This window comes from Gambusia affinis, linkage group LG23 (genome assembly GCF_019740435.1).
Source record: "Gambusia affinis linkage group LG23, SWU_Gaff_1.0, whole genome shotgun sequence".
Taxonomy (NCBI): domain Eukaryota; kingdom Metazoa; phylum Chordata; class Actinopteri; order Cyprinodontiformes; family Poeciliidae; genus Gambusia; species Gambusia affinis.
Genome location: NC_057890.1, coordinates 12,033,874 through 12,139,886, shown reverse-complemented (window position 1 = coordinate 12,139,886; position 106,013 = coordinate 12,033,874). Strand labels below are relative to the sequence as shown.

The 106,013-nt window shown below is 38.4% G+C and overlaps 5 protein-coding genes across 11 annotated transcripts; 2 read left to right on the top strand and 3 right to left on the bottom strand.

Annotated features, from left to right (window-relative positions):
• Nucleotides 1–39,683: 39,683 nt before the first annotated feature.
• On the bottom strand, nucleotides 39,684–55,721 carry tspan11 (tetraspanin 11). Of its 2 annotated transcripts, XM_044107491.1 has the most exons (9): nucleotides 54,984–55,716; nucleotides 53,069–53,201; nucleotides 51,531–51,722; nucleotides 47,753–47,827; nucleotides 46,878–46,982; nucleotides 46,425–46,583; nucleotides 45,729–45,815; nucleotides 43,544–43,668; nucleotides 40,451–40,587 (listed from the first exon to the last, which is right to left on the bottom strand). In XM_044107491.1, the coding sequence occupies exons 2-8, from the start codon at nucleotides 53,153–53,155 to the stop codon at nucleotides 43,591–43,593; spliced, it is 783 nt and encodes a 260-aa protein (XP_043963426.1). In that variant the 5' UTR covers nucleotides 53,156–53,201; nucleotides 54,984–55,716; the 3' UTR covers nucleotides 40,451–40,587; nucleotides 43,544–43,590. The 2 variants fall into 2 exon arrangements, with proteins under 2 accessions (XP_043963427.1, XP_043963426.1); XM_044107492.1 differs by lacking the exon at nucleotides 43,544–43,668 and having other exon boundaries at nucleotides 39,684–40,587; nucleotides 54,984–55,721.
• A 7,673-nt stretch (nucleotides 55,722–63,394) lies between these two features.
• prmt8b (protein arginine methyltransferase 8b) lies at nucleotides 63,395–79,712 on the top strand. 2 transcript variants are annotated; one of them, XM_044107690.1, is made up of 10 exons: nucleotides 63,395–63,950; nucleotides 65,319–65,543; nucleotides 66,862–67,017; nucleotides 69,030–69,093; nucleotides 69,754–69,896; nucleotides 70,207–70,291; nucleotides 73,610–73,725; nucleotides 76,044–76,194; nucleotides 77,413–77,534; nucleotides 78,074–79,712. In XM_044107690.1, exons 1-10 carry the CDS (start codon nucleotides 63,882–63,884, stop codon nucleotides 78,155–78,157), a joined length of 1,215 nt encoding a protein of 404 aa, XP_043963625.1. In that variant the 5' UTR covers nucleotides 63,395–63,881; the 3' UTR covers nucleotides 78,158–79,712. The 2 variants fall into 2 exon arrangements, with proteins under 2 accessions (XP_043963625.1, XP_043963626.1); XM_044107691.1 differs by having other exon boundaries at nucleotides 70,204–70,291.
• Nucleotides 79,713–79,846: 134 nt separating this feature from the next.
• On the bottom strand, nucleotides 79,847–90,228 carry cracr2ab (calcium release activated channel regulator 2Ab). 4 transcript variants are annotated; one of them, XM_044107685.1, is made up of 18 exons: nucleotides 89,961–90,228; nucleotides 88,975–89,328; nucleotides 87,821–87,932; nucleotides 86,850–87,039; nucleotides 86,610–86,756; nucleotides 85,858–85,948; nucleotides 85,448–85,543; nucleotides 84,694–84,881; nucleotides 84,529–84,600; nucleotides 84,407–84,455; nucleotides 84,232–84,314; nucleotides 82,970–83,597; nucleotides 82,736–82,874; nucleotides 81,570–81,651; nucleotides 81,246–81,360; nucleotides 80,743–80,844; nucleotides 80,505–80,581; nucleotides 79,847–80,311 (listed from the first exon to the last, which is right to left on the bottom strand). In XM_044107685.1, the coding sequence occupies exons 2-18, from the start codon at nucleotides 89,116–89,118 to the stop codon at nucleotides 80,224–80,226; spliced, it is 2,403 nt and encodes an 800-aa protein (XP_043963620.1). In that variant the 5' UTR covers nucleotides 89,119–89,328; nucleotides 89,961–90,228; the 3' UTR covers nucleotides 79,847–80,223. The 4 variants fall into 4 exon arrangements, 3 of the variants coding, with proteins under 3 accessions (XP_043963620.1, XP_043963621.1, XP_043963622.1); XM_044107686.1 differs by having other exon boundaries at nucleotides 82,970–83,504; XM_044107687.1 differs by lacking the exons at nucleotides 87,821–87,932; nucleotides 88,975–89,328; nucleotides 89,961–90,228 and having other exon boundaries at nucleotides 86,610–86,751; nucleotides 86,850–86,993.
• A 133-nt stretch (nucleotides 90,229–90,361) lies between these two features.
• Nucleotides 90,362–92,794, bottom strand: ccdc59 (coiled-coil domain containing 59). 2 transcript variants are annotated; one of them, XM_044107692.1, is made up of 5 exons: nucleotides 92,662–92,794; nucleotides 92,099–92,246; nucleotides 91,275–91,605; nucleotides 90,840–90,948; nucleotides 90,362–90,758 (listed from the first exon to the last, which is right to left on the bottom strand). In XM_044107692.1, exons 2-5 carry the CDS (start codon nucleotides 92,244–92,246, stop codon nucleotides 90,594–90,596), a joined length of 753 nt encoding a protein of 250 aa, XP_043963627.1. In that variant the 5' UTR covers nucleotides 92,662–92,794; the 3' UTR covers nucleotides 90,362–90,593. The 2 variants fall into 2 exon arrangements, with proteins under 2 accessions (XP_043963627.1, XP_043963628.1); XM_044107693.1 differs by lacking the exon at nucleotides 92,662–92,794 and having other exon boundaries at nucleotides 92,099–92,357.
• On the top strand, nucleotides 92,462–105,610 carry mettl25 (methyltransferase like 25). The gene is made up of 12 exons (XM_044107688.1): nucleotides 92,462–92,852; nucleotides 93,520–93,690; nucleotides 93,816–93,919; nucleotides 94,039–94,599; nucleotides 94,864–95,011; nucleotides 98,455–98,552; nucleotides 99,534–99,563; nucleotides 100,075–100,148; nucleotides 101,396–101,489; nucleotides 101,849–101,923; nucleotides 102,480–102,551; nucleotides 105,004–105,610. Exons 1-12 carry the CDS (start codon nucleotides 92,636–92,638, stop codon nucleotides 105,109–105,111), a joined length of 1,752 nt encoding a protein of 583 aa, XP_043963623.1. The 5' UTR covers nucleotides 92,462–92,635; the 3' UTR covers nucleotides 105,112–105,610.
• Nucleotides 105,611–106,013: the final 403 nt, after the last annotated feature.

The window sequence follows — 106,013 nt, the reverse complement described above, 5'->3', positions numbered from 1 at the left end:
ACTTACAACAAAAACAGTGTTGTATTATTCTAAACGACGTGGGGGAGCAAATTAGCCATTTTGCTTGTTCTGAGCTCGAACCTGCTTAGGCTTCGGCTGATTTTACAGTAACTACCACTGTCTGTGGTCTACAATAACCATACAATTGGTGCTTTCATTGGGCCTGAATAAAAGTAATGACCTCACTGCTCCTGACTGGACCACCCTTAAATGAAAACTCAGAAGAAAAAAAAAACAAATCAAAGTGTCAGTTCGTGGTTGAATGTGAAATGGATCTCTCCGTCAGGTGCTGTTTCAAGACTTTCCATGCGATGCTGAAACACTGTTTTCACATTGAGGGTGGGAATGAACGTGCTGATGTTTATAAGTGATCCAGGAAATCCACAGGAGTAATGTCACAGCTTTTAACAAGCAGCATTACATACTGTGGGCAGAGGTTTCTGTTCTGCATAGCGTTGCGAGTGACCTCAACCTGCAAATACTGCAGCGTTTTTGTCCTTCACGGGCAGTTTTTTTCTTCTTCTTTTCCATTTATTTTTTGCACACATCAAGTTGTCTTCCACAGCATTTTTTTTTCATAACAAATAAAACTGCACTGAAATCAAAATGGATCTCATCCATCTCTGTCTCAGTGGCTCTTATTAATAACCACAGAAAGGCAGAGAGGTTTGAGAGTAAGAATGTAAGTCTACATGAGGGAATGTGTGCTTGACCGAGATTAATTGTGGGACAAACTGTAATGCTTATAATATTGCTTGTAGCTTTATTGTGCTTGCAGGATGGTATTTGCTGAGCAGAGGACAAGTAGAAGGCACCCAGCTCCAAATGACTCTCTCCCTCTTCTCTGGTGCTGGCTCAGCAGGGTTAGAGTTTGCCTCAATTGGCTCCCTGATTGCATTGGCCTTCTGTCTACCAAGCCATTGATTCCCATGCTCCAGCCAAGCACTTTTCTGTTCGCCTGGCTCTACTCTCAATACCTACATCCCAAACCGCCTCAATACTAGTATTACCCTGCTGTTATCTGTATTACTGCTGAGGTCAACTGGTTTACGGTGAGGCAAAAGATTCATGGATCTTGACTTATGTGCTGCTTAAAAATTAAGCAGAGATTAGCTTGAATAATCCCAAAGGTCATAAGGTGCTGTTTCATCATTCTTCTCAAGGCATTTATCACTTTGACTCAAGCTCAATTACTGGTACTCGAAGTCAAATGGACTAACACTTTGCAAAGGTTGCAAATTTGAGGGGCAAGACGCATAACGCTTCATTATTATATTTCATATGTCCCTTCAAGGGAATCATTTAGCTGCTGTACAATTGTTTTTATTCAAAAAGTTTATAACTTTGTCTATCTGTTGCTTCAGCACATTGTCAAAATCATCCAAAGAGAACCTCCTATGAAACTGATAGGATATTCTTTGAGAGCTCTCTATGAAGGGAGAAAAAGAACACAAAGGGCACATTGATGGCGTTCCAGCTTCCTATATTAAAAGCAGGACTTTGATAAAAGTCTGCCTTTTTGTACAATGAACATATGTCAAGAGTGTAATGCATGACACCTATAACATGGTGAGATTTGATCTGCCTCCAATCAGAGTAACCTTGCTTTGTACTGTCGCGATGTTCATGTTGTTTCATATTGGACAGAAACACGAAACCGGACACAGAGGTGGGAACATTCACAGACACTAAATATTCTCTAATGAAAACACAAAAGCGTCTAGGTCAGACCTTTGAAGATTAGAAACCCAAGGAGAGAGTCTATTAATACTCTTTGACAAATTCCGAAATATCTCGTCTCCTTTCCCCTCTCCTGCAGACAAGGATATCTTTTTCACTTGTATGATCTGAAAGAGCAGCACTTTAGAGATTTTGAGGAAGTAGAATAAGTTATTTGATGACAGTAAGTCTATTCAAATGTTAAGAATATCTGTTAACGCTATGTACCAGGCAAGACCTTTAGAATTAAGTAACCTAGAGACCTTCATTCATTGACTTGGGAAGTCATTAATACTCCAAGAACGTTTTCAAAATCATATAACAACCAGTACAACTATATTTAACATTAACGAAAACAAAATCTAAATATTGTCACTGTACATCAACTACAAAAACACAACATTCCCACCTGTGGACAAATGCTTATCGTCCACAGGGAGTGACAAGCTCCTCAGAGTTGATGGAAAGATGGAGGGTTGCAGAGAAATTTAGAAAAACTATTTTTTAAGATGCTCCAAAAGACACGAGACTGGGGCAGAGGTTCACATTCCAGTTGTACACTGACCCTAAACATAAATGTGAAGATACAATGAAATGGTTTCAGTGAAAACATAGTCAGATGTTAGAATGGCAAGTCAAACTCCAGGCCTAAATCCAATTGAGAATTTGTGGAATGGTTTAAAAATGACTGAATCAGCTTAAATACTATTTTTGATAGAATAAGCAAAATATACAGTTTCAATATATGTGAAACTGGGTGGTATACCCTTAAAAGAACTTCCAGCTTGAAAGGAAGTTTCATTTGTATAAATCCCTACTCCCAAAAATGTATGTACTGTACATATTAAGGGTTGACATAGCAAGACAAGTCATTTCTACTAAATAACCAGTAATCCAACCTAAAAAATCTTGCACAGGGTCTCAGGAGAGCTGTTGCCTACTTCTAGTGGACAGTTAGAGAGAGTTGGTGAACCCTGGGACTGATCGTAAATTTATCACAAGGCAAACGCACTATTTGTTCTCGTCTGAAGCTTCATGAAAATATATACATCAAAATATTTTAGTGTAACCAATACACTGGCATCTTCTATGGTAACAGATAGACAGAAACAAATAATATGAAAACCGCACTGACAAAGCACAGGCTGCACAAACTGACCTTAAGACTTGTCCCTAATTATTTTTACACTCACATAAGGCACGGTTCTTTAATCAAAATCAATAGTGTAATTTTCTTCTTAGATAACCCAATCCTCTGAAACTAATTCCCTCATTTCCTCTCAGCTCGTCTTCGATTGTCAAACCAAAATCCTGAAGTCAAAGCTTCTTGGTATGGAGCTTATTGTTCTGAAGTCAGTCAATTCCAGTTCTCAGACCATTCTACCATAAAGTTAAAAGTTATCCAACTAGCCAACTCCAAACGCCAACATTCAGAAGTTGTTTGAACCATAATCCCTCTTACAAAGAGATGTTTCTTATTCATGACTTAATCGATCAAGGTCCTGAGACCTGGAGGCCAATCAATATGATTACAGAGCTGTTAAGAATCGGTACACACTCGCAGACTCTTAATAAACAAATGTGCTGACTAGACGGCCTGAAAGTGTACATGTAAGCTGTTGACATTGACATCGTCCTGAAGAAACATCCTGGGGGATTTAACAGCAAGCTAATTAGGAGGAACTCGTCTTGTTTGTTCACCTTTATTAAGAATTACGTTCAAATATTAATTGTAATGTTATTTTATTCTTACTGGACTCTTAGTCGTCTGCATCTGATTCCAGATTTTTTAGTGCTCTTGTCATTTTCCATCAAACATATAGAGCAAGCATTAAGCAACAGTGGAGACACAGACCAATGCACCATCTGTACAATATTTTTGCATGTTCTTTGTAAGCACTTTTGGACAGGGACAGATTATTAAGACAAACCTTACTGGTCAAGCCAATTAGGGCTCTTTCTTATAGCACTCATGTAACACATTTCAAAATTGGGTCATTAAATTAATAACACAGACTCTGAAAAGACTAAGAAAAAAAATACATGTGTATATAATAACTAGCCTTTTCATAAGCCACACCTTGCTGTACCAGATTGGACACTCTTCTGACACCTCTTTGAATTCTGAATAAAAAGGTGTCAGAAATAATCATCAGATACTTTGGTCCATAATGGAAAGCTAGGAATAGTTAGCAACAAGACTTCTGTTCAACAAACAAGTCTGTCTAACAAGCATGTCTCATTTACTCCCCTATTTTATTTGTTTTGATGCTCTACAAAAACTTTTAAAATTTGTCTTCACATTCATCTAAATGCCTTAATGCATTTAGTTGTAACCATGTGATTGGCTAACTTGCTATTTTGGGTAACATGCATCTGAAAAGGTACACCTAATAAAGAGGCAAGTGAGTGCAAAATAAAATAAATAAAAATAGAAGGTTGATTTTAAAACAGGTAAACATGAAATCAGGAAAGACAATTAACAGAATCACTGTTTCAAACAAAGTGTTTATTAGTTAAAGTTTCTAAATCTTTATTTTTTTCCATTGGAATCTCACTGTGGGCTTCTACTGATTCTGCGCCAGGAAAGAATTTGAAGAGAAAAATTTGGCATCCGGATGGAGTTAGCATGTTGTTTCTGTTTTGTATTACATCTGTGGCCGGATCCAGGACTGAGGTAAGTGTGAGCTGATAGGTACCAACAACTGGTATGTGTGCTCATTACTATTGCCTGGAACATGTATCTTGTCTGGACAGGCATGAAAGGGGGGTTTGTAAGGTAGAAATTGCACACAAGGAGGAAAAAAAAAAAGGAGAAAAGGAAGGTCAATCAGGGAAAAATTGACAGAGGAAAAGGTTAGAGTCAGGAGTTAAATGAGAGAAGGACAAGATGCAACTGAAAGAGATAAAGGCCTTTCAACCAATGTCTGGATAAAATACTTAATAGTTCAGTTAAAGCGCTAACATCTCCCTGTATATTCACATAATAGTTTTTAAAATAAGTCAACACATTTGTACTAACTGCTGTGATGCTTCAATAAAACATAAGCTTATCCTAAGGACCACTTGATAGTGAAAGAAGCAAAGCTCAGGTATGTTCACTCCGCAAGAATTTCACTTCTCAAACAACTCTTTACCATCTGAGAGTGCTTGGCACAGACTCCACTCCTTTTATTTCCTTGTTTTCTCTTGGCCGCCTCGTCTTGTTTTTATAAACTGGCCCTTTAATCCTTTCTAACCGCACTTCATGCAAACAACATGGGGCACTGACGTATACACTGGGCAATTGCACAAACACAAACATGTCCTAACATTTACAGTGGTGATTGAAGCCGAGGCCTGAAACCTAAGAAGGGTCGGAATCAGCCCATTTTCCCAGGAGAATTCAGAGTGCACATGTGTGTATCTGCCATGTGTGATTAGAGGCATGTTCTGGGCATTGTTCTTGGCATTTGGAAGCATCACATCTGATATTACTTCCATACTGTAATAATAAACCACGTCAGCCCCCTTTCAAAGAGCGGACAGAGAGTTCTGGACAATGACACCCGTATCTGAAATTCGAGACGTCGAGCTGAAGGGATCGTTTTTCTCTCCGATACGAGCAAAAATGTTGATGAATTTACTTGCTCCAAAGGGTTGCCCTTTAAAAGACTTCACAGCAAAGAAAGGGTTCATACAAGCCGATTAAAATGCATTCAACATCTGAAAAGAGGTGGAAAAATAAACTAGTAAAATGAGTCAAGAAAGAGAATAATAACTGACACACTTGGTGAGTTGAACTGTAGAATTAGTCACAGACATGGTCGGAGGATCCACAAAAACAGAAATCATCGCTCACAAACACACACAAACAATCCGTCCAAAACGCCTTGGTGACATAAGTGCTTGTGTGAGTCATCATTAAGTGACTGTGGCAGGTTGTTCTTGCCCAGGCTGCCCTCGCTGCATCTGTTCTCTATAGAACCTCATTAGAGGAATTCCTTTGAGAGATGATGGGCAGATTGGGACGAGGGTCCCAGACTTCTGCTGTCTGTGAATGTGACAGAGCTCATAACATTCAGGTCTGGACAAGGTGAAGAGGAAACCTGAAGGAAATGCTCTGATAGGAACCCCTGACCTCTTAGCTAATGAACTAATGAGCCCGACTATAGAGAGACAAGAGCAAATCAGAGTTTCTTTTTTTCTTTTTTTTTCTTTAACTGGAAAATATTTTCAAATACAGGTTAAGTCTGACATTCTCTATGAAAAACAATCTTATTTTCCTCACTCATTGACAATAAATCAAACTGAAGTTTTCCTGTTTTATGTCAGTTCAGTTTATGAACTCATTTCTGTTTGATAAAGCCAGGAAGAATGAAAGAAAGATTTTATTTGTTATTTTTTTCAATGTCCAACATTTACAAACATTTTCTTTGTAGAATTGCCTTTTAAATGTTATAACAGTTTAAACTGCAATCATATTTTTTGGTGACCTTCCACAAGCTTTCTGCACTAGTTTACTGAAAATTTGGCCAGTTATTCCTCAACTGTTTTAGATTTTGTTGGATACCCAACAATACCAAAAATTTCTAGTGACGCAAGAAGAAATATTAAATTTAAGGATGATTAATGTAAAAGTCAGCACAATATTAGTTCTCAGTAGCTTTGGTTAATGTCAGTCAGTGGTAATACATCTTTCAGTATTTTTTTTAAGCTGTATAAGGTAGATGTTGTGCCTCTACCACAATTTACAATGGCTAGATTTTGTCTACTTCGAGTTCATTTCAGTTGCATAACGTAAAGACCTGAAATATCTGCATGGAAGCAGAAAATACAGCAATTTGACTCAAAATATTTTAATTTATAAAAAGAAAACTTTAGAAAAGAATGTTCAAGAATGTTCCCACAAAGTCATGAAGCTTCATGAAATAACCTTATTTGGAAAACCACAAATTCCACTGGATTTCTGTTGTGCCAAGCATCCTGTGATCTCAAATATCATAGGAAAAAGAACAACAAAACTTGTCATTCTCCCACAGTTTCTATTCCATTTTTTCCCATATGTTCATCCAATTCATCTCAGACAGTTTTACACCACTGAATCATTTCCCGTCACCAGGTTCCTTTGCTTGATAGCGTTCATATAATCAGTTTGAGTCAGAGATAAACTTTCATAAACAATGAGTGACATCTCCCAGCTGGTTTTGATTTTTCTAGCTGTCTTAGCAGGTCAGGCACTTCTTACACCAGATCACAAAACCAGAACATGATACCTTGTAAATCCCTGTGGACCACTGGGGGTTGAACACTCGTGTCCTTATATTATCCACTCAAACACACACAAAGTCACATGAAAATTTAACAGAAGTGAAACTAAAGATATGCATGTGAGTTGATATTGTGGGAAAGAAGACATTTTCCTAGAACAATCAAAGAACACTTTATTACCAAATATGTAATTTTTTTTTTAAATCTTTGATTAAAAAAATTGTTACAATGGGATTGAAGATGTCAGGGTGTATTCCTGTTACCAATTAAATTTATTTGTGTGAATCCCCCCCAGCCCCCAAAAAAATAGTAATAAATTTTTTTTGACTTTCAGGTCAAAGAGCAAGAAAATTCAAAGAGCATCAATGCAAAAAAAACAACAACAAAAAAAAAAAACTCAAGTTTTACTCAGATGACCTCCTATTAAGAAACCCTTTGGCTTCTGGAGATCTGAAGAAAATGAGTGAGAATTTCTTGGTACATGTTACCTTTGACTTATTAGAAATACAATATATTAATGTGATGACACAAATTAAAATAGATTTTACAGAAAAAGCACTGTAGTCTCACACACTAGGCCTTATTAGGGTAAATGATTCGGAAAACGTAAAATATAGTTCTGCAAAGTAAAAAAAAAAGGATAAATCTTGGGTAATATTCATTTGTACAGAAATTGTAAAAGAGAAATGATGTTTCAAGATTTGAACCGACTAGTCACACACATGAGAAGAGCTTTCAAAATGTCAACAGCTGCAGGCGGAATACAGGTTTTATAATGGTATAATCAAAGTACTGCCACTAAGTTTTAAGATATTTGCTTTATATGGTGATTTTGTGTACATTTCTAAGTGGATGCAAGTCAGGCTTTAGCATAACAGTAGCATAGACGTCAGAGGTGGATCACTGTGTCCCATTGGGCGATAGATCTGACATGGAATTATATTAAGACCGCAAAATTATTCATGTGAGATAGCTTTAGACCACTGAATGCTTCCACAGCACCAGTTCACTTTTGCTAGATAGTTCGATAAACAGCGTGACATCTCCCAGCTTGTTTTCATTTTTCTTGTGACCACAAAATTTGGACAAGACAGATCAACTCGTAGCTTCATTGACGTACCCCAGATAAATGAGGTTAGATGGACCTAAAACATGATCCAAGTGTGGTAAATATAACATTAGAACAGGCTGCACTGGCAGCCTACAAGAAGTATTATCTAGGTTCTTTGAACTGATTACTGATGAGGTGCATTCTGGAAATAATGAGAGCCAAAATTTTCCAATAAAGTTCCACAATGACAACTGGATTCAAAAGATGCCAAGCGGCTGAATTGCAACAAAAATGTTGCAGTTTCACTGAAAACCAGCATTGCACTGTCCTTGTGTCTCTCTAAGTCATCTGCTATGTTAATTAATAAGAATATCCCGTATTAATTTCCAACCAGAACTAGCGTGAAGTGGCAGCACTTGTGAGCTATTGCAGTTATCACACTAATTTGTCCTCAGACACTCAAGGAGAATAGAGTTATTTGTATTTGTTGGAAAAAGTCAGCAAGTTTATTGGAGTGGAACTGGAACTGGAATGGATAAAAGTGTGTTGAATCGTCCATTATATGTGGACAATGAAGTATTTGTGAAGCTCATCTGTTTAAGATGCTTGTAATTGTGGAGTCCTGAGTTTGACCCCTGCTGGTGTGACCACATTTCTTTAAGTTTATCAATATTGACTAAACATTTTTACATATAACCTTCTAATGAAGTAAAAAGTCCAACTAAGAGGTCTACTAAGCTATCGTTAAATATACCCCAACTTTAGCTTTTAGAGGTCTACAAACAAATTGTCCATTTGGATATTGTTTAGACACCTTTTTAACTAACACCCACTCAGTTTTCAAGTAAAGAGGGTCCAGAAACCAACATAATTATTATTCTTTCCAAACTGGAAACATCTTTTTGTAAAACACTACCACATTAACATTATTTCTTTATGTTCAGCTTGGCATGAATGATGTGTCACATATGGTACAATTTGTGAATTGTTCTCTTTTAATTTTCATTTCAATATTGCGGTTAAAGTGATTACTATTCATCTCCCTAATTGGCTACATTTAAAACAGAAATGTCTGAAATTAATCCAGGATTACAGGCACAAATGTGGCAAAATATAAAACTTTTACGCAGGCGTATAAATTTTTCCTAAAGTGCAATATAAGTTTTAATAAAGGACACATTGGCATTTTTTGTTACCTTCCAACTATTGAAAAATCTTAAGCAACGTTTCCAATAAAGGTCTAATACTTTTACACGAGGAATAATTGGCAGTGATATATGTTTTTTTGTTTTTTTTATTGAGAGCCCTAGTCAAGACTGCTGCATGGAAAACTTAAGTGTCTCACCTTTGCTTTTTGTCAAAATACAAAGCCATATATTGATTTACCATAGCAAACTATTTCCCCAAGTGAATTACTCAAAAACCACAGTTAACCATTGGCAGGTACTGCAAAATCAAGCTGGATTTAATAAAATGTGACTGCTGACTTTAAAACAGGGCTCAACTATGAAGTTTAGCTCTCCCCACCTATTCCCATAAGGTTACAAATATCCATGTAAATATATCGGATTTGTTTAAATCTTCAGCTTACAGTTCACACAGTTGTTTAGACCTCACAGATGCCATGTTGCATAACAAAATAATAGATACATAAAACAGCAGTTTTGTTTTATCATTTTATAGTCCTTCCATTTTGGCCATACTAAAATTGTCCCACTTCTCATTGCTTTAAGAGTTTCAAGCAAATATCTCAGTGTCAGCTTGCTGGGGAATTAAATCCAGATGTGGCATTGGTCTAGTGTACAGTCCTTCAGACTGAAAGACACAGAAGAGGTGGCTGAAGTTAAGGGGGACAAGGAAGAAATCACGTGGCTTTCGGCACGCTTCAACATCCACTAAGTAAACATAACCCTGTTTTGACCCGTAGTTGCCAACTTCCCCTTAGGGACTCCTGCAGGTCCATTAGACATGTTCAGATACCGCAGGCTTAACCTGCCCTTTTTCAAACTCAATAAGTGTCCCTCAGGAAGAGACGTTATACTGCTGTACAGCTACAACAAACTCCAACAAGGGTCTCCAATGGTAAAATGCAAACAATTTAGACCTCCAGCAAAGAATGTGGCTCTCTTGAAGTAAAACAAATCAAGCCTTAAATTGGGTTTTGATTTTTGTCTCCTAACAATATCCAGGTCTCACTCTGTGGGGTCATGGAATGATTCCCAGAAGATGTTGCACTTGGTTTCTAAAAGGTTTCTTTTCAAATATCCACAGCAGAGCCATGTCTGAAATCGCCCAGCCCTTCTCTATATTAGATGCATGGTGGTATTTGGCTACTGTAGTTAGTTAGTGGTAAGTTAATGGACTGCATTATTTAAAAAATATAACAATTTTAAAACTTAGCTAACCTCTTCTTTTTTCTGTTTATTGTAAAAAAAAAAAAAAAAAAGCCAAAACAGCTATTGTTAAACAGCCTGACCACAAAATAGATTATAGCATTGTGTTTTCTAATACCGCCCAAGGTTATAGGAGCATATTGGGAATTTGTGATGAGTAATGTGATGACAAAATTTAGGCGTGCCCCATCATTCAGCTCTAAATTGCCCCTTTTCGGAAAATACAGTACACACAGTACAACAACAACAACGCATAAATCCAAGATTTTAGGAGAAATGAATCTCAAATCTCAGAACAAATCAGATTAAAATATATTGTTGAAAAAAATTATCATGCTTTCTTTCTACCCATTTGTCTACCTACCTGTCTGTCTATTCATTGTCTTCTAACTATGCAAGATTAGATCCCAGGTTCATTAGGGAAACTCAGACATGTTCTCCTCCAATGACACTCTCCAGCTCATTCTGGTCAATCGTAAGATGTTCCAAAGACATAAGGGCTGTCTTGTCCCTCCAGCAAGTTCAGAATCTACCCCAGCATCTCCTCCTCATATGATGTGTTTGGAAAACCTTCCAAAGAAAATGCCCAGGAAGAATTCTGATCAAACGCAAAAAAAAAAAAAAATAAATAAATAATTACATTTAAAGAATTAACATTGATGCTGAGGAGCAGCAACTCTACTCCAAGGTTCCATTAAATAGCACTCACTCTTTCTGTAATGGTGGGCCAAGGCATCCTTAAATTCCTCATTTTAGCCGCTTGCATCTGGAATCTTTTGCTTTCAGTCATGAGTCATTTTATTGAATATAAATAACAGTCAACATACATAGACAGACCAATAGATGGAAACCTTGGCTCTTTTGCTCAACTCATTTCACACAACAAACAATCCGGCAGCATTCCTGCTGATGAGGTTCAACTATAATCATCACAATCACTTGTAATCAAGAACTGTGCACTTCTGACAGATTGGTCCTGTAACTTAAAGGCACATTCCACCTTTTCTGGTTGAGAACCGCCGCCTTGGACTCATGGGTTCTGACTTTTGTTGTGCCAATCTCCACTCGGACGTGAACTGCAACAGTGCATGAGGAAAATCTTGCCATGAAGACACCTAAAGAGCCATAAAATCTTCAAATGATAAGAATAATGGTCTGAAGGGTCAAATGTAAATAAAATTCCCCCAAGGAATTTTTTGGACTCTATATTTAGGGTCCCCAGTTCGCCCTCACATTTTCAGTCTGTAATCTGATTTTGTTTAAGAGGCAGCAATTGCTCTGCAGGCACCATCAATCGCTTTATAACACCAGCAGTCAAAACAGAAGAAGGACTGCAGGCACTTATTTTTACATGCTGGAGAGTAATTATAGAATGTTTGAAACTTATTGACGTTCTCTCTGTGCCATGCATCAGATTCCTTAGTTAGATCTTATTGATTCCAGCTGTAATGGGGTCTATCCGTTGCTGCAACAGGGTTTATATTTATTCAATATCAAATTCATTAAGACTATTCTTTCGAGATGGAAAACAAAGATGGATTTACAAATTTCACTCTTATTGCTCTCATCAATTGGTAGATTATTTCCTTGCATCACATCTGCTTTCATATGAAAAAAATGGTTTGTAGAACCTACTTTTTTTTTTAAGAGTAAAGTAAGAAATAGAGGTTTTTGGTGACAATGAATTAATCCATTGAGGTTTGTTCAAAATTGAAACGGTCATGAGAGTAAATAAATTGCCGCAGATTTCAATAAAACAAAGGCACCAGTTACTAACTGTAAAGTCTGACTAACATTTGCAACCCATGAAACCCTTCCAAAGAAGCAAAAGAAAACTTTGCTAATATATTATTTCTGGGTAAAATGTAATACACATTTTATTTTCTATATAAAAAAAAAAAAAACAGATTTCTTTTTTTATTGTGACAATAAGATGAAATGCCAAACTAATTGAGAAAATAAACTGAGATGCTGAAACTGTTGCAATGTAGTTGTATTTACTATTTAATCATATTATGAGTCCATATGTACATTTGGAGCGAGTAATCTTGCTTTTTATTATGTTGTAAATTTTCAAAACAGTGTGTCTGGCATTAAATCATTGCTTTGTGCTTTAAAAAAAAATAAAAATTAGCTTCAAATTTGTTTCTGCAAACATATGTGTTGAGCATCACATCCAAATGTGCACTAGAAACCTGAAGTCACATTTTCCAGTTTAAATTTAGCAACCACATGAGCGTGTTAAAGGTCAACTTTTCATCTAATTATACATCAAGCATGAAATAATCACGATGTCAAAATGATTTGAGTCTGGAATTAGATGAAACACATCCTGACAAGAGAGAACCATCTGAGAATTAGACTCTTAGAAGTTCCATTGTAAAAAGGAAAGTGTTTACTCTTTCCATGGCTCATCACTGACTGTGATTGGTTAATTACACACAGAGCAGGAAATCTACAATTGGCTGTCTCTGCCTCTGCAGATTTCACATAGCGGAGAAGTTATTCTCAGACCGCCACAAGATTATCTGGATTCTTGTCAAGGCCTTAAAATGAAAACCACAAGCATCTGAAGCACTTATGTCGGACTCTTGACTAATCAGACAGCAGGCTAGAAGTGTAGTCGGTCAGTTTCTCACAGGTACTTCTTCTCACAGACACCAAGGAGTGGGTTTGACTCATTCACAAGCAGCCGCTTACAGCACAATCAAACCATCTGCCAAGAAACATTCCAGTCACTGGTTTTCTGATTTCTAACCTACCCTTCTGCGCCCAAAATAATGTCTTTGTGCTCACTGTGGATTCCTCGCAAGTTTATACGGACCACTGTGTGACTGCTTGTGAATTATGCTGAGGGATGATAAAAAAGGAACGACTGGTTTTTTAATAGTAGCTCTGCCCTCACATAAAAACATCCACAAAAATGTTACGAGTGCATTTTGGAAATAGATATTTAGATAACTGCTAAGAAATAAATGCATGAAATAATTAAGTTTACGTAATGCTAATAAATTGGAATTTATTTTTTCAAATATAAAGACCAAATAACCTTTGCATTACTGGTTTTGATTCTTAAGAAAAATATTCAATCATGAAAATTAGGACAAAAATGTTTAAGTCAAATGTATTAGTGTCACCAGCACCTTTAATTTAATGGAATAGTAAATATTGTCCAAGTTAATTATGAAGACAAATATTGTTGGCATTTATTAACTACACATTATTTAATGTATTATAGAAGTGACGCTGCAGAAACAGTTAAATTTCACCCAGTTGTTGAGAGAAAACAGTTCAGTGTAAACAGTTAAATCAGGTTTTTATGAAAGAGTGGCAAGAAGGCCAAAAAAAAAAAAAAGTGCTATGAAAGACAGTAAGTCAAATAAATGTACAAACAAGACCACAACTGAATTTTTTTGGCCTACATGCGAAACGCTGTGAGTATGACTCTTAGTGGTGCTGTGGGGATGCGGTTGTGTGTTTCAGACAGCCCCATTCAGACTTCTATCAAGTCTGAGAGTCTTTTCTAAGTAAATGGTTAGCTGTTAAAAATATTTCAATCTCTACGCTAAAGGTTACATCAAATCATATTAAAGTGTTAGTTCCAGATTAAGTCCAGACCTAAATCCAACACAAACGATGCTGAGCAAAAGTGTACACTACACTTTCCAGTTTTTCTTTCAGATTTTTAACACCGCATACCATTTTCTTCCACTTCACAACTGTACAGTAGTTTGTGTTGGTCTGCAAAATCCAATTTTAACAAAATCCTATAAAGCTTTTGCAAAAAATAAATAAATATTAAAAGGGGCATACATACTTTCATACTTTTACAAGCCACAGTACACAGCATGATTTTAAACTTTAAATATTGCGTGGGTTGTATATTTTTGACAACCACGGTAAGTATTTCTCCATGACAAACTCTTTCCGAACAGAAGTGATAAACTAAGCAGGGCTTTTGTTCTAGAATATGCTGACACTTTTAAAAGCCAAAGGGGAAAATTTTGACTTCCCTCTAAAAGTCAGAAACTAAAAAGTAATAATGATCATATATCCTGCTCTTCATTATTGGCAGACATTAGAGTTATGCTACATGACATCACAACGTTTCCATACAGCCATGTCGATTACTGGTTATCGAAAGTAGGATTGTTTTCCACAATTAGACTGAACTCAGTGTTGACCAACCCCTCAAGGTTTAAGCTTTCAGCTGGAGTTAATAAAATGCCAAGTAAAGAGTTCAAATGTACTGCAAACAGGATAAGAGGTGAAAGTTCTTAAAGATTTAAAGACTTTACTGAAATTGAAAAAGTAAACAACATCTGTGGAAGCAATTCAAACGACTCAATATGGCTTCACTGTTTCAATTTCAGTACTAAGATTTATTCAGTAGGACTAAAGGAGATGTCTTGTTGTTGCATTTTTTTTAAATGAATCATTAAACACACTGCAAAAAATACAAAAAAAAAAACCACTCACCTCAAAACCAACACCCTTAATTGACTGACCACACACATCCCTGCCAGCTCCAAATCTAGTAACAACCCGAACAATTAAAAGTACTTTTGCAAGGAACAATATGTAGCCACTCTCAGGGGTCACTGAAAATGCTTATCTGCGAATTACTTGCAGGGTTCATTGTAAATTGGAGCCCTAAGCCCAGGGGGTGGTGGACTGTAAGATTCATGTCTCTTGGATAACATAGAGGTGATTCAAGCCCAGAAAAGTATCATAACAGTTCAGATGATCTCTCTGCAATCCTAACCGCTGACCCAGAAAACGCAACACTGAAAAACACCAGGTATGTAGCCGCAGCTCTCATATCAGCTTCCTAAATTGTTTTTATTGCTGAACCACTGTCAGATGGAAATGGTCCAATTGGTTTCTTTGTCTTCTTCTATTTGAGGATTGATTTACGCTGAATATTTAAAAAGTTTTTCAGGGTGTGAACATCCCAGCAGTGCTGACACCAACATTTAATAGTCCTAACAGTGACAGCATTTACAGCTTGCAGGTCTATCAAGTCGTCCAAAGCCTTTCCTAGCCTAAATTTTAAGGTTATTACAAGAGATTATAGCCTTAAAAGTTATTGTAGAAATCGAAACTGCATGACACATCAACACCTGTGTCAGTGGCAAGTCAGCAGGTGTTTGCCCTCTCTGTTTCTCCCACAACTGGCCGAGCACTTCTCTCCCACCAAACACGATGACCTGCAGTGAAAGTTCAGCTGTCTTCCGCCTTCTAAGGTCATACGAGAAGCGCACAAGTGGCAAAGCAATCACTATTAAAGAGGACGGATCCGGGGCAGGGGAAGCGGGCTCGCACATGGGAAGAAGAGCGCGTAGCTCCTCAGACAAACAGGGTCATTAGCACTTCCAGGGGGAGTCTCAGCAGGGGGTCAGGACTTTGAGGGTTTGATCTCAGCGAGAGCGTCTGAAGCTGTGAGACGTGGGGGCAAACGCAAACCGTGGGGAGGGTCACAAATGGTAGAGCGATCACAGCGACTGCAAGCTTTGCTTTCAGAGGTCAGGTGGCTTTTTCATCTCCGCTAAAGGTGTTTGGAAAAAGTGACGTGGCGCACAATGGACAGAAGCTGTTGTAATTGACGGAGACCAGAAGGCGGGTAAATGGTATTCTGCATGTGTACACAAAGCACCTGGAAAGAGACAATAGAGCAGAAGAAAAAATAGAAGGCAAAGGTGTCTGAGAGCTTGTCCTAAGACAGAAGGATGATGAATTGACCACAGTAAGCGATGGATGCAAAACTGTCAGTCCTAATAGGCAAAAGTATTGCAGTATACTGCTGCTTCAGGAGTCTGGGAGAAAACGGTACAATGATCAACACAGGGGAGCCAATTAAAAAGCAGACTCTGGCAGCCAACCACATTACCCACACCCTCATGTGACACTGGAAACACTTCAGAATCCACAGAGAGGACTTTATATTTTATCTTTATTTTCTCTAAAATCGTACCCAGCATTTTCAGTCTTCACACTAGAGAATATCATCGATCTATGGTCTCCAGTTAAATCAATGAACAGTCTTATTTCTAACAGAACAACTTGCAGGAGTCTAGCTCTGGCTCTCGTTACAGTGAGAAGAGAGGAGTGCTGACATTACTTCACTCTTCTGATAAGATGGCGAGCCAAATGACGAGCCCACTCAGGTGGAGGAGTTGAGCCTGAAATCTATTCTGACGATAACAAGTCTCACTGAAAGATTCTTTATGCCGTTGCCTGCAAAGATCAAACACTGTGGTTTGTTTCCTTCTCACACTCTAAGACTGAGTTTGTCTTAGTTCTCAGTTGTTTTTCTCTCACTAATTGGAGCAAAGACTCGCATATAAGGGATGCAGGAAATTTCATTCTTAGTAGTCACTGAAAAAGCTGCAACAACTTTTGCAGAAATTCTGTGGTTCTCACAATCTTGATGACGATGATGATCTTGAAGATTGTGTGGCATCGTCAAGAGAAGACAACTAGGTCTGCCAGGTGACCAAGAACCATACATGCTGGCACACTAAGTTCATTCTAAATGCAGTGGAGTTATTTTTGCGTGGGAACATCGGTGCTGAAAGAGTAACTATGGTTGGTAGGAAACTAATTATATGTTGTTTATTGTCGGCCAATCAAAGGGACAGCTCAAAAAAAACTTGTTAGTTCTTGTGATTGAGACAGTTCAACTCAGCAGAGTGTGTTAATGCATTTCTAACATGTCAGATTCTGGAACACAAAAAAACAAAGAAATAGAAACAAAACGTTAAAAACATAAGTGTGACAAAGAAGGAAACAGAACAAAAGGAAGCAAAACTCTTAGTCACAAAACTGTATGTCTCTTGATTATTCACCATTCATCACCCCTCCAAACACTGGACATATTTTATGGGTATCTGAGATTGGAAAGTCTTTGAAAAATAAATTTAAAATAAGACTTTTTGTCGATATGTGCCATCTAAATTAAAAATACAAAGATATTTAAAATCAGGATTGGTAAGTCCATTTGATCAAGCAAGACCTTTCTACCACAAGTAGACGCCAAGATACAATTTTACATTTTAGCATAAATAATTGCTAACATTGTTAGGAGAGGAGGCAACTTTTTTTTCCATATTCATTCAACAAAATTTTGTTCAGGGCAAAATTGGAAGACAGTAAGTGTTGAGAATCAGATGCTTGAAAATGACCATGTGACAAAAAGATGTTGCAACCTGGAAATAGAACCTCCAAACAAGTTTTTGGTGTTGCCTCATTTCAAGCTCATATTTCAAACCAAGAATTAATATGCACCACCTAAAATCAAATATATCATTACTTAGATGTAAATGGAGAAACAGGATTAAAGTTTTTAAAATGACGTAGCCGTAGTCGGACATCATTGAGGTCTGGAAAAGTTAAAATCCTCTCTTGCTGAAGTACATCAGTCCAAAAAGGCAGCTGGTTCATCTATCACCATTTATCCCCTGCGGCCCTTCACTGCCATGCTTTAACATCTGTCAGACACCATGCTGAATATCACAGATAGCCACAACTGTTCACAAAGCTGCAACGTCTCTGTTTGATGATCATTCATCGGAACACATGTAGGTCATTGAGCTTGTTGTAAGGCTGGCATCTACTCAAAACTTCATACAGAAAGTAAAGGTTATTGCTATTAAAGCTGTTCTTCTAGAATTGGCAAAAGTGGAGGGGTCAAGGTTCAAAAAGTCAAGAGGTCGCTGTCAATCGTCACATTTGTCAGGAAATAGTTTCTCCACTCACATCTTCATCTGTTGTTTTGAGTTACGAGCAATTCTGGTGCATTGGTAAAACAAACATGGCTTGCATGCAACTTCTGGAATTCGAACAAAGGTTTAACAGGTCGTTACGCCACCAAAGCTCGATCTCCATCACGAGTTAAAAAGATGAAAACCTTGGAAAGGCTTATGTTTGGTAAACATGCATAAAAATGTGTCCAGCAGACAATTTCCATTGGGATGGAGTTACTCAGAACTGAATTCCATCTGAATGAAAAACAAAAACACGTGTCATGACCTTCGGAGGAAGATATGAATCTAAGTGGTGGGGATATTTGACTTATTGTCAGTGGGTGGCGGGAAACTTCTCATCATGCACTATTTCAGGATTGTCCGGAGACAGAATCATCTTCCCAGTGAGGGGGAATGTCAAGCTTCCGAGTTGAATTCCTTTCCCCTAGTTTAGAGATTGACCTCCCTGCCCTTTGCCCCACAAATCTTCAGGTCCACAGGTCCTTCACTGTTGAGGACCAGGATGGCCGTCACAGCTCGTTGAAAGAGAGGGACAAACGATTTTTCTTCTTCTCGTCATGTGTTCACGTGCGAGTCTTTAAACAATTGTATTTTTTTTTTGCTAACATTCAGATACAAGCAAGATAACAAAAAGGCATCATGTAAAATTTCTCCATGTGAGTATTATGGAAATGTATTCACTCTCAACTGTTTTACATTTTGATATTATACAACCACACAACAATGTATTTTATAAGATGTGTATATTGTTATCCATAATTGTGTCATAGAGGATGAACACATGGTTTTCAAATTTATCTGAAATATAAAGGAATGTATTTATCTATTCATCCCCCCAGTCCTTCCTTTCCTATCCCCAGCCACCTCCCTCCATCCACTCCATCACATCAGCACACATGCAGGGTCATGGGGTGCAGGTGCATCACTAATGTATGCACTGCACTGTCACATCACAACAAAACCAATTGATGCTGGTGGTCATAACATGAGAAAAATCTTTTTAAATATCCAGGGCATAAAGACTTTTGCAAGGTGCTATATGTCTTGTTCAAAGGCAAACTCCTTGCTGCAACCTTCCCTCACCGTTGCAGACATGTACATTTATCAAGCTGTGAACTTTCGCTTTACTGTTACCTCTCTCCCACTCAATTTAACTCCCTGCAATCCCTCCCACTCACGCCTCCTCACTCTATTACCATGTCTCCTCTCTCTGTCCCTCACAGGGCTGCTCTAGTCAAGAGGATGAAACCATTCCATCAGCGAGTGGCGCCTCTGCTGTCACTGGCATCAGACAGCTCTCGAGAAGGCCGTAATTAAACAACTCGAGCTCTGGTAATTACTCTACAGGGTCCATAATTACCCTATTCACAGGCTACAGGGGGGAGGGCTGACTACAAAAAAGTGGAAAATCATAAAGCTGCATGCCAGTGTCACTGTGGAAAAGTAAGAAATGAGAACATAAATGCACACAAAAGGAGGATCATGTGCTGAACGCGTGTAAAAAAAAAAAAAAAAAAAAAAAAAAGGAAAACCTGGATAAGAGGTTTTACTGAAACCTAACTGAGGTTTACTGAGATTCAGGTGTAAGCAGTGCTTTGGCAGTCAAGATATAAGCAAGTACCTACTTTCTAAAACCACAAGACAAATATACCCAAAGTAACTCCTTGAAACTTTATCAAAAGGTTACAATCTATCACTCTCATCACACAGTTTTCAGGTTTATATCTTACACAGATCAGAGCATCCCCTCTCTGTCTCAGCATTTTTCAGCACAAGAGGAGCATTGCTGCTCTAAGCATATGGCTCTTTTCCCTGAGGACGTCCTGACTGGGGGTGGGGGATCAATGCTGCGCTCCAACAGACACTGCTGTGTCGATTCAGCACATGACTAGAGGCCCGAAGTAAAAGGCAAAGGGAATAAAAAAGTGACATCTCAACTAAGTCTGAGGAACTTATGGCTTCACATGTGAAGGTGATCTTTCTGCTACTGTGGCCTCTAGAGACCACAGTAGACAGGATATGTCCTTCGATGGAACACTGCAGTACGATGAGGCAATGTAGGAAAAATATATGATTAGAGCCGAAATTGATTCAAATAAATTGTACTTATTACAATACATCAAAATTACAGTCAGATTTAATTACATAAAATCTAAAATTATCTTATAGAATATAATCAAATTGAACTGATGAAGCAACTCCAATAAATATCAATTAGTCTACCATGGGAAGCGCAGATAATTACTTTGAATCACAGGCTTTGGAACAACCACTTACTGTACGCAAACATGAGCTGATAGCAGAGAAGACATGCAGCTTGAATTTTTTTTGTGTGTATTCATACCCCTCTGACCTTATCACATTTAATCACATTGTGACTAAACCCTGAAGCTTAATTAAATTTTATTTGACAAACCAATAACAAAAGAATGTTGAATTGTGTAACAGTTAGAATTTTTTAAACAGGTATCTAAAAATGTAACATCCCTGGGCAATATCAACCTCTAAGTTAGTGCTTTACAAAACCATTTTTCCACCCAAGGTTTTAGGGGTTGCTGTAGCAGTTTTGCAATCCTGGACCCTCGACTTTGAGAAGTGATTGCTGGCTGGAGGCATGGATTCCATTTAAAGTTTTAAATGATTGGATCTGATTTTACCCAAACGCTAACATTTGGCCTTGACATATGCAATGCACCAGCTCGATGAAGCCTGCCAGAAAGTGGGTGTACCATAAACAACCCTGTGGAGAGTAGGGCTATGACATCTTTGCCAGCAGTAAAACGTCTTAAGCATTCCTGTTGCTCCGACTTTAATTGCTGAATATTTAGAAGTGTGACCAACACGGACTGAATAACTTTTTTCACTTTCTCTACTGCCATTGTCAAACTACAATCCCATATAGGCAGATGGCAAATTTTAAAAAGCACAGAAAATCAAGGTCATTTAGCACAACTCATGTTCAACGTTAACAAGACCCACACAAAGTAATATATCAACAAACAGCAAAGGAGCAACTGATGTATTTTGACAAAAATGTATTCCTGCAGCAATATGTTGTCAATTTGTAATTTCTAATATCTACTTAAAATTTCTGGAGGACAACAAGCTGGGAAACATTCTTGACATGCAGAAAGCAAACTCATTTTTTAAAAGTTTATCAGATTCATAAGATAGAACTGTGTTAACCTCCGTTATGTTATTGTCCGTCTTCATTTATATATTTTTTAAGTACATTCTGCTACTCAAAAAATGCTTCCATCTGTTGGATGTAGGCATGTTTGAATAGTATGGATACAGTTTCAAGGCAGAGTAGGCTGGGAAATTAAATTGCTTTGTTGTGTCCTTGATTCAGGAAAGGATGAAGTAGAAAAGGTATCCTGCACTAAACATCAGCCAAGTCACAGTAGAAACTGGGCAAACTTTTAATTTACTACAACTTATAATCTGTATGAAAACTATCCAGCTCATCCAGTGATTAGTACAGCCCTAATAGAATCATCCATTTCTTTATAATTCACTTGATGTAAAGAATAAAAGTTTCTAAGATCCGGCCTTTAGCATTAAACAACCTAACTGAAAACAAATTTATTAACAGTGAGTTAATAAACACAGACACACCTAGCACCTTGTTTTTCTACCCCCACTCCCACAAAACAGCATCTTTAGCATGCATTTGGCATTACTTCTATGTGTGCTGGAGGATCAGAAGGGGACATCTGCTGTGTGTTGAGTGAGTGAGGAGGACTATTTGAGTGAGCGTGTTGAGGACCCTGATTGATGTTGCGCACGGTGGAAAGTCCCAGTGGTCCCATTAGCAGCTACAGTCTACATTACTGTCGCACCAGTCAGCCATGATGCGAGATTGTTTCACTACCACAGCCATCAGTAACCTGCGCGGTCTACGACATGACACTCGGGTATGAATGAATCGAATGCAGCCCCTTCGCTCACGAACGCCGGTGGAAACCAAAGACACGCTGTGCTTTAATGCAGCCCTCACCTCTTGTGAAATTACTCCCATTTTCAGCAGTGCACATTTGGCATTCATCAAACTCTGTATCGCCTTCCAGTCTCATTGTTCCCTTTGAGGTTGGTTCTCACTCATAACTGTACACTTGGGATTAACAAAAGATGAATTCTGTCGCTCTCCTTTAACTTATTTACGTGAAAACAGACAGGGATATCATGTACGATATTTGCTCCAGGCTTCATGCTTTGTTTTCCTCGAAGTGGCCAGATGTAATGTTTCATCACTTCCTCTTTCTCCCGGGTGATACATGATATTGGCCTTATTCACAGGTGCACCGTGGATAAGATATGAATCACAGGAAAAGCTGTGCTTTAAAGGTCAGCATATACATGTGTGCTGAACAACCTCACCCCAGAAAAGTTTTCAGAAAAAAAGATAGCTCAGTGTTGAGCATTCCCACAGCCTTCAGCATGACTAAGTTACCCACAAAGCCCCAAGGACCATGCCATCTGTCAGGCTAATATTTTTTTTACCTCAAATAAAATGTTTCTGCTGCCATAAAAGCACTAGAAATAAGAAAACACTGTCCTACAAAAGGCTTCATGTCCAGAAAGCACTGCCTACCTCTCCTAAAACAATTAGCTGCAAACATGACAACAGCACTCTGATGTGTTTGTGGAAAAAATGATTTATTCTTTCAATCTCATTACCCTGATCCCTCCTTTGCTTCCACACTACTTCCAACTCACAATGGAGCTGTTTGTAAAAGCCCGAGAGGGAATTTTAGTTGACATAATTATAATGATCTGTAACTCAACCAAGACAAACAAGCTTCGGTATTTAAAATTCCACACTAACTCGACTAAGGCGAGACGAAATGTATCACGTTATGACAAGCTCCTATTCAGAATCAACAGGGGGGAGATTATGAATTGTTAATAGATGAACAAACACTGTGAAAACACCACATTACCATTGAACATTCACATGACCAATATGGAACATCTGAAAACACCTATGAAAAGTATCTGGATAAATACATTTACACTTTCACACTTTTAAGGTTTCTCTCATCTGTCTCAATGACAAGCCACAATGTTTGCTTTAGGATTTTATGTCAAGAACAAACCCAAAGTAGCTCATAATTTTGAGGTGATAGGAAAATTCATGATTTTCACCTTTTTTTTTTTTTTACAAACTCAAATCTGAAAACCTGAAGGTGAACCTAAAGTTCAGTCAGAACTGTATTTAGCTAGATCCACCCTCCCATCAACTGTATTTATAAATTCAGATCCATGTGCCAATTTTTCTTGAACTGTAAAATATTGGCACTTAAAATTCAAATAAAACATGCAAGATTGTGGCTGTAGTAGGACAGAATATGAAAAACTGCAAAGGCACTATACGTATTGTCACTTTCCTAAAATAATGGCCCAAGTCATTTTTTGCAAAAAGGAAGTTTGGCATAAAAAAAGAAAAAACTCTTTTGCCAAAAGATGAATTAGGGAAAAATTACTTGCCAAAAAAAAGCAATTAGGCCAATATTTTAGGAAAGTGGCGATATGCATCTTTACAATATTGGCCTTAGTTTTTATTTGCTACATAAAATACACATGCTGCTTCTGGTATTTCTCTGTGTGACAAGTGAATTCATAAAATCAGCAGGAAACAATATATAAGGAGAGACACTGTTCACCTAAGCAAACCTAACTCCAACTTTAATCAAGGGAACAAACTTTAAACAAGAATTTTGTTTTTGATGTTAATCTCAACTCCACAGGGCTTCACAGTGGAAGCAAAGGAGGCCAAAGAAGTCAGGCCAATTATGCTTGTTGCATGTTTTGGAAGGATTTTCAAGCCCTGTTGCTGTTTCCTCTCATTTGCCAGCAGTTATTACCTAAACTTATTAGAAAGAATTTTGTAAAAACTGCTGCAACTGCACCAGCCTTTTAACTACATAAATCAACTTATTATTCAAGAAGAGAAACACTCAGGAAGATGGTCAGTAAACAGATCCCTTGCCATTGATCAAAGAGATGCTAATCTTTCTCTTATAAACTGGCAGTAACATTGTTATTTATAAAAGCAACCAATGTCCTCTGAACACTCCTTGTTCAGAACTGCTTTTTAACACAAACCATTGTTTGAATTATTGAATTTTAATTATCCACACCATATGTTTTAAGCTTTGACAAATTGAATAGAAATGTTAATAACCCATCAGTTTTAGGTTTATGTCAGTGTACTGAACAGGAGGTACACAGCAGGTTTTTGTTGGCATTGGTTACCAAGATCAACCTACATGGAAACACTGAGGTTTGGAAAGGAGACAAATAAATTACTATATAAACAGGTGCGCCCACTGGTTTATGTGTTAGAAGAGTTCAAAATGAAGAGCCAATCCAGAGCTATAAAAATGTCAGCTAAATTTGAGGGTTCCTTCTTTTGCTAATGTTGAAGGTGGTTTAAATTTTGATCGACTGTGATTCCTCTGTGGAGACAGTTGTAGAGTTGAGCCAAAGGCCGCCCGCTGCGAGCAGCATGGTAACTTTAAAGCCCCCATCAACAATACCGCAAATCTACTTCGACAGATGTCTGAAACACATATTCCTTCAGCCTTTGGCGGACAATGAGCAGAAAGCAGCAAGCGGCAGAAGATAGCGGTGTCAGTAATGAGAATGGATAGCAGCTCGGCTGAACTCTCTGAGCCCCATTGATCACACAGATGTGAAGACTGATGGACCTTGGTGCGGGGTGAGTGCAGTGTGCATGTTCTAATTCTTCTCAGATCTATTCTCATTTGGCCCTGTATTGACAACTTCTCCTCTGGAAGGCTCTGTTGCACTGAGGTTGGTTGATTATTGTACAGAAAAAAAGAGTAAACACTTCTTTACAGCTTCTGGAGGAAAGTTCTACATTTGAAAACATTTAAGAATGGATCCAACGCTTCTCTCTGAATGTCAAAGGATAAATTATCAAAATGTCTACTTTTTTCTATTCCACTGTGTTTAGCTTGTTGTTTACATCAGATATTTCTATGTCCAAATGAATAATTATGCTTAAAAATGTGAAAGAAAAAACAAGGAAACTGAAAGGTGAAGAAGACTGATTGAGAGAAACCTGGAATTCCAAACTCTAGCATCAATGCGTAAGGCAAGATGAAAGTAATGATAGCAAAGTGGTCAGCTCAGATTTCAGTTCATAAAATTAAGCTTTAGATAGTAATTTGTCCACACAGGAGATCAGAGAAACAGTTGTATGACATCAAACCAGACCATACAAACATATTTAAAAGCAATCAGTGGAGAGTCCAAGCTTCCTAAAGTTCACCACAGAGGGAAAAGACCACTTTTCAGAAAAAAAACTTCAAACTAAAAAAATTAAACTTTTGGCAGCCTTCAGGCAATTGTTGCAATCCACTCCAAGCTAATGCCACACATGTAGCGGTGAAAAGGAAAGATTCAATATTCAAATCACTATAGAGTTTTTTGGGGGTTTTTTGCTCTGTTTAACTGACAAAGGACAATGCTACTACAGCTTACTGGAAGCAACAAAGCATTTCTTAATCAGTTAAACTTTATCCAAACTAATGTTTACAAAAAATAGGTAGTCACCTCACTGGTCTGGCTGTTGTGCCAGCTAAAGCTACTAGTTGTAGCCGTGGTATAAACCGTGTTGCATCTCTCAATTGTCAGCTTTGGGATGTTTATTCTCTTAAATCCAACATTCCAGTTAGTTCCACAGTTCTTTTAATGAGGAAAACAAATCATTCTGTGGTTACCAAGCAAGAATTATGAAAAGTGTCATGACAGACAGCGTCCCATACATGGTTAGGTCCTTCTTTTTCTTAGTGGTTGAGACTTTATAGGCTATTTAAAAAAATAAAATAAAAACACCAAGAAAAACAATGAAAAGGCCAATTGAGATTTATTTATGTTTCATAATTTTGGTTTTTATGTACGCCAGCTTCCCCTGTTAATGTAATATTATTATTTTGACTTCCATGCTCTGAAGCAACACTGTGTTCACATTTGATCAAACACTATTAAAACGTGCTATTTCCCTTCCTTCTCCTTTTCCTCCGCTCCACGCCACATAAATGTCATACTAGTCTTTGTGAGCATTAATCTCTATGAAACTGGGGGCCCAGTCACTCTCCAAAACAAACCAGTCTTGTTGAACTGCTCCCCTGCTGAATCACAGAAGCTTGGCAGAGCTGATGGAACCAGGAAAGTGAGGACGAGAAAGAAGGGAGCGAGGGAGGAGGGCTGTCTGTCCATTTCAGGGATAGTGAGGCCTGTTGCAGCAGCAGTGGGGTCTCCAGTGGGAAAAATATCAGCGGCGCTATGGAGTGAGGCTGACACTTCCATCATTATCAATGAGAGGAAGAGGCCTGTCAGAGCACACAAAAGAGGAAAAGACAATCCCTTATAAATATAGGAAGGAATGGAAGGATGGATTGGGGAAAAGCAAGCAGGAGGTAAACAACACATAAGGAAGAAGCAGACAGAGTAAGATTAAAAAGAAATAAGGAATTCCAATTAGAATTTGCAAAAGAGCAGGAGAGAGCTGATGGAGGAGGTAGATAAAGTGACACAAACACATTGGAAAATTAAGAGAGATAAGGAGAAGATAGCGAGCTGGAAAGACAAAGAGAAAGACACAAAGAATAGCATGAGTGAGCATAAATACCACAAGCCAGAGAGATGAATGACTTTCAGAAGAATGAGGCAGAGGGGATCAATAGGGAGAAAACAGACAATGGAAGACAGAATTAAATGAAAAGGAGAAAAATGTCCTGTCACAATGGCACATCAGAGTCCGCATGTGGCACCACTTGATAAGAAGTGTCTTTGCCACTTTCCACGCTGGCACCCCGATTCCCTCCTCCTCCTCTCCCCATCGCAACCATCTGCGCCATATAAACACACCAAGCTGTCCGTCACCGATTCGAGCTCACGACACTGCCAGTTTTGTGACATCACCCAGGAGTCCAGTTTTTAGCATCCCAGGGGCCCAGAGATTGGTGACATCATTAGCCCACAAGTAGAAGGTGCCAAACACTTACTGAGGAGGATTTGAGTCATGTGAGCTGGGTTTCCATCCAGAGCAGCCTAATAGTTATTCCACTTAGGCACATCCACGTTCATAAGTCCCCCTCCTCATCTTGTTCCCCTTAACTGTCCCCCATCTTTCCATCTCAAACTGCTGTGAACAGCTGTGGGTATTTGAGTCTGGCTCATGCACTGCCCAGCGGGGCAGCGCACGCCAGCCAGGAATGACGGACATTTGACACAGAGTAGATGGCCGTTGAACTCAGCAGGGCAAAGTTACACTCATGGATGAATGACTTCTAGATATGCACACACGCAGGCCAATAAATCCTTGAATCTTCAATGATAGCCACTGACTCCCAGTACAGAAATAATGCAAAAGATTTTATATCACCTACACAACCATGGTTGACCGCTATCCAGCAGACATCTACACATAGAGAATAAACTGCATAAAAAGGGTATTGCTAATAAAACCGGATTTTACAGAGTGCTTTGTCCATGTCTTTTTATTGAAAGTTGGGTGAAGGGGAAAAGTGTGGTCAAAGGGTGGCTTTTTTCAATATAGGTAAGTGGCTATTTAAGCACATCAATAAAGAAGTATCACTCTACTAACCAAAACGTGAATAATAAGTTTAACACAATGGAATATACTAAAAAAAGTTACAGTAAAAAGGATGTACACACGTTTTATATTTTAGGATTTCTGTATTTTTTACATTTCTAGGGCTAAGGGGAATACTTAATTTTCTGGAAAATTCTGTTTTATTTAATGTATGACAATAGTGGCCTGTATAATAAAAGGTCAGATAACTGAAGTTAAAATGGTTCTTTTATGGTGAGTGTACATTGCTGTGCATATGAAATATTTGTATTGTATTTCTTTTTTTAATGAAGAATTGATATTACATTGTTGAGTGACAATAAAGAAGTAACTCTCTGAGCACTAAGTCTTTTGTCTCATTTTTCAGCCAGAAAAGATTCTCTTTCACAGTATATCCACATTGCTTTCTTATAATAATAGTAACAACAAAACCTTCCGAAATCTTAATCTTAATCCATAAAACACTGCAAAACCTGTAAATCCAACAATCTCAACATTGTTCAAACGAAGATATGTAAAGTCTACTCTTCCAACGTCTTTTGTACATCTCATATGATTACAGGCACTCAAAAGATGTACACAAGAGCTTTAAAATAAATTGTTAGCGAGTTACTGACCCCGAGGTGCCACTCTTTGTTGGATTTCTCCTCCTCCAATGGGCTTTAGAGATTGTCATTTAACTCATTAAGGTCTGCACACAATCTTACCTTCTGTTCTCTGTGCTCATTAGGTAATGGTTTTATCACTCACGCAATAAATTCAATTGGTCATTCTTTAATACAAATATTTAAAACACAAAAATGATACTGTTCCTTGTCCATACAAGACACATTCAAACTTGATCTACCCTATTCATACTTTGAGAAGAACAAAACAATTTTGGATTAGTTATGAAAAGTAATGGTATAACCCCAAAAAACATCAATAACGCCATTGATGATCTATAGATAACAGATCAGGTGTTGAACTGAAATCCTCCATTAGTCCAGAAAAAGAAAACCCGGACTTCTTTGACTTTCTCCCAGACATGAATATTTTCTCCTCACAAACTCCTCTTGCACCGCCTTGCTGAATTTAGGAGATGCTATAGCAGTTCTTTCTTAGCCCGGGCAGGTATCCAAACAGTCTCCAAAGGCCTTGATGAAGTGTTCTGTCATGATGTCAGCCTCTTTCTCCAGCTCACCTGGGAGCTCCCTCACCTTTAACAACTCCTAGCTGAGTGAAAATAAAGACCAGAAACAGAAATGAAGGGGAACAAACTTACTCTTCTGATTTAATGACTAACACAAAAAAAATGTTGGATATGGACTTATTTGCATTTTCTCCTCTTTTATCCTGCTCTCCTTATAATCCTCACCTCCTCCTGCTGCTCACTGGCTGTCAGCAGGTTAAAAAATGGCTCGACACAACCGAGGGAGAAACAATTACTCATGGCGGTATACGCAGGCTGTGTAGACATTGGGAGCCCTGTACTCCTCTGCGATCTCTGGGCCATGTGTTTCTAATTAAACGGTGCACTGGAGGAATTATCAAAGCTTAGGATTGCATAATGAGCACTGGCAGAAATCTGCGGCGGGCGGCGACACACTTTGTCTCGAGAGGCACACAATTTAAAATTTAAATGGAAACGTGTCAGTAAGTGTCTGGCAGATGCTCTATTTTATTTATTTATTTATTTTTTTGTCCCTGAGAGATGGGTTCTCGAAGAGTATCAGATATTTTTGTGCCACAAAGCGCAGGCTCAGGCTCAGAGAGGGGCCAAAGAGTTGATTTATTACAGCATTTTCCTGCTGGTTCCTATTTATAAACACAATCCAGCCTTTAGATGCTGATTCCACGCATGTGTGACGGTCACTAACACCTACCCTGATTCTCATCATCGTCATAGAGTGCCAGTTGGCCGAAGACGGGCACGGATGATTTATCTCACCAAATGGAAGCATGTTCATCGTCACACAGAAGGACACTTCTGTAATAGACATCAGGCTGGCTTTTGTAAAACATCACACATGAGCCAATGTGCTCACAATACAAAGCGGCACGTACACATGCACGCTTAAATCCCGGTCTCCATGGTGATTGTTTTAATGCCCATGTGAACTTGCCCCCTTCATCTGTTTCTGTTTGTAGGGGGAGAAAAGAAAAAAAAAGAACATATAAAAAAATATTCGTTCCAGAAACATTTACTATTGTAGCTCGCAGACTATATTTTGAGTAACATGGAGGAGAACAATGAAAGCTAAAATGAAAGTTAAAAATAATTCAGTGGGCATTTATTTTCTTTTTAGAAAACATATAATCTCCAAAGTCTAATTTGGTTTTACCGCCTTGCCTCTGATCAAGTAAAGGTTCCACTTTTTACAGAGAAAGAAAGTAAAACCTGATGTACGCCGCCTGCTCGGTGCCAAGATGGCCATTTAGACCACCGAGTCCATCTGGTGGATAAACAAAGAATCACATCATCTGTTACTTTAATGTTCACTCAAGACTGAAGCCAACCCTTTAAGTATAAGTTCTACAGAGGAAAATATGGTTCTCACTGGGCATATCCCACATGCAAACACATGTAGGCAGATAAAACATACAGAGATAAAAGGCACATGGAATCAATATGAAAAACAAGGAAGACGACAGACGTAATGTGAGGCAACTGTGTCCCGGTTTTGCACCGTTTGAACCGCTTTCTGATAGAAGAAATGAATGAACAATTGTGTGCGGGAGTCATCCAGAGTTTCTCCCTTACATATAAACACACAGACATGCACACGCACACACACTCACACTTGCGGTGAAAGTACGGGTGAAGCTTTTCTTGCTCTGCTGGAAATGGCTTACCAGTGTCTGCTGTACTGTCTGGACACCAAACCACAATCAGAGTTCAATCTGTCACGGATAAATCTTGCGCTTATGTGGATTACAACTTTTAGTACCTGAGAAGGAAAATTAAAAACTGCAGCCAACTTAGAAAGACTCAACTTGAAAGCTCCTCAGACGTCAATTCAAAAGATAGGTTATAGATTAAATATTCGTTTTTGGGAAGTTTTATAAAAATAAATACATAAATATAATGTTTTAAAACCACTTTTTTCATACAGTGAACTGCTCCAAGAATCATGTAATACCTTCTGTATAATGCTTCAGCTCCTGTATGGAGATGCAGCAAGAAAAACTCTGGCAAAATAAATTAAGATGATTTTCAGCTTGATCAGCGCTGATTGGTGACCAGTTCGCGAATCACAATCCTCATTACAAATTTAAAGTGTACAATTTGGCAATCGCAAAGAAATGCTTCTATGCCGTGGTTAGTAAGATGTTCTATTTAAGGTGCCATCTGATCAGATTGCATGTCAGTAATATTTATGCGGCCATCTGAAAGGTTATTTTTCACCCACTCATCACAAAACATGACATTTCCAAAATGTGAACCGGGGCATGCTGCAAAATGTTACATGCTGCAGCAATTTATTTTCAAAATATTACTCTGTTTTGAAGCTGTTTTACTTTCAGTACGTTATAGTAACAGATATTAAAATGGTTTGTTATTATAATTTCAAATAATAGGGTGCAGTTTTGTTTGTTTGGTTTTTTTTTATCTGGAAGATCACGTAAATACAGCTTCACTGTAGTTCATTTGTTATGACTTTTTCATAAACCACAAAATTGTGTAGTACCTCTTTCCATTTTCACATCATATTGTATTTTCACAGTTTTTAAATTTAATTATTTTTTTTATCTGCATGGTCAACTGCCCATCTGTAAATCCGTTTTTGTAAGGCAGATTAAGTATGCTGAATAGTTCCACATGTAGAGTTTGAGTTAGCCTGAAGAATTAAGATTCTTTCAACATGTGTGACTGGTGTTTCTCCACCACAATGATGTGTAATAGGCTTAGAGAGTTCATAACATTTTAATTTAAGTTTACAGTGAAGGTGACTTTGCTTCCATCTGATAAAGGATTACGTTTGTTCTTAGCACATTCTAAACACTTAAGTTTGAGTTACCAGAATTTCTTTGAATGATAAAGTTCCACGTATATATCAGCTCTGAATCGTATAAAAGAATGATATACCCTGGAAAATTTCCTCAGGCTCTATTTTCCCCCTCTAAAAAAAGAACAGATGCTAGCTCTGTTTATAAATCACTTCATCTTGTAATCATTATTTGAAAATACGTTCCACAGATGGGACACATCAGACACCTGGGCCTACCACTACAACATCCAAAATCATGTTCAGAGGATAAATCTTGATTTATTGAGACGCGCTTCAACTGAGTCAATGTTTAAAGAATTCCCAGATGCAAGGATTCTGATGCTTCCACAGCTGCACACCTTAAGCCTTGCACGCACCCCTCGTCCGCGAGAGAGAAAATTAAGCCTGACGTTTTGAGAGACGAATGCAAAGACTGCATCACCCTAACATGAAGCGACATGCATTGTTTATATTCCTAAACCTGAACAGTAGACAGGCGAACGTCCAGTATCTCGGTAAAGGCAAATAAACAGTGAAAACTTCAACTGGAGAGCTACAGAAAAGCAAATCCAAAATGTTACAGTTCGCCACATCATGGGGGAACTGAAAACATTTCCCACATCTAATTTTCTTATCCTTTTATTCATAAAAATGATTGTAAAAAAAATATTGTTAAAATTTTTTGCATTAGCTCAAAAATGCCATAGGGGACATGGGAAAAGTAGATAAAAGTTTGAATATGGAGATGTTGATATATTCAGAATTACAAAATTACAAATGTGTGCAAAAAAATGTGCCTAAAATTGTGCGTTGACAAAAAAAATAGATGTTGCCATGCTATTTTCAATGTCAGTTTCATGTTTATTTATACAACACTTTAAAAACAGGTTTAAAACTAAACCAAGGTGTGGACAAAAATGAAAATGGAATAGTAGAATAAGTTAATCATACTCAACCCCATCACTTTCATAAAATTGACATTTGCTTTGGATGTTCTCAAGAAAGAATTCATAGAGCTAACTTTCTTTTTAGATTAATTCTTAATCTAAAAATCATAAAAGGCCAATAAAAAAAGGAGTTAATACAGAGAGATTTTGGACAAGTTATCTTATGAATGCTACATGATCATAGGAAAGTCAGAAGGAATCCATGTATTTGTATCACAGAAAATTTTATCTGAAACAACTGTACAAGACCAACAGATCTGAAATATATACCAACGTCTATAAATAGATCCTGTCTTATGGTCAGATTCAAATTCAATTACCGACATTCTAACTCGTCTTCAGTTAAAAAAGAATGTGGTCAAACTAAGTTTGTTTTACCAACTGGTAAAATACTTTTTCTACGAAAGCCTAGCTCATTGAATTAAGTCATTGCATATGAAGCAATCCATTCTCCTAAACAAGCATGTGGTTGATCAGTTGAGTGCACCTAGACATTAGGTTTGCAGCAGTCCCTCACACTGTGCTGCGCAACAAAAACGCCATTTTATCAGGAAGAAAGTCAAAGCTGAACCTGGCTCGTTGTGTGCAGGCGCCTAATGTGATCAAACAGCATTTTGAGATGACTGCAGTGCAGTTACGGTATGTAAAAAAACACAGATGCACTAGAACGAGTTCTGTGTCCAACGCCTTCAATAAAAAGCTAAGTGGAAGGAAACGGTGAAACAAACAAAGCATGATCACATCAGCCTCTAGTAGATTGTAAACCAAACCAGATTTGAGAATTTATCAAAGCATTTAATGAATACTACTTTAATTTTCCATTAGGAAAAGTAACGCAAAAAACAATCCCCAACTGTTAAACTTGATGGGGACGTTGTCATGTTGTGGTGACGCTTTTCTTCGACAGTAACAGGGAAACTAGTTCATGGGGGAGATAGATGGAGGTACAGGTAAAATCCAGGAAGACACAGTGTTACCAGCTGCAGAGGTCAAGCCACATGGATGTGGCCCAGTCAAAGTCCTGACAGAAATTCTATTGCAAATGTGTGGTAAGAGTTGGAAATTAATGTTTGCAAGCACTCTCCTTCCAGTAAAATTGAGGTTAGCTATTTTGCAAATAAAGGGCAAAAAGTCTGATTCCAATTGAGCAAAGAAGGTGGAAACATAAACTCGCAGCTTTAATTCAGTAAATAAGGTTTGACAAAGTTTTCACTTCATTTAAGACATTTGCATGACACACTTTTAATGTTTTAAAACCATTCCACCTCACACTACTTTGTATTAGTCTACCATGATGTGCAATGAAGTCCGGGAAAGAAATGACAAAACATCAAAAAGTTCAAAGGGTTATGAGAACTTAGATAATGTAACTTATCTCTTTAAGCATTATAAGAGAGTACCTTGTTTTTCTGAGTTTACTTCCTAAAACAGAAATACTCAACACTGAGCACAAATATCTTCAAGTCAAGGTCGCTCACATCTCACCAATGCCAACAATCTCACAGGAAGAAGTAGAGTTTCTTCTCACGCTACTTGTTTCCTGTACCCTACACCCCCCCTTTTTTTTTTGCAAATGATAAATACATTCTCCCTCCAAATATCATAACTGCTTCCTCCATCTCTATTCATCTTCAGAGCATAAACAAACACAAGTTGACAGACTAATTTGTTTAGAAAGGTCTTATTCTTCCCAGCTTACAGATACTGTTTAAACTGACATCAAATTTCTGCTTTTCTGGAAAACTGTCAGTCTTGTTTCTCATTAACCGGAAACGTAGATAGAGCTGGAATTATCTGGAAATCTGACAAACAAAGCACACATGTGCAACAGCTGTCGAGCAACCACACAAACTCCACACGGCAAGCACAGGACGCAGACTCTCTCAAAGTAGAAATGGTCCTTGCTATATTTTGCAAATAAATGCTCCTAGATTATTCTATATTACCGCCACTTTTTTCACAGAAAACTTTACATATTAATATGAAACTTACAAAAAACAAAAAAAACAAATAGATGAACTGACGGGTGAATCATTGATGGATGGACTTTTGAGTGAATGGATAGATGAATGAAAAGGTAGCATATGGATGGACAGATGGAACAGTAGATGAATGAATGGAAGAGTATATGGACATACCAAAGACAATGGATGGATGCCATATTTAAAGAAAGAAGACAGGAATAATCTGGGACAAAAATGCTTGATCTACATGTTAGCCTAACTTATCCTAGTTATAGACTTAGACCATGAAAATCAGGTGTCATTCCTAGATTTTCTTTTTCAAACTATGTAATAATAAAAAGACAAAGCAACGAACCCATACAGAAACAATCAGTATATGGCAAACAGGCTATGATTTTAAAAAAAACAAACAAAACTCCAGTATCCCCCTTAAGCCAGATGCACGACATTCCTCTGCATTTATAGGTTTGCTTGCTACACATAGGCAACAAGAGGAATCACTTTAAGACCAATTAGTGAATCCATAGACTCTTCTCTATGATCATAGCTGGGAAGCAAATCAGTTAAGTACATTCTAGAGTAAGCACAAATGATCTCAACCACAACTCAGCCATCTATGAAACACAAAGAATGTGTTACAAAAACATCAAAGAACAAACCTAGACTGTGTAGAGATGCTAATTTAAAAGCAAGCTTTTTAGAACACATAACAGACCCCTGTTGAAACATTGGTTCACCAGATAACCACTATGGTATGTGTTGCAGTTGCTCAACACCACAGTTAAGCTGTGAAAACCTCCTGACCACCCCGACATCTGGTTGGCATCGCTCAACGCTCTCATCAATACGGCGCTCATCATCATTATCAGACAGAAGATTCGTCAAGAAACACTTTGTGAAGTTTGTTTGCATCTGAGCCCACTCTCCCATGGACACAGACCCGCCCACACACAGTGAAACATACACATGCATATTCTAGAAAACCACAACTCTCTCAACTGCGGGGGAGCTTGGGAGTATGTTAGAAACACTGCGGTACTTGGGGTAGGCTTGCTTTCTAAATTACTAACTTGTATTTAAATATCCCAATAAAACTCTGGGATTCAGTAGAGTCAATTTTGCCTCAATGGGAAACGTCTCTGGATTACTTGTGGAGTTATGCTTTCTTTACTCTTAAAAACAATTTGAATTCCTCTTTCCGGCTTTTTGCTTTGTAATTTATTTTGCTGTGGTCCTGATGTGTTGGTTGTTGATTAGCTAGGTTAGGAAAATCAAGAACATTCCAGAAACCACCACAGCTCAGGGCGGCCATAACTGCAAAATACTAGAACAGCTGCCCTCAATAATTAGCAAACCAACTTTTGCAGAGAAGTTGTATGTCTACATAAAATAAGGGTAGTGTCAAATGGAGATCTTTTAAATTTAGAATCATGTAAGCGACCTGGAGGCATGGTGATAGCATCATCATGCAGAGAGACAACATCAATGCTGGTGCATTACAAAAACAAGATGGAACAATGAACACAGCACAGAGAATCCAAATCATTCAACCTCAAACCAGTAGCTTGACCAGGGCTTTGCAATCCAAAGAGCCATTTTGGATCATTTTAATAAATATCTACTCTTAAATGTGCTGCATTTTTTAAGCTTTACCTTTAAAATTCTATTTTGAGGTTGAATAATAAAGAACAAACATACATTTTGCAAAAAGAGGATGCATGTATTTTCCTATGTGGGATACTGACGTTTGTGGAAAAAGATGTTAAAATAGCTCATCGCTTGCAACCTAATGAAAAGAAAAATACACCCTTACAATGTTATCGGTACTTTGTGTCACAGCGTTGTTGAAATTCAATACAATTATTCCACATTGAACGTTTTGTTAAAGCCTGCATTTTTAAGAACAGTCATTATCAGATTACATTAGTTGGTTCTTTATTGTTTTTGTCAAAGTTGAGAGCCATTGTGGAAGGTCCAGACTGCAACTTGCAACCATTACAACTTTTTACTAGGCACTCTTTGTTCGGAATGGACAATAATTCCAAAAACACATTGAAATTCTTTCTCAGTGAGGACAACTTCAAGGTTTCAAATTATATTGATGCCAAGGTTCACATTTTCTGCATCTTGAGTAACAGTGCCGAGGTTATCTGAACAACTCCATCTCCTTTACGTCCCTTTTGATGCCTGCAGAGATCTCACAAGCACATTAGTGGAGAGAGATAATGTGTTGCAGGCATGAGGCAAACTCGTCGAGAAGTGAGTCACAGTGTGATGGTCAGTGAGATTTAAAGATCAAATCAAATACAGATCTGGTTTGGGTCTAGCCTGAGCTGGACTTTGAGATTCCTGGATTTCATAACAAAGCCCTTGGTAAGTCGATGAATCTGTGAAGGTGCAAGTGGTAAATCGGTTGCAGGGCAAGTATCTTTATACAGATAAATAGAAATTTGATCAAACTTTTTCAAAATCACTCTTTTGTGTTTTTGCTTAAATGTCAAGCTGCCTTTGAATTATTTAATATGTGACAAACATTATACAAATATTTATATAAAGCTGGCTTCGGGCAATGACATAAGCATATTTTCCATTGCTGTCAAGACAGAAAAACAAGAACAATGACCACAAAATTAATCAAATGACATCAAGCAGATCTACAGACTAACATTTCTAAAGCTTCTCTTATATGAGAAAACGTGTTACAGAAGTTCTTTCTCAGCATTTTATTCCACAGGCGCCCCGGCACTCAATCATCATGACTGAAGTTATGCCTCAGCACATATTGAATACAGGTGCAGGTACCAGGAACTGAAGAATGTTTTAAAATGCAAAAAAAGTAAATATCATAACTCAATGGTGTTACAACAGCCTGACATGTCAAAGGCGCTATTTGGTTTATCTGTATGTTATCCTAGCTAAGAGAAATACACAGTTTTGGTGAGATTCAAAACTATAGAACAAAGTGTCCGTGAGCAACTTCCTTAGCTCTCCCAGGAAAATATCAGCCCTGCGGTGTCAGTGTGTTGAAAACAGGGAGTGTATGCTGTGTGTACGCTTCTGATGCAAAGAGGCCTGCATTACATGGGAAGTGGTGAAATCTCCAGCTGCTCCCAATTCTCTTTCTGTTCTGTCTTGGCAGAGGGTACAGACCACATGCTAATGCGTACAGCCTCTCAGTTTTCTGTGTTTCTATCTTGTCAGAGGCTCTGAAGCGTAATATGCATGACATTTGCAGGAAATGGGTGACATCCTCCAACAGAAGATGAAGACAAAAGGGGACTGATGGCAGACTGAAGCAGAAAGTGCTGGAAAACATCAAGACTCTTTTAAAAGTTTGTCCTTTTTTGCTAAATGGGTGACAACGACAGATGGTCCAGAAAAGATACAGAGTCATGTACGATATCTGGAGCAGGAAGGGAAAGAAGGAAGGAAAAGTTCCAATAATAACTAGGTCAAAAGGCAAAGGCACAAGACAAACAAATGCGGACACATCAAGTTTACTTTGTCTAAGCAAAGTTATTAACGCTCCTAAAATCTTAGAGATGAATATCAATGATAGTGTTTCACACTGAATAATATGGCAAAAGATACATTATTCAAATTTACTCAGATGCCAAAAAAAATTTTTTTGCTTAAAATCGTATCATGAAATTGTCGGTACACACCAACAGCATTCTTCACCTCAGACAAAACATACATAATGATTTAAAACCGGTGTAAGCTTGTCAGTAGATATACCTTTTAGCATAGAAAAAAGGAAGATTTACTTTCACAATAAAAATCCCAAAGGACTTTGATGCCGTGTAAATGTTAGATTACTATAACATTTGTAGTACAACACTGTTTTCACAAGATAATCTGAGATATTAGGTTTAAAAATTCTCCTTTTACAACTCAAGACTCATTTCAAGACACACAAACAGCAATCGCAAGATTTACAGAATCAACAATCACTTTTCAACAATTACTATGGTTTCCAAAAAGGCAAAATAATCCATACTAAATGAATAAAAAAATAAATGAAAGAAAGAAAAAAAAAACTGTCCTGACATGATTCGTGGGTATAAAAGCTTGTAACACAGTCAGGGATATAAGAAATAACAATGTTGGAAACTTGTTTCATAGGTGGGGGTTCTATAGAAATAGAATGTAGATACGGTGTGATATGTCAATGAAGTCCATTATATAATTGTTTTCAGTATTTGATATCATTTAAATACATGTACGTAAATACATATGTATGCATGTCCATGCCGTAAATCACATTAAGAATCGTATTGCCACGGATACCTTTTTTTCCCCACATGCTGGTTTATTCTTTTTATTTTTGGAAGTGTGCTTCCATCTTACTTGTACAGCTTTAGCATGTCTTTTCTTAAGCTCCTTTGATGAGGGAAACAGGAGGTGGGAAAAGGGAAAAAAAATTGCCTTGGTGCATTGAACATCTGGATGTTTGTTTCGCTGTAATGCACCAACTAAAAACTAGTATATTTTTAAAAAAATATAACAAACCCAGTGCATAAAGGAGCAGAAAGGAGTTTTTAAAAAAGAAGAGCTAAGGTTTTGCAGCACTTTTGAGAAGTGTTTTTAAAATCAGCTCAATCCATGCATGGTGACAGACTAGGTGAAACGGAGTCCTAATTTCAAACAAAAAGTCTTTGTCGCCCTCTAGTGGTTACAATGAAGATAAACTACTCGGACAAGAGGAAACAAGACTTTCGTACCCTACTAAATTAACCCTGATAAATAAACCAATTATATCATTGTACTAATTATTCTATTAACTACCAAACAAATACTTAAAAAAATGCAATCATCTTTAAACCAGCATAGGTGTTAACTTCTATAAAAAGTTAATGCAACAAAAAGATTTTTACCTTTATGTATAAGCTTCAGAACAACTATATTGGTCAATCAAAAGCAGCCACATGCCAGAGTTACTAGTTCATTAGCAACAATACTCATGAATTAGTACCCTTAAATAAAATGCAACATTGGCAATAATACATTCCTTTAATCAGATTAAATGATACAATGATTACAACAAGAAACAGTAACAATGAGGAACACATTTCTAATTTAAAATATTAATATCTACAGCAGAAAGTACAACGATGACAAAAAGAGACTAAATTAAATTTTTTGCTTTAATGTGAAAATGTAGATATCAGGATGCCCACAATAATTTTAAAATTAACATTTTATAGAAAGCAAAACCAGATTACCATCCATGTCTTACAAACTGTGGCTTGTTTTTAATTGAGAGCTGCATCCACTAGGTGGAGTTCTAAATTCAAAAATGTGTTAGCATTTTGTAAGAAATAACCTGTGGGCCAACTTTTGTAGGGTTGCAACTTTGAACTGACCACTAATAAATATACGCTTCACTATGTTGTGTTGTCATATTTCCTTTAAAGCTTCAAGGCACTCGGCACATAATTATTTATCCACACAATCTTGAAAAAGGGCACATTATGTTCCATCACTTCATAAACAATAACAAGTGTAGCCAGTGTCTTTTATAAATGCTTGTTTGCTCTCAAAAACTGAGGATACTGTATTAAGAAGCAAGGAGAAAAAAAAGACAAGTCTTTATTTTTGCATTAGTTACAGAAGGTAATCGTTCATCTCCATTTAAATCATGCATGTAAGCCAAATGAATATATCCTCTTCTTGTAGAACACAAGACTCAATGGCTTAATTAGTTTCCGACAGTGCTGCATGTAAACTTCACTTATATTATCTGATTGTAAATCCCAGATCCAGATGTGGAAGTCAGGTGTTGGCAGGCTTTGCCACATTTGCATGTTACCAGTGGTTTGTTGGGGTCTTGTACGCCTAGTAAGGATCCATCTTAATCCTCCTGTGCAAGCAGCAGGTGAACGCCATCCCACAGATCTGAAAACAGCAAGTGTTAAGTCAAATGCTCTCCATGGGAGACTGTGGAAACATTTAAAGCTATTGACTCAAGAGCAGTGAAGGGTTAAAAGGTGATGGATGGAGTCAGAGGCTATTAGAAAGTATGAAGCTGGTTACTATGGCAATGGGGGGTGGACCAAAGCAGTCATTACCGCAACATCAGCATGTGGGCACAAGCTTGCAAAAAAACAAAATTAAGCCGGAGGTGGTGGGAAAGTGTGCATATATTCAGACAAATATCTGCAATTTGATTCCTTCTTCGAAACTCAAGATATTCTGATTAAACTACAACTTAAAAGTTTTAGAAACAAAGTTACAAGTTTGTGAAAATTAATTCATCCTACTTGCAAGTTCACAGATGAACAGAAAGTTAAAATCAATCTTCTATACTGCAATGACCTGATGTAAAAATTTTCAAGGGCTTTTATTTTGAAATTTTCAGTAAGCTTCATTTCAAAGGGCCAAACTCATCCCATGTGTAACAGTGACAGGGTTAAATGAGTTATATACAGCCCATAGCAGCAAGTTGTTGTAAAGGCCAGCTCAGTCCTCCTCTGTTTTAACTGAACTACTAGTTAGAACTACAGTGATGCGTATTTGTAGTCCTAAGTAGCTCTCCCTGCTCTGGGTTCCGTTGCCATGGTAAATAATCCTCTCTGCCAGCTGTGAGTGAGACATCCAGGGGGAGACAATTCTCTGTTTGAGCCAGCCAGTTTGACTAAAAAAAGCATTGCAAACAACTGTTTCCGTTGGAACCGTAATACATATTCGAAACCGTTTGAAGCATATGAGAGGTCTATTTGTCCGCCATTCATATCTCTACCTCACTCACAGTATTAACAGCGATGAGATAAAAAAAAGTGTGTGCCAAGGTCTGAAATTTTTCAGAAATACATGGAAGTGAATCAGTGAGATCTGTCTGCTACCCTGGCGCATGACTTTGGTCTGAAGCACCTGGAGAGAAAACCGTGGCGCTAGATAATTTTGAAAACATTTGACCGGAGCAGGCATGCGTATCAATGTCATGACCAAGTTTGATACCAATCATGCAATATTTGTGGCGTGAGGCGAGTTAAAAAATGATTTGGGGTCAAAATGTCGCTCTGACTCTCACTCTAGCAGAGCGGCCTTCACTCTGATTTTTCCAAAATCAAAAACTTTGGGTCGCTTAGAAAGAAGTTGTGGACAAACCATAATTCATATTGACGTGCTTTCTTCACTTTAAAAGAGATCACGGACGTATCTACAAAATGAAGTTTGAATGGCGTTTCTACATGAAGTTATGACGACACAGAAAATCCTCAAAAATAGGGTATTTTTAAGATTTAGAGGTTGCTTCGTCCCCTTGACGACGAGATTTCACCTGGTGAGCTCGTTAGTGATTTTGGGGTCGTTTTTTGCTTTTTACGTCGCCATGGTAACTCCAAATCCCACCAAAAGTAATAGCACACCTCCCGGGATCGAGCCGCACGTTTTGATACCACTTTTGTGGGTGGGCTCGCAGCGGTACGAGCCGCATTCACGGTGACGGAAGAATAAGTTACGATAAAGAGACATTCTATTGGGTGTAGAACAATAGGTGCCTGCCATGCAATGCATAAGGAGAGCAGTGACTGACTTGCTTCGCAAGTCAGTCACTGCTCTCCTTATGCATTGCTATGGGCAGGCCCCAAATAGTCTAAAACCAAAGGTTGTTTTTAAATCCTGATGAACAGACAAGCCATTTTTGAGTCTCTTAAAGCCTTGAAATGTCAAGCAAGTCATAGCATCCGTTGTAGCAACTTTCAAATTCTGAGAGCAGAAATGCTTTACTATAAAAAGAATTTTATTTGATCCTTTTTCTTATCTAATTGGGCTCTAAAGCAGGGCATTTTGGATCATTTCTATTGGCATCCCTGACAAAACAACTCCACAAGATCATCACTGTACAGGTGCACCATAAGAGAGACATACGACAACCACAGCTTGCATTAGCATTCACAACTACTTGTGTGATTTTATGTTTGCTGTTTTCAGGTAGATGTAAATTTGAGAGAAAGGTGCATTGAGAGCAGCTGAAATACACTAGTCAATACATTTCATGATGTGTAGAGTCAAAACAGCTTATAAAAAGATCAAAAAACTTTCTGTCTGCATGCAATTAACCACGACCATATGCTTTGAACCATATGATAAATGAGTAATCTCACACAGAGAAAAACAAATATTTGGAATTGCATAGAATTTTTTTATTTATTTTACATTAAAATTTAAAATTTTTATCAAGTCCATAGGATCCCACGCTGATGGTGACAAGGCTTGTGTCTCGCAAGTACCAGCGAGGCTGCTGGTATTTGTGATCTTGGCCGAGTTAAGCACAAGGAGAAGGAATTAGATGCAGTGGGAACCAAACAGACAAACCACCATTGAACTCCTACCACCGACGCCACTATCATCCCACATACATGTGTAAATACTCATTTGTCATATTTTTTATTTATATATATATGACTGTCTGCATTTTGATTTAGAAATTCTATGAAAAAAATAAATCTCCAAATACTTAATATGCTTCAAGTTATTTACTGTAGCTTTCCCCTTTCTGTCAAAGGCATTTTAAAACATGGAGCTGTGTGAAAACAGAAAAACTACTTCCTATTAACTATGAAAAGGCACAATAGGCAGCTGGGCAGTTTGGTTTAACTAAGCCATTCACTGGCAACCTTATTTTTTTTATGACTTCCCATTACAACAACATCCATTAGCAGCATATTTTCGTACAAAGCCATGCAGATGCATGCTTTAAACAACACAAAGACAAAAATCTAAAAAAATATAAAAAACAGAATGGATTTCATTCTGTGTTCATGCAGACTGCAGATTTTATATGTGGCACATAGCATGCATGCAAACAAGGACAAACATGCAGTCGAATATCCATACAGCATCTTCCAACCTTGTCTATCCATTTGATTAAAAGCACCAAGGAGCTCTAGAGCCAAATTACAATGCACCGAAGTCCTCTTCCTCTTCCTTATAGAGCAGATAGATAAAGCAGGCTGTCAAGAGTGCCCCGGCCAGCTACAGTGAAACCAAATATACAAAGCAAAGACATTTGCAACGCATGTAAGTCAGAATAATATAATACAGTTGCTGGGTTAACATCAAACATGAAAAACAAAAGAATTATGTTGCCATGTTAAGTAACAGACAAAAAGTTAGAGTGAATGAGAGATGATGTAAGGGTGTGCCACAAAGAAAAAGCAAATATTTGGAATGGAAAGGCTTAGATTAATAAACAGCAAAGTTCCCACAAGTCCAACTCAAAAATCCATATTTTTAAACTTAAAGCAGGTCCTGCAAACAATCTGGACAAATTCCACAATACATAAAACAATGGCCACTGGTCATTTGGTACCTTCACAGTTGGTCGTTTGAGCCAGTACGTTTCATCGCAGTTTTACTAAACAACAACTTCTTGCTTTGAAGCAATTTTCTAAATTGTGCTCATTGAGTGACAAGGAAATCTGGTTATGCAATGGATCATTTTTACTAGCAGGTTACTTAGAATAATTTTTTTGATCAGATGACAAATTTCATATTTTTAAAAAATGGTTAACTGACCCAAACTGGCATCATATGCAGATATCATATAGTAACATCTTCTTTGGTTCTAGTGTATATAGATTATTTCTAAGAGTTTGACAAAAACACAAGTTGTAATGTGGAAAAAAAATAAAATAATCCATTATTTAGGCAGTAGAAAATAAAAATCTGCTGACTCTCTGCTGTACATGGAAAATTATCAAATCAAATTTGATTACAAGTTCACCCCAATGCAGAGGATCCCTGACTGTAGACTTGGAGCATTGTAAAGCACTTACCATATTATTAATAAAATTCATTTGTATTTTTTAGTGGTACAGTTGCATACAAAAATGACTGATAGTGAAGCATACATTTTGATTGTGGGCAAGTTGGATTATTTATTTATTTTTTATCATTTGTTTATGTTGAGCTCTGATTGCATACAGTGATAAATTTAAAGATAAAAAGTTTGCCGTGCTTTTTTCTACACTAATTTTATTTTCTATACTAAACAATTCTTTAGTATACGTACTAAAGAATTCTGGAAAAAAAACGGATGAATCGAGCCCATCGATGCACATAGAATGTTCTTCATAATCTACCTCTTCTCTGAGGTTGGTCCATTTTGATGCTTTTGGAATGAAACACTTTTTATAGCAACAGTAGATGGAAAGCTGAATTTTACTTATTTCTGAACAGCACTATCCATCAATAATGCAACATCTTATATTTTGCCATTTTAAGTCTTCATTGCTTTAGATGCAATTCAAGCCTCATTTTTTTTTTTTCATTAGCATTCAGATGCTCAAATAAAACTGAACAGACTGCAGAATGGGTCGGAAATTTTCTTTGAGATGAAGAAAACTAGCATGGTGGCCACAAACTAATAAGATTCTGCAGAACAGGAAAGCAGTCAACTTCCAAAAAACTAACAGAATACTACATAAGTGTTTTTCATGTTCCTACTGACCACCAGCTTGAAAATCCCTTTATCTTATAAAAATGAAATACAGCATTACAATTCACCTTAAACATTTTTGCATGCTAGTAAGTAAGCCTATTGGACAGAGTCCATCATCCATCAAACAATAAAGCTCAAAGGATCCATTTCTAGTGGTGAATGATGCAACACCTATGAGCACTTTTGAATGTTTTTGTTGATGTTCTCACCAGAAGTGTTTTTGCATGGGGTAAACAGAATGGTATGGCAGATTAGAGTATATGCACCAAACAGCTTCACGGTGTTTAAAAGCATGGGTCCATTTCAGCATGGAACAAATAAAAAGGACTGATGATGAAGCAGAGTCATCAGTGTAAAATGGAAAAAACACTAATATATATAAAGGTTTCTGACCTGCCATGTTAGATTCTCAGTAATGGAAAGATTAAAAACCCGTCCACCGGCGTTGTGTAAGGTCTTTATTCAACAGAGGCTCATTATTTTATAAAAATAATGTCTGATTAGGGTAGATTTTTTTGGTTGCTGATGTTTCCATGGACAGCAGTATTCTGCTTCTCTACACAACATTACAACTCTGTCATGTTCTACTTACCTGAAGACAGGCCACACCAATTCCCACAGCACCAATGACCAATAGATGGTCTGCAAGGAACTGCTCCAGCTTAGTGATGCAACCACCCTGGAGAGAGTAAAGATGTCATTTACAAGAAAAGCCAATAAACAGAACACTGTTTTCATTTCCACACATGTAAATAAAAATTTATACAGCAAACAAGAAAACTTCCCGCAGGGAAAAGAAAAAAAAAAAGGGATTTTTCATTATTATTTACTTACCGTAATATATTCTCAGCATGCAGTCATCTAAGCATTGGTCCCCAAGAGAAAGTTTAAAAATGCAATAGCGCAAAAACTATAAAATGTACTGCATTTTTAATCTAAACCTAAAATATTACAAATGCATCATAAATTGTTTGTGATTACCATGAAGTAGTCATGTTTATGCCTCAGCAGACAATCTAGGTATTGTAAATTACAAATGGGGGAAAGGCAAGGATTTTGGACTAAAATATAGAAAACTATTCTTTCCTTTTCTAATAGTTCACAATTATACACTTCTGTGAGTCTGTCTATATTTTGAAGTTTAAAAATGACAATTACAAGGACCACAGATACTATTGTTGCTTGTCTTCTCCGTGTGACAACACGAGATAACATGGACTTTGTTTCCAAAGGCTTTTAAGATCAGTTAGGATGGCATTTACCACCTTTCCATGAGATGAACACTCACCTCCACTTTATAGATGTTGGACGGATGGTCCCTCCTGCCACAGTCAGGCGTAATGGTTTTACAGCAGCTGTCAGGCACCACCCTGTTCCCCGACTGCTCTGATCTAATGTACATACTCAGCATCCAATCCTGAGAGTTGTTGCTGCCACAGCACTTGAACTGAAGAAGCAGAAAAATAAAGCAATGAGTTGGCTGGTATCTTATCTTAGCATAAAAATAAATCCTTTTTTTTTTTTCTTTTTTTGGTGCAACTCATCTTGCAATATTATAATTTTCTAGATTTACAATTCCTGCAATTGAAAGTTAATTTCTGCAGTTCAGCTTTTTTAGGCAAAGTTTAAAGTTACATCCATGTAATTAACAACAAATGTACTTGGTTATGCTTGCTGACAGAGCAAGCAAGTGGAGACATAAAGTCAAGCACATTGATTAACTTTCAAATATTTCTCATACATCTTGTTGCAGTCTGTCCACTGCGGATGTGATTGTCTCCTTCCCTTGCTGAGCATAATTCTCAGTCATTGTCTGGTTGAGGTGCTCCTTCAGTTCCTCACTCAGCTATAAAAAAATACAAAGAGAAGAAGAGGCACAAAATGAGAGCAAAGAAGAAGGAGACACTTATTTTAATGAAGGAGAAGTACTGAATGTGTTCCATAGGTGATTTATTCTGAAACATGTTAAGCATACCCAAAACAACAAAATACTGAATCTTGGGGCAACGAGCACAAAGTTGTTTTTTTTTTTTTGTAACTAAAAAATATGTTTAAGTTGAAATCTACCATTTTCCCTTGGATCTGACAGCAGTCTACTAGTGAAAATTCTGAAAGCCATAATCATAGATGAAACCTCTCCAATTAAAGAAAGAGAACATTTTGATTTGACAAACAGAAAAATCTTTTCTTTTCGTGTTAGCGTGGTTACTGTCATGTGTTTATGACTGGTCGCTAACAAAGCTGGAGACCTTTGCAGAACAACTTTACATAACCATGACTAAATTACACAATATGACTCTGGTAAATGCTCAAAGGAAGCAGGCAGCACTATGTTTCAATTGTAGAGAAGAGGAGGCCAAATACAAAAGTGCACCTTTCCAAATGTATGCTTTTTTTGGGGGGGTGGAAAATTTTTCAAAAATTATGTGCATTTGTTTTGCCAATTTAAAGTTATAATTTTGCTCGAGATGGTCTGTCGCATAAAATCCTGATTAAATATATTGCTGCTACTGCAGTTGAATCTCAACCCCCCTAAACTTTTACACATGCAGATATTTCGTAGTGCCTTTCATTTCTGTACACATTAAAGTTTAGTCAGCAGGGTTCAGAACTTACCCTCTGGTAGTAAACATAAGCCAGCACGCCAGCCACCAACTCAATCAAGAATATTAACAGCAGGAAGAAGAAATACTGAAAATTAGACAAAAGGAGAAAGCAGAAATTTGATAAATTAGTCCTAGGATTTTAAAGCATTGAGACATTTTACTGTCACAATCATCCACAGAGTTGTCAATTGAACCAACTTCTCAGCAGCTCAAGCTGCTTCAAATTGTGACGGTTCAATATAAATTTCCATCATCTGTCATTCAGTTGCATGCGTCACTTCTGACACAGATGGCAATGCTGCCAGAAAATAAGATGAGTAGAATACAGTTTGACAGCCTGTGGAATCTGATTTCTTTGGGGAATCTATAAATGGATGAATCCTGCATGAATCCATTGCAAATATACTTTTTTTTCTCTTTTTAATCAAAATCCAAGTATTCAAATAATGACTGTGATCTTGGTTACTAATAGAACAAAAACATTCATACAGTTTGAAATATCAAATTAAATCTATTTTTCAAAAATCTGAACTTGTGAACAAACAAAAGGCACACAGAAAGAAACTGTGCCAAACAAGTTATTGTCTATCTATGCCTAATGAGCAAGATAAAAACTGAACTTTTCTTGGCTCACATAATAAGAACACATTTATTTGTAAAATGGGTCCTGCACATAACACAGGCACACAGAGCTAATTAGACTAATTAGCTGTCAGAGTGGGACAAAATGGTGTAACCACAGCTCTGCTGATACCTCTCCAAAGCTCATTATAGAGACAGATGTTAGCACAGGGGCCAACAAAGTAACGCCAAACTACTGGTAGTAAACATCTGCAGGGATGCAACAGGAGCTACTGGAGAATAACATGACCATTTTACCCAACTGTTCTCGTTTAGAATCAACTTGGCAAAATCAGGCAAATTCCACTTTAGTGGGATGCATCGGTCAACAAATAAACAGTTTCAAAAGAGAATGTTTGGTGTGGTTTTGTCCAGCCAGATGGCATCTGTGTTTCTTTGTGAATTTACACTGGTTAACTGGTGGACTTGGGCTCATTAGCCTGTCTGCATTGGTAATCCTTTTTAGGGAAAGTGAGTGATTCAGAAGGAAACGTCACTTTATGGAACAAGCATTAACCAGACCAAGCGGTTTTTAAAGGAACTTGGTTCAAACTGGTAGCTGAAGATTATGAAAAAGTGCTTTCATGTGTATTATGGTTGCCAAATAAAAAACACATTTAGTATTTTGCAGCGACAGCTCAGATGATTTTTTGAGCCTTGAAGGAGAAAATTTAATTTAAAAACTATGAAGATAAAAATACAAAAAAACATTACAGAGCAAAACTGTATACACAAGAAAATAGCTTTGTTACATGATGAGACAGGCATGCATGTGGGTAGCTTTTTTCTAAGAGGAGTGATGTTTATCTTAGTTAATTAACTCTTAGAAAATAAGCAATAACAAAAACACTGTATATAGCATGTTGTGACACACTACAGACACATCTATGAAGATTAACAAAATATGAGATCAGCCAAGTTGACTTTATTAACAATAAGTTAAGAAAAGCAAGAAGCTAAAATTCTTACCATTTGATGCATCGTTGTGAAAACTACAGATAATTTATTTGACTGACATACTCTTCCAGCCACAGCAAAAACCAGGCTGCTCAGATGTTCTATGTACTGACTGATTTCTAGTCTCTAGTGGAACATACCTAGCCAAAGGAAGAAACTGAAGTCACAGATATAAACAAAAGTAAACTGTCAGGTAAGGAGGGGCCAATATATTTTCATACAACTGTGAACTGTAAATACTTAATTAACTTGCCTGTAGAAAGTGGTACTTTGTTGCTGCAATGTTATCATTAATAGTGTCATACAGAAACCAGTTTCTCTGGGTCACAAAAAAAAAAAAAATAACATAATTTTCTGAGAACAGAAAAAGCAAATGCTCCATCCAAGCATTATTCATTCCCAATTACAGTCTATAAACAGAGCAAGGAGGCTGCTGGTGTGAAAGCAAAAATACACAGCATATTTCTATAATCCTCTATACGACGAACTTGTAACTCCTGCAAGCACCTTGCTCTCTCATATTCCTGCATCCATCAACAGTTGATAGGCAGACCTATAAATAGACCTGCAGCAGAGAACATTCACCTCCCACCTGCTTCTGTCCCTGTGGGCCCCTTCCTTGTAAAATAATGAGGACACTGAGAGCCTCGTCAGAGTCATTTGTTACCATCTTGTGACAGACCTTTAAAACAAGGTTGGCACAGAAGAGACCCATGTTGTGCTCCTGCGCAGGTGTAACGTACCTGCCCAGAAGCAGCACAAATTGATGTACAAGAGAGTGACGATTTGGGTTGGAGGAGTTCAAAGGGCAACTTGGGACCATTAAGCTGGAGCATCAGAGGCAAATATCAATTACTCATGTCCACCATCTTCCTCAAATAACAAATGGTAGCGCAGATACACTCTTCATCAGCATAAGAATAATAACTTGGGTTTTAAGATCTCTTAAATCTTTATTAATCTTTCGGATTGGAATAATTTCACAAAAACTTCAAAAATGTTAATTTCAAACTGGATGTACTAGTCTAACATCCCTGTAGATTTTCTCAAAGTCACACTGGGTCAATAAGGTCAAAATGGTGACACGTTATTGATGATTTTGGGAAAATCTAACAGGAGGCTAAGATAAGGTGTCTGGAAAGGCCCTCAAACATGTTGGAAATATATCAAATATGCCTAAAATACTTCTCCATTTAAGTAAACTAATCAATATCCATGAATATACTGCTAAGTCAGAAAATTAAACATCTAGCAGAAGGTTTTTAATGGCTACACTAAGTGTGCAGTGTTCTGCCTCTTGGTAAGAGACATTTATTCAGATACCAGTTGGAGTGCAAGTACAAATGTTTCAATTTTTCCAATTTTTAGCAGCCTTACATTAGACAAAATCGGCATTAAGGACATGGTTCTACAATTTCTTAAACTTACTGGTGGCACCATTTCAAATTAACAATGCAGATTCTACAATAGATTCTGCTTCAATATAATTGAAATACCAAGTTTACTAATGATATTTATCTTTAACACTACCCATAAACTAAAACACACATTTCCCTTAAGAATTGTTTTAATTATTGATAAAAGTAAAGGACAAAAAAAAAATTTATCCTCTGAGGCAGCAATATGTTGTTGCCTACTTTTCAAGGGTGCAAACACAATACATTTTAGCACAAGCATAAACAAATGCAAATCAAGTTCACAAGTTACAATCTGTTCTCAAGCTGCTAAAAATGCTTAATATGGTGATCCATTTAGCAACTATATCATTTTAAATTCAAATTCATCTATTAAAGTCCCACAATAAATATAGAATTCCTGCAGATTGTGAGTTTATGTAAAACTCTGAACTGTACATATATTTCCTGTTTCTTATTATTCCATATGCATACAAGATAAATGTTGAGCTAATTATTCCAAAAAGCAAACCCTCTTTCCCCCCCCCCCCTTCCTCGCATTCAATTTTATGTCATCCCACATTTTGTCTTTGCTTTAGATGATAGATTTAGCTAGGAAAGAAAATAAATGTAAATGGTTTATTTAAAAAAAAAAAAAAAAGTGATGCAAGTGTAATGTGTTACATTATTAAGCAAGTTAGAAGCCACACAGAGTAGACAGACAAAAAAAAACTAACTGATCCCCTCATATCATTGTGACTAGAAGTAAAGATTTGAACAGGAACTCTCATGAATGTGTTTCAACTCGTGTCTCACCGTAGAAAGGCAGCTTCTCTGTTCCCGGATAACAGCGCAGCAGCCCAAGAAGCCAGTAACAACCACTAGGCTGCCAGCCAGGATCAAGATATACGCTGAAACAGCAAAAGTGCTGGAGGCCAACAGACTAAGGTAGTCACTCTTCTCCACCAGGGTCCACACTCCTACACCCAAGACTGCAGCTCCACCCACCTGCAAGTGCAAAAAAATAAAATAAAAAAAAACAATGTAATCAGTGTTTCAAAAACGTGTTGCAAATAACTACATAAAAAAAAAAAAGACCAGCATGATATAACAGCACTTTTGTAGAAAAGGAAGAGTGCCATTAGATGAGTCAGAGGACGGTGGAAAAGTACAAAACGGGCCATAAATTAGGGCAGAGGGGAGAAAAGAGAGAGGAAACCTGAGGAGAAACATAGAAAAGTGGCACAAAAAAAAAAAAACACCCACAGGAGCACTGAGACTTTGGAGAGTAAGAAAGGAACATAATGACTACTTCCTTCCAAACAATCCTGAGTGACTGACCCAGGGAGGTTCTAGATCCGTTTTTCACATCTCAGGAGGTTCACAGGCTGACAAATAGGAAATGCCTTAGAAAGCATTTCACCGTCATCCTCCCTTCCTTCTTAGTCTACAGCAGCGCTTCTCAATTCCAGTCCTCAGGCCCCCCCTGCTCTGCATGTTTTATTTAGATGTACCTCTACTCCAGAGCAGCTGATTCAAATGATTGAAACACCTAAAACCATGACCATCAAGTGCTGCAGAAGCCTGTTAATCACCCACATATTCAATCCAGGTGTGTGGTAGAAGGGAAACACCTAAAACATGCAGGACAGGGGGGCGCGAGGACCGGAATTGAGAAACACTGCTCTACAGCAAGATCTTCTCAATCACAAAAAGATATCACAAGTTAAGGAAACATTACTATGATAAGAAACCCAGTCAGAAATAACTTCATATCAGGAAAAAAAATTCATTAAAATTTTCACAGACTAAATGCTGTAAAAAACTACTTCTAATTTTATTATAGTAGATTGTAAGTAAATAGTAAAACTTTTTTTTCTTAAAGAAATCTGAAAAGTCCAGCACACTTTTGCATTCATACCCCACCTTGTCTAAAAAAAAAAAAAAAAAAAAAACTTTTGGGACTATTAAAAGTTGCAGATTGTTAGAAATATTTTTATTTTAGTTTTGCTTAATTATCTTTGCAAAACAGCTCAAGCTCATACTGCAATGGTTTTCTTCTTGCTGCTTTCCCCTAGAGGTCAAGTTTGCGTGTTGCACAACAGTCCTGTCTACAGATTTTTCTCAACTGAAAACCACGGTTCCTTTTCCTTCTGCCTCACAAATATGCTCCAGTTCAAGGTAATTTTTCCACTTACAAGCAAACCCCCAAATAATAACCTCACTTTAGGCTGACAAGATGTACACTTTTCAAAACTTTGTGGCTGTTCTAGAGCTGTTCAACCTGTTCTCATAGAAAATGAAGCATAAGGAAAGTGACATAATTTAGATATTTCCTACTGAAAGCCACTTACCCAAAAAAGAAAGTTAAACAGAAAGAGCAGGTACTTGAGGCAAACTGTCAACCAGTCTTCCTCATCATCTTTATAAGCCATTGACATCTTCTTAGCTGTAGGTTGCTCCAGAGAACACAGACTTTATTCTTTCCTGTAAAAGAAAAGAAAAAACAAACAATGGAAGGAAAAATTTGACATTTTGAAGTGTGGTTTTATAAATGGTTACATATTGCAACTTGCTGCAGTAGATCTGGTCAGTTCGTGGTTTCTCCTGCACAAACATTTGAATTTGCATTTCATTGCTGATTTATGAGGTATTGTTTACATAATCTTTAGCACATTTGACATGCTAACATGTTTTGAGTTGAGAAACACAAAAGAACAGCTTTGATTTGCTTTCCTCTTTCTTACAGTATTCCCACATCACAGAAGGTATCTGATGCATTTATGATCTCCAAGTAACCCAAGGGCAAAAAAAAACAAATAAAAATTAAAAAATTGCAGAATCGTCTTTTCTTATGTCACAACATACACCCTTCATTATTCACAGCACGGAACAAGCCGTATCCGTTTGAATGATTAATAGAGAAGAGTGTGTGGTACTGAGTCTGTAAATAAAAGGTCAGGGAGTGGAAAGCACTTAGATCCATAAAACTGATCTATAGTGTTTCCTTCAAATCGACAGCAGGGGAGGAAAAAAAAAAAAGATAAGAAAAACATCATAAGTTCAATAAGCCATCCAACAAATTCTAAAACAAGGACTGGATCAGTCAATAGTGCCTTCAAAATAGAAGGTGTCCATACACTTTATTTATTTATTCTTTTTTCTTTGCTTATAATATTTATTATATTGTGCTTCTACAACAAATTTCAATGTAGTTTAAAGCAAAAAACAAGAGTACACTTTTGTGCATCCATCCAAGAATGCACTTTTGTGCATTTCACCTTTGTGAAATTACAATGGTTGAGGTAACGATGCAAGTGGAAATCTTCAAAACCGATTATCTGACCCATAAGTATTTTTATACAAATTTTTTTACCGTTACAGTTAGGGGAAAATATTAGTATGGTGGCCCTCTGGCAAGGTAGGTTCTGGGTTTTAATCTCAATTCGTCTGCATGGAGTTTGCATGCCTCGGTTGTCTCCAGGTGTTCAGGCTTCTATAGTCCTAAAGCAAACCCGTTAGGTCAATTAGTTATTCAAAATTGTCAATCAGTATTAAGTATGAGTACGTGTAACTTTTGTAGTCACTTAAACGTTACAATTTTGGTTATTTTTCAAAAAAATATTTTATGTTGCATCTATACTTCTCTTAAAAGTTACAAAATACATTTGTTCTTTTAGGAATTTCAATTTTTACCTTCATAACAAAGAAATGCTTTTTTTTTAACCCCTCTTTTACATTTAATTAGTTTGAATTTTTCTCATGACTATTTTGTGCATTCTTGACCTTTTGTTTTAAGCACTTTGTGTTACATTTGACATTATACAATAAAATGAAGTCTGATTGATTAAATAAAAATTATCTAATAAGTTATTGTATAATATACTAAACGTTTCTTCTTTTTAAGCGAAAAGCTTTTATCACAAGGCCTCCCAGTCAGTGCTCAGTTCAAGTCTTCTGCACAGAAACGCTTTGAACCTATTTTTCTCCGGGAAAAAAAGCCTCGCCCCCTCACGTTTTAGAACTTTGACCACCCTGTTGTGTCTATCGCTGTCATAAAAGGCGGAAACATTAAGAAAATATCCATTTTGTTCTACGGCACAGGACAAACTTTCTTAGGCACTTCCTCGAACACGGGACATACGCAGTCGAGCATCCTCGGAAAAAAAACACACCTGCGTTGGTGATACGCAGGATAAAGTTTAATAACATTACCGCACACTTATCGAAAAACAAGCGTCACATTCTCACAACAAGAACAATACTCACCGTTTTAGCGCTGGAAGAAGGGCTTCGGGTTCCTTCTGTTCCCTCCGGAGCTTAGAGGACACCGCTGCAGCGGTGGGCGTTTTGTCCGGTCAAGCTTGTTGCTTTCACGGTAATCCAATGTTTGCTATAGTGGTGCGTTCGAGTGCAGCTCGAATTTTTAAATACTATATTCTTTAGACTGACGCACGTCATGAAAGGCTTTTTTTTTTCTTTCAATAAAGAATTGTGTATTTTTATTAAATGTATGTACTTCTTTTGAGAACCACATACGTTTAATTTTTTTATTCAAAACAAACGTGATCTAATTAAAGTTCAAGATATCAGTTCCATGATCCTAACTCCCTCCTATTCCACTCGTTGTTGCCACTCTTTAAATACTGTCTCCAACATTCGTTGACATAAAACTGAATAAAACTAAATTTGGAGTAACATAAAGCTGACATACACATGTAGGAGCCACCATGAGGAAGACAAGTCCTGGGCTTTCACTTTTTACAGGGTCACTCTGTTTTCACTGGGAGATGAAAAGAAATGAGTGAAACAGATCTAATCATATGAATGTGCATCCACTGTCCCCAGAGGATCGTTGTTAGTCTGATTTATCCACTTACAGACCAGTTTTGACATTGGCATGGGGTCATTGTCCTGAAGGACCATCCATTTTTGTCCAGGCTGTTGTTTTGAGGTAAATTTGAAGAATTTAAAGATACTATTTGTTTTTCATTTCTCCATCCACTTTCTGCAAAGCACCAGTTCCACCAGTAGTAAACTTGCTTGTCAGTTGGAATAACGCCAATGTGCTTATATCAGGGGTCTCAAACTCCAGTCCTCGAGGGCCGCTGTCCCGCTGTTTTTAGATGTGCCACAGGTAAAAAAACACTGGAATGAAATGGCTTAATTACCTCCTCCTTGTGTAAATTAGTTCTCCAGAGTCTTGCTAACGACCTAATTATTCTATTCAGGTGTGGTGCAGCAGAGGCACATCTAAAGGTTGCAGGACTGCGGCCCTCAAGGACTGGAGTTTGAGACCCCTGCGACATAGATGAAGCTACAAGTTAGCTATTTTTTGGTGAACTGGTGAACACAGACAGAAATTTCTTATACTTGTTTTTACCTTTATTGTGACACAGATTCTTTAATATGAAGGTGTAACTGAAAGACAGCCAGACTGGCAATACTGTGTGAAATCTATTTTTAAATGAGAAGATAAGGCAGAGCTATATAAAGCAATATTTACAGACATAAAAATGAAAAAATGCCTCTATACCAACACCCAGATGATCACCGATTATCATTAATGCAATTATCTTTATTATAAGCAGACTTCCTCTTTTGCCAAAACAGACCCCATGGTAAGTATGTTTTCGCTTCATCTTCCCAGAGAGTAATTCAATATGTAAAATGTTAGGAGTGAACGATGGCCAAAGGCATTTGTGGTTACTTAGCTGGCAACAATCTGTCTGCCAAAACAACATTAGTTGGCAAGAACTGCAATCCATCAGGCTTAAATATTGTTTTCCCCTCAACAAAACCTCATTCAGCCAATGTAAGAAAACAGAAACACAAGATTATTAAGGTTCATTGGTTGGAATTTGGAGCATGTTGGTTTTCATTCTCCACAAATGTGACACAATATAGCAGAGGGAGTTTCCACTGAGGCCAGCTCATTTCTATGAGCAGTCTGTTTCTGCAGGGGTTCGTTAATCACCTCAAGGGCTTTCGTATCTTGCTGATTCTCTAATTCTCTCTACCCAAAAAGCAGGAGAGTTAGAGATAGGGCGTGACTGAGCATGCATGTAAAGCACAAAGTGGTTGAGATCAAAGCAAACATAGCATCCTTCAGTTTGAGCAGACAAGTGAACATAGAACAGAAAATACAACGGTTTAACTGTGGGATTTATTTTTATTTTTATTTTTTTTTTTGGCTTGACTACCTACAGTAGAAACTGCTGCTGTTAAATTCTTTTCTCTTCTTTGGTTTTACTTGCTTCTTGAAGCAAGATTTGTTTTTAAAACTGTCCAGTATGCTTAATGTTTTGCAGTGGCTGACCTCTTGTGGTCAAAATCTCCCGGAAGCAACAGAACATGTCAACCTGACCTAATTAAAAACTGAGCCCCTTTATTTACAAGGGATTATCAAGGCAATTATTTATGCAACATGATCCCAAAGACAAGAAATCCTCAACTGGGAAAACTGACATTGTAAAGAGTTTCTACTGTGCATCCTCTTTGCTACTTTTAATTGACAGAAGAGGAAGAACCGATCCTGAATGAAAATCACGGAATTCCCCGGAGGCTGTTGAAAGTAAATTAGAAAAACCATCCCTGTGAAAGCTTAGAGCAATGCTTCCATCTCAAAGCTCAGCAAAATATACTAAGTACCAAAGAAAAATGTGAACTAAAAGCAATCTGTGTATGGGAATTCACTGTCAGCAGATGGAGCAGAGAAACATGGCACTGCACCAGACAATTTCTCAAAAGAAATGAGAGTTGAGACGAACGGATGCCAGATTTACCATCAGAACTCATAATTGTTCTTTTGGGAGATTGGTTTTTAAGTGTTTTACAAGAGAAAATGTGCAAAATTTTTATCGTTCTCCGAGGACAAAGGGGTTGCTGTGACGTCCCACCTTCTTCTAAAACCTGTGTGAAGACAGTAATTTTATGTGAAGATCTGTTTAGTGGGGTCCCTTAAAATCTGGCGCCAACACATGTGTGCTCGACCGGCTGAGATTAATTCTGACAATCTGATTCACTTTGTCTTGTGAGAGAGAAAGTCAACATTTTTAGTTCTTCAACTCGAACAGCCAATCAAACATTCCCATCACTAATCAAGTTTCCATTTGCATCTGCTTATGGTAGTATGAAAAAAAAAGAAGCATTGACGAGGTGACAACTTGTGCCAAGGTTGAATAAAGTTGAATAAAGTTTAGGCCACACTTACAGCTAAGCCCATCCCAATTATACAGAAAAGGGTAACTCGGAAGGAAAAATTGCAACATCATTTTACCTCAAAGTATAAAACAGCGTTGTCAATTCAACAGGCTCCGATTTGGAGTTTTATGTAGTCAATTTTTTTAATGCTAAGCTGATTTTTTTTATTGCACTATCAAATGCAAAAGCTTTTTGTAAGTGATTTCCCTTGCGTCTCTCGGAAAAGCTGTAAACAATAAATAACTGAACAAATAGTAACTGAAGTATCTTAATAAATTAGATACATTTTTGGGAGCACGGGAAAGAGTTTGCTGCTTTGGTTTATCAAACTGATCAGACATTCAAGAAACTTCTAGTAATTTAGGACTTCTGGTTTCCTCATCACTATCTACATGCCAGGGGAAAGCTTTTCCTGTTCTATTATCGAATTATGTAACTCTACCGAGACATTAACTGGGACCATGTTTTGGTCAGATGGTATTATTGAACTTCTGAAGCAACAAACACTCTTCAGGTTAGTTTAAAGATAAATACATGAAAAACCCTCACATGCCCAGCATTAAGTACAGTAGAGGATATGTTATGCTGTGGGGCGATTTCCCTTCCAAAGGAAGGAAAGCTACTTACACTTAATGTCAATAGAAACTCATTGAAACATTTCAAACACAAATGATTCAGCCCTTGCCAGAAACCTGAAAACGGTTCCAACTGGGTCTTTAAAGACACGTTGATCCAAAAATGTAAATCAAAGCTTTATTAAATGATATTTTATTTTAAAGTTGTCTACACCTGTAAATACATTTAGTTAAATATGAAAAGGTCTAAAGAAAAATCCTTTTCTCCTGTGGCCAGTTCCAACATTTTCTATTGTGCATGAAGATGTCACCATACTTACAGTTTTTGTTCTTAATGGTTTAAAATAAAGCCTGACAGATTATATCCACACTTCCTTTGTCATGTTAACAGCTTTATTAAGCTTGCAAACCAGTCAATAGTAGTGTGCCCACTGCTTTCACTCCTGTGTGCTCCTGCCTCCACACCGGTTTGCGTGTGTGTGCGTGTGTGTGCTGCAAGTGTGAATGCAACGCGTGGGCTGATGTTCTTAAGCTTCGCTGGTAATGAGCCTCACCAATAAGTATGACTAAAACCTGGTTTGATATTGGGTCTTATCTTTCATTGTGAGGATATGAGGCCACTTTTTAAGGCAACATTTCTTTTTTTTTTCCAAGTTGGGAGTCTAACAGAATCTTTGGATGTTATATTGAATGTGTGAGATGAACAGTGTAGATAAAAACAAAAAAAAAATATGTCTTTAAAGTTTTTGTGATCTAAAGAAATAGACTACAAGAAATCCTTACAAAAAGGTTTCAATTTCAGAGATGTAATGACCTGATTACCTAGGTGTGTATATCGTAATACCGAAAACTTTGGTAAAGCGCATTTTGATTTAGTTTCAACGGTGTTTCTGACAGGGGTCTATCAGTATCTTGTTTTAACTAAAATAGTTGATCAAAATGTTATTTTTTCACTGCATAAAAACCTGAGAGATTAACAGGGAGGTGTATGCTTTTGCACAACTTTGTGCTTTCAATAAAGCCTTTATTAGATGAATGTGGCTTTAAATGATGAGAATTTAAAAACTTTTACAAGGTATAACTGGTGTGCGAAAAGTTTAATAAAAGTGCCTCATTGAACCTTGTGGTTCATGGACGTCTTGGAAGGCCACACAATGTTCTTAATGAGGTGGAAAATTGAATTAGAATGATTCAGTCAGTCGAACATGAGGTCGATGGAAGTTGGAGGAGAATATGCTCTGCGATGCAGCGATAGGAGGAATGTGACCTAAAACAGTAACAGTGTAAGACAGAGGGGGAAAAAAATGATTACAGTGAATCACACTGCTTGAAACAAACTCAAAGCCTGCTGCACCTGAAGTCAAACTGTGTTTTGACAGTGTACATCTAAGTGTTGTTCCTGAAAGTCACCTAATGCAGCTTAACTGGAGGCAAAAAGTAGCACAAATATTTTGAATTTTAGCAGGAATACGATTTTTTTTTTTTTGTATAATAAAAATGTTGGGGGTTTTTTTGCTTACAGATTAATAAATGCCTGTGAGGCAGAGCTACGGTTATTTATGTGGTGAACCTTGTCACATTTCATACCAAAAAGCCTGAGGAGTGTTTTACTTTAACATTCCTTTTATTTTGTAGTCTAAACAACAGCGTAATGTTCCAATAGGTGACATTCTTACAACAGATTTGATAAAAGATATTAAATCACTATGTCCTTATATTTTCTGTAAACAATTTTTTTCTTAGTGTACATATGCAAAATCACAACTATATCACCCCATTAAGTGCTGCAAAAAATATTTGCCCTTGTAAATACAAGTTTATTAAAAGATGAATTAAAAGAATAGTGACATAAAGAGGAAAGAAACATTCTAAAAAGAATCCAACTCCCTTGACATCGAGGTAATTCAGTATCCTTACTGACTTGTGACTGATATTGTGACTCCCCAGAAATAAAAGTTGAAACTTAGGAGCAGTCCACCCTTCTTTTTGAATTTTTGCAATTGTATCGTAAAACTCTGCCAGTTTGCCCTAAAATTGTTACATGAAATAATGAAAATTGACAATTCACTCATATTGTTTCACAATATTCTGTGGATTTTGAAAGGACCAACTGTTTGGAGTTTAGTAATAATTGTAAATTGTGAATCTTTGTGGTTTTTATGCACTGATATAATATTTCCTTCATAGTTCTGTGGTACATAAGGTTTAAAATTAGCAGTGAAATTAAGTCAACTACCTACCTTTCACACCTTCTCAACAACAATGGTGCTACTGTCTTTGCATAAATTCCTATTATTCATACTCTCGGCCTGTGCTTGATCATAACAAAGGGTAGAAGTTTGTGTTTTTGTTGGGTCAGTAGAGAAAAAAACATCTCTGATAAAATCTCATATTTCACACTGCCTGGAGAGTGTTAGAGAAGGCCGTGGTGGTAGCTGTTAGAACTAACCCAAACTGTTAGCACAAACAAAGCATTAATTACTAGAGCTAAAATGAAGGAGTTAGGGCATAACAATGATTATCTAAAATTAGAGGGAGGGAAGAAAAACAGCCCTTTTAGGCTGACTTCCTGGCTCACAGGCACTCAAGATTTGAGGTGAATTTAAAAACAAGCAGGGAAATAAACAAAGATAATTCTCACAAGGTGGAGGATAGTGGGAGAAAGAATAAGGCTGATCCATTTAAGTGATAATGGAATTAAAAACACAATTCATATGTTACTGGTCAACAGAAACCTCGCAAATCTCAGCACCCAAAAGCAGCAACGGCCAGGTAGCTTCGGACAAGAGACTTGGAACCAAACCGCTGAACCCAGCGTCGTGGCCACATCCCCTCAGCACAGGTCAGGCCAGGAGCCCGGTCATCCTGGAGCTGAAGCTACAGGCAGCAAAGGCTCCCAACAGCAAGGAGAAGAAGGAGGAAGGAAATTTGGACTTGAGTTTGAGACTTTGACATGACACCGAAGTTGCAAAAATGTAAGACTTCAGACAGAACACACTTGTCATGAGAGTTGATTGTGATACTTGAGTCTGAGTAACGGCTCTTATCTCATGTAATAAAAGACAAAGGCAGTCTGTAGCAGATTAAACTGTTAAATGGTAACTGGTTATAAATATTAAAATATTGAAAGATAGCAACTTAATATTTATCTGGTAATTTAGGTCTTAGGATAAACACATGATTGGATTCCTAACCTACACCAACACAGAGTAAGAGGTGAACTAGATGTCATGGATTTGATGAGAAAATGTTTACTTCATTCATTAGAGACTTGACTCTGACTTGAGACAAAAGATTTGTGACTTTTGCCCCAAAGACTTTGCACTTGGAAAAAAACTTAGTCTTAGGAACCTCTCTGGGGAAACCCCCAAGAGCCCTTAACCAGCGGGGCGTCCATCAGCTCAACTAAAAGTGACTGAAACTTAGAAGCACCAAGGGAGGGAGGGTATAACACCAACCCGTCTGGTGAGATGACCCTTTGAGGACAAAGAGGTCCCCACCAGAACCCAACACAGATCCCATGACCCACAGTTGGCACGATGCATCCTCAAGAGCAATAGATCCCCAGTAATGAATCCATCACTCCACGAAGTGACCCAAGTGTTAACACAATCAACACCACACCAAGGGGGTTCCCCTGTGACACAGCCATGACTCTCAAGGTCATGTCTATGTCATCAGTCTGTACAAATCCCGCACAGAAACAGAATCGTGTGAAAGGTTGAAATGCTGCTATGAATACAGACGTCCCTTTATAAAGTGTATCAAAACTGGGGTTGCAATCAGGGCGTTGGAGACCCCGCTGCTTGCTATCAGGAGTTTGCATAACCCCCGCACCAGTTTGAGTCTGTTGTTTCTGTAACATCACTTTACATATAGTCTGTCACCTCTGGAAAAACATGTCAGTCAGTTTGGCTTAGCTACTTTTGCTTTAAATTGTTATTTAATAAAGACAAAATCTTTGCTCCCTAAATAAGCTTCCATGGACACACGCCTCTAGAGTGTTCACAATACACATAGGGAACTGTTCTCTTGAGTAAGAAACAACTTTTTCTTTTTTTTGTTTGTTCTGACTATAAAGACACCAATTCCTCCCACACTGAGTCCTCCCTCTTTCCTTCTTTATTTACCGGTACATATTTTTAGGCTTATTTATCTAGTAAATACCTTTGCTTGTATTCTTTATGGCTGAAAACAAAACCTTTTAGTTGCTATCAAGTTTAGGATGGGGTCTGCAATCCCGAAAATAGGTTACTTAAGTGGTTATGTTTTGTACATTTGATGTAAATTTATAACACTGAACATTTTTCTTAGCAGGGTTAAAAGTCTTTATTAGTAGGGTCAGTCTTCGATTCCAGCTAAGCAGCTCGAGTCTTGTGCCTTTAGTAATGCTATCAACACAAATAAACTAAAAGCAGAATTCTATTCTCCAGATTGACTAAAACTTAGTATTTTAAAACCCGAACATCATCACTTAGCTCTGATTTATCGTCAGTATTATTTTTCTTGTGGGGAATAATCTCACGGGGTACTATATTTAATCTATCTTCTTGAAAGAAAGAAAGAGAGAGAGAGAGAGAGAGAGAGAGAGAGAGAGAGAGAGAGAGAGAGAGAGAAAGAAAGAAAGAAAGAAAGAAAGAAAGAAAGAAAGAAAGAAAGAAAGAAAGAAAGAGCGACTCTGAGTGACTGAGTCGCAGAGACCTTTAGTTTTCAGAGTGCGTAGGAAGTCTGGCACCGTTTCTTGTTTTGGCATCTTTTTTTCTCTCCTTTCTTTCTTGTCATATCGCACTTCAAAGCGGTTTGAGGTTCCCCAGACGGATTAAGTACACTTAAACAGGAGTTCCCTCTGCGAAAGAAGATGGAAATAGCGCGACTTTTATTATAGGACTTCCAGTTTCTTCGAGGTGCCGTATACGTCGTCAGAAGGAGAGCAGGAGACGTTGAAGGAGTTTTGTTTCTGGGACGTTACTGGATTTTAGGTTGTGGGGTGACACTCTGCATCTTACGGAGCTATGATGATGATGATGATGTTGATGGTGATGATGATGAGTCTCCTGCTGGCATCAAACCTACAACCTTCCAGTCGCAACACGCTGTCTCCAGCCAATAGACACCGAGTCCTCCCACACTGAGTCCTCCCTCTAAAACAACCTGTTTTCACATTCACACTATGGATTAAAGAACATTTCACCACGCGTGAATTCATCGTGTAACTTCATAACTTTTGTATCGATGACGACAGGTTAACCCTATACGATTAGTGTCATGACTTTATTCATCTTTAAAAGCCCTCAGTTTATATGTTCCGAGGCTTTTCATCCTTTTTGACACGTCTTTACTACGATTTAAGGCACTTAAAAGAGTTTAAGCCTAAATCTCGCCGGCTCTCATGGGACTGAGGCATTCGTCGCGGTGTTTGCTGCTACGGCGGAAGATGGCGGAGGCGGACAGCTCGGAGGTAGGGGACCTTGTGGTGTCCTGTACCCGGTTTCTCTCAGATTGCTCTTTTTTTTAAATATATATATACATGTTGTGACAAAATTTTCAGAATGATGTGCATTTTTAGTTTCGGCATTCAGTAATGTACGGCTACATCACTGAATCTGGGCTGATTTTTTTTCAGTGTCCTGCAGATGTTGGCTGAGTCTGCAAGTACATCCGTAGACTCGCGTAACAGCAACGGTAGTGAGCGATATAGTGTGTAGAGAATCTTTTTGCTTTTAGGCGACGATCCGGATGCATGTCCGCTGTCCTTGGTGCTGAAACGGAACCTGCGTCTTTTACCGGCTTGCCCCAGCAGTGTGCAGAATTAGATCGCAGCCATTGCATTTCTAGCACTTTCATACAGGAGTTATTGCTAGAGGGAAAAAAATAGACTCATATTTTTAACATGCATTTTTAAAAGAGGGTTTAATGTGTACAACACGGTCTACGTGTAGCACAGGTGGGACAAAATAATAGCATATAAGGAGTCAAAACTGTGTACAATGAAATAATGCTATAAAATTGATGTGGGCAGATATACTTGTGCTAAAAATGAACATTTTTATCTCGGACTTCCCAGCTTGTATTCTGTTTCATTCATCTCTCATATCGACCTTTTATCTCCCCCTGCAGTATAGTACTAAATGTTTCCAGAAATAAACGATACATATATTGTACATAACAGTAAACAAATATTGAAAATAATCATCAGTGAACATAATGATAGGCAAACCCAAACACAACAACCTACAGCTAAGCAAGATTGTTATTTTAGTCTTTTGTCCTTTTTTTCCCCATTTGACTTTTGTCCTTGAGCTCTGTCAAGTGGGAAATCCCAATCCACAGCAGCTTTAGGATCTTCTACTATGCTGGCATCTTTCACCACTTTCAGTACGTTTAGTACATTTTCTGAGAGACTTTATCTTAGTATAATGCATTATAAATATGTATACCATGCAATGTAATTTTTTTTTATACTACAGAAACATTCACAGTCACTGCTGGATAGGAATATTTTTGAAAACATTGACAAACAATATTTGCCAATATTTTATTTAACCAGAATTGGTCAAATAAATAAATAAATAAATAAAACTAAAAAGTCAGCTAAAATATTTGCCAGTGATGCAGGAGAAAAGCTCCAAGATAGCTGTCCACAGTAAGCCAGCACTGCTACAGTTCATGGTGCTGAGCTTCCGTCAGAGCCTTCATTACATCAACATATTTACAGAACCTCTCTGCTCACTCTCCTGCTCCTGCGGCTGTCCCCTTGCTCTATCTAATATCTAAATTCTGACAGAAACCTAACCAAGCTCATGTCATTCTATTTCTTCGCTCACAGCGGCAACAGCCTGTCAGGTCCCCGCTTTCCCACTCTGCACAGCCCTCCCCTCTGCCGAAACCAGTGCCTACAACCCATCATGTGCCCTGCATTCCTCACACGCCTCATGTAGCAGCGCTCACCACCTGTCCTGGACGAGGCAAGATTGCCAAGTTCATAAGCCCGGAAGAAATGACATCAAGGGACTACTACTTTGACTCCTATGCCCACTTTGGCATCCACGAGGTACGCAGACCAGGCCAACAGCAGGAAGCACAGTGTGATTAGAGTAGAAGAATGACACCAGATTCTTTCTGTTAAACTTTGCCAACGAGTTTCATTGCTTAGAATTGGACTCTCTGACAGCGGGATATGTAAAAACAAACAAAAAATAAAGCCTGTTATTTTAAAACTTCTACTTCCATGAAAAGACTCCCATGTCTTCCACAGGGTCTTGCAAAAAGTTTGTTTGTTTCACTGGGACAAACATAAATCAGGGAGAGATTTTGCAATTGCAAAGTGGGGAGAAAGTGAAACATATTTGCTTTTTTACAGATACAAATCTGAAAAGGGTGCAAAACTAACATTACCTTAAAACAATCACCCCTATCTGGAAGCAAGGTGGTGGCAGTGTCATCCTGTGGGAATGCAACGAATACTCCTGCAAGAGTATATATAGTCTGTGTCTAGAAAACAAACGACTGCATTTTGTCTGCAGAAAACTCAAACTTAAATGACTGCTTTTATGTTTTCTGTAAGCAGAAAATCAAACACCAACTGCCTGATTCACCCATAAAAATGCAGTTCATAATCTTATAATCCAAAACGTTACCTTAAATCCGACAAAAATCTGCGACAATGCACCTGTCCATCTGCCAACTGCTGAGGTATATGCATTAGCAGTGACATGATGAAGAAAATGGAGGGCTGTTGAAATATCTGTCTTGATGGAGCATGTCTCGGTTCACAAAAGAAAGGGCTTTTTCATTATTAACTAGCACGAAAGACCCCCAGAGGCTGCATAATAGTCCATTATCAGCACTCCATAAAAGTGAAAACTTTCTCTGCCTGTCTATCTGCAGTGCACTACAGGGTAAGTAGCCTAACTAATGACCTTGACGTGTGAGGGAAGTATGGTGAGAAAGTTTGGGGACGTATAGACCCCCACCTCCCTTATTTTTTAAATAGTATCCATATTTAGCATGTGGGTCAGCTTTTTCGTGTGCTTGCAGACAAAGAGTGTGTCCTGATTAAAGAGTTCAAAGCAAGATAGGAAAGAAAGTGGGATCTGTGAATGAGCTCAGGGAGATAGACATCAGGCAGTCCCCAAAGGCTTTGTGTTGTACTCCTGCCTATTTCAAGACGCCGTGACTGTCACCAAGGCTTTTGGCCTGGATTCTGTTTGTCTGTCTCCACACACAGAAGCCAATAATGTGCTTATACATGCAAACTTGTGTCTGTATTTGTGAGAATCAAGCTATTCCTTGAGCGTGTCATTGGTTCAGTGTTGAAAAAGCTGTTTGGGTCACATATGTTTTTGTTAACATTATTATCTCCAACACAGGAGATGCTGAAAGACGAGGTGCGGACGCTGACCTACCGCAACGCCATGTACCACAACAAGCATGTGTTCAAGGATAAGATCGTCCTGGACGTTGGCAGCGGCACAGGGATCCTCTCTATGTTTGCTGCCAACGCTGGTGCCAAACACGTGTATGGGGTGAGGCGAATAGATCCACCTACAGTCCACAAATAGATGCCGCAATCCAACACTTACTGCGTTTTTGGTAAATCCCGACAAGGAAGCACGAAACTCAAAACAGCTTCTGAAACTGTTATTGGCCAAGATTCAAAGATCAGTCATCCACATTACTATGTACTGTACTAGTTTACAAGTATATGCAATATTGTATAAAAAACAGGATATACTAGAATACTGTATACATTGTATCTGTTCAATTGCAGCTATTTAAATTAAGCTTTTCATTCAGATTTATCAATCAAATTAGCACAATCAATATAGCACACGTCAGCAACAAAGCAGTTCAAAATGCTGTACATCATAAAAACTGAAAAATACAAAGTCATAAAACACATTTAAATAGCATGTGACATCTTATATACAGTACAGACCAAAAGTTTGGACACCCATCAAAATTGATGATTTACATAGTTCCTCGATGTGCACTGGATTTTATGTGACGTTCCAACACAATGTAGAGGCTAAATATTAAGGGGAAGGTAAATGACAAATTCTCAAATAAAACTAAAAACAAGAATGCGAGAAAAAGTATGCCATGCATTTTGGAGTCATCTTGGAATGATCTAGTGCAACAAACTGCCTTTAATTGTTCCACATTGAGCCATGCAGTGCTCAATGTGATTTTCAAAGCTTGGTTTTGTAGCTTAACCAAGTTTTAAACATTTCTACAACTTAGCCTGTCTGCTATATTCCTTGGGCTTCACGACGCTTTTAGTTCACAGCATACCAACAGGTAGACGTTATTTAGTAATTATGTGACTTCTGCAGGAAATTGACGGTGCTGAATATGATTTTGGGTCATCAAGAGTAATAGGTCATGTGAAATCCCATTGAATTCTGTAATATGACAAAAGGGGGGAGGGGAAAGGCAGCAATATTTCTGTGAGACACTTTAGACGTATTTGCTAAAAATGCAAAAACTATTGGAAAACAAAAAACATCAGCTCTAGAGAAAATAAACTTAATATTGGAACATCAACGTAAGAGTTTGTTTTCCGATGAATTGCTTTTCCGTTTTGAGAGTGAATCTTTCCTAAGACAAAACACCGACTAAATGATCGCAGATGTTTATCATGAAGGGATTCTATCTGAGGCAGACGGTTAGGTACATTTTGTCAGATGCTGCAGGTTTGATTTAGAAACTTCATTACACTTAATGACGGTTACGTCTTGTAGCAGACAGAATATTAGTTTTTAGATGGATTAGAGAAGGTTGATTAAATTCTCCCTTTCAGTATTACAGCAAGAGGCCCATGTAAGCATCACTGTGCTGCTCTGACATGAAGAAATGTGGCGTCCTTCCTGGTGTTTCTATGGATGGATGCTGCCCAAATAAAAGCAAGAACCATTCATATAAATGACAAAATATTAATGTAACTTAGCTCACCTCAAACCAATCTGTGGGGAGTTGCTAAACTAAATCATTTTATATATTTTTTCTCCAGATCAGAGTCACAAGCTTCAGTGTATTTTCTAGAAGTTTTAAGTGTCAAAACACAATATGGTAAACAACAGTGAAGTAGAAGGAAATTTATGAATCCACTTCAATACATGTCTATTTTTTTTTTTTACTAAAGAAGAAAATGGAGTGCATTACCTCTTTATATTGAGATCCCTTTAATCAGGCGCCTCTAAAAAAATCCTCTGCAACTAGTTTGTCAGAAGTGATCCGACAGATAAAATTTGTCTAAATTGGTATGAAAACGCACAAGTTCCTTCGATTGTGTATCAATTTATACTTTATCAACCACTTCAGATTTTAATAAATAAACCAAAGTTTGTGGTTGCAATGCCTACAGAATGTGACGAAGCTAGAGGGGTTCTGCAGAGAGCTCGGCGTCTCCCACTTGTGCATGTCTCATTAAAATATATACCCACGCATTGTGTAAACACTTCAAGAAACATTTGACAGCTTCACGAACAGACTGTTGTTTTATGCCCGGTGTGTGATCTCGCACTTGTTCCTGCAGATCGAATGCTCAAGCATATCTGAATATTCAGAGAAGATTATCAAGTCCAATCACCTACACAACGGTGAGTCAAAGGTGATTTTCCATTTTCCAGTGCTTAGATACCCATCTGTTTGGACTGTGGGACTGTGCAATGGCACTGGGGTTAGAAGGAGCGTGGAAAATCGTTTGCATATTTCCATCATCGTGGTCACGCTCCACAGCATTAGTCACCGTTCTTGATGGTTAACTGGCAGTTTGTCTCCGTTGTCAAATAATCATGGTCTTTGGCATCAATCCTGGCTCCCTCAGAGGGTTTTATTTCCATTGTTAGCCCACCCTGTGCAACGCAGATGGTGGACGGGCAGCAGAAAGGGCAGTTTTGCACCTGAAATATTATGCAAAATTCAGTTGTTACTGTTTAATTGTGACATGCCAACTATTTTGCTTGTGGGAAAAGGATATATTTTTTTTTTAAATCTGAGAAAAACAGTACCAACTCCTCTATTTACAGATTTGATAGCTAGTTTATTACATACTAAAAAAATAAAACACAATTAAAAAATACATATATGGTTTTATAAATACGTAACGCAGGAATCAAAGGCATGAGAAAACAAGACATTAAAACTATTTTACCCCAGGTTACAAACCCAGCACGAATCTCTCTTAATTTGCATTACGGGAATGAAGAAATTTGGGAAGTAATTTATCTCCTGCTGCCTTGTTTCTGTTCACGGTACAGTCATTACCATCTTCAAGGGCAAAGTGGAGGAGGTGGAGCTCCCCGTGGAGAAGGTGGACATCATCGTCTCCGAGTGGATGGGTTACTGTCTCTTCTACGAGTCCATGCTCAACACCGTCATTTTCGCCAGGGACAAGTGGCTGGTAAGACCGCAATCGTGGCGCTGCTTGATGCAAGGCTTTGCATGTTCGCCCACCCGACTGGACAAATGAGGCCTTTGACACATAAGGAGATGAGACGGTGATGAAGTAAAGGGCTTACTGTGTGGTGTGCATGCCCAGATGCTCAGGTTATGCGTGAGTGGTTTAGTTGCTGGCCTCAGGAACAGCTGGAGGCCTTTAAAGCCAGCACATGTGATCCTAGATTACATGCCAGGTGTGCGAACAATGAAAATGACGGATGGCCTTTTGTGTTTCTTCTCTGGATGCCTGAAGTCTGTCTTTTGTGCAGAAGCCTGGAGGCCTGATGTTCCCAGACCGAGCAGCTCTCTATGTGGTGGCCATTGAAGACAGGCAGTATAAGGATTTCAAGATTCATTGTAAGTAATTATTTAGGATTTGCCACCATCTGATAGCTATATGATTGATTCCCAACATTGCTTTGCGAATGAATGACTGTGATGGAGGTGAAGTCAGTGTCGGAGGGAATTGTCTTCACTTTAGGACTCTAAGTCTGAATAAAGAAAAAAATATTGGTCTCTTGGAGCCCAACTCGAGCTTAATCTTTGTCAATCTTACTTACATATTCTGTATTATCGTCTGACAATGAATCAAAACTAAACTTCTCCTCTTTAAAGTCTGTTAAGACTACCAAAACAATTCCTGTATGCTAAATACCAGAATAAGATTTTACATGTAGCAAAATCATTTATTCAAATTCATAAGAGAGAAAACGTCGGGAGCCAGAAGCACTCTAGTCTGCGTTTGCCCAGCCTTTCAAGTTGGGAGACCAAGTAGGATTTTTTTCTTTTGAACTACAATCACCACGTACTAACGTGAGGCACAGTTTCAGGCAAAGCCTCAAACACTCCGTTTCTGTTGTGACATCGTGAGAAAATCAAAAGCAATGCATTGGGAACAGAACTGTGAACGTAGTTCTGGTCATCCTGTGGTCAAGTGTCATACTCATCTGTTTAAACAAATATGCAAAAATACAATTAAAGTCAGATTATCAGCTGCCTGAGAAAGTCACACGAAACTTTTGATATTTCCATGGAAATGACCATGATAAAAGCTAATTCATACTTGCATGTATGTAAGTCTTTGACTTAGAAAGATATAATTATAATAATTTTAAAAATCAAATTTTTCTGGCATTTGGCTAAGAGCTGAAGCCTTGGCATTCGTAAATTTAAGGTTGAATATTTATTTAAATACACATTCATGACATAAGATAAAACCTACAAATAAACAAAATAGAAAACCATGTTAATTAGTATTTGAATCAGTTGAAGAGGTTTTTCTTTTTGTCTTTGTTGCATACATAACTTCTAATACTACATGGCATTCATGTTCTAATCCACATTTAAAACATTTTCTGCCAAGTGTGAACAGGTCCCAAGGTGTGCAGTAATTAGCGAGGCTCAGTGTAGCGAGTACATTTACATTTTAGCCATTGATGGAGTGTTTCATAGTGAAACTATGAGAAAGTACGAAGTTGGAGCTCCAGGTTAACTAGATACTACCTCCATTTTTGTGTTGAAGTATCACTCCTTCATACTACAGTTTTGCATCCCCGTATCTTTTCTTCTGTTCATCTTTTCGTTTTACTTTTTTTTTTTAAAGAACTAGGTCACAAAAATGGTCATATTTCGTATTTACCTAGTAATTAAGGAACTACCTTTACTTACTTATATAGCAGTTTCCACAGATGAAAACAAAGTGCTTTACAGTAACATTCATAAAAAGCAGAGCACAGAATAAACAAAGTTTTAACTGAAAGGGTGAAGATCGTGAACATTGTAATCACCCACAAAGTAAATATGTATGTATGTATTAAACTTGGACTTAAAACTGAGCAGATCTGATTTAAACTAGCTGCCAAATTCTGAACCGATTTTAAGTGGTGAAGGACGATTTTATTGAGTGATGAAAACAACGCGTTGCAGTGATCAATATGGGATCTAATTAACAATGAAGAAGAATTTTCAGATCTGCAGCAGATGTTACGTCCCGATAAGAAAGAGCAAGGAGGCACCTTCACAACTCAAACTCAACTAGAACAAGAGTGTGTTTTTTTTGTTTTTTTCTTTCAGCGTGACTGGAATTAGGTCCCGTCTTTTTATGTAGCAAATAATTGTAAAGGTGTCTATTCAGAACAGATCGCCTGAGGCTCTATGGAGCAAAACAAGGCCACTGTGAGGATTACAGAGGACAAAGTACTTTCACCTAGAAACGTAGGGTTTAAGTCCCATAAGAAGTGTCCTGTTTTTAGCGTCCACTATGCTACGGGTGTGTAGGAAGCTGTTAAGGACATAGAAATAAATATAGGACAGCCGTGTTTCTCACATGAACATGTGATGAACTACATTTTCACTAATAAAAATCCAAAAAGTTATTTTTATCCTTTTTTTTATTGTTCAAAACATAAAACTGAGATTAGTTACACCCACAATTATGAAGATCAATAAAATTTTTTGGGGACAATTAGAATATTGCAAAAGACCAATCAATAAAGGATTTTTAAAATAGAAATGTCCACATGCCATATAATGCATCCACACAGTACTTGGGCAGGGGTTCTTTTGTTCGAGTTACTGCATCAATGCAGCATGGCATGGATGTATTCAGTCTGTGGCTCTGCTGTGATATTAAAGAAAATCAAGTTGCTAAAAAGTAGCCTTTAGATCTACTACATAGTTGTCTCTGGTGTTTCTCGTCTTCCGTTGCTACGATTTGTTCAACTAAGCATGGTTGTTAAAGCTGGTATTTGTACTTTTTGCTTATGTGAGCAGGAGTCGAGTCCTGCAGAGAAATTAAATCCAAATTTCCCTGATTCCAAGTCCCTTTTCATATTCTGAGAAACTGGGTGTTGAGGTTTCATTAACCGCAAGCCATTAACGGAAATAAACATTTAAAATATATAATTTCCACCGAATTTGAATTACATTGTTGAAATGAACAAACAGATATTGATTGCATTTGCAAATTTATACTACCTGGGGTTAGCTAAAAGAAGAAATTCTGTTGTAGATTAGTCCCGAGTTTCCTGCAGAGAGCCCAACTCTGAATGTGCTCAAATACCTGCCGCAGTCAGAGGTCCGGGTTTAAACCTGTGGTCAAGATCAAAGCGCTAATTTTAAAAGGTGCCACTCAGTCTAGCATCGACACTGAATAACTCCTACTGAGTTTTCCATTCACCGCACAGGTGGCCCACTTTTATTACATCTCAAAACATCAAAATCGAGGCGCATTCGTTTCACACTAATCCCAAAAGAATTGAGTCCATCTGAAAGCTTCAGATTTTTATTTTTAGTAGCTACGCGTTGGTGTTGCGTTCCTCAGCCACACGTTCTCAGCGTCTGGCCTCCTGACAAAATAAGGTGGAGTGGAGGGACAGAGGGACTGGGGGAGGGAAAGGTTGTTTGGTGCATTTTCAGTCCAAATTATAATAAAAGCAAGGCTGCCAGACATACTGGAGGAGGCTGGAGCTTATTTTAATGATGTTTTTTTTTTTCCTTTCTTTCTTCACTCTGAGCTTAGACAGTCAGAAAAACTGATCTGGGCGGAAGGCTTTGAGCAGCAACCAGTAGAACTAAGCAATACAAGCATGCATTGAACGTGCAAAAAAATAAATAAATAAAGTGCATCCTGTGGAAATGTGTGTAAGAAATGTGTTGGGGTTTTTTTCTGTGCAGGGTGGGAAAACGTATATGGGTTCGACATGAGCTGCATTCGCAATGTGGCCATCAAAGAACCTCTGGTGGATGTGGTTGATCCGAAGCAGGTGGTGACCAACGCCTGTCTCATAAAGGTAGGAATGTCTATGCAACGCTTCCGAGAAAGAGCTGTTGGGCATATTTTGTTGTCTTTTAAGTCAAATTCTGTCACACGTTGACAAAAGTATAAAAACAACAACACACACACACACACACACACACAAACAACTATTATTCTGGCACACATCCAGGTGGTATGTTTTTTGTGCTCAAATTCTGGAAATTCACCGACAGATATCACTTCCAGCATCTCTGAGTGCTCAATGTCTGCAAAGGCTATTTTCTAGTACATAATGGAGCTTTCTGGCAAGTTGTAATAGGCTGCAGGTCTGTTTCCTTCCTCCAGGATACAACGCTGGCTTGTCTTTCATCTCCCAAATGAAGAGAAGATGAGAGCATTCAGAGAGATTGATAGTTTTTCTGCTGTTGTTTGTCCACTATAGCTTCTATCAAAGCTTCCTCTTTTATTGCCTTCTTTCATCTGCTTTGCACCATCTTGTTTATTTCTTCGATTTGGATTATCCAGTGCTTTTGTTTTCTTAGCCTCTCTGTCTTGCTTCTCAGTTGCTCCTCCAACACTGTCTTTGTTTTTAACCTCTTTCAATCTCCGAATTAAACAGCATTAGGCATCACACAAGTGAATGGGAAGACCTTCCTCCATTTCTCCCCATGTATGATGATGAAACATCACATTAAGTGGCAGTCACTTGGATTAATGGGACTCCCAATTTTTGATTCAAAAAGGTGATGCACCTGCTTGGTTTGAATCTTGGTAGCCTATTAGTTAGTAAGAGCTCATCTGACAACGATCTCTCCCTGTGACTTCTTACACTGCCTTGCAAAAGTAAGTTCACTTTATAACCACACAATTCTTTACAATTAAATAAATCTCAGCTAACAGATCAACACGAGGTGGAAAGAAAATGGGAAATATTTTAAACTTTTATGTCAAACAAAGTATCTTTTATTCCGATACTCCCAAAAACAATCTGACGTAAGGAATTATTAGAAGTCTGTCATATACGATTAGCATAAATCCAGCTGTTCTGTAAAGACCTCAGAGTTTTGTCAGAGAACAAACAGCATCATGCAGACCAAGAATCGTCTCAGACAGCTCAGGGATAAAGTTTCGAAGACCTAAAACTAAAGCCGGATTAGGTCATAAAGCAGCATACTGAGCCTCGGACATCTCACAAAGTACCATTCAATCTATCATTAGAACAGTGATAACTCTGGAGGAGATGCGCAGAAATCAGCGACTAGTTGTGCACCCTGCAAAGTTGACTTTTATTGAAGAGTGGTTCAATGAAAGCAATTTAAGAATGAAAACCTGACATTCCTAAAATCGTATTATTTTGTAAAAAGTGGCTGGCGTTTTAATTGTAAAAGTTGTAGAGACGTGACAAAAGTAGAGCTAAAAGGGGTTCCACAAAGTGTTGAGTCCAAAAATACAGTATATGCACCCACTGTCCAGATATTTCCTTGTCAACGATTTTGAAAACCAATTCTGCTTCTCAATTATGCACCAGCTTTTGTTGGCCCACCACTTTTATTCCCAATTAAATAGTTGAAATGTGCGCTTTAACATGACAAATATGCAGAGAAGTTTAAGTGGTATGAATACTTTTGCAGAGCCCTGTACGTGTAAATTCAGAGCTCAGCCTCATATCTCCCCCATCTCCCACTATCCTAATTTGTGCTGTCAGTCATTCTTCACAGGCTTAAATTACAAAGTCACTCCCATGGCTTTTTTTTTCTCACCTCCCCCATTTTACTGCATAAGATATGGTCCTGGTATTACTGGAGAGGACAAAGGTGTTAAATCACAATCTGTCATGCTGATGTAAAGCTGCTTGGGCGGAATGAACAGGTCTCAGTGTAAAAATCCCTCCGTGTACTTTCATGTAAACCACCTTCTGCGAGGCAACGGAGGGACATAACTGCTCTTTCTCTATTTCGGGCCCGCTGAGATGTGCAGCAAGTTGCAGAAAAGTCAAAGATGTCTCTGAGGCAACGCATCCACAAGGCAGGACTTGATATAACACACAGCCTCAGAAAACCTCCCTCCAGGGAGGACGCCCACACAGCATGTGTAGTGTGAACATGCTTGACTATCCAGCCGTGATTCAACCTGTGGGCTTTCACGCACGCAAATTCGCACATGAACCAAAAATCGTGGTGAATATCGAAGCAGCTCTGGCGTGTACATGCGCTGCATGTGTGAGGGAGGCGGCAAGCGCTGGTGTCTGTGTCCCACTGCTCCAGCATCAACCGAATCGGTTGAAAATGACGGGGACTGACATCTCTGTGGCAGTTTTTAATACGGCAAATATGGTTTGTGTGTGTTTTCAAGGAGGTGGACATCTACACTGTGAAGCCAGAGGACCTGTCCTTCACCTCGGCTTTCTGTCTGCAGATCCAGCGCAACGACTATGTTCACGCTTTGGTCACTTATTTCAATATGGAGTTCACCAAATGTCACAAAAAGACAGGCTTCTCCACTGGTGAGACTGGAACAAAATCATTCTAATATACATTTTTTTCTGTTGGAAATAGAAATGTCATAAAATATAAAGTCTTTATGTGTTAAATATTCCATAAAATTAAACTAACCCATTGATTTATAGAGGACTATCTACAAATCTGGTAAAAATTCTGATTATTTGAACACATTTAAATAATTTTTTTATTCTTATTTAATATATGTGATACTTTTGCAGTTTAGGTCCATCATACACTACCTCTGGAACCCAAAATTATGCGAGATACAATTATTGCACCATTAATTTACCTATTATATTATTTTATTTTTTTGGATTTTTTTTTTCTCATCAGATGAATTCACTCAAATTAAAGACTGGAATTTTCTAAAATTTTTACTGTGAGATTGAATAAATGTAACACATCCTTAACATTTGGTGAATACATTTAATTGCCAAATCAATTGAATTTTTATCTTTTTTTTTTATCAAAAACTAAATATGAAGATGCAAGGGCATTTAAGTATCATTAGCTAAATTACACCAACAAGTTCCCCCACTTCACCAAACCTCCTGTAAAAATAACACAAAGGGAACTTACATCATCTTCCAATCACGTGTTGATTACAGAAACCCCTGGTTTTCAGTTTTATGCGTACTCCTACATGTACGTGATGACGATGTCTTTAGCAGGTTTCAACAGAAATCCTCTACCTGTTACTTTCACATTCCGAACCACCTTGCAGCAGTTTCGCTAATTGCTTTACCTTCTCTGCTCCTGGCCATACTCTGCTGAAGTTACACAAATCAAACTAGTGTTTGTTGCCAGTGGAATCACCACTCAACTCTACGTAAGCCGTTATGTAAGCCTATTTTAATACATTCACGTACCAGTTGCTTACATAATATCGTGTAGAGGAGGTTCTATGTTTGGCTGTGCCTGTTGGGGCTGAGGCAGAGCATCACTGAAGGACTTCTCTCCTCTCCACCTTTATATTTCTCCCACTGGGTGAGTGGATGTCAGCCAGTATGCTTTAAAAAAGAAATCCCATGTATACAAGCCCAAGGCAGTTTAGAGCTTGCCAGAACCAGTGTGCAATTTTTTCTTCCCGTAAGACAATATCCCCTCTCTGTTTCCCTTGCCTTCTTTTAATAAACTAACCAATCAAATTTCTCTCCCCTGTTTTCTTTTCTCATTTATTTATTTATTTTCTGAGTTACATTTTTCTTTTTCTTCCTCAGCTCCAGATGCTCCCAGCACACACTGGAAGCAGACTGTATTTTATTTAGAGGACTACTTAACTGTCAAGAAAGGAGAAGAGATCTTTGGCAGTATCACCGTTAGACCCAATGAAAAGAACGTGGTAAGACTCAAAAGTGCTGATTTTATTGAGATTCTTATGGAATACAACAATAATTTATATACTATTATATAGGACTTATTTGTGGAGTACAAGAACTTGAAGTACTTGCTTTCCACCTCTAGAGATTTAATATTTCTTAGCTCAAGCTCAGTCACATGGGATTAAAGGTCTAATTCAAACAATTTCACTACCGATTCTCATTTGTATTTATGTCCAGACTCTGATTAGGCCCTTCTAAAGCTCTGACATTTCACAATGTACAGACTTTAAAAAGGTTTTCTTTAAGCTTTACCCATCTCGTCAACTCTGACCAGCTTCTTTTATCTCATGAAAACACTCACATTATGATAATAGAAAAATATATATATTCTCCGCTAACATATTCTTTCAATTAATGGCTTGCATAATTTTATGTTAATTGAAAAATGAATGAGTCTAGATGTCATTTAGATCACTGTATTTGAGTCAGCTTCTATGCTTTTACTCGTATGTTGGAGTTTTGCTTTATTTTCAAGTAATTCTGCTTTGCATTTTTGCAGCGCGACCTGGAGTTCACCCTTGAGCTAGATTTTAAAGGACAACTATGTGAAGCTGCCATTTCTCACGACTATAAAATGCGCTAGCAGCAAGCAAAGGCACCGGCGCAGATCCGCCTCGAGACCCCCCTGGACACAACTGGAGGACGAAGGCTGTCCAGGAAGCAGTCCAGCTGATCAGGGTGGGAAGCAAATGGGTGTCTTACTGGATGGCGTCGAGTCTGCATCGACGTGAAGCAACCAGGATGAGAGTAGAACCTTTTCTCAGCAATAGCGCCGTCACAGATAGCCCCGGTCAGAAGTTTACATACAGTCATTATGGAAACACATCATTCGTTTGAATAATCTAAAATATATGGGTCTATGCAAGAAAAACAGCTAATAAAATCTGGGTCTACTCTAAGAAAATTGTTTAAATATTCAGACAAAATGATGCCACAAGTTTGCCACAGTAGTGCTGTTGTTGTTTCTCTGCAACTTGTGATGACACATGCATCCAAATGCTGGATATGTATTTGAACCTGCATGTGTAATTTTGACCCATCGTGGATTACCAGTAAGCAAAATCCACGCTAAACTAGTGGACCAAGGCTTTATTGTTTAAAAATGACAACAAAAAAATTATGTAGCTATCAACACAACCTGTACAAAGATCAGTTCACATAATTTGTTAAAAGCACCAAATGAAAATGACATTAATCCAAAAGACAAACATATGTAAACTTCTGACAGGAGTCGTAAAAACAACTGCATTTCCATTGTTGAATGTAACGCCGTACAAAAACATGACTTTTTCCTCATTCTTAAGAGATTCTTTGATATTTTCTTTTTATGAAACATAAAGCTTTGAAATGATTATTTACTGTGTGCAAATTGGAAACGTCAAACGTGATTTTAGAATCTAACAGAATCTTACTGTGTAAAGAGTCTCTAGGTTTACTGGTCACATCTGTGGTTTCAGATAATAATAAAAGCAAGTAATTTAAACTCAGGGCAAATGTTTCAATTAAGATTAATGGATTGCAACAATGACTGGGAAATTATGTACTTATTGGCCCATTATCCTCAAGTCAACATTACCACATATTTCGTTAATTAAAAACTAACATGGGATGTTGCATTGTCAAAATAATAATGTCAAATTGAACGCAAGAGTAAAACCGAAAAAAATAAGTGAAATATAGAAATTTGTGCCAGGGTAGAAAATTTACTCTTTTTAAAAAAAAAAAAAAATTTAAATACCATAAGCATAGGTGTGATTTGTAAAGTAGGAGACTGGATTTGCATGGGACTCCACAGACAGGCTCTGTTGTTGCGTTGCTTAGAAAGTAAGGTGAGTCATCGTTCCCTGTATGCATCATGTGGGTTTTGGGTTTTGGACTGAGGGGTGGCTGGGGGGGGGGAGCGGGCGTTGGGTATCAATTCCAGAGATATAGAAAATGTTGCTTCACATATTTCTTTTATTGACACCAACCCAGAACAAAATCTGTGTAGGCTTCAGAAAAAAAGCACGATAATGTCTAAGATAACAAAGAAACACTGATGCAATATGTCTTAGGTCATTCTTTTGAAAATGGGAAGACCTATGAAAATTGAAAAAGACACAAAGTTGGATGTGATAATGAATAAAATGTGAAATAACCGTGTGCGGTTTCTCTTTCTGTTTTCTCCCACTGTTTTTTGTTTTTTTTTTAGCAGAAAACAGAACATGCCTGGAAAACCTATTATTAATAAAGGTTTTCAGGGTGATTTGGTTTTGAATCACACATTTTACCAACTAATTAACAATTAAATACTTTCTGAATCTTACACATTACACTATTGTGATTAACAAAAGCATTATTTACATGTTTTTCATCAAGTTAGACAACACTCTTGGAGCTTCAGTTTTTCACCAGTTTCTTTTTCAAGAAATACAGTTTTTCACACCTACATTTTTATATATTTTTCTTTCACTGAAATAAAAATAGCTTTTTGAAAGAAACCCTTTTAAAGTGAGGTCTCTACAGCAGTTCAACATCTAATTTACTCTCTCTTTTTCTTTTTTTTTTGCTTTTGTGCAACAGTCAAAAACTGATGTAGGACTCTGTATTCTGTAGGATTGCTGCTGTCAGAAATTCAATCTGTCCTTGTTTTTGCAAGGATGGGTGTCTTCACTTGCAGCAGGCTTTCTTCTTAATGGGCTGAGCACTGAGGCTGACTGTTGTGTCTCTTACCGTGTCCTCCTGCTCCATTAAAATCCTACAAGCAGAGCAGGAAGAGAGAATGAGTCAACAGTGCCAGCACCATCACTCATATCACCTCTGGTGAAAACTGAAACACATAATGCATTTCTGTTTTTTCCATTTACACTCCAGCTTATACTGAGCCACTGGATTTATAAATAATTTGATTTAATGTAATAATATAAGTAATTTCAAAGTTACTATCTTACCTGGCCAGGTGAGTCAGGGACTCTGTCACATTTTTGCCGGTGTAGGCGCTGACTTCAAAGAACATCACCTTGTTTTCCTAATGAAGACGGGCAAAAAAAGGAAAAAGATGTGAAATCATGTGACATGCGTCTCTTTTTTCCACATAGAGATAAAAAGGAAATTTATTACACTGATTGTTTCATTACAAGTAAGAAAAGGTTAAAACATGTATTATGCTGGCGGCACATGTAAACTTACAAAAGCCAGTTGCTGTGCATCTTTAGAAGACACCTCCCTCTCTCTTGTCATGTCCATTTTGTTGCCCAGCAGGAGAATGGGTATCCCCTCACCTGCTGCTTCCTGGGGAAACAAAAGACAGGGTGCCACTGTGAAGAGCACTAAACTAGCTTTGTTTCAAACCTGTAGTGAATATAGTGAATGCACTTTCAATTTGGAGGGCTTTAAAGAACTTCCACATGTGAAGTTATTATATTTCTGGACATTTTTGAAGTCCTAAATTTATTTTAAATTCAATGAAGTCCTAAATTTATTTTAAATTCAATGAAGTCCAATGCTTTTGGAGGTTTTTCTGACTTATTGTTCATGTTTAGGTCCCTAAACATGTACTTACTGTACTTACTCTGTAGTACAGTAAATCATATGTTTTAAACGTCAGTGAGAAATAGAAAGAAAACAAATAAAGACCCGAAAGCAAATCGGAACAACCAGTTGCGTAAAGCTTTCCAGGATAAGTTTCCCACCTGGACATTCAGTAGCCAGGGTTTGACAGCTGTGAAGCTCTCCGCCACTGTGACATCATACATTAACACCACACCATCAGCCTTGCGAAAGAACTGCTTGGTCATGCTGCAGAACCTGTGTAAAGGTTGGAACAAATTAGGCAGAGTATAAAACACTGCACTTGACATTTACATCGAAAATCTGCAAGTATCCATGTCTCATAATCCTTTTCTTGGGATTGCAGCCGTTCATTAGTAGCATTAATAGTACATAAGTTAATTAGCTGATGATTTTAGCGTCTATGACAGGTCTTAGAATACGTTTGCATCTCAAAATGAACTCACCTCTCTTGACCTGCAGTATCCCAAAGCTGCATTGCTATTTGCATATTGTCCAGTGTTAACGTCTTCACGCTGTAGTCAATGCCTAGTGAGAAGAAGGTTTAGCATGTATTCCATATTAATATATCACACTGATGTACCAGTTACATAACAGAGTACACAGTGTTGGCCACATTTATTGGCACGGCTAGTAAAGAGTAAAGCAGTAAAATATATTCACCTCTTATTGCAGTAGCTTAATCTCACACTGAAAATCTTCAGTAAAATACAACTTTTATTATCCTCCAATTATTTTAGAGAAGGAAAAAAAAAAATCATACTAAGATAGTTTTTTTTTTTTACCACCTGGAGAAAAAATGTTGATTGTTTTGCTGTGTTTTTCATAGCTCCCTTTTGATAATAGGTCAGAATTTAGTCTTACCTATAAGGACATGATTTGTTTTGGATCACAGCATCACAGTTCTCCCACGGTAAAAGAAAGTAGGATATATCAAACTTTCTACGCATGTATTTTTTACCATTAGATCAATGTCTGATCTGATCAAAAAATAATCGTTTAGCTTTTAGATGCGCTTATTTTAGAATTTCTGATCACCTATAAGAAGTACTTTAAAAAGGCTACAATTACCTCTATCTAAAGGACTGTTTGGGATACAGACAGCTGAGCCACCAGTGAGCTTGTTAAAAAAAAAGTAAATAAAACAACTTGAATGTGTATATGATTGACTGAATGTAGTGTAAACTGCTTTGGAGTCCTCAGACTTGAAAAAGCACTACACAAATGCAGGCCATATACAGCACGGAGTTATTTTGTGGTTTTTAACACGTCTACACAAGGGCTGCCAAGAAATGTGGGCAGTAATGTATATACTTTGATTTTCAAAAGATTGTTATCGAGAACGGCCACTAGAGGACCTTCAAGTGACTTGTACCAGAAAAAGAGGGGGAATGAGGATAACCGAGTGTGAGAGATGAAAGCATGCTTAAAAACTTCACAAGGAGTCACTTAATCTGCTGTACAATGTGAGTCGGGGCTCTAAGACAGGCAGTGTGACTTCATAAGCCCCTCCATGTGATACTTATTCACCCGCAGACCTTCTTTGTTAACATCTATAAACATACAACCTCTGTCTGCTTCATGGTCGCAGCATTAATGTCTTTCTTCTCACCCACAGTAGCAGTTGTGGACGGGTGAAAACGGCCCTCACAAAAGGAGCGCAGCAAGGACGTCTTGCCTACACTGGAGTTTCCAACCAGGACAACCTTAAACAGACGATCCGGGGCAAACATGGCCCTTTCCTTTGCTTTCTGGGGATAATGAAAAGTGTTGTATTTGTTTCACAAACTGAAACGGCTGCAACTTGTAATGACTCATTTGAGAGAAACGGAAGCAGTAAACTCACTGGTTTGGCCTCCCTCCCAACAGGCTGGCATCTTGGAGACACTGGATTCTTTTCAGTAGGAACAGTGAAGTGTCTTGAGAGAGGCGTAGCACTGAGATCGGTACCCATTACGGCACTGGTTTCAGCCTCGCTCTGAGCTTCCTCTTCATAACCATCATCTTCCTCGCTGAGCTGGTGCAGTAATGGCTGGGGTTCACCTTGAAGAAGGTGCGGCAGGTGGTCTTCCTCAATTGAGATGACCCGGCGAAGCGGCCAGCCGTCTGTTGGCTCATCGAGCATGTCCTCCTCCTCTCCACTCATCTTCCTCTCAGACTCCCCTTTGTTTGAGCTCTCTCTGGTTTTCCCCATCACTTCCCTATTAGTAGCACTTTTAGCGGACGTCCTTCTGGGCTTTGACTTCACATCTTGTTCTCTGGGTGGGCCTGGGCAGATGTTACCATTGGCTAAGGCTGAGATTTTCTTCGCAGCAGGTCGCTGCTGACGTGCAGTGGTGCAGACAGTCGTGGCGGTAGAAGCTGCGGGAGCGTCGTCTTCACTACAGGAGGAGGAAGCAACAAACACGATTTGAAGGTGCTCTATGGGTAGGGCCTCCAGAGACTGGAAAGACCCTTCCACCAGCAGAGGGTCTCTTTAGGAACAGAGGAGAAACAGAGGATACACTGAGATGACTGGCACAGATATCTGCAGGCCAAAGCCCTAGAATGCTTCTGATCTGCATATTGAATTATTTATTTCTTCTAATCTAAATTGACAGGTTAATTTGTCCTTCAAATCAGTTTTCCTCTGTTTTCTTCACTGTGTAGAGCCTCTCCAAGCAATGCATAACCTCCCTATGTTTCATATCATAACCACAAACTTCAATCTTTTTATTGTTTTGCTGACAGACCAACACAAATTAATGGATCACTTTGAAGGAGAAGAAAAGCTATATCTAGAGTAAAATTTTTTTGAGCAAAGAAGAATTATACTGGATTTCATTTAGAGGAGTCGGAGTAAAAGTGGCTGAATTAAACAGTTTGAAACATTTTTCACATTTGAAAAATGTGTAAAATGTACTTTGCCATGGTTTCCCACATACAACCCCAGTAATGGGCATTCAGGTTTGTACATCTAATGTAACAAAATGTGGAAATGTTTTACGTTTTGCAAGTTCTATATGATTTTTTTCACATCACAAAATTCTGTAAATTCTTGTTAGCATAGAAAACAATCCCAAAAGAGTAAGTTTTCTCACAGCAGTAATATGATAACAAATGGATTACCTTTTTGCTGGTTGACTTTCGTCATCAAATAAGTCAGCAAGGCCCTCCATCTGCTTCTGCTTTTTTCTGAGTGAGGTCCGTGGCTTTTTTTTTTTTTTTAATAAACACAACAGGTTACGTAAGTTTATCTTCAATCAGTCTGGTTATGCAAATATATTTTTAAAGATGAACTTACAATAGCGCTGAATATGTCTCGCTCATCCTTTAAGTGTTTGTTCATCTCTCTGGAAGGATCATGGCATTTGTTCAAGTTGCTTCCATCTAGTTAAGTCTCATACATTTAATTGCTGGTCTCACCTGAGGAGGTCAAGCTGCTTCATGAGACATTGTTTCTCCCTCTGGAGGCCCTCAGTTATTCTGTACATCTCCCTTAAACAGGATGGGCATCACCACAGATTTCTCAATAAAAAATAAAAACAGCAACAAAAGACTAACCTTTAAGAATAAAGAGTTTCTACCTACATCTCTTTCTCCTGATGCAGCCTGGCCGCCTGCTCCTGCAGCAGAGCCAGATGCTCCTGAGCCAGAGAGAGCTCCAGGCTGGTGCTCTCCAGGGCTCTGGACAGTTCCTCGTTGGTCATTTTCAGCTTGACATTCTCCACGTGGCTCTCCTGCCTCTCGCTATTCAGCTCATGGCACTGGAGCTCTAACTGTCCAAAAAAAAAAAGAAAGGTTTTTGTTTTTGTTGCCTTTTACTTTAAAATGCAGATGTAGTAATATTTAAATTGTTTTTATGAAAGACCAATTCTAGATTTGTAGCAACAAAAACATTAATGTAATGAACTGTATCCCCAGTCCAGCGAAAAAAGGCCATTTTGGTTCAGCAGGCTGCCTGTAATTGAATTGGAACAAAGAAAGAGTCAAATCCTGATTATTAGCAAATATCCTACAGCATGGCAGAGTTTGTAGGACACAGCAGGAGAGAGATCAAACAGCTTTCTACAGCTAATGTTTTCCTATCAATTAAGAGCAAAATCCTTTGAATCAGTCCAATAACATCACAGTCCTGGCACCGATCAAATCTGAAGGTGCAACAATTGGAGCAAATGTGGAAAAATGGCCACAACTGCTTGCTATCAGGAGGCATTTTCCTTTTATTGTGGTGACAGTGATGTTTATTATAAAATAAGACGCAGTCTCCGGTTCCCCAGGTGTCCAGTACTGTAACTAGGCATGCCTGAGATTAATGTGCCAGGCACAGTGTGCATCAACGTACCCGTTTCTGTTTCTGGAAGAGCTGCTCCAGCTCTCGCTCTTTGGAAAACAGCTGGTGCTCCAGCTCCTGGCTGCGCACCTGAAGGCGCTTAGAGTCCTGCAGGTCAGACAAGAAATGCTCGAAGGTCACAAGCAGATAAAAGCTAAACGTAAAGAACCAACCTAAAAGACATGCACCAATTTAAAACAAAACAAAACAAAACAAAAAAAAAATTAGATTTTTATATCTATTCTCAAATTCAGAAAAATTATGATTTTGAAAATCTCTTACAAGGATCACAAATAGTCTTCATATTAGTTAGAGACGCTTCTTTAAAAAAAAAAAAAAAAAAAAACAAATCTGAAAAAAAGTTTATATAAACAAGGTATGCAGGTTTGACAGTTTATTTCTCTGTATTTGAGCTCCTGTACCTGCAGCACAAGTCGATCTTTTTCATTTTTGATCTGCGCCTCCATCTCTTCGTACAAGTGGCGGATCTCGCTGTCATGTGTCGCTGTCTTCCTGGAACGAAGAGATAACTATAGTCATTTTGATTGCATCACAAAAAAAAAGAAAAAAAAAAAACAGCTAAAAAAAGAGACCATTCTCTAGGCTCTGCTTGAGGTTCTGCTACTTCCCACTTTAGGTATTAATAATTATGTCGACACACTTACAGACTGATTTACAGAAATTTGCACCCCTTTGGGAAAAAACAAAACAAAAACAAGACTCTAAACAGCTAATTAGCGAAGTGTAAAGAAGAAAAGCTGCAGTGTACCATCTGTTGCCATGAGGAATTCTATACACAGTCGATGCTGGCTCTGTTTGCAAAAACAACTGCAATTTTACATAATCCCCCTACTCACCCAGAGAACATTTTGTTCTGCTAAACAGAGGAGGGAAGGAGAGACCATAGTGATTTTTATTACTCATTCAGGAATACCAATGTCGTCTTGCACTACCAATAATCATAAATCCAAATCTTCGCCTCAATGGTAGGTGAACTGACACAGATTTAGAATTACTTGTAAACCCAAACTAATAATCAGTGGATTTTAAATGAGAGCGAAGTAAAAGAATATGGATTTATTTGTCCCATTAACAAAAAAAACAAAACAAAAAAAGTGTTTCTTTCCCTTCAGCTTTCTTGGAAAAGCCTTGTTAAAAAAATGCAGTTTCTTACCTCTGTAGGGCACCTTCCATCTCTTTCTTTTCCTGATGGGCCTCTTTGATTTGGTATGTTACCCTGGCCAGAAATTCCTCAAAGTTGGACAAAAGGTGAGGCTCGTCTCGCCTGAGCTGGACCCAAAGGTTGCGCACCTCACCTGGACTGGGGAGCAGGGATTTGCTAAATGCATTTGGACATGATGGACTTTGTTAATAAACGCAGAGCAGCCACAAGACAAAGGTGGAAAAAGCTTACTCCTCGAACACATTGCTGGCTCCAAGACTTTCCAGCAGCATGCAGAAGTGCCTCTCTTCTTCGTCCTCTACCCCCGACAGCCTGGCTTCCCACTGACTCTGGTAAAGAGCCTCCTTAGCCTTAAGGACGGGCCCTGGGGCCTGAGTTTGGTCATCTGTGACAGAGATTCTCCGACCGTGCAGGAACTGACCTGAAGTACACCCAAACAATTTCAAAGTTTGAATGGACCGGGACACATTCCAGTATTTGAGTGTGTGGGTGATCTATTTCTGAAACACATCATTCAGGCCTCTGCTGTTAAAGATCTGAGGATTGTTACAAACTTCTCTGGTGTAAAAGCCGCTTTTAATTCAGTTTCAGAGTTCAACTGAATCGGGTACACCACGGCTTATTTAAAATCCACTCTCCCCACACATTTCCGCGCTTTTACACCCTAATGGCTTTCAAACTATCGAACACATGCTTTATTGGATTGAGTTTACGCTTTTTAAACACATTCTGAACTCCAGACTGGAGGAACTCCTCTGAAACGCAGGTTGAATCCCTCCTTTAGGTGTGTACTGTTGTCAGCAAACATCAGAGGGTTCGTCGGACTAACGTAAAAATATTTACTGCATCGTTTTTCTTCAGCTTAACGTTCTGAAGGATTTTTTTACGTCATAAATATTTACGCCACAGTTAAACAGACAATCCAACATAACATTTTTGTGTCACTTTCACTTGCGGGCAGGGTTTCTCCTTTGCTAAACTACACACTCCCTCTGTAAACAATTACACGCCTCAAAAGAAAGAAATTATTTTTATGCATATTTCCCATAAAAACAACCGTAAGAGACACATTTTGTTGCTCGGTGTCAACTTGGCAATAAGGTTTATTCATCTCCTTCAGTTCTAATAGGACTCTAAGCTGTGAGTGCTGAAGAGGATCTCTCTGAAGCAGACAGAAAGTTTGTTGAAGGGAGGAAACGTACTGAATCTGGAGGAAAAGGCCTCCAGCGTGAGGTAACCAGCACGGTCCGTATCCAGGGAGTCAAACACGTCCTCGAGCTCCTCAGCAGATAGGGGCAGCTCTCTGTGGAGCCTCTGTTGGGAGAACAATGTAAACAGACGGGACTTTAAAATGCTGGAGGTGAGCTTTACCAGAAACTGTTCTTCCTGAGGATGTTGTAAAGTGATATTAGAGGCATTTAAATCTGTTCCCAGAGATTTTCAGTGCTTGAAAATCCAGGCAGAATCACCTGAAAATGTAGCTCAGCCACACTCAGCTCTTTAACAGCTATTGAAGGTAAAGTTCCTGCGTCTTCGTTAAGGTGTGTGTGTAAGTGAGCTTTATGATACGCATAAAGCTTTTTGTCAGTGGTACTCCTCCAGCCCTTCTAGGGTTGTTTGGGTGCACTGAGAGGGCAATGTGCCTCCCCTCCCACTCATTATAAATGGAAAAAAAAGAATCCAGAACAGAGCCTGAAGGGGTGTCACTGAGTGTTTCCTGCTCATTATTCACCATTATTAATGCCAAAGAGGAGACTAAATGGTGTCGCCGATAAAAGCGTGAACACATCACCTATTGTTCTTCTCAGCAGAGCTTTAATGCATCCAGATTGTTCAGAATTTTTTTTTTTCATCCTTGAAAAAAAACGATCTTTTCAAAGTTTTGTGTCCACACCCCTTACACTTCTTCACATTGTCGTGTTGCAGCTACAAACTTCAGTGTATTTGTACACTGAGATTTTATGTGACGGACATGCACAAAGTGGAAAATGGATTGGAAAAACATGCTACAAATGAAAATTCAATTAGTTTTCATCCCCCCTTTCTGTCCTCCACCCCACTAAATAACCAATTGACTTCAGAAGTTCCATAATTACTAAAAAGACTCAAGTTGGGTGCAATTTAAACTCGGCATCAGAAATTCTATTTACAGGAGAAACGCCAAACAAAAATGTTAAAGGAGCATGAATACTTACCCAGATATTATTATAATTGATTTGCTAAGTAACCTCTGATCAACTTTATCTGTATATTTTTTAAAAGAGATTTAACTTCTTACATTCACCAGATTTAGTGAAAATACTTTCAATTTCCAGCTAAAGTCATAATAAAAGGTTAGGCTCGATCAGAAACACACCCTCATATCAGTGCGGGTGATGAAGCCTTTCCCCTCCACGTCGCAGGTCTGAAAGAACTCCTTGGTCTTATCCAGCAGGGCGATGTGACCCCACTCCGACCCTCTCCGTCCACAGCCGTTCACCCTGACTTCTTCCTCCTCCATGCCCGGCACTCTTCAACGACACAATGTGTGGGAAACGGCATTCACCTCTGTGGTGGTCATAGGGAAAAAGAAAGAAAACTTCACTTCACTGGCTCCCTCTCAAAACCCCCCAAAGCTTTTACAGTCACCATGATCTTGGAGGTAAAACGCAGCACCAGAATGATGGGCCTGGAGACAAGTTGTGAATGTGCTCCAAATTAGGAAAGGGTTCTGTATTAACAAAACAAAAAAATAAAAAAGAAGTTAGATTTCATGCTTCATTTTTGCCTCACAATGTCTTAAAGTGCTAAAAGATAGATTTTTTTGTAAAGGAATGGATAAATGTAGTTACATAACCATGCAGCTATACAGTACTTCCCTTTTTTTTCCCTTCTGTGCAAGAAAAACAGCTCAGAGATACACAAATGTGGTGTGAAGGATCATATTCGTTCCCCACCATACAGAACAAGACAGGATAATGCCTGTAAAACTGTGGTGGCGATTCCTCAACAGGTGTTGCACTTCCGCTTGTTGGTTTACAAAGTTGTTCACTTCAGGACGGGAGTGTAGTCTCACTTATTCAAAACCATGTAAAGTTCATAAAATCAACATGTTGCGTGCACTTAGATTTATTTAAGAAAAACTTTGCTTTTTGGAGAGATGTTCAGCTTTACAGAAAACAGGAACAATGCAAAAACGACTCCCTCAAAAATAAATAAATCGAGTCCCTGCATGCGGATGATTTACCTTAAATTACTTAAATTTAATGTTTCCAACTCTCAACATCATGGACAGTTATTTATTCTCACACCTTCAAGATGGAACTCTGTCAAACTCCAAAAAAAGAACAAAAAATGTCTTACCCTTCTTGACTTGTTAGCGCAGAAGTCTTCCTCTAATCTTCATATCAACAAAGCATTGAGCGTGTTCTGCATTTAGGAAGTCCAGTCTTGCAGAGGACTGCTCAACAAGTCATTCTGCAACCATGTGAAGTCATGAGGAAGCAGCCTGAGGCTTTTCAGCCTGGGCTCAGCCGCCGCATGCACACACAGAGCAGAGCGCAGGTTTAACTCTAGTTTCTGTAGGCTGAGAGCATTTAATCTGCTTGATGACAGCAAATTAAAATCACGATTTCTTGAACGTTTAATGATTTAACTCACAGTGGAAAAGTAAAATCACACACCAACAGTCAACTGAGGAGTTGATTGTTGGTGTTTTATTGGTCAAAAACAATGATTTTGTGTTAGTTTAAAGGAAAAAAAAGTGCTTTCTTTTCTTTTATTTTACACAAGAAACAAACTTAAAAAACAAGACATATCTCCACACCACAGTGCCATCTGGTGGTTTGACAGTCCCACTGCACACAAATGTTACAAAATAACTTGAAACATAAGATGTAAAGGTTTTTCCTCAGTTACAGCTGAGAATTTGTCATTCCAGGCGAACAGAGAACAAAATCACAGCCCTCCTTCGGGGAGGCAGTTCAAGCAGAGGAGTCATTTATCAGTTCCTTGGATCTTCTGAAGTAAATAGTCCATTTGAACGTTCAAGTTCGGCTGTCCTTTCTTAGTCTTCTGTCTCAGCAGGCGGAAAGTCTCGACTTTTTTCTGCTTGTACCTCTGAATGGCTTCTTCTCTCTGCTGCTTGTTCTTCAGGTATGCCTGTTAAGTAAGAAATCGAATGAAAGTCACAAAAGGTCAGCGAATTCATCTAGCATTAAATAAGTAAGGCATATGCTTCACCTCTTTCTTTAGTCTCCGTTTTTCTTGAACGTTCTCAAATTCCTCCTTCGTCTTCTGGTAAGATGTCTTCCGTTGCATTTTCTTTCGCATGCGGTTGCTTATTGGAAAACTAAAAAGAAATGTACGCGTGATTAATTTCTGGTTAAGAAATTCAGAAGCACCTACTCTTAATCTTTTTTTTCCAATCACACTACTAAATACCACAAAGTACAAACAGAAAATCCTGAGTTCATGCCAAGCACACACAGAGTAAACCCAAATTAACCGAGAAACATTTCACATTTGTATAAATAAATGATGAATCCTACATGCCAAAAAATATTTCAAATAAATATGACACATACACTACATCCAAACTCCTTGAAAACACAGAAACAAACTGCTGATTGTCTACCTCTGGTACAGGATTTGTGTTATAACAGACCAAACTGTCACCTTTCTTGCTCCGATGTTGTTGGCTCAGGGTTCCCAGAAGCAGAGTCCATCAGCTCAGATCCTCCAGGTAAGTCTGTATCAGGAACATCAGCGTTACTTTCAGGTCCATCCTTCATCTGTCCTTTCATCCTTAGCTTGCTCCTGTTCACTCTGTTTTCCCAAGCCTGTTTCCTCAGTTGCTCAGCCTCTGCCAGGTACAGATGCTTGAGGTGTTCTGGGTACTCCTCCTTGTACACCACATTGGCCTTGGGGTTCTTCTTACGCTCCCTTCTCAGCAGTTTGTTGTACTCATGTCTGACTTTCTCCTTTTTCTTAAAAGCAAACCCTTGACCTGATGGGGGGGGGGGGGAAACATAATGAAGTTGTAATGCTTATCCTGAATTTCTTTAGGAGAGGATAGTTTTAAAGTTTGGAAAAGAAATCGGGGATATTCAATGTCTATGTTAAAACAAACACACATCTAAAAGCTATGTAGCATAAGCACTAGAGAGCCTGAGTTTGAAACTGCTCTATATAAATGAATATTCATGTTAGAATGGCCCAGTAAAAGTTCAAATTTAACCCAACTGACAATCTGTAGACGTGCAATTTAACCTCAGTGTCAGCTATATTCAAAATAAATAAAAAATACATTCATGGATATACACTGAAGTTTATGGTTGGACATAACCAAGTATGGGGAATGAATTGAATAAAAATACATTGTCATTATACTCCGTTTACCTTATTTTACAAATTAGTCCAAATCTACATTACCCAATAACGGTTAGCTAATAAATTAAGTAATATAGTATGGTGAAAAAAAGAACAAACTAGATACATACCTTCTTTAACGCTGCCTTCAAAAATTTTGTTGTGTGGGATCCACTTCTTTTTCTTGTTTACTCCACCTGACGCTTTTCTTTCTTTCCTAAAATTGCCATCTTTAACTTGAGGTTCGTCGTTTTTTCTTTTCTGGTTCGTCGGCGCCATCTGAAAATTAAATTATCACGAAAAACCGGACGTTTATAACTCTCTTATGCTACTTTCTCTAGTTCTCAAGCCTCATGCTGTTTTCCTGCCGACGCTGCGTAATGACGTAGTTCAGCCAGGCAAGAATAATCGATTACGGATAGATTACAATCTTCACACATACTACTGTTGTTAATTACGAGATAATTAATTGCCATTTAAATTTTAACAATGAAATATTTTTCTACACTATACTGACCATAAAATGTAAGCTTTCATATCAGGAAAATATAAAGAAAGTGCCTTAAGTCATCGACTACTGTTTTTGACTACTAAAGACTTGGTTTACGTCGTCATGAGAAGGAAACAGTGCACATGCTTTTGAGGTTCTCTTTAAATCGCTTTTCAAAATGAAATCTTCCCGTTGCAGCCTTACAGAAATTCAGCGGCGGATAGATGAAGTAATGCGGTTCCTGTCGGTGACTCTCGCCATCGCTAATGCTCACACAGTCGAGTTTTACACACACGACGTGTGGAAGCGGTTCATTGCTGTGACGCCACAAGAGGTCCTGGCAGCAGTCAGTTCCGGTAGCGACCAGCAGGGAGAGCCAAAACACAAAGAAAAGGGTAAATATAGACAAGACGTCAGAGAGAAACAGTGCATGCCTGGCAAAAAGTGTCAATTCCCCTTGAACTTTTTCTCACGTTACATTAAAACTAAAATAATAATAATAATACGTATTTTATATGATAGTGCATAAATGTTAAATAAATTAGTTTTTTATATATATATACAAATAAAAAACCATGACATTTGTTTTTCTTTCCACATATTTGGGTCTGAACATTTGTACTTCTGAACTCATACTTCCACAGAAGACGTATTCGAGTTTATAACCAACACCATTGATTTTGACACATTCTCTCACCTGTACTGTGAATCTCTTTACCTCTTCTAGTTATCATGACTGATTCTTACTGCACAAGAGGTCAGCTGGAAAGTAGCTGGAGATTCTCCATTGTTTCCACTAACAGAGGATAAGTAGATAAATAAGCTTTCAGAGGAGCTATTGTGCATTAAAGTTTCATTAGTTGGCAACATTAGGATGCGTCTTATTATTATAAACAAAATTATTAATTCCTAATTGGCTGCAACCTTAATTGACATTATCATAGCCGCTCTAGCTGGGAATTATTGAAGGTAGATACACTTTCAAATTGAGTTCTCCAGCTTCAATAGACAATAAATTAATATTCAAACTTAGTATCACTTTGTGTTTTTCCTTTTCAACAGAGCATTCCAGGACCACATTTGGGTTTTGCATTCATTCAAACCGGCTGGTTGACATCCATGAGCTGCTAGAGGCGGCCAAGGCCCAATCCCTTCCTGGCCTTGGAGTGTGTGTGAGCAGGGATGAGCTACTGCAGAGCCTGAGAGGCTGCGAGTTGGAGTGTGCAGAAATCGGTAGGGCTTTGTCCTAAGAATACAAAACCAGTAGACGATTGTCCACGAACGTTCAGCTCAGATGATGAAGGTTTTAGAGGGGAGCTCAAGCAAGATTTTTTAAACTGGGTTTCTCTTTGTAACAGATAAACTGGAGCCAGATGAGTTTATGAACTCAAAGAAATCCCATGAAGTCCAGTGCATGTCTAAGGTGGTGGCTTGTTTGACCCAGCATTGTGGAGTCAAACAGGTAGAGTAATGCAAGTTTATTCATGTAATCATTAGAAATATAAAGTGAAATATACATGTTTTTATTGAAATAGATTTTTCAATAATTGTAAAGAAAGGAAACATTGTATTGAATTCCAGGTGATAGACGTGGGGTCAGGGAAGGGCTACCTGAGCTCCTTCCTGTCGCTGCAGTACGGCCTCCAGGTGTTCGGCATTGACTCCTCCAGCACTAACACGCATGGTGCTCAGGAGAGGAACAGGAAGCTCAAGAAGTTCTCACGAGCGTATCAGAAACGCTCGAAAGCAGCACGGACCCAAGCAGAGCCCCAATCCTCGCCTCAAATGGAGACGGTGGAAAGGAAACCTGGGCTGAATCAGGACGGGGACGCTTTAGCGGGAAGTGGCTCTCAGCAGGACGTAGGGGTGTCAGTCGACGCTCCGGCTGCGGAAACTCAGTCGGAGCTCGGTCCAGAAGCAGGAGAGCTCTTTCTGAGCGCTCTGTCGGCAGATGTGATTCAGCCTCCGTCCCCCAGAGTTCCTCCAAGTCAGCTTAGTGCGGAGGAGAGGGAGAGGAGGAAGAGAGAGAACCTGGAGAAGAAAGCTCGGAGCAGAGGAGAAGGCGCCGACGGCGTGTTTTCACCACTCACGTCTTATGTCACATCAGAAACTGAGCTGCGGGATCTCATCACTGAGCTGGAGGTGAGGAGACCAAAAAAAAAATCCACACATTCTGAGAATGCATTTATTGTGTGTAAGGTAGAGGAAACCATATGGGTTAGTAGCAAACTTGACTCCCACAGCAGCATCTAAAATTACACCTGCTGGAGTAGAGATCGAGTCAGTGGTGTGACTGCCATTGTCATCGTCAATAAATTCTACCATCAATCTTCTCCTGTCCTTCTCTGTTCTCTTCCCTCTGTTCTCTTCTTTTTTTTGCCCTGCGTGTTTTCCACCGAACTCCAGGAAGCCGTCATGGTCGGCCTGCACACGTGTGGCGACTTGGCTGCGAGCACGCTGAGGATGTTCGTGGCGAAGCCGGAGCTGTCGGCCGTCTGCGGCGTGGGCTGCTGCTATCACCTGCTGTCTGAGGAGTTTAACCCGGACGGACAGGGTAACCCCACACACACACACACTGAAAAATTCAGCCTTTCTTCAATAAAAAAGATTGAATTTCAGGCAGTTCAAGGCCAAGTCATGCTAAGCTCTTCTAGGTCGCACATGACAGCAACGCTTTTCAGTGTTGATGGTGTTACTGACTGTAGAAGACTCAAGTTTTGTAAGTTTTAGTGTTAATTTGGTGCAACAAATGAAAGCACAGAGACATGAGAGGCTGTAAGAAAACACTGTTGTCAACTTTCATTGAAGCTGCCAGAGATCAAGAGAGAGTAAGACTTTAAGCAGATAACAGGAAGACAGAACAGAGCACAACCAGTTTTGCTTGTTTTAACCTTTTGAGGTATTAACTACTGCTTTTTGTCAATGAAGAACATGCTAAACATGTGAATCTCAGGGGTAATGGTACATTCTCTCTAAGGAATACACACAGACAGCTGTCCTAGCAATACCAACTGCACAAACTGTGCTGATGGCTAATGCATCATGCTAGTTTAAAATGGTAGCTTTTTGCTTTTATTAAAAAATTCTGCTAAATCCTTCTGAAAAGAAAGCCTAATTAGAACACATTTCATTGCGGCGTTTTGTTTTAGCTTCAACTCACAGCTCCTGTACTCTCTGATATTATCACTCTGAACTGTCGCTTTCCTTCTTTTCACACATAAACATTTCAGTGTGGCTTTTGTAGGAAATAAGTTAAATATTCCACTAGGTGAAGCGTTTGAGCCAAGTTCCTAATCTACAGGTTATGTTGAGCTCCAGGATTCAACGGAGTCGTTACAGCGCCAGCTACTGAAAGTTTCTGTATTTCAAAACCTTTGTACTTGGAGAGGAAACTGAGTCAAAGGGAACTGTTCTACGACTTCTGTGTGTGAAGGAATTTGTTGTTACTCATCTTTTGCATTCTGAATCAAACTTGTCTCAATGCCTCTAAATCAGCCCGCTATCTGCCAGGTTTTGTATTTTCCTTCAGTTTCTAGTTTATTCGGTGTGAAATTGTCTACATGTGTCCTCCTGCTGTTACAGCAGCTTCTCCCGACATCTTCTTGTTAAGAACTTGACTTTCCACACTGACATCATCAGAGCTCGTCTGAACATCAGAAAGTGATACCATCTCAGCCAATTAAAAACAATCCATTCCACGCTTTGCCACTTTTTTAACTGAGGCCTTCGCCCACTCTTGCAGTGTGGGCTGCAGGCCAGCTCCCATGGTGGCCCACCCTTCCTAAGAAGGATTTAGAAAGCTGAAACACTTCACCGCACAAGGTTATGTGTTTATTTAGGCTGCCGGTTTGGAATTTATGCAATTCCGTTAAATGACATTATCCATGGAGATTACCTCACTTGGGATCAGTATAGCATTTCACAAAAGCAACAACACCTGCTCTCTCAGGATAACAGACATTTAGTGTTTTATTGTTTTTGCACCAATTAAGCATAACATTATGAACATTTGGATTATTCTGTGTCGGTCTCACTTTATGCTTCCATAACAGCTCTGATTGAAGTTAGCAGCTGGTCCTTGTTTTGGAAGCTGCCAGGTGGGAGCTCCGTGTTTCATACTTTGTCCAGCAAAGGAGTCTGCAGCGTTCACAACCTAAAGAGTCAATTTTACTCTCAGGCCAGTCAAATAAAACTCAGTTAGAGCCCCAAATGTCTTTTTGAAAAAAATGTCCAGTTTTAAAAATACTAGCTGGTTCTTTTTCATTTTTGGCCACTGCTATTAAGAACCACTGTGGAAGGTCCAAAGAGCCACTTGTGGCCCCGGAGCCCCATGTTGCAGACCCCTGGAACAGTACATACCATAGATGTTTGGTTGGATTGAGATCCGATTATTTTGGAACCAAATCAATGTCTCAAACTTATAATTCTTCTCAGACTGTTCCCTAATGATTTTTGCCATTATCCGAAAAGGGTTGGTACTATGTAGGCTAGTATAACCAGACATGTTGCTATGGCGATGGTCAAAACCTAAGGTCTCTTACTTGAGGGAGTGCATGCTTCCGTTGTACTTGCAGTTATGAATAGTCCTTCAAGGGATCCAAGGAATAAAAAATAGCAAAGGACAGAGTGGTGTTATTATTTCCAGCAAGTCAGCTCTTAGACTTTCCTGGCTAATGGCTAACCAAGCCCACCACATTCCGCATGGTCTCACTTTCTAAGCTGGTCTGCCTCTAAGCAGTTGGTTTTGCCATTTCTCTACCACAGCAAGCTGTCACAACAAGGTTTTTCTTATCTCCATGTAAACCAAACAAGAAAAAACATAAAAATCCTGCATTTGTGAACATGGAGCCAAAAATAAACGCTCCATGTCTGTTTTGCTATACCTCCAACATTCAGACGGGTGGGGGAGAAGAGGGCTTCTCCTTTCCATTTGTTTCTAAGCTTCTGTGTCAGCAGGTCATACGCTGGGCAGAGGGGGAAGTTAACGTGGCTGCTAATGTGATTATGTGTCCGGAACAGTTTAACCTGACCGCAGCCGCACATGAAAGCAGCATGCTATAAGTACCTCCTTACTCTGCATCCTCCTGCATGCACCGTTCCTCGCCCTCAGTCACTGACCCCTTTTAGAAATGACATGAGAAGGATGTCAGGCCGTCATAGAGCAACACCCACTTCTCTCCCATTTGAAATATGCATGTATGTGAAGGCTCTTGAAACTCCCTTGCTCGGAAATATGTGGTTCATAACGTTAAAAACTTCTACAACCTCACAAACACTGTAGGTTTTTTCTCACGTATGAAGTTTCCCTCAAACTGCTTCATTTTGGTTAGGCTCATGCATGTCAATTGTGAATTCTGTGTGTTTTTAATGTAAATTTGAAATGTTTTCTCTTTTACATTATGCATCTCAGATTATGAATATATTTTTAATGAAATTTAAAAGCAGAGCAGATTGAAAAGGTTTGCCATTTCTGCTGTAAAATCAATGCAAACTAATCATTTGGACCTCAAATGATGTTGATTCCTTTTAGAAAACACATTATGTAGAATTAAGTGGATTATAACTGAATTTCATCTTGGGACTGAAATGCATAAATATTTGTGTTTGTGAGATCACTGCTAAGATTACCTCTCTGTATTCAGTGCAGTAAATAAATCACAACTTTACTGTGATGAAAAATAAAAACCTTTCATTGTAAAATACTACAATTTAGTGTCTCGCAAAAGAGTTCATAGTTGAACTTTTTTTTTTTTACACTGCTGCAATTTATTGCAACAACAAATGGCAATAAAATATATTGTTTTTGATTGCAATCCAAGTGAAAAGGCCTATTGTTCCTCCTGTTTAGGATTGCTTGAGGAGTTGCATATATGCACAGATGCAAGCTACAATTTTGCCCTTTTTTTAAATGAGAAATCACATTAGTGGAACAACATTTCAGAGCCCAAATGCTCAGTCAGCACACTCTTGAGTTTATCTCCGTCTCTTCCCTGTCAGAGAAACCGTTGCAGGCTGCGTGTGGTTTCCCCCTGAGTCAGTACCTCCGCAATCAGTCCTGTTTCTGCGGCAGGAACGCCAGGATGTCAGCATGTTTGGTGAGTGCGATGACACAAAGAAATGTGTGTTGTCAGGCACGTCTTTGTTAGCAGAGCCCTCAAGCTGACAGTGAGGAGCAGTGATGAGCCAAGACCGTTTTCATCACCACAGATGAAGCCAATACTTTTTTAATTATTATGTTATGGGGCTGCGGGTGAAGGTCTGAAGTCTATGGGCTGGTGAAAGTGGGGACGCAGTTCTTGTGGTCGGGGGGGGAAATGGGCAGCAGGGAGGACCTAAGTGAGTTTGACATAAGCCAAACAATTCTGATCTGACAATTAGCATGGAGAGCTCTGGAAAAGCCAAGTTTGGTACAAGAGATCCATGCACAATGATATCGAGAAGTTATCTTTTTTAAAAGCTTTATTTTGTTATTTTAGAATTTTTTTATTATTATTATTTATTTATTTAAGATTTTTCTATTTAATTTCAGAAAAAAGTATGTTTTTGTTTTTTTCTGAAAATGTATTGAATAAAATATCAGTTTTAATGTTGGCACATTTACGCATCCCGGTTATGGCAGCTATTTTCCATTGTGTTTTCAAGAGATCGTATTGATTTTTGATTGCTCTGAACATAATAATAATAATCATCTACACAAGTTTTAAAGTTATTTATCATGGCCTCATTTGTTTACAGCACAAAAACCTGCACACACCTTTGAGAGCCACCACATGTGTGGAGGAGTCAAAGTGAGGATTTTAAAACCTAAAACCTCTGACCAACTGTTAGTGGGAGCAATATGCTGAGGGTCTGGTGTACTGCATGGATAGAGTGTTGAAGGAAAACTACGGCCGATTTAGCAGCTGTCCATGAGCCGTCATCAGCATATTAACTTAGAGGTGGTCATAATGTTTCAGTTCAGCACTGCTTTGTTTTCCCCCTTTTGTCTACAAAAAAAATGTTTCCCCTACCAGAACACACTCCACTATAACAATCTTTTTTTTCTTCCTTTTCCTCTTCTTCCTTCTACAAAACAGGCACTGGAGCGAGTCTCACTTGGCCAGGGTGTAAGTAAAGCATTCCTACTTATCATTCTCAATATGTTAAACTAAAAGTCATCGTCACACAAGAATGGAAACAACCGCCACGGATCTATCATTACTTTTAACTAAACAAATCCATCAGCTCATTTCAAACCACAAACACGCACAATTAATAGCCTCCCAGGCCGCTCTCTATCATTGCTGTAGATCTGCATGCATTTAAACAATCAGCCCATTAATGCTGCTGCTGTTGTTTTAAGTCATTGACTGACTTTGGTGTATTTATTCAAAAACATGGAGCTAAGAGGCTGCGGGCCAACTCCGACACATGATACCCGCTGCCATTAATATGGAATGTTTATAAATATTAATGCAATCACGGAAAGATTGATTATTACCGCTGGAGCCGAGGCACGAATCCAAAAGCAGGCTTGATTGCCTGCTGGTGTTGCATTAACTTTTGGGGAAGTGTCAGAAATATTGACCCACCGTTTGGAGCAACATCACAGTAAACCGCTTCATCTTTTTGCTTCAGATTCAGATGGAGTCTTTGTTCTACCGAGCAGTGCTTCATGTTATTCTGCGGGACCACTACAGCTCCTATAAAAGGTAACACAGAGCAATTTAGTGGACATTTTGTGTGACCGGCGGTCACAGCCACAGTTAAAATTGTGAGCGGGACGCAGAACAGAGCAGGCGTTGAGCTTTCGAAGCGGTCCAAAAGGCTTGTTTTTACTGCGCTGAACCAAAAAGAAAAACTTTTTGTTTCTGGTTTGTTTGAGTTCAAATGAACCGAGACTTGCAAACAAAAGCCACATGTAGTCAGTTATGAAGTGCGCCATGAATTATACCAGACCGTGGAGTTGAAAATAACCCTGTTGAAACAAAGATTAGCTTGGAAGTGTTGACAGTCGTCTGTTACGTTGTTAAAATTATAAACAGCTGCAATGAGATAGACATGCGAGAAATTACGGGCTGCTTAGCTTTGATCAAAATGCTCTTCATGTCACTACTTTTAGGTATTAGCCAGATATGATTTCCCTCAGGTTTGCAGTACCATAAAAGACTATTATCATTCCAACCATCAAAACTTTAAAAGAATTGTATCAGAATAAACAAGTTGAGCTAACAATAATAGGACCCAGTGGCTTTGAACGTGAGCGTTAATTTTACCTCTTCATCTTGATAGGAGGTTCAGCTCAGTCATTCAACAAGCACATAGAGAACTTAGTAAAAAAGAAGCTGAACAGATCAGGTGTATCTGTACACGTTTACAGCCTTAAAGCTGTAAACGTGTACAGATATGGCATTTTGCCACTTCCTGTTTAGAAATGTTTGCTTTGGATATGTGTTAACTAATTACAGATTAAAGGTTAGGGTTAGGTCTTAATTTCGACGCATACGTTTCAAATTAAAACTAATTATTGAAGTATATTGCAACGTTTAAAAAAAAAATCAAAAATAAAAATCTGGTATTTTTATGCCTTTAAAAAGTTCCCATTTTCAGTTGGTGTGAAAATACGTCTTCCCACTGCAAGATTTCACCCGGGAGCAATCGAGGGAAATGAAGCTGACCTCAGTTCAGTCCTTATCAAATGTTTATGCTTCAGACAAGATCAAATATTCCTAAAAGACACTGAGCCCTTCCTGCCCTCTCAACCTCAGTTTAACGACAGCTATTAACATTGAATATCCATTACTTCCTCCTGCTAGACAGAAGCCATTCATCATTGTTAAGCCCTTTGGTAGGGCTTGATTTCCAAAGTGTGATTTAAAGCGAAACTGGGGACACATTGAAGGAGTGACAGGTTTGTTTGAGCGTGCCAGAACTGAGAAATAGTGTGTTTGCTCCACAGCGGGAAGCGGGTCGGAAATGTTTATTCCAAAGCAAAATCATTTGTGGACTACGTTCGGCGAGCTCTGCACCGATTGGAGCTGGATGACTCAAAGGTCAGACGCACAATCACTACATTCATCTTACAGCGCTTTCCCAAAACAAACTCCCGGAAACATAGCAAACATCCATTTCACATTTCCACCACCAGGTTGAGATTTATATCTGTGTATAGGAGCCTAAGTATTGTTTCAGCAAGCTGTAAAGATGCTGTCCTGGTTCGTAAGGCTGGCAAGCAAAAATCTGGTTGCCTCAGAATAGCAGGACGTATTTTTATCTGTTTCTCACAAGTCCTAAAAATCGTGAGCAATTTACAAGCCTCACTCAATGTCTTCTCTCCAAAGAAAACCAAAAAATTTTTTATTCTTTTAGCTACATATTCCATGCCCTCATTGTTTGACTTCTTCCTCTGCAGCTTTGTGACAGTGACATTCAGAGATACCACGACACGTACAAAGCACGGATGGACGAGATGCACGCCTTTAACATGGTAAGCGGATTCGTATTTTACGATTGGGGTAAAAAAAAGGCTGAGAGTTTGGAAATGTGATACTGTGAAACGTATAGAGCTCGGACGTGAAAATGTCTAAGAAGCCTGCGACCATTCGCAGCTCGTATGGTATGTCGGGGTTTATTTTTGTCGTAAACGCGGTACCATTTCCACCACAAAAATTCTGGGAATTCGGTGTAAAGTATTGTAATTCCTGCAAATTGTAAATAAATTATAGATCTGTGGGGAATTACGTGACTAAAATTGAACTGAGGAGGAAAACCAGCCCCGGTTTTGTTTTCCCCGAGGCTGCTAATTATAGTGTCAGCCACAATACAAATTTACTTTCCGGACATAAAACACTAATTTTTCTTTTCTTTTTTTCGGGGTGATTGCACACTAGCAACGGGATGGGAACAAGTCACAGAGCTGTTTTATGTTAAATGTCAGAACAAGACATGAGCTACAGGGAGTGACTCACAGGAACATTTAAACTGCATCAAAAATGCTCTTTTCAATAACCCTAGCTTCACTCCGCATGTGATCCTTTCTGCAGTTGAAGGTGGCCCTTGCTCCATGCATCGAGGGTCTGATTCTGCTGGATCGTCTCTGCTACCTCAAAGAACAGGTAATGTGTCCGTTTCTTTTAGGTTGTGTAAAACAGCAGTTGTTTCAAATATCTGGCTGTGAGTCTTTTTTTATTACAACGGATGAATTTTGATTGACTCTTATTGGCAGAATTACTAAACAACATAAGAGGTTTTAGTACAAACCACCTGCTTAAGGTCAACACAAAGCGTCCGATTCAGATTTCATGCTTCCATCAATTTCAGCATGTTGTCCAAGTTTTGAATCAGCAAAGCAACCCAAGACTTACACCAGCACCAACCTGTTGTTCCCCAGGTCAGACAATCGTCAGGCGTGGGCGTGACTCGTTAAATTAAACTCCATTTTCTAAGAAACGTAGGTAGTTACACTTAATTCTTGAAACAACAAGGGAGAAAGTCCAGATAGTTTCTTACTCATAAGAAATAAATTATTTCAAAAATGCATTTCATAGCTACTCAATATGTTTCTCTGGTATTGGAGAAAATTCATTGCAATCCCTGGAAAAGCCATGTAAAAAACCTGACAAATAATAATAACTCAACCTAAAGTGATATTTACCTTTAATTTAAATACATTTGTATTGGAAAAAAATACCCTTATTAGATTTTTTTTTTTTAATTAATGTAGTAATTTATACAAAATAAGTCTTACTGAAGCATTTAAAATGCTCACTCTTTTTAATGCCTCGAGGCTTAATTTGCATTTCATAACTTTTGATGTATGAAATTTGTATTTCATACTTTCATAACTGCACAAGTAAGATTTTTTAAAAATGGCTGCTGGAAAGTACGTAACTGTGCACCATATGTATTGGGAGAGCAAAGATTCTGTATAAGGTTTATGTTGCAACACAGTGTTCTGGATGGCATGGTTCACTGTTAGACAACTGCATCCATTCTTTCACTGTTATGATGTGACTGCAATGAAAGATTAATATGTTTTAGGGCTTTTGCATTGTGCCAGAAATGTGACGGGTTCTGCAATTTTAGTTTGGGAGTTTGATTCAACTTTGATGTTGCACATGAAATCAGCATTAACATCGGAGAGCCAAGGACACCTAACACTTTTGTAGATCAGTAACAGATCTGCATTGTGAAGCGCTTTTTAGGGATCTTTGGATATAAATAAAAAAAGAACAAACAATCAAACAAATTAGATGAAAAGAGAGCAACAAACGGAGCTGATTTGATCACCCAAGCAGCTCTGATTTCCTTTCGTTATGTTTCAGCTGGACCCATCATTTGTGAGTAGCCCTTAAAGCTTGTTGATTGGGATTTGAAATACGCCTCCCCAATGATTAAAGCGAACATGCAGAGATGTCAGCCGAAATCAGGACCACTGACATCAATATAGGTGTCAGCCAAATTGAACGCAGCCTGCAGTTTCGCAGTCTTCTGTTTCCGCAGCCAAACACAACAAGCTAATCTTTGCTCCGAGTCGTCGTGAGGCGATACGAATTCTCCGAAAAGCTATGAAGTGGTGATTACATGCGGTTAATGTGTCAGATGGACTTCCTCATTAGGGTCATGTAATCAAACTACGTAACATCAACATCACCGGTCTGGGCTGAAGGCTGTCCCTTGAGGATAAAAACGATGATGATAGAAGTACAGTAATGTAATCCATGTGGTGATGAGTTCAGAATCACGCAAAGCCAAATTTATGCAACCCAGCACTGACATATTGAGGTATTTAGTAAAGGTTCTGTTGCATTAGTTGTAGACAAGACAAATTCAGGCAGTGTTCTTCCACACAAACAGGAGTTCACTCTAAACCAGCTTTTGGAATGTTCTCTAAGATAAACACCACACAGAACAGGAATTATAGTGCTTTGCCAAAAGTTTATTTTCCGTGATTTTTCTTAAAAAAAACAACAAAAGTTTTTGTTTTGTTTTGTTTTTTTACAAAAAAAAAACAAAACATCAATAAACATCTAAAAAAGGTGCCATGCATTTGTAATGTGTGTGTTGGAGAATATTAGTGAGGAAAAAGGTTTGTCTCAATATTCAGTTCATCTTTTGAAAAAGGCTGAACTGACCACAAAGGTACCAAAACGTGGCCATTCACCTAAAACCATTAACCTCATGGTAACTCTGGAGGAGCTGCAGAGGCACAGAGCTTAGGAGGGAAAACCTGTCAGGATGAATCTTTATCCTGTACAAATCTGGCCTTTGGCAATTTTCTACCAACCACAACAAGCAAGTGGACCAATTTTTTGGCAAATCTCAGAGTGCATTGGAAAGCTAACAGTGAACCACCCTGATCACCCAGCCCTAACGGTCTGCACCTCCAGTCCTCGAGAGCCAATGTCCTGGAACATTTGGATGCATTCCTGCTCTTACACTTGAATCAAAAGACTGAAGTACCTCCTTGGCAAGTTTATCAAAGTCCTGGTCAAGAACCATCCGTGTGACGCGTCATGACTAGACAAAGCCAGGCATTGTATGAAATGTGTGTCTTGTGTCCTGTAGGAGGGCGTGTCCTTCTCTGCATTGGTTCAGCTGTTCGACCCCCTGCTGTCTCCAAGATGCTACGCCGTCGTCGGACTTAAAAGTAATTCTACAAAAGTAAAAAGCTGAGACACTTACGCATATGCAGATATTTATATATGATTGTCGGCACATTTGTCTTGAAAACGACTATTCAAGTGCATCATAACCTCTTAGTTTAATTAGAAACATTGATTTAAATCAATATGCATTTCAACCCTCAAGTTTGCATTTTACCTGCGATTTGGTTTCTGATGGGCCACATACATAAAACATTTGCAGTTTTCTATTACTTTGAAATCCTTGGAAGATCTGTGAGGCCTGTGTGATTTGAATGATGTATTTTGCAGCCTTTTGTCACTGGACTCTTAAGAAAACTTGCTTTAAAGGACCCTTCAGGGAATTGGGGGTATTTTGGGATTTGAGTGAACTTTGGGCACATCTGGAAAACCCATTTCTAGTTAAGGTTGAGAAATAAGTTGAGCAGAGAGGCTGAATGCGACTTATTCTCTTCTTTCTTATTAGTTTAATAACATGCGCGACTTGTACAGTTTTGAACCATCAGAATCATTTTGTTGAGAATGTATGTGGTATGCTAACTCAAATTAGCATACCACTATGCAACAATATTTCATGTTTTTTTTATACTAATAAAAATTCTGAAAATATAATCATTTATATGTTGTATTTCATACAAATTATTTGGGAGACTCTACTTGTGTGTAGCTTAATTTCAACATAAATGCAGCTGTGCTGTGGAGAACTCAGATGTTTGCCAAGGGAATAAAGCCAACATGTGAAAGAAAGACCTTTAATCAGATGAGACCAAAATGATATACATAAACTCTCTCAGTAAAATACTGTGGCAGCAGCATTATGCTTTGGTGATTATTTTCTGCTAAGGGAAAACTGGAGCAGATAGTAGATGAAGCAGGTAGATGTGAAAAGAAACCTTCACAGAGGATAACGGCTCAAATGGAATGGTTTAGATC

Bases quoted from the DNA above. Each gene is read 5' to 3' on its own strand.
- prmt8b (XM_044107691.1), top strand. From the start codon at position 63,882: ATGGGACTGAGGCATTCGTCGCGGTGTTTGCTGCTACGGCGGAAGATG. The intron at 69,897-70,203 runs GTAAGACCGCAA...TCTTTTGTGCAG, and splicing joins TCGCCAGGGACAAGTGGCTG to AAGCCTGGAGGCCTGATGTT. The intron at 73,726-76,043 runs GTAGGAATGTCT...TGTGTTTTCAAG, and splicing joins CCAACGCCTGTCTCATAAAG to GAGGTGGACATCTACACTGT.
- tspan11 (XM_044107491.1), bottom strand. From the start codon at position 53,155: ATGTCAATGGCTTATAAAGATGATGAGGAAGACTGGTTGACAGTTTGC. The intron at 51,723-53,068 runs GTAAGTGGCTTT...TTGCACTTGCAG, and splicing joins TGTTTAACTTTCTTTTTTGG to GTGGGTGGAGCTGCAGTCTT. The intron at 46,584-46,877 runs GTATGAGAAATA...CTGCTTCTTCAG, and splicing joins TGGACAGACTGCAACAAGAT to TTCAAGTGCTGTGGCAGCAA.
- cracr2ab (XM_044107685.1), bottom strand. From the start codon at position 89,118: ATGGAGGAGGAAGAAGTCAGGGTGAACGGCTGTGGACGGAGAGGGTCG. The intron at 84,882-85,447 runs GTACGTTGATGC...TTTTTTGGACAG, and splicing joins TCTTCCAGAAACAGAAACGG to TTAGAGCTCCAGTGCCATGA. The intron at 82,875-82,969 runs GTGAGTTTACTG...CATTATCCCCAG, and splicing joins TTGGGAGGGAGGCCAAACCA to AAAGCAAAGGAAAGGGCCAT.
- ccdc59 (XM_044107692.1), bottom strand. From the start codon at position 92,246: ATGGCGCCGACGAACCAGAAAAGAAAAAACGACGAACCTCAAGTTAAA. The intron at 90,949-91,274 runs GTGACAGTTTGG...ATTTCTTTTTAG, and splicing joins ACAACATCGGAGCAAGAAAG to TTTTCCAATAAGCAACCGCA. The intron at 90,759-90,839 runs GTGAAGCATATG...CTTACTTAACAG, and splicing joins AACGGAGACTAAAGAAAGAG to GCATACCTGAAGAACAAGCA.
- mettl25 (XM_044107688.1), top strand. From the start codon at position 92,636: ATGAAATCTTCCCGTTGCAGCCTTACAGAAATTCAGCGGCGGATAGAT. The intron at 100,149-101,395 runs GTAACACAGAGC...TTTGCTCCACAG, and splicing joins CACTACAGCTCCTATAAAAG to CGGGAAGCGGGTCGGAAATG. The intron at 101,490-101,848 runs GTCAGACGCACA...CTTCCTCTGCAG, and splicing joins TGGAGCTGGATGACTCAAAG to CTTTGTGACAGTGACATTCA.